This window comes from Lactuca virosa, chromosome 3 (genome assembly GCF_052849685.1).
Source record: "Lactuca virosa cultivar CGN04683 chromosome 3, Lactuca_virosa_CGN04683_v6, whole genome shotgun sequence".
Classification (NCBI taxonomy): Eukaryota; Viridiplantae; Streptophyta; class Magnoliopsida; order Asterales; family Asteraceae; genus Lactuca; species Lactuca virosa.
Genome location: NC_136428.1, coordinates 70341490 through 70485668, shown reverse-complemented (window position 1 = coordinate 70485668; position 144179 = coordinate 70341490). Strand labels below are relative to the sequence as shown.

Below are 144179 nucleotides of genomic sequence, written 5' to 3'. Positions count from 1 at the left end.
GCATGTTTTGACTTCCAGAATAAACTAGGTCATTCTTCCCGAATGACTAAGTTATTCAAACCATCCACAGTCGGGCATATGTTGGAAGTAGATATGAATCAAGATTTTCATGAGTTGGCTTGTAGATGTCTAAGTTGTTGGACATAGCAAAGGGTGCTACAACACTCATGAGTGCTCATAAGGTCTGAGTATTGGATTCAACCCGCGCTCATTTGAATCACTTTATGTATTTTATCACGAGTGATCATGAGACGATAATATTGTTGGATTAATGTCTAAGTCCATAACTATAATTGGTAAGACTTGACCCGACCCGACATGGTCCATTTGGGTTGCATGGCATCATGCATTTGGATAGACTATAATGAGAGAAATAACACTTAAGGTTGGTTAATATATTATAAGTTCTAATATATTAATAATGTTATTTAATTAGTATTGATCAAGAATTAATTTGGAATTAATTAAGTGATCAAAAGGAGACTAATTAAATATATGGGTTGATTGTGTAAATCATTCATTCTTATATATGTGGGCTTGTGATCCAAGATTCCTTATGTTGGACTAAGTCCATGGGGTGACCCATGGATACTCCATGGAGGTTAAAATCCATGGAGCATAAGGAATGGGTAAAGTTATGAGTTACATGGTGTAACCCTAATAGCCACCATATAAAAGAATCCCATGGCTCAAGAAATCGTGCACTAATGTGTGAGTGTGAGGGCTAGACGATTTCAAGGAGTGTTCAAGTTTCTCTCAAGTTATTCCAAGTGTATTTGGTGTTGTGTGAACCATTTGAGGTGTCACACTTGGGGCACTAGGCACTCAAGCTTCATGAAGACATTCTACATCAAAGAGGTATGTATTCTATCTTGTTATATTTATTATTTTGTATGCTAGATTAGGATAATACCTTGGATGTTCATAATTGTATGTATAATAGAGAAAACATAGATCCAAGGTATTTAGGGTTGCATGTACACTTAGGAGTGTTAGAATGCTCATAACCCAGCAGTGGTATCAGAGCCTAGGCTTGTTTTCTTGTTATACTTGCAAAAGTAGCTGAAAAATCGAGTTGGATGCATATATTCGATTGTTTTGGCTGGAATTGGACTAGGAACATTACCCTAAGATGTTTTTGGACTTATAAACTTGTTTTTGATGTGGTAATGTTCATGCTAATCCAATTTCTAAGATAATTGTCATAATTTCAAGATTTGTATTAGTTTGTATATTCATGCTAATTTCTTGAAGATTGATGATTTGAATTATCTTGTTCTTATGAGGTTCTTAGATTAATAAAAAAGTTGTGTGAAATAGTTGTTTTCAATCCATTTTAATCTAAGAGTTGATTCCAAAGTGTGTTTTTGTAACTTATCCTCAAGTTATATGAAAAGTCACATTTAAGAATCATAAAACTCATAAAAGTTGGCAAAGGTTACAAAATGAAGAGTCTAGTTCTAATTAAATGGTTTTATGACTCCATAACTTGTCCTCAAGTTATGGAGGTTCAAGAGTCTCTTCATTAAATTAAAAAAAAAAAGTGTAACCTTAATTAGTTCCATAAGTTACAATAAAAAAAAGTTATTTTTTTTATTAATTAGTTTAAAGTCTTCCATAACTTGTCCTCAAGTTATGGAACTTGAAGAGTTTTTTTTTAATTAAAACTACTTTAAACTCATAAGTTATGGAATTAATTAGTTTTGAATAGTTTCAAAACTTGCCCACAAGTTTTGGAATTTGAAAAGTTTTCACTTATGAATACTTTAATTCCAAGTTAGCCCTTAGAATTTTAAAAGTTAAAATTCAACCCTTATACTTTATAATATTATAAGTTAATAATATTTATATATATGTATAAGAGTAAAGTCAGTCTTACCGTTAGTAGGCCTCATTCACGAAGCCGGTCTATAAGGGGGGTATAAGGTTACTGCCTATAAAATGGCAGTTTAATGGGTGTCCACTCTCACCCACCGCTTCCTTGACTGGTGGAGGGTCGTTAGCCGAACGGGTAGGACAAGGACTACAATTCTCCTTTCATTAAAAGTATTAATGATAAATACTAAGTAACTAAACTCTTATTAATACCCAATCTTAGTTACTTAGGAAAATGTGAATTTGGTGCTAACCCATGAAATTACACTTTGCACTTTGCTTAAGTCGTTAGTGGAGCGTGTGTGGTTAACCGGCACACTAACCTGGACTTAACAAGGTAGGCAAAGGGTAACTTAATATTTATCATGGTATCGGTGGAGCGTGTATGGTTAACCGGCACACTGATTAAGGGGTAAATATTAAGGGTACCAAGTATATTTGCATGGTTATTCACACCTTGTTTTGTGATCCTCGGCATCCCAGTCACAAAACCTGAAGGGCACACTCGAATCTCTTGAAACAAGCTTTCCTAAATGAAGATGATGTCCCATGGATATCATACTTCTTTCACCTCCTCCAATTATTCTCCCTAACCCACAAGTTCCTAAAAAGTTTAAGGTCACTCAAGCCCTATTGGCAAGGCAAGGTCTAGGTGTGATCACATCTTGGAGATGTAGTCACATATTGAAAAGCCGGGAGAGCTGGGTGTCAAAGTCTTGAGAAAGTTGGTGGCTCAACTACTTTCTAAGTCACATAGTGAGTTCTTTTGGGAATCCTATGAAACAGACTAAGACAAGACCCTTAATGATCATCTTATCTATTTGCTAAGATCAACTTCCTAAAACGCTATGGACATTGACAATGATGACATTGTATATCCAGTAAAGCTCTCTCTTCCCAATGGAAAGGGATGGGCCATAGTCAACTCGGTTGACCCAATGGTAAAGAGAGAGGCGAAGTCTGAGATAGTCCCATTATCAAGGGTCCATAGGTAACTATTGCCAAAGGAAGGGGCATTGGTTACGAAGCTGCCAAATTTACCTAAGGATGTTAAAGTCAATAAGTTTGGCTCTACTTCAGGTAAAGTCCATTGTCTAACTCTATTAAGTACATGCTGATTCTGATCGCGAAGATGGATTTCAATCGCATGGTTCGATGATCAGAATTTTGGGCTATTACTTAAGAGTTATGATATTTATATTGCTTAGGAATAGATAACAACAAGGTTTTCATATGGATTGTAAGGATAAGTTTTTCTGCAAAGTTTTAAAATAAAAGAAAAAGGTTTTGATTTTATTTATTTTAAGTATCCTTACAATGGCATTTGTGAAAAGTTGTTGCTTATAAGATTCCATTGATAGCAATATTGGAAAAATGGATTTGATTCTTTCGGTTGTGGTAGTGTCTAATATTACCAAATAAGGAAAGATTCTCATCACCCAAGGTTCAATTGGACCGAAACTTGGAATCATGCAAGTTGTATAGTATGATGAATGAGAACTTTCAGCTTGGAAAATTAAGACTAATTCCTTATGTGAATAAGGAAAGGACTAAGGGATCGAGTACACATTCTTGTGAACTGGTCAAGTCCACCACAAAAGATCAAGAAGACTATTCGTCATGATTTACTTAAGTTTAGTAAATATGGTTATACTTATAAGTTTAAGTATAAGTCTGTAGCATTGGAGAAGTTTCAATGTGAGACAAAACGAATAAGAAGAATCAAAGTATGGCAGAAAGATAAAAGTTTCTCAAATCTGAAAAGATGGGAGAGTACTTTAGTATCATGTTTATAATCATCTTAATGATTAAGATACCATATCACAATTGGTCCTCTAAAGTCAAGAAGAGGAGTCATGAATTGTTGAAATGGTTAAATCAAAAAGATGAGTCATACTTCGTTCCAAAACAATTCTTAGAGTCATACTCCAAGATTGTAACTTGAGTGACATATCTTAAAGAGGGTTTGTTAACACTAGTCAAATGTAAGAGTAAAAGGTTATCTACTCTTGTACATTTGAAATTGGTAAGTTGTGATGTTTTGGATAAAACAGAGACCAACTTAGGCCAATTGTGTAAAGTGTTAGTCTTGATAAAGAATTCGCACTATCTCTTGAATATTTGACAAGGGAGTCTTATATGTCAAGAGGACAGTGGGAGTCTTAAAGCTCTTGAAAGTTTCAAGACTTAATCAAGAATAAAACCTAAAGTCCTTCACTAGCACACGACTTGAGGTTTATAACCTATCGTGTTGAAATTTTTGTGCCTATTCAAGTTGGCTTTGCATAGGAGTTCTGAGAGTTCTCAATTGGTTGCACAACTACTTGGAAGCAATGGCAGGCACCTGAGCTGCCAAATGGCAAGAATTTAAGATTGCACAAGTTTAATCAATATGAGTTTGGATTTGTCACTAACCTTGTCTTGTGATTATGGTTTTGACAAATTCACATGGATAAGAACACATATACTATTAAATCTAAGTGTCATAAGGTTTCTCTCCGATTCATGAAAATGATGGTGAGGAAACACTTTCACTAAGTAGATTTTAGCTAGATAGCAATTGTGATATTTGCATTCTCTAAGTCGTTAGTGGAGCATGTGTGGTTTACCGGCACACTAACATGGACTTGTGAGAAGTGGCAAAGGTCTAAACAATTGAGACTATGATTACGGCATCCCTTTTTATAGTTCTAAAATTGTTTAGACACACATGTGAGCTATCTAAGAAAGGTGTATGATTTTGATAAAGTTTTATCAAAACAATCTAGTATCAGAAATCTGAACTTTGGTAAGAAAGTCAGCTGATTTATGAGTACATGTCAAAGCTAGTGGGAGCATAAGTGTTATGCTAATAATCATCATGTTAGTGGGAGCATGATAATTATGACAAAGGTTGCAAGTTAGCAATGTTAATTATAGAAAACAAAAGTTTCAATTCGTGAGGTTGTAGGGGTTGAAAAAGTTGTTTTGCTATAATCAAGGGAGAGGAAATTATACTTCATTTCAATTCTAAAAGCTTAGATTGAGTTTTTAATCGTATTTAATCAAGGATATATATATGAATTTCATGTTGGAATGGCTCAACATAAGGAAATTCTATATATGGGTCCATTATTTGCGTTCTAAAATTCGATTATGATTACGGCATCCCTTTTCATAATCTGAATTTTGAGAACTTGGCAAATTGAAATGGAAATATTATAGCAAAATACTGGTTTAGTCTTTATGTGAGACATCATGAATCGTGTCCCATATGCTTCGGATATAGGATCGATTACATGTGCTATATTCATCCTTTCTAAAATTTTCCAAATGCCTGGGGCATTATGAAGGGAAAAGGTCTAGAATTGGATATGACTAAAATGATTAAGCAATTGTCGAGGACAATCTAAGGTTTACCAAAGATTGGTTGCTCAAGGACAGTTGGAAGTATAATGTTAATTCTGGAAGGACCATATTGACATAATCTATAAGGAGGAAACTCTTGTTCAGAAGTGATAGTCAAAAATGGAATATGGAAATGTTTCAAAGTTAGAAATTATTCAATCTGTGTAAGATTAGGAAACTTAATGAAAGAAGGATGTTTCCAAGGAGCTGATCTCCTTTGGAATGCTCTGTAATGATTGTTGTCAAGTCTTTCTGACTTCGTGCATAATCATTAAGATGATCAATGCATATAAGTTTAGAATCTAACAGATTTCAGTAAATGGCATGAATTTGGAATTCTTGCATTTGCAGTAAGGATTTGGGACTGTGAAAAGAGGATCATTGGAGTGATGTTCAATTGATCTATTTTACAAAGTAAAGATCATAGACAAACATAGTATGCATACTTGGTGTATGGCATGACTAGTGTTTAGAAAACATAGTGTACATGCTTGGAGCATGGGACAACTATTGTTTTAAATTCAAGTATAAAGTTGATAAAACCGAAACAATGAATAATGAGTAATCAGTATGGTGATAAATAAAAGTGTTTATTTATATTCATAGGGTTTGATACCATATTTGATTCATTTATTCTTGTGTTTCACTTTGCATGTTTTGACTTCCAGAATAACTAAGTCGCTCTTCCTGAATGATTAAGTTATTCAAACCATCCACAGTCGGTCATATGTTGGAAGTAGATATGAATCAAGATTGTCATGGGTTGGTTTGTAGAGGTCCAAGTTGGTGGACAAAGTGGTGCTACAACACTCATGAGTGCTCATAAGTTCTGAGTATTGGATTCAACCCGCGCTCATTTGAATCACTTCATGGATTTTATCACGAGTGATCATGAGACGATAATATCTTATATTCTTCAAACCTAGAGATATGAGTTGTTACTGTGAGTTGGTTATACATTGATTGCACGAAAACGCATTGGTAACTCGATGTTATAAAAAGTGCCTTTGTGTATGATTCAACAAGTAGTAGAACAAGCCATATGAGTCGAAGTTTATCCATTCCTTTTACCTTCGGGATAAAAGCGATATCTGTGGGCCCCTCGATGATTTAAAGATGATACATGTGAGTGCTTGGCCAAGCCAGGACTGATTTGATTTGTTCAATCAGTCAGTCATCATGAATCGGAAATCGGGAAACAACAAATAGACAGAGAGAATGATTGATAATCCATGTCTCAGTCCATATGATATCTAGAATGGAGGAATATATGATCCCTTATCTAATGGACAAGTCATTGACAAAGGTCAGAGTTCATCGACAAGGTCAGAGTTCGACAGAAGCTTTTGAGAGCTACGATTGCTGATCGGTTCCTGAAGTCATACGCAATAATAGTTTTAGAATTATCCAAGTGGGAGACTGTTGGATTAATGTCTAAGTCCATAACTATAATTGGTAAGACTTGACCCGACCCGGCATGGTCCATTTGGGTTGCATGGCATCATGCATTTGGATAGACTATAATGAGAGAAATAACACTTAAGGTTGGTTAATATATTATAAGTTCTAATATATTAATAATGTTATTTAATTAGTATTGAACAAGAATTAATTTGGAATTAATTAAGTGATCAAAAGGAGACTAATTAAATATATGGGTTGATTGTGTAAATCATTCATTCTTATATATGTGGGCTTGTGATCCAAGATTCCTTATGTTGGACTAAGTCCATGGGGTGACCCATGGATACTCCATGGAGGTTAAAATCCATGGAGCATAAGGAATGGGTAAAGTTATGAGTTACATGGTGTAACCCTAATAGCCACCATATAAAAGAATCCCATGGCTCAAGAAATCGTGCACTAATGTGTGAGTGTGAGGGCTAGACGATTTCAAGGAGTGTTCAAGTTTCTCTCAAGTTATTCCAAGTGTATTTGGTGTTGTGTGAACCATTTGAGGTGTCACACTTGGGGCACTAGGCACTCAAGCTTCATGAAGACATTCTACATCAAAGAGGTATGTATTCTATCTTGTTATATTTATTATTTTGTATGCTAGATTAGGATAATACCTTGGATGTTCATAATTGTATGTATAATAGAGAAAACATAGATCCAAGGTATTTAGGGTTGCATGTACACTTAGGAGTGTTAGAATGCTCATAACCCAGCAAATATCTTATATTCTTAAAACCTAGAGATATTAGTTGTTACTATGAGTTGGTTGTACATTGATTGCAAGAAAACGCATTGGTAACTCGATGTTATAAAACGTGCATTTGTGTATGATTCAACAAGTAGTATAACAAGCCATATGAGTCGAAGTTTATCCATTCCTTTTACCTTCGGGATAAAAGAGATATCTGTGGGCCTCTCGATGATTTAATGATGACACATGTGAGTGTTTGGCCAAGCCAGGACTGATTTGATCTGTTCAATCAGTCAATCATCATGAATCGGAAATCGGGAAACAACAAATAGACTGAGAGAATGATTGATAATCCATGTTTCAGTCCATATGATATCTAGAATGGAGGAATATATGATCCCTTATCTGATGGACGCCTCATTGATTTGTTCAGAGTTCGACGGCAGCGGCTTAAAGAGCTACAATTGCTAGTCGGGTTTTGAAGTCATACGCAATAATAGTTTTAGACTCATCCAAGTGGGAGACTGTTGGATTAGTGTCTAAGTCCATAACTATATTTGGTATGTACTTGACCCGATTGACATGGTCCATTTGGGTTGCATGGCATCATGCATTTGGATAGACTAAAATGAGAGAAATAACACTTAAGGTTTATTAATATATTATAAGTTCTAATATATTAATAAGATTATTTAATTAGTATTGATCAAGAATTAATTTGGAATTAATTAAGTGATCAAAAGGAGACTAATTAAATATATGGGTTGATTGTGTAAATCATCCATACTTGTATAGTGGGCTAATGCTCCATGGATTATCAAGTTGGGTTAAAACCCATAGGATGCTCCATGGATGCTCCATGGTGTTTTGTACCCATTGATCATGGAAATGAAAGGCCATGACAATTGGGGTTTACATGGTGTAACCCTAATTGTGACACACTATATAAACATCTTATTCTTCCCAAAATTGGCAACCATGAGAGACTATGTATGTATGGTAAGGGCTAGCCGATTTGATGAAGTGTATCATTTCTCTCAAGTTATTCTAAGTGTATTTTGATGTTGTGTGAACCATTTGAGGTGTCACACTTGGGGCACTCGGCTCTTAAGCATCAAGGAATCAAGCTACATAAAAAAGGTATGTCTTCTAACTTGTTTTATTACCCAAGTATCAAAGATTGTATGCTAGATAGGGTAATACCTTGGAATATTCATATTTGCATGTATAATAGAGAAAACATAGATCCAAGGTATTTAGGGTTGCATGTACACTTAGGAGTCTTAGAATGCTCAAAACCCTTCAGTAATTTATATTAAATACTTCATATCTATGTGTAAGATGAAAGGAACTATGCACTCACCTGAAAAGGTGGTGATTCGGTACTCGGACAGCACTTCGTTATCACAAAACAATTTTTCCTCGACAAAACCTACTATCAATACTGCTAGGGTTTAGTCTAATGTTAACCGCGACTAATTAATAGCCTAGCTATTATTACTATTATATAAGCGTTAAACAATACTCTTCACCCACTATGTACAGACAGGGGCCAGACATGAAACACCGGAGGGCAGGATCATTTTGGCATATAACACTTCTGAATCCAGCAACCCAAGCGACCCTCCAAACCGGATTCCCCGTACCACGAGTGGTTAAAAAGATATTATAACGACACTTATATAATCCATAATAATAGCCCAAATAATTATTCTAAGGTCCTAATAACATTACTATAATTAAATAAAAGTTATATTAAAAATAGCATAGGCGTAGCTCACTTACAGTGGGTTTTCTCAAAAATGGGGCTTCACTTGGAGCAGTGTTTCCGAACCGAAAGACCCTTTTTCTCGGGACTCCAGGAGCCTCGGGGCTTCCTTCGGGTGCTAGGGGGTTTACCTAGACTTTAGGGGGGGGGGGTTAGGGGAGCTAGAGAGAGAAAGTAGTGAGAGAGAGAATGTGGAAAGGGGTGAGTTTGTTGGTTGCCTTCGCATCTATTTATAGGGGCTGAGCTGCTGGGAACGCAGCGCGTTCTCAAACGCAGCGTGTTCTGGTGGGTACGTCTCTGATGTCTACTGGGGCGACGTGGCTGATCTGAGACCAAGTGTTGCGAGAACGCGGGGCTTTCCTTCGCAGATCACCCTCTCGACTTCTAAAATTCATAACTTTCACATACGAGCTCCGTTTTCAACGTTATTTATTTCCACGCGTAGGCGGGACCGTACTCTACAACTTTCGTTTAGACTCCGTCGGCTAATTTTGTGACAACCGTCAATTTGCGGTCAAGTCAAAGTCAAATAAAGTCAACAAGTCAAACCGGTCAACTCGATTAACCCTTGTATATTAGGGTTTACATCGTGTTTACTATTGTACAACACACTATCTTTATGCAAAGTATCACTTTGAGTCTTCACGTGTTCAGAAAATCTAAACCCTAATCAGTGTAACTGATCGAACAACTCAATAAAACATTAATACATACCCTTCGGGGGCGTATAACGCTCATAACAAGGCAAAACGGGGCTTACAAACCTTGCATTGCGAAGTTAAACACTCACAAAGGTCGCAAAATAAAGTCTCTCTAAATCTCTCTTGCTCTATCTCTCTCTGTCTCAAATCTCTCCCAAATCTCTCCAAGTATGTGAAATCTCTCCCAAATCTCTCCAAGTATGTGAAATCTCTCCCAAATCTCTTTCATAACCTCCCTCAACTTTTTATAATCATTTGGGGCATCCCGACCCTTAACTTAGTCAAAAACCGCTCTAAACGGGAAGTTTATGCGAAAAACAGCTATATAGAAGCGAAACTCTCTTAGAGGCGAAACCCTAAGAAGCGAAACCTTAAGAAGCCTCCTGGACCGAAGCCTCTCTTTAGGACTGAGACTACTCCTTAGGGACCGAGACTAGCTTAGAACCGAATCTTCTACAAGGATCGAACCCGAAGGTCTAGTTCGGCCCCGGAACCTGTACAATCGAAGGTCCCTTCGGACCGAACTACCCTTCGCGTTTCGCCTGCTTTCGCTTTCAGTTCCCTCTGACGGCTTCGCCTGCGAGACTTCGACCGAACCCTCCTCTCGGTTCTCATCCATCAACTGAACCCTCCTCTCGGTTCTAAGCCTCTAAGGACCGAACCTTCGGCCTGACTTCGGATTTTACCATTTTTTCCCGGTTTTCGACCCCGATCTCGTTTTAAGCCTGTTTTCGATGATTTTCGCACGGGATTTTCGTATACATCCATATTTTATTATTTTTAACCTTCCAATATCATAAAATATGCATATTCTAAGGATTCTTTGTCACACCCCCGAAAGCAGACGGCGGAAACGTCCGAGGGCTCGCGTGACTTAAATTGAATATCATCACAATGAATATACATGAATCATAACATAAACTTCACCATGCATCAATACATTACAACTGATATTGTTCACATCCAGTACATTGTCTTAAACATTACACATTCATAACATAAATTGTTCGAGAGTTTTCAAAAACATAACATCCTAACATTACTTGATATTACCCTTCCGCTTACCTGTTACCTGAGAATACAAGTTATTTTGGAAAACGTCAACATATGAAATGTTGGTGAGTTCATAAGCAATGTTGTGATAAAAATGATTTGTGTAGTTTGTAAAACCCAGAAAATCCGATATTTTCTGAAAAGGCAATAGTTTGTCAAAGTGTGAAGATCCATAAGTTGATGCATGAATGATTTCAAAACGTGTATATAAAAGGGAGTTTTGTATTATAGTTATAGAAATTACAAGCGAGTGGTGTTGATTTCCTCGAAAAACCCGATGTTTTCCGATAACGCGAGATATACTTGTTTACGAATTGCTATACCGCCACAACGAATGATTTTTGATTACTCTTCCTTGATTACTCGGGTGGTGTTGGATTAATTAATGGTTGTGAGTCGTTATAATCATGCATTGATAATGACTAGTTATAACTACAGACTACGAACGATCCTTAGAGGTGTCGCCCGTTATTACTCACTTAATCCAAACAACCTTGATTACTATTGATTATCAACCTGAATCTGTTTACTTTGATTACTCATAAGCCTAGCAAACTAGGAGAAGAGGAGTACAAGTCCTACTACTTCCGTGAGTTATTTTTAGGCTGTTGGGTATGCGAAGGACACGTTGGCCCATTTCACATTTGATTACTTTGACCTTACTAGCAATGCTAATGGGCCACTAAGGCCCAATAGCACATAAAAGCCATTGAGGGTCCCTTTAATATGGAATTGGGTCATAGTAGGCCCAATAACATATATTATCGTTATCCCTTAGGCCCACAGATCATGTTAATGGATTTCAAAGGTCCAACAAGCATGATTGAAACCTTCAAGCCCAAAGTTTTGGAATTTTTACTTGTCTTAGGTATTGTATAATTGTTGGAAGGATTGATTGAACGATTTGTTATTTTTGTATCGACTCGAGACCGATCGATTTGTTCCTAACGATATTCGGAGTTATACGTGTATTCATCTTTCAATTTTTGTAAGTCGTAGTTTAGTATTTTTGACTCAATATTCTAGAAATAAATTAATAGACTTAAGAATATTGGTTTGACCTTTTCAGCCCTTCTTTAATAAAAACGACAATTTTAGTCCCTTATAAAAAAAAGACATTTTTGCCCTTAAACTCTTTTCTTGACACTTTTGAGTCATAGACTTGTTCAAATGATGTTTTTAGCTCAAAATTTATTCTTTGGCAGTTTCAGCCCTTCCAGAAAAGTGTTTTTCGGTTTAAAACCCAAACTTTTGCAACTTTTACAATTTTGGCCCAAAATCCAAAAACCTTACATTTTTTATCCCTTTTGGAAAAAAAAGACATTTTTAATCCTTGAAATAGTTTTGTTTAACTTTTTATCCCCTGTTTTGAAGAAATTACCATTTCAGCCCTTTTAAATTCATGATTTTCGCAACTTTGGGCTTGTTGGGCCGAAAAGCCCAAAAATTAGCCCATTAAGCTAATAATTACATTTCAAGTCCTTTGAAGAGCATAATATTCATAAAAACATTTGTTGTAACCGTTTTGACTCCTTTGACCCTTAAGAAATCCGTAAATGACAATTTTTGACCCAACTTTTGTTTATTTGACAAATTTAAGCCCAAAAATGGGTTTTATGTTGAAATATGTTTATCACAATCTTATAAGTTAATATTCTAGACTTGTTTAGTGTAATATAACTTAGATCATGTTTGTTTTCCTTCTTATGGCATAGATCTCGAGATTTCTTCCCTTTTGATTACATATTCATCACAAAAACACATAAAATCACACATACATGCATAAAATCATACATAGCATACACATACACATAGATCTACACATTTTCTTGTATTCTCCCCCATAAAACATATAAAAACCGAAAATAGAGGGGTATGAACTCACCTTTGCTTGTTGTTTTTGATTTAGAAGGAAGAAATGAAGAAAACTTGGTCCTAACAACCCTTCTTGGAAGATCTCGAACTTAGAGGTTTCTAAGATGGTGATCATGAGTTTAAATGAGTTCAGAGGAGATTTTTGATAAAACAAAGAATTTAGATCATGGATCCAAGCATGAACTTACCTAAGATGATGATTTTTGTGGAATAGCCTCCTTGGAATGCTTCTAATTCTCGAAAATTTGATGAAGAAGAAGAGAGTTCTTATGTGTTTGAGAGATATTTTTGAGAGTGTGTGTGTGTTTGAGTTGGTTTCGGCCGAGAGAAAAGAGAGAGAGTTGAAAGGATGTGCATGGGAACATGAGATGAGTGCATGGAAGTCCAAAAGATAATAAAGAGGTGGCAAGTGGAAAGTCAACTCTTCCTCCCATGTTTTGTGGTTTGGGCCGAGAGAGGGAGAAGAAAGAAGAGAGATTGGGCCTTTTTATGCTTAAGCCCATATTATGATTCAATTAGATGATTTTTGGCCCAATTGGTCTTGTGAGAGGGTTCACGGCCCAAAATAAATCAAGAATGATTTTTATGGTCCATTAGGGCTAATTAGATTTGTTATGGCCCAATAGGGCCCATTAAAGATAACCTGGTTCATTTTGGGCTTATAAGGTCCAAAATATTAAGTTTCATGTATATGGGTCCAATTAGAGCCCATTTAAGAGTTCTAAGCCCAAAATAATCAAATTGGAAACTTTTTGGTCCATTAGGCCCAATAAGAAAATTCCTAGTCCAAAATGGACTTAACCCGGGATTTCTAGGGTTTCTAAATCTTTGTTGATTAGTTGTAGTGCTTGTATAAAGTGTTTGATGGAAGTTTTGTTGTTATTGAATAGACATCATACATGTTTTCTCATTTTGGTTCACAAAGGTTATCATTGTTGTTGTTACAAGGTGTCAAAATTCCTAGTTGTGACATTCTTGTATTCAAACCCACACTTTCCTTTAGAGCAAAGGCAAAGTACAAAAGGTGGAGTGTTGACTTTTCCATAAAGCAAAGACACAAGCTACCTCCCATACCCACTCCATGACACCCTCAGTCACTATTCACATCAGCATTGTCCACTCATTGTACTCTTATCTTTCCCCCACAAGTTTCCTTGAGCCCATACACACAAAGAAACTTTACTACTCATTCTCCCTAGATCACCAACACTTCACCAAAATCAAACACATTTTTTCTCTCTCACATCCTCTCCAAGATTTCGAGATTCTCCAAGAGTTTTGAACTCTTCATCCTCTTTTGGGTAAGTAACTTCATCTTTCACTTGATTATCTTACACTCTTTCACTCAAATCATTGAATTCTTACACAAATATCGACATATTTGTTCTTAGATCTTCGAATCTTCAAGCTTCTCCCAAGTGTTCTTGACTTGGAAACTTCTTCTCTTCATCATCCATCCTAAGAGATCACTCAAGGTGAGTTCATACCCCCACATTTTCATGTTTTCTTCAAGTTTTAGGGGGGGGGGAATACAAGTTAAAATACCAAAAACTTAACTAAACTCAAACATCAGCTTTCAATAGGAAAGTTTAGTTCCATTCACGGACTATTTTGACCATCTTAAACTTAATATCTTTCAAAAATGTTTAATATGACAATAGTTCAGGTTCATACCTTTAAAATGACTACTTGCACATATCCATACGATTTTTCTACAATTTATGGTGATTTTTACAAAACTGCCTATCATTTCAGAAATGAATTCGGACCAGTCTGTGAATATGAACATTTTCACACAAGTTAGAGACTTTTAAAAATCATAATAAAAATTATGAATAAACTAGACATATTTTCTAAACTCTCAGAGTTTACGGATTCAGTTTTCGACTTCGTATGATATTTCTATGATGTTTTTAAAACAGTGCAGAAAGGTTAAAAACTAGTTACATAGCTTACAATATTAACAACACTTTGTAGTATGTTGAGCAAAGTGTATAACAATAAGTTTCTAAATGTTGAATGTATTTCTTGTTAGTTTATCATCATAAACAGAAATTAGTCATTCATGATAAGGTTTTCCATTCATTTCGAACACATATAATAAACTACAATAAGTATAGTTTATGGATTTTACGATAAAAGCATACTACATGAAAAAGGTTTTACTCTCAAAACAAATGGGTTTTTCATATACTACAGGATAAACTATAATAGTAATAGTTATGGATTTCACATCACGTATTTATTACATAAAAGGTGATTTCACTTCCACCACGGAAGAGGTTTTATATTCAAACTATATGTAAACTAGTTAACGTAAGTTGTGAGACAATTCTTCCATCGTACTCTTAGAGTACGGGTTAAAATTCCTATAAGTTATAACCAGAGTCTCTTGTAGGGAGAGCGTGATAATTGTGTATAGATCTATATTGAGATTGACACCCCCCACCTCGCTGCTAGCTACAGCCGGACCTGCACGTCTACGGGTGACAAGAGTCATAGGATCTTGACGTCTGAAAAACGTTGTTGCAGGTTAATTCTCGTTATATTATGGTTATAACGACTCACATAGGGAGTTAACAATCTTTCAAGTTTACGGGGAAAATTCTACTTTAAAAAGGGGTTTTATCTATTTAAAACTGCGAACACATTACTATTATAAGCATTATAAGTACAAAACACACACATATTCTCGGTCTTGGGATTTAAGACTACATAACTTTTATAAGGAAAATATTGAATTTTCTTTGGAAACACATTACTATTATAAGAATTATAAGTACAAAACACACACACATATTCTCGGTCTTGGGATTTAAGGCTACATAACTTTTTATAAGGAAAATAAGGGATTTTTCTTGAAGTATACATGACAAAGTACTAGGTTTACACTAAATGGCTTTCATGATATTAAAACTACGTTTCATCTAGAATTGTTAGACTTCAGTTATAATTTGCTAAGTGTACATGTTAGATTTATATAAGAATTTAGTCGCAATCGACTTAGAATTGGTGGGCCCGCCTCACTTCTTGTTCCTTGTTTGGTTGTGGACCTAGGGCAGACCCATTATATTTGACGGTTTATTTAACTTAAATTTTATATAACTTATATACATTGGGTGATTATAGATGGAATCTACGGGTATTTCTAGGGTACATTATTGCATAACATAGGAGCTTTCATTTCACACTTAATAAAGAAAATATTGAATTTTCTGGAATCATACTCTATCGCTTTTACAAGGAAAACGACTTCTTTCTCAAATAAAACTCTTATGAACTCACCAACTTAATTGTTGACACTCTTTCAAAACTACTTGTATTCTCAGGAAATCAGTGAAACAGGAAATCAACAGCTTTTGAGGATGGGACGTTAAATCGTCAAACATTTCATTTTTGTCATCACGGTGTAATTGATTTGAAATATGTAAACACATACTATGGTATAACTTTTTCAATTATATTTATGATGGTTGTATTTACTTGAGCACTATTATACTCGTTGTTGTGATACTATACATGAAGTCCTCCACCCCCGGACGTTTCCACCATCCTTGGTTTGGGGGTGTGACAAAATTTGACTTTGTTTTTAAAGTTATAGTTTTAACAGTCCGAGACAGGATTAGTCCGTTAAAAATCCATAACTTCTTCATCCGACATCCGTTTTCATCTGTCTTTTTATCGTTACGCTACTATTAACGAGATCTTCGATTCTCGTTTAGGTTGTGTCGGCTAAAAACTGTTCGATCTAATATTCGAACTTCGAGTTGTACACAGCTAAGCCGAAACTTCGAAAAATCATAACTTCCTCATACGAAGTCAGATTTGGGCGTTCTTTTTATGGACGCTATCGGTTTAACATATTCTACGACTTTCGTTTAGATCTCTACGGCTAAAAATTGCTCTATCGTAAATTCACTATTTACGCTTCCTGGTATCGTGCCGGTTCCGTCGCGAAACTTCGACGGGTCATAACTTCTTCGTTATAACTCGGATTTCGGTGTTCTTTATATCCCCGGAATCATTGTTTCGACCACTATAACTTTATGTAAAGTTATCGGGTTTATCTCACACTTTAATTTTGATGCTTATTTTTATCATTTATTTATTATACATTTATAATTAAGTAATAAGCACATAAATGCACATAATTCACATAATACTCAAATAATTCATTTTTATTACTTCAAAAAGAGTTACAATAGTTGACCTAGACTATTACATCATCTAATAATGCTTAGCCCCGAAACACGAGCGTTACAGATCTACGGTTTTTTAGGGTTTGTAGAGGGATGGGAACCTACTGACCGCCAATATTCCAAACTAAAATTGTGGCTTCTTGATGAGCTTTTCAAAATGTGATGTTATAATTGGTTAGTTAAAAAGAAACTGAAAGTGCAAAGTTAAAATTGATTAATTAAAAAAAACTAAAATTAGAATTTTATAATCGGTTATATTTTTAAAACACAATTTCGTTGTTTTTGGGTGGCGATTTCATTTCAGCTAATGGAGCCTAGTTTCCTTCCGACGATCAATTTTGTTGGGTCAAAACCCTAAGAACGATTTGATGAACATAATGCGGAAAATAAGAACGAACACAATTATGAAGATATGTCGAATGATCAAACGATTTATTCATGAACATGAGGAATAAATTACACTATAAGAATAGATTAATGTAAATCTACTCTACCTAATAAACCTCATCATGTTTGGCGGCTATATTTCTCCTCACTCTTAACCCTAATTGTGAATAATACATGAAAATATATAGGGAATAAGACAAGTCTTGGGCTTTTAACCTACACTTCATCAAGGGGGCCCATTGCCATAGTCCATTGAGTACTTTGAACCCTGCATTCTCCTCCTCAAAGTATGGAATGGATGGCAAGACTTCAACTTCCAAAACAAGCATCTAGCAAATAAGAAAAGATCTTGCGATGAGGAATATCAAAAGCGATCCACGAATCTTGATTCTTCAATAGTCTTCAAAAACGGGTTCTAGGATATATATAAACCAAGCATTGAAGTAATTTTTTAAACTTCATTTTTTAATGTAATCCCAAAGATCTTCAAGAAAGTCAAACCCGCCATAAAAACCCATTTCAGAATTAATAAACAAAATCACTTCTTGTCTTTGAAGAACTCCCCCTCCAAGTCACAATGATCTTCAAATAAGCTAATGATATAAGCCACCAAAAAATATCATGTAACAACCCAAATTTAAGATTTGTAACGTCACTTGATCGAGAAAATACTAAAAGTCGGAGATATATCAATGCCTTAAAAGAGCTCGATGAAGAACTTCTACTATAAAGGCTACTTCTCTGTAAAAGCTTTAAAAGAGTTCGATTAAGAACTTCTACTGTAAAAGCTACCTTCATATCGCTACCACAAACTTCATCAAAAATCTTCAAATTTGAAAAGTCACAATCTAATTTCGAATTGTCATATCAAATTCTCCCCTTATTTATAATTAAAAACGTGATTATAAAACTTTCAAATGGTCATGAGAATGATCTTGAATGGATAAACAAATACTATGCTCCCCCGTGACAGAATGAAATAAACATTGAAGTTTAAAATCCGAAAAGTCGAAAATATTTGACGTTATCGTGAAAAACGACTTTCCGAACCGCCAAGACTTGTTGGAATCCATAATTTTCTTTTCACGAAAAAATATGTACATTAAAAATCCAAATTTCTTCACCAGCCCTTAATTTTGCAAACAATTCCAAATATTGGGCAAAACCCGTCATTTGCTGAAAGAGAGGGGACTGAAATGATAATTCAGCAACATTATCCCTTTGATTTGTAACAAATTCGGAAAGGGGATGAAAACTATCAAGATGATGAAGTTACAGGGACCAATAATGTAAATTTAAGTCATCCTTCCCATAGGCCCCTGATGAACAAACACAGCCACACACTCGTTTACGAAAACTCTGAATCCAAACAACTCTGATCGTAATATGAGGATCTGAACTCCGAATCAACTCCGCTCAATCATTCCTTCCGAGCACACAGTTCGTTTGTGAGTTGCGAATCCGAGTCCAGTCTTATTTCCGATATCGAGCCAATAATAACATTGATTCCGAATAACCACCTTCGTTCCGAATCAATCCACTGCACATCACAATTCCGACTGCGAATAACAGCAACCCCGATGCGATTGGAATTAGAGTTCCAATTCCGAAGTCTGTTCAAGTTCCGAATGCCAAACAATCACACTCTGATTCTGAGTCCATTCGTTTTAATTCCGTGTTCTGATATCATTGGTTCCGATTCCGAGACGGTTCACTCCGAATAAACACAGTTCCGATTGCGAATCCAATTCTATTTGTTCCGATCGATTTAAGCCCCGATTGTGAGACCCAGTTGACGATTGTGAACAGGTCTTCAAAGCAATTACGAATCGTTTTTGTTCCTGAACACAAAATTTTGACTTTAATCGGTCCAAGCAATTGCGAACACGACCATTTCGATTCCAAGTCAGTCGACATTACACTCCAAAAATCCAATTCCGAGACCAGAAATCAATTCAATTCCAAGATTGATTTTAAGAACTAAGATTGATTTCAAATTTGACTTTGAATACTTTTCTGGTTTGACCATCGGTTTGTCATCTGTACATCACAAGACTTCGAAATTTCCACTCAATAAACACCCAATCGAGATGAGGCACAAATTAAGCAAATCAATTCAAACAACACAATCAAAAAACAAAATCAAAATCGATTTTGAGAATGATACATTTCAGACATCTGGACTCAAGAACAGAAAACGATTAGTAAACTAAATTAGAACAAATGATTAACTTAATCAAATAAATCGCTTAGATTGACCAGAGGATTTCAAGATGCAATGTTCACAATTTAGAGATGTGTCGACTGCTTGATTTAGTGATTTCAGAAGGCAATAAAGGAACGATCAGCGTACGAAATTTGTGGGCTCAAGAATGAACAGTAAACAGTGCTTGTTGGGCTCAAGAACAAAATGGAATTGAATTAATGGACTAAATCAAGAAAAATATATCCATCCACATCATTAGATCCAATCAAAAAATATGAACTAAATATGAATCGGATTGAAATAATACTAGATGATAGAAGAATATCATAAATCTTCATGAACAGGGGAACGAATAAGAACCTCGATTCCAAACCGCCAAAACACCAAAAATCTTCAATAACTTGTGCCGGAAATCATCAAATCAAGAACCGATACTTCAAAAATCAATAGATTTTCAAAGACCCGCTCTGATACCACTTGTTGGGTCAAAACCCTAAGAACGATTTGATGAACATAATGCGAAAAATAAGAACGAACACAGTTATGAAAATATGTCGAATGATCAAACGATTTATTCATGAACATGAGGAATAAATTACACTATAATAACAGATTAATGTATGCTTATTGGACGGGGCCCATATAGCAAGTGTGGGCGGGACCAGTATCTCTTTGGGCGGGGCCCATATTGCGAGTGTAGGCAGGGCACGTATCTCATTGGGCGGGGCTCGTTTTGCGAGTGTGGGCGGGACCTGTAGCTTATTGGGAGGGGCCTGTATCTCTTTCGGCGGGGCCCATTATGTGATATGTTTAGTATGCGGTATCTTGGGGAACTTACTAAGCTTTGTACTTACGATTTTCAGTTTATATTCCAGGTACTTCGGTTTTCAAATGGAAGAGCTCGGGATGATTGCAGAACACGCACAATATGTTTCCACATTCTGTGATTTACTCTTATTTGATAATGTTTTGATAATTCTGGATCACTTTGGTTTCATGGAAATGAAATGTGTTAACGATTTATTTATTTAAAAATGAAGATCTTTATGTTATTATTTTCGGGACGTTATAATTCTATTAAATAATTTAATAGAACCATTGTTCTATCAAACAATTTAAGGAATAGTTTTAACCGAATCATCTGTTGCTTGTGTTGATCAATTGGAGAAATTAGGAAGAACCCAAACCGTAGATGGTTAATGTTATATGAAACTTTTCAAGTAGCTAGATTTTATGTTAATTTGGTTCCCTTTGTTTCTTCGATTGCTAGCACATTCTCTTTAGGTTGGTGGTTGTCATGGGCATCATATTAACATGTTTTTTGCTAGTTTGTATGCTTCCCAGTTCATTATATATAGATTCAAAGCTACCGTAAAAAAAAAATAGTAAACCGCAACATCATATTGGCTCACACTAACCCATTATAAGCCTCATATGAGAGAAATCGTGTAACACTAATTATATTTTGGGTATATCAGAATTTAAACACTATACCTCCTTTATGAAATTTCTCTCATCAATCATTAAGCTCCCATCATAAATTTCTCTCCTTAATCATTTGGCTCTCATCGGTGAACACTAATAACATTCTGGTTTAGGTGATTGATTAGTTTACTTTTACCTTTCGGTGTAGCCTAGCCCTTTGTCCTGATGTATCTCATTAAAAACCCCGTGTTCCTTTTTCTGAGCTCCACGGTGGGCTTCTTTTTTCTATATTATCTAAACAAATGTTGACGGTGAAATATATGGGGTTTTACTATGTATATTTATAACCTTTTTTAGTAATTCGGAATTTTAAATTGCTAAAATATAATGTTAAACTAGTGTGTGAACCCGTGGTGAACCACGGGTCACATAAATTGTTGTATTTTTGCCACCGTTTTATTAATGGTAAATGCATTCAATTATCACTGTTATTAAATATATGATATCTGCTTCCACTGATCAGAACGGTTGTTTAAGTAGTGTATCTGATAACGTTCGTTTACATTACATAAGATTGTGTTTTATATTTGTCCTGCAAATTGTGAAGATGAGGGCTAAGGAGATCTGGAACTCTTCTCATTTCTGAAATAATGGAGAAGAACAAGCTTTTGTGCAAGAGAATGCAATGTTTGTGTCAAAAGGGTAATCTGAAGAATAAAAGTTTGTTTCTGTTGGCACGAAGATCAAAGTCAGGATACTGTGTAACTACATTTAAAAAAAAGCTGAAAAGATGGATGACGGGACAGTGATGATGTGTCTGAACTATCATCTGGAGGATTTTTTAATGAGAAAGGCATGGGACCCTTTTTGTAACAGATTCTTGAGAAAGGGACCAATTTTGTAACAGATTGTTGCCACAAGGACCATTACTGTAATAGATTTGATATATGGATCATTTCTATAACAGATTATTTCTATTATAAAATTATTACTTAAGGACCATTATGCAACAAATTATTGATATAAGGACCATTTCTTTCAAAGTTTATGCAACGATGACCATTACTATGACAGATTATTGTTATAAGGACCAAATCTGTAAAAATTTATGCCAGAAGATAAATATTATTATAATTTAATTTGCATTCTGTACACAAACCATATTACAGTGAAATATTATAGTGAAAGGGTATAATGTAATTACAAACTAAAACAGGATAATAAATTTTAGATTTTACAAAACTTTTGGAGAATTACAAAACTAACATGTAATTTGAGAAGTCAATGACATGGAAAAGTTGACATTTTTTATATATAAAAAAAATAAAATGTTTGAAGAGATTGTATGCAGTTAAAGTTTAAAAAATTAAAAGAATGGCCATGTATGTTAAAAAAATGTGGTAGCTAACTAAGCCCATAATAGCATTATAATTTAAAAAGGAAAAAGAATGGCAATATACTTTTATTTTTTTGGTTGTCCAGATTAGATTAATCTAAGCTTTTATTATTGTATAAGATAATAAAAGAAAAAATTCCATATTTCACTCCTTTTGAATCAAATCAATGAAAATAATCATCTTTTTCTATAGAGAACTGATATCAAATCTACTCAAATTCAAACAATATGAATACTGAGTTCAAATAAATATATTAGTAGAAAGATATATATTACCTGTTCTATAGCATCACTAATGACAAATAAATCGATTTTGATAATACATTAATATTTTAAAATGTATTGTGAAGAAGTTTTTAACTTGAAAGTTCCACACTTATTAAAAAAATTGATTAATCTAAGCTTTTATATAACATTCAAGTGTTTTCAGGATTTTTTTAGGGTTCTATTTTGCTGCAAATGAAAAAGGATACACTAAAAATGTTGTGAATTACTTAACCAAGTGTGTGATTATCATTTTGTTGGGTATTTTGGTAATTTGAACGCAACTCAAATTCCCCTGTTTCATGTGGCTACAAAAGTTTTGAGATGGGTATTTTGGTAAATTTAGACACAAATCTAACACCCCTTTGTTTCTTATGGCGATTTTAAAAGTATCAAGAGGGGTATTTTGGTAATTTTAACAATATTTTGTATGCCCTTTGTTTCTTATAGTGTGTACAAAAGTTTGATGAGGGCTTTTTGGGTAAAGTTTAACACAAACCTAACGCCCCTTTGTTTCTTATGGTGTTATATTTATAAAAAAAAAAAATACCAGAACTGGTAGCAACCTAAGCCCATGATAATTTTGCACAATAAACTACTTGTTTTGATGGATGGAAATTGAAATGCATGATGATATACAATTGATGAATGATATGTGCATGGATTTGTTTAGTTTAGTTTTTTTTTTTTTTTTTTTGTTAACTTGCATGTGCAGCCTTAACTCTGCTTGATTATGGTGTGCTGACAATGTTCAAACTATCAGAAATGCAATCCGGCACTTACATAGAGAATGATCGCCCATTTTTATGGATTTGTCTTGGTTTGCAGCTACTATTTGAGTCAAGTGAAGAAAACGGGCCAGGTGAGTAGTTGTAACTTGTAACTATGTTCTGTTAATTGATTGACTGAATATTTGTCTTAATTTTTGTTAACTGAATCAATGATTTATTGTTTGGTGTCTCCGTGAAAGGTCTTGGTTTGATTCCTTGTGATTCTTTCAATGGTTGTATAGTGCCTCATATTGGCTGGAATGCTTTGCAAATTAAAAAAGATTCAGCTATTTTAGATGATATTGCAAACCGCCATGTATATTTTGTCCATTCTTATCGTGTTATGTTTCCTTGTCTTGTTAATCCTGCTTTAAAAAAACAAATACCAATTATACCCCTGACCTTGGTTTTTACACAACAGTGTAAAGAAAATAAAAAGTGGGTTTCATCCACCTTCAATTATGGAATTGACTTCATATCATCTGTTAGGAAGGGAAATGTGCATGCGGTTCAATTTCACCCGGAAAAAAAATGGAGGCAAGTTCCATATTTGTTTATTTTTAGGGTAATTTTTTTTATTTTTTATTTTTTATGACGTTTGTTTTTTTATCATTAAAAATTATCAGAAGTTGGTTTAGATATTACATAAGTTCTTGTTACCAAATTCTTCTGTGACTAACATAACCTTTGAGTTTATGAATATTGAATTTGATACGTGTTAGTCTTGTATATATATTTAACAATCTAATGCCCTAATGTGAAGACAGAAGCCATTGGAAAGGAAGGATGCAAAGCTTGCAAAGAGGGTGAGTTTTATGGTTCCCGAAGCTGTGGAATTGTAATGCTTTTGTATTAATAGATGTATTTAATCATGTTTGAAGTAATTGTAATAACTGGCATTACATACTTTCATTCAGGTAGTTGCTTGTCTGTGAGAACAACTAAAGGAGACCAGTATGATGTGAGAGAGCACACAAAAGACTTTATGGGGTTTATATGCAATTCACTCAATGTAAATTTACACTTTTGTACTTGAACTTTTGCAGGTAAAGTAATTGATTTCAGTAATGTTGTATGAGCCAAGTAAACTTACTTCAATTTAACAATACAAAAAAAAAACTTTATATTTAAAGGGGTTAAAAGTGTTATTTTCGTTTTTAATTCATAATGAAAACACTATCAAATTATTTTAAAGCATCTTTAATTTGTTTGAAATGAAGGATGCCATACAATTGATGAAGGATATGGCCATGGGTGCTTATAGTTATAGGTTCTCAATTTCATGGCCAATTTTTCATTGTAAGAAGTTCTGAAATTATTATATATATTAACGATTACTTGTACTTTATCCTTCTTTAAATCCATGAAATTTGTTGGTATTTTTTGTGTCTGCAGATTTGGCCATCAAGGTAACAGAGAAACACTAATTTTGCACAATTTCAGAAAGAGTGAGAAAAAGTCGCCTCACTGAGAGAGAGAGAGAGAGAGAGAGAGAGAGAGAGAGAGAGTGAAAAAAATTGCCTCATTGTGTGCCTATGAGAGACAGGAAGAGATTGATTTGATACCTTATGAATCAGAAATTAAACCCTAATTGATGAAATTGTAGACAATTCTCATGATTCATCTTCAAGCCTTCAGAATCGAAAGAATGGGATGTTGGGTATTTTCCGTTGTTGAGGAATTAAGCCGATTTTTTGACTGGGAACATGATTGAAGAAGTATTTCAGAAATCACCAATATTTACATAGGGAACTGATTCGTACACAACACTTTTTCTCCGTACACAACAATCTGTGCTTTAAAGTGTTGTATTTTACAACTCTATAATGCATAAATTGTTGTGTACTAATCACTTCCACATTTTACATATGAGGAAACCACTTTTGTCGATGTTTTTGCCCAAATTCAGAAAGATCGGAGAAACTCCATAATTAGATTGCTATCTTTGTGCGTATGAGAGAGAGAGAGAGAGAGAGATTGAAATTGACATACCTTTTGAGTACGAAAAGTTGTAGAGATTAGGAAACGAAGAAAGAGTTGCAGAGACTCGGAAACGAATAAGGAGAAGTTCTAAGAATTTGGAACGATGGCGATGAGAATATTGGATCGGGCGGCGCTCTTTGTAAACGCAAAACAGGGGCCAAATCTTTAATACCTACAAAATGGTGTGGTCAAAATCTAAAGTGCACAAAAGGCACTGTTTGTAAACGCGATGCCTTTTAATATACAAGTATAATATTGTTATTTTTGTAATTGGTATTAGGAAAGCAATAATATATGTTTTTCCTAATATATGTTTAAAGAAGTTTTTTAATATAAAAATATTTCTCTTTGCAAAAGTTTAATGTTATTATGATAGTTGTGGTGATGTGTATATTGCGTAAAAAATATATTTTTTAGATAATTGTACACATGTATAAGTTACATACATATTGTATTACAAATGTATTTATGTCATTGTTGATGAGTTTTTTTATATATTTTTTCCTACCTAGCAAACTACATGAGTTGATGAACCATTCCATTACAACACCGACAAAGGGATGGTAATGAACGATTTCATTACTTTCTTCATTCCATTACCTGATCTATTTTGGCAACAAAACAAACGTTATGTAACATCCCAAAATCGAGACCAAAAATTTCATTTTTAAATCATTAATTGACCTATAATTAAAAAATCATTCATCCATAAACATAATCATTATATCAAATCAGAGTATCTTTTCAAAACACTTATTCAGTTAATCAGAGTGAAACATCTCAGGCTAAAACTTCTTGGTGTATGCGATGCAGTCAACCCGAGCTCTTCCCTCCGTTACTGGAAGTACTTGAAACCAAAACTGAAAACCGTAAGCACGAAGCTTAGTGAGTTCCCCAACCTACCACATACCATACACATAACCAGATATTGGGCCCCCGCCTGCTGCATCAGAACTTGCCCGGCATCGGACTTACTCCGGCATCGGGCCCCGTCCGGCATCAGGCCCTGCCTGGCATCGAGCCCCACTCGGTATACTGATCTGTTTCTCTAAGGCCTCGCCTATCTTGGGCCCCGCCCCTGTCCTGCTATTGATGAGTCATGGAACCCCGTCCAAGCTCCTGCTGTTAGTGAGATATGGGCCCCCGCCCACACTCACCTCACTCCTATCTCATGCCTCGCCCCTGCTCTGCTACTAATAAGATACGGAACCCCATCCATACTCTTCTAGTGGTGAGATACGGGACCTCGCCCACACTCACCTCCCTACCCGGCACATACAAGTATCACACAGACAACAAGTATAATCTAACATACAACCATTCCTCGGGCTCCCGCCCGACATCGGACCTTGGTCTGGGATATCATACACATAAACCTCCCTCGGGCACCCACCCGACATCGGACCTTGGTCCGGAAGATCATACTAGCATATCGTGCCTAGGGATAACCCTCGGGTCTTCCTACTCATAAACTACATGGGACGGCATTATGGCCTTAGACCCATTCACACAGTGAGGAGACTCACCTTGCACTGCTGAAATCCCTCTGAAACACCTATGGCTGTTATCTGACAATTCCTCGAATTGCTGCTCCTCTAGCTCCTCGAGCTACCAATACCAACATAACACTTAGGTTGTGTTTGTTTTTTTTTTAAAAATCCTCTTCTAACCTCTAAGTGTTGCGCGGCGCAGCACACGCGCAACACTTTTAAGTTCGCAGCAGTTTGATTTTTAAAAGGCTTCAGGCTCAAAAACCTCTTCCCGTCCTCTTCCCCACGCAGCATTGGGCTTGGCTCTTCTCACCACTTCTAAACCTAATAACAAAAAAACGGACAAAAGAATTGTAGCCGCATCGTTCTCCTTCTTCGTTCTCCCTTCTCGTCGACCTTGTTGAAGACCGGAAGAAATCCTCTAGCCGCTCACTGCTGCCGCTCGCCGGTTGCTGCTACTCGCCGGTCGCTGGTTCCGCTGCCCAATCCACCGCCTTTGCTGCCATCGGCTTCAACATCAACATCAACAGGTTAGTTTTTTTTTCTGATTTCTTATTTGAGTACCTAAATGCTACTAATTATCACCCGGTTCACTGGTAATTTATTCATTTTTCTGAAACTTTGAAACTGTGAAATAAGATTGAAGAAAAAGATGATAATCTCATGATTGTAAATCTCCAATGGTTTCATAAAGGGTCATAATTGGATGTTTTTCAGGAGATCCACCATGATATATAAGAGAAAAGTTTGTGTTTTGTCATAATTCTAGCAGTTAGAGATATTAGAGCCATAAATTGAGTTAAAATTCAGCTTTAGTGCTTTGTTATAATTCTAGGAGTTTGTGTTTTGTTCTTTAAACAGATTTTTTGCTCAAATTTATGTTTAGGTTCATGAATTTTTGTGCTGAATTGTTATGAATGTTGGATAAAATCATAATCCTTGCTGAAATCATATACTTATATGCTGAAATCATAAACTCATATGCAAGTTTATATGCTGAAATCATTGGTTGAAATGGTTTTTTTAAACTTATTTGTTGAATTGTTATCACTTGTATTTCTTGAATGGAGATCAAGTTTATGCTTATATGCAAGTTTGTGCTTAAATAGTTGAATATGCCAAACTTATTTGTTGATTGTGTTCCTTAGCTAAAGCAACCGCACTTTCACTGTCATAGAAAATTTCCATTGGCTCTTTTATAGCTGGTACAACTCCAAGGTTTCCAATGAAGTTCTTTAGCCATATCGCCTCCTTTGCTGCCTCACTTGTTGCTATATACTCTGATTCGCAAGTTGAATCAACTACCGTCTCCTGCTTGGAACTTTTCCAAGTAATTGCTCCTCCATTTAGGATAAAGACCCAGCCTGACTGAGAGCGGAAATTATCCCTATCAGTCTGAAAGCTAGCATCGCTATACCCTACCACTCTCAATTCATCACTGCCACCAAGGGTAAGGACCCAGTCCTTAGTCCTTCGCAGATACTTGAGAATGTTCTTTACCGCAGTTTAGTGAGCCTTGCCAGGGTTCCCTTGATATCTACTGACCATGCTCAAAGAAAAGGCCACATCAGGGGGAGTACAAGTCATAGCATACATGATTGAGCCCACAACGGAAGCATATGGTACATGACTCATCTCAGCTATCTCAGCCTCTGTACCCGGACTCTGAGTCTTACTCAGTTTGGCGTTACTCTGGATCGGTAATTCCCCTTTCTTGGAATCCTGCATATTGAACCTCTTCAGCACCTTATCCAAGTAAGTACTCTAACTAAGTCCAATTAGTCTCTTACTCCTGTCTCTCAATATCCTTATCCCTAGGATATAGGTAGCTTCCCCAAGGTCCTTCATAGCGAAACACTTCCCAAGCTAGGACTTAACCTCCTGCAAGGTTGGAATGTCATTTCCTATGAGTAGTATGTCATCCACATACAACACCAAAAAGCTAACTATACTCCCACTAGCCCTAACATATACACAGGACTCATCCTCGCTCCTCGAAAAGCCAAACTCTTTGACTTTCTCATCGAAGCAAAGATTCCATTTGCGAGGTGCTTGTTTCAATCCATAGATGGATTTCTCAAGCTTACACACCTTATTAGGGTACTCTGTACAGACAAAACCCTCTGGCTGACTCATGTAAACATCCTCAGCCAACTTTCCATTTTGGAAAGCGGTTTTGACATCCATTTGTCATATTTCATAGTCATGAAATGCAGCAATGGCTAGCATAACCCTAATAGACTTAATATTTGCTACTGGTGAAAAAGTCTCATCATAATCAACTCCCGGAGTTTGAGAAAACCCTTTGCAACCAGTCGCACCTTATACGTGTGTACATTACCATCCATGTCGGTCTTCTTCTTGAAGATCCATTTGCACCCGACTGTCTTACGACTTGGTACATTGTCAACCAAGTTCCAAACTTGATTGTCATATATGGACTGTATCTCGTTGTCCATAGCCTCTTTCCATTTAGTAGCCTCAGGGCCTACCATGGCTTCCCTGTAGTTGTTAGGTTCATCCAGACTTACCAGTGTGCTATCACTGATAAGCGTAGCACCTTCCGTAGTAATATGGAAACCATAGTAATGCTCAGGTGCATTCCTAACTCTTGTGGAACGCCTCAGAGGTACGGGCTCGTCAGTTGGATCAACAAGAGTTTCCTCCTTAGGTTGATTGCTAGTGCTTGAGGTTCCTTCACCACTTGACTCTTGAATTTCTTCAAGGTCAATTTGCCTCCCACTGTTTCCTTGGCTTATGAACTCTCTCTCTCTCACGAAAGACTCCTCTTTTAGCTACAAAGACCACATTCTCACTAGGTCTGTAGAAGAGGTAACCAAAGAATCTTTGTGGGTAGCCGATGAAAATATTGTTGGGTTTTGAGCATTCTAACACTCCTATGGTGTACATGCAACCCTATAAACCTTGGATCTATGTTTTCTCTATTATACATGCAAATATTAACTATTCCAAGGTTTCATCCTAACTAGCATATTATGAAGCACCTATACTACAAAGTTCTAGTTAGATGACATACCTTTTGATGTAGCTTGATGTCTTCAAGCTTTAAGAGCTTAGCCCCAATAGTGTGGAAGCCTCAAATGGAATCACAAATCACCAAAACACCTTGGAAGAACTTGAGAGAATATGTATGCACACTAAAATCGGCCCACTCTTATTTTCACACACTTGTGCCAATTTTGTGAGCCAAGGACCCCTTTATATATTATGGAGGATTAGGGTTACATCCATGTAAACCCTAATACCCATGACCTTTCATTTACATAGGATCCATGGGTTAAAAGCTCCATGGACCATCCATGAAAGCTTAGTCCAACCTAAATGAACTTGGCCCATTCCATATATATAAGAGTCCATATTTAGTTAGTTCTTTTTGATCACTTAATTAATTCTAAATTAATTCTTGATCAATACTAATTAAATAATATGATTCCATATTAATATATTAGAACTTATAATATATTAATATAAATCATAAATATACTATTCTCAAAAGACTATCCATATAAATTGTGCCGGTGAAGTGCAACCCAAATGGACCATGCCGGGTCGGGTCAAGTACATACCAAATATAGTTATGGACTTAGACATTAATCCAACAGTCTCCCACTTGGATAAGTCTAAAACTATTATTGAGTATGACTTCAAAACCTAACTGGCAATCGTAGCTCTTAAGGCCGCTGTCGAACTCTGACCTTGTCAATGACTTGTCCATTAGATAAGGGATCATATATTCCTCCATTCTAGATATCATATGGACTGAGACATGGATTATAATCATTCTCTCTGTCCATTTTTTGTTTCCCGATTTTCGATTTATGACGACTGACTGATTGAACAAATCAAATCAGTCCTGGCTTGGCCAAGCACTCACATGTGTCATCGCTAAATCATCGAGGGGCCCACAGATATCGCTTTTATCCCGAAGGTAAAAGGAATGGATAAACTTCGACTCATATGGCTTGTTCTACTACTTGTTGAATCATACACAAAGGCACGTTTTATAACATCGAGTTACCAAATGCGTTTTCGTGCAATCAATGTATAACCAACTCATAGTAACAACTCATATCTCTAGGTTTGAAGAATATAAGATATTATCGTCTCATGATCACTCGTGATAAAATCCATGAAGTGATTCAAATAAGCGCGGGTTGAATCCAATACTCAGAACTTATGAGCACTAATGAGTGTTGTAGCACCACTTTGTCCACCAACTTGGACATCTACAAACCAACCCATGACAGTCTTGATTCATATCTACTTCCAACATATGACCGACTGTTGATGGTTTGAATAACTTAATCATTCAGGAAGAGCGACTTAGTTATTCTGGAAGTCAAAACATGCAAAGTGAAACACAAGAATAAATGAATCAAATATGGTATCAAACCCTATGAATATAAATAAACACTTTTATTTATCACCATACTGATTACTCATTATTCATTGTTTTGGTTTTATCAACTTTATACTTGAATTAAAAACACTAGTTGTCCCATGCTCCAAGCATGTACACTATGTTTTTCTTAAACAATAGCTTTGCCATACACCAAGTATGCACTCTATGTTTGTCTATGATCCTTACTTTGTGAAATAAACCAATTGAACATAATTTCAATGATTCTAATTTCACACTCCCAAATCCTTATCGAAAAATGTGAGAATTTCAAATTCCTATCATTTATCGAAATCTATTTAGATTTTAAACTTATATGTTCTGACCCTCCTGTAATGAATATGTACAAAGTCACAAAGACTTGTCAACAGTCATTATAAGGTATTCCAATGGAGATCAACTCCATGGAAACTAAGTCTCATATTCAAAGTACATTGCTTTGGACATGCTTCTTGCATTAAGTTTTCTAATCTTACACAGATAACTTCCACCTATGGAGACAACTCCATATTCTCATTTTGACTATCACTTCTGAATAAGAGATGCCTCTTTTCAGAAAATGTCAATATGGTCTTTCCAGAATTAGCACTATACTTCCAACTGTCCCTGAGCAACCAATCTTTGGTAAACCTTAGATTGTCCTCGACAATTGCTTAATCATTTTAGTCATAACCAATTCTAGACCTTTTCCCTTCTTAATGCCTCTGGGCATTTGGAAAATTTAGAAAGGACAAATATTATAGCACATGCAATCGATCCTGTACCCAAAGCAAATGGGACACGATTCATGATGTCTCACATAAAGACATGATTCTAGATCAGTCTTTTGCTACAATATTTTTATTTGCCATGTTTTCAAAATTTGATTATGAAGAGGGATGCCGTAATCATAATCGAATTTTGAGAACGCAATATATAGAATTTCCTTAAGTTGAACCAATCCAACATGAAATTCGTATCTATATTCTTGACTAAAGATGATTAAGGTCTCAATCTAAGCCTTTAGAACTGAAATGAAGTATATCCTCTCCCTTAATTATAGCAAAACAACTTTTTCAACCCCTGCAACTTCACGAATTGAAACTTTTGTTTTCTATTATCAACATTGCTAACTTGCAATACTTATCATAATTATCATGCTCCCACTAACATGATGATTATTAGCATAACACTTATGCTCCCACTAGCTTTGACATGTATCCAGAAAACAGCTGGACTTCTAGAAGTCAATAATTTATTGACTTTCTTACCAAAGTTCAGATTTCTGATACGAGATTGCTTTGATAAGACTTTATCAAAATCATACACCTTTTCTTAGATAGCTCACATGTGTGTCTAAATAATTTCAAAACTATGAAAAGGGATGCCGTAATCATAGTCTTAATTGTTTAGACCTTTGCCATTTCTCATAAGTCCATGTTAGTGTGCCGGTTAACCATGCACGCTCCACTTACGACTTTGAGAACTGCAAATATCACAGTTGCTATCTTCTTAAAATCTACTTAGTGAAAGTGTTTCCTCACCATCATTTTCATGAGTCGGAGAGAAACCTTGTGACACTTAGATTTTATGGTATATGTGTTCTTATCTATGTGAATTTGTCAAAACCATAGACAAAAGACAAGGTTAGTGACAAATTCAAACTCATATGGATTGAACTTGTGCAATCTTAACTACAGGGCCTGCCATTGCTTCCAAGTCGTTATGCAAACAATTGAGAACATGTAGAACTCAAATGTATAGCCAACTTTACTGGAATGGGCATAGAAATGTCAACACGATATGTTATAAACCTCTAGTCGTGTGCTAGTGATGAAATACAGGTTTCATTCTTGATTAGTTCTTGAAACTATTTCAGGATCTTGTAGACTCCCACTGTCTCCTTGACCTATAAGACTTTCTTGCCAAATATTCAAGAGATAGTGTGGATTCTAATCAAGACAAACACTTAACACAATTGGCCTAAGTTCGTCTCTGTTTTATCCAAAACATCACAACTTACCAAATTCAAATGTACAAGAGTACAAAACCTTTTACTCTTACATTTCACTAGTGTTAATAAACCTTCTTTAAGATGTGTCACTCAAGTTACATTTGTGGTGGCTTGATCAGTGCACAAGAATGTGTACTCGATCCCTTAGTCCTTTACTTGACTCACACATCCATGTGAACAAGTAATTAGTCTTAATTTTCCAATGCTTGAAAGTTCTCATTCATCATACTATACAACTTGTATGATTCCAAGTTTCTATCCAACTGAAACTTGGGTGATGAGATTCTTTCCTTATTTGGAAAATTTAGACACTACCACAAATGAAAGAATCAAATTCATATTTCCACTCTTGCTATTACTGGAATCATATAAGCAACAATTTTTTTTCCTTTTCACAAATGCCATTGTAAGGATATTTTAAAATAAATAAAATCAAAATTTTTTTTCCTTTTATTTTAAAAACTTTGCGGAAAAACTATCCTTACAGTGCAAAAGCACATGAAAAACTTTGTTGTTATCTATTCCTAAGCAATACATCATAACTTCTAAGCAACAACTCAAAATTCTGATCACAGAACCATGCGACCGAGATCCATCTTCGCGATCAAAATCAGCATATACTTCCTTTAAGTTTCTTCACTTTTCTTTGATTCTTAAAACATCAACATGTGACCCAGTCACATCATGTAACAAGAATCTCAGAATTGAAACTTAACAGAGTTAGATAGTGGACTTTACCTGAAGTAGAGTTAATCTTCTTGACTTGATCAACCTTATGATCTTTCAGGTAAATCGGCTGCTTCGCAATCAATGCCCCTTCCTTTGGCAAGAGAAACATAGGGACTCTTTGGGAATGGTACATGGGACTATCGCAGACTTAGCCTTTCTCTTTACCATTTGGTCAACTTAGTTGACTATGGTCAATCCCTTTCCTTGGGAAGAGAAGGCTTTTCTAGATATCCAATGTTATCATTGTCAATGTCCATGGTAGTTTGGGAAGTTGATCTACTAATCAAATTTTCTCTCCCAGTGCTCCAAATTATTACTGATTCAACAGCACCAAGCAAATAGATAAGATCATTAAGGGTCATGTCATAGTCTGTTTCATAGTAGTCCCAAAGGAATTCACTATGTGATTTAGAAAGTGATTGAACCACCAACTTTCTCAAGAGTTTGACACCCAACTCTCCCGGCTTGTCAATATGTGACTTCATCTCCAAGATGCGATCACACATAGACCTTGCTTGCCAATAGGGCTTGAGTGACGTTGAACTTGTGGGTTAGGGAGAATAATTGGAGGAGGTGGAGGAAGTGAAGTTCCAAGAGATTTGGGAGGATCATAGATGTCTGAACCAGACATCTTTTTGGGAGATATTCAAGATAGTTGATCTAAAGTCCTTAATATAACACCCAATATGAAATATTAAGGCTAGGACCTAGCAAACTATTTTATAACTTGGAAGAGGGATGTCGTAATCCAAGCTATAAAATATTTGAAGATAGGTGAATGACGATTCACTAATTTCCACCAAGATAAACGAAATGTATTATTAGGTTTTAATTGGTTTTGAAACTCCTAGATTCTTTTGAGATTCATTGATCTTTTCAAAGGCATGTTTCAATCTCGAGTGTGCCCTTCAGGTTTTGTGACTGGGATGCCGAGGATCACAAAACAAGGTGTGAAGTAACCATGCAAATATACTTGGTACCCTTAATATTTACCCCTCAATCGATGTGCCGGTTAACCACACACGCTCCAACGATACTATGATAAACATTAAGTTACCCTTTGTCTACCTTGTTAAGTCCAGGTTAGTGTGTCGGTTAACCACACACGCTCCACTAATAGCTTAAACAAAGTGCAAAGTGTAATTTCATGGATTAGCACCTTATTCACATTTTCCTAAGTAACTAAGATTGGGAATTTATAAGTGTTTAGTTACTTAGTATTTATCATTATACTTATAATGAAGGGAGAATTATAGTCCTTGTCCTACCTGTTCGGCTAACGACCCTCCACCGGTCAAGGAAGCGGTGAGTGAGAGTGGACACCCATTAAACTGCCATTTTATAGGCAGTAACCTTATACCCCCCTTATAGACCGGCTTCGTGAATGAGGCCTACTAATGGTAAGACGACTTGCTCTTATACATATAATATATTAAACTTTTAATACTATAATAGTATAAGGGTGTATTTTAGACATTTAAAATACTTGGTGGTTTAATCTATTAATTAAACTAGACTTTTAATTTAATTAAACTCAAACCATATATTTATGGATTAATACTACTCTTTTAATTAAACGCTTTAATTAACTATTAATAAAGTGCATAAGAGTTAATTTGAACTATTCAACAAAACATCATAATTCCAATTATTAAACTCAAAATTAAAACCATTTAATTAATTGTTTAAGTTATGAACCCAAGAGTTTTAGAATTCAATTCTTTTTTTCATAAAAAACTTTTCTCAAATTCCAAAACTTGAGGGCAAGTTTTGTAATTCTTGAAAACCTTTGGATTCCATAACTTATGGAATTAATGGTGTTTTATGATGAAACTTTCCATGTTCCATAACTTAAGAACAAGTTATGGAATTCTTTAAAACATTAACACCAAATTTTGTAACTCCATAAAAACTTTGAATCAAATTTTTTTTTTTAAAAAACTTTCATATCCATAACTTATGGAAGTTTCAAAAACCCTTAAGATCACAACTTTAAAAAAAACTTTTGAGCTCCAAAATTTTATGACAAAATATGTAACCCCTTAAAACATTTAGATCAAACTTTTAAAACTAATAAAATAATCATATTATTTTATCTTTTACTAAATTTGACCTAATTCAACTCATATAACAAATGATTCAAATTTTACAAATAATTTGTTTTTGACAAAACAAGTAATTATCTTAAAATTTGACAAACGTCATGTTTTTTTTTTCTTTTTTTTTTCAACTTGAAAATAAAACATTTGCATCAATATAACAGAAAACAACTCATGGCTCTGATACCACTATTGTGATTTGAGCATTCTAACACTCCTATGGTGTACATGCAACCCTATAAACCTTGGATCTATGTTTTATCTATTATACATGCAAATATTAACTATTCCAAGGTTTCATCCTAACTAGCATATTATGAAGCACCTATACTACAAAGTTCTAGTTATGGACTTAGAGATTAATCCAACAAATACACCTCTCACTTCGAGGTTCGAGGTTATCATGAGACTCACGCCTCACGAAGGCCTCGCAACCCCAAATCTTGATGTGGTCCAAATTGGGAGCTTTCCCAGTCCACATCTCATGAGGTGTTTTGGCAAACTTTTTAGTAGGGACTAGATTCAGGATATGGGCGGCAGTCTCTAAGGCATACCCCCATAATGAGATTCGGAACGAAGCTCGACTCATCATGGAACGAACCATGTCCAACAAGGTTCGATTGCGCCTCTCAGCCACACCATTCAGTTGTGGTGTCCTAGGAGGTGTCAATTGTGAGACAATCCCGCATTCCTTAAGATAGTCAAGGAACTCGATACTAAGATACTCTCCTCCCCGATCGGATCGGAGCATCTTGATGTTCCTGCCCAGTTGATTCTCCACTTCTTGCTTAAACTCTTTGAACTTTTCAAAGGTTTATGACTTATGCTTGATTAAGTAGATATATCCATATCTACTATAATCATCAGTAAAAGTCACATAATAGCGATTAGCATCCCTTGTGGCAGTTTTAAAGGGTCCACACACATCAGTGTGTATGAGGTCCAACAAACCCTCACCCCTCTCACAAGTACAGTGAAGGGTGATTTTGTCATTTTTCCAAGTAAACAAGACTCGCAACTATCATCCGACTTTAGGTCAAATGATTCCAAAACTCCAGCCTTTTGGAGTTAGCCTATGCACTTCTTGTTAACATCTCCAAGACGACAATGCCATAAGTATGCTTTGTCTAAACTATTTGAAGAATCAATACACAACACATTATTTCCTAGATTATCTACAACATTCACAGCTTCATATACACCATCACAAGGTAATGCTTTAAAGTAAAGTACATCATTGTAATAAACATTAATAGCACTATTATCATTATCAAATGAAAAAGTAAACCTTTGTTTGTACAAGCCATGAAAGGAAATAATATTTCTCGCCATTTCAAACGAGTAACAAAATTTATTCAAATCTAACATTAACCCATTATTAAGCAATAAAGAATAAACTCTTATCTTGGTAACAGGTGATGCTTTCATATTCCCCATGATTAAGTTTATCTTCCTGTGCTCCATTTTCTCACTTCTTCTTAGGCCCTGCAAATCAGTACAAATGTGAATACCACAACCTGTATCAAGCACCCCAAGAGTTAGTATGTAATGAGTTATTAGACAATATAGTGTAAATACCTGCATGGGTGGGTTTAACTTTCCCATCCTTTACATCCTGCAAGTATTTGGGGCAGCTTCACTTCCAGTGCCCCTTTTCCTGGCAGTAGAAGCATTGTGCTTCCTTTAGGTTTGAAGAAGGAGGAATGGAACCTTTCTTGGTTCCACTTGAAGAGGAGACATCAAGAGACTTTCCCTTGGTACCCTTAGAAGGGGTCTTCCTCTTCTTCCCCTTTCCCTGCCCAATTGCCAGAATAGTAGCAGTAGTAGGAGTAGGAATAACAGGTGATTTACTTTTAAGGCCACTTTCAGTGGTCCTTAAAAGTCCTTGAAGCATACTTAGTGTGACTTCCTCCTTGTTAATATGATAAGTCATACGAAACTGATCATAACTTGGAGGTAAGGAATGGAGAATGATGTCAATCGCCATGTCCTCGGGGAAGTCCACATTAAGTTTCAATAACTGGTCCACGAACCTTTTCATTTTCTGCAAGTGACCGGTGAGGGACTCTTCCTCCTTCATCCTAGTTGTTATCATGGAGGAAATGATTTCATACCTTTCCTGACGAGCACTCTGATGGTACCTATCCATCAGATCCTGGTGCATCTCAAAAGGGTAGAAATCTTCATAGGATTTCTGGAGTTCTGCTTTCATTGTGGCCAACATAATGCAAGACACCTTAGTGGCATCTTTATCATGGGTAGTGTACTCAACAATCTCCTCAGGAGTAGCAGTCGACTCATCGATAACCTTTAGCTCCTTATCGAGGACATACTCTTTGCCCTCATAGCGAGTAATCATTCTGATGTTCCTAATCCATTCATTGAAATTGGAACCATCAAAAGTGACTTTCCCACACAAGTTCATTAGGGAAAAGGAGCATGTAGGGTTTGAGCCAGTAGCAGTGTTGGAAGACATCTGAAAGAAAGAAAGACAAGTTTTATTAGATAAAGAGTCCTTAATAAGTCACCCAAATTAAATATTAAGGCTAGGACCCAACAAACTATTTATAGTGGGAAGAGGGATGCCATAATCCAAGCTATAAAATATTTGAAGGTAGGTAAATGACGATTTACCAATTTCCACCACACAAACAAAATAGATTATTAAGTTTTATTGGATTTGAAATTCCTAGATCTTTTGAGATACATTGAACTTTCAATGGCATGTTTGAATCTCGATTGTGCCCTCTCAAGTTTGTGACTGGGATGTCGAGGATCACAAACAAGGTGTGCATAACCATGCAAATTGACTTTTATAACCTACCCTTAACTTTTATAACCTAATCGACGTGCCGGTTAACCACACGCACTCCACCGATCTATGATAAAATTAAGTTACCCTTTGCCACTCTTACTAGTCCTTGTTAGTGTGTCGGTTAACCACACACGCTCCACTAACGAGTTGGTAAGGTACAAAGTGTAATTTCATGGGTTAGCACCTATTTCACATTTTCCCTAAAGTAACTAAGATTGGGAATTATTAAAGTATAGTTACTTTATAATTTCATTATACTTTTAATGAGCATTTAGGTCCTATCCTACCCGTTCGGCTAACGACCCTCCACCAGTCAAGGAAGCGGTGGGTGAGAGTGGACACCCATTAAACTGCCATTTTATAGGCAGTAACCTTATACCCCCCTTATAGACCGGCTTCGTGAATGAGGCCTACTAATGGTAAGACTGACTTATTCTTATACATATCTATATATTTAAACTTTTAATATAATAATAGTACAAGGGTTGAATTTTAAACTTTTAAAATTCTAAGGTTCAATTTGGAAATTAAAGTATTAGGGTATAAGACTTTACAAATTCCAAAACTTGAGGGCAAGTATTGAAACTATTCAAGACTTTTCATTTCATAACTTATGAGTTTAATGGTCCATTGAAGTGAAGAATCTTCACTTTATGTAACCTCTTATTCTTTAATAGCACTTTTAAAGAAGTGAATTTTGGTTATCCATAACTTGAGGACAAGTTATGGACTCCATCATTAGGCATTAAGATCAAGAATCATACTAACAAGCAAGTTACACATAATCCCTATGATCTTCTAAAACTCATAAGTATAAACATTCATATCAAACACTTTCAAGAATCATATTAACACATATAAAACTTGAAATTTGATAATAACCATTGAATATGGATTAGCATAATCATTACCACTTCAAAAAACATAATTTATAAGTCTAAAACAGTTTAGGATAATGATTCTAGTCCATTTCCAGCAGCAAAACTCGAAAATCTGCTCACAGGCTTTCTACTCGTCGAGTGCAAGATCCTACTCGACGAGCAGGATGAATTTACTCATGGACTCGTCGAGCCCCCCCATGGTCTCGGCGAGTTCATACGAATAGTGAACAGTTTTCGACTTTTTCAAGCAGTTTGCATCAAGTATAAAGAAAACAAGCCTAGGCCCTGATACCACTGATGGGTTTTGAGCATTCTAACACTCCTATGGTGTACACGCAACCCTAGAAACTTTGGATTTATGTTTTCTCTAATATACATGCAAATTTGATTTTCCAATGTTTACACCCTAACTAGCATGTTATGGGGAACTTGTAATACAAAAACCAAGTAGAATAACATACCTTTTAGTAGCTTGGATTCCTTGATAACTTTGTGAGCCTAGCACCCCAAATGTGATGCCTCAAATGCTTCACACAACACCATAACACTTAGAATAACTTGAGAGAAGTTCACTATCACACAAAATCGGCTTGCCCTCTTGTTCTATACTTAGTGGTCCGATTTTGCTAGTCAAGGGGTCCTTTTATAGTTGTGTCACGAGTAGGGTTACCACATGTAAACCCTAATTGACATGTCTTTTCATTTCCCATGATCCATGGGTTTATAACCCCCATGGACTATCCATGGAGCACCTTATGGGTTTTAGCCCAACTCCATAAACCATGGATCATTAGCCCACTATATAAGAATGGATGATTTACACAATCAACCCCATATATTTAATTAGTCTCCTTTTTTATCACTAAATTAATTTTTGACCAATACTAATTAAATAATATTATTAATATATTAGAACTTATAATATATTAATAAACCTTAAGTGTCATTTTCCTCATTTTGTCTATCCAAGTTTTGCAATGCCATGCAACCCAAATGGACCATGCCGGGTCGGGTCAAGTACATACCAAATATAGTTATGGACTTAGACACTATATCCAACAATATTTTAATATAAATTACGTGCTATGTGTGCATATTGTCTGAATACTTGTTGTCTATGCTGGGTGAAAGATTTTTATACATGTTTTAAATGATTTAAACTGTATATGTATTTTATATCTACAAAATGTATTGGGTAAAACATGGGTAGATGAAATAGTTGTTGTGTGACAAAAATAAAATGATGAGAGGTGATATAGACCATGAGATAAGGGTGAGAGGTGAACCATGAGAGAAGCCTTTTACCCAAGCGTTGGACCCGTCATCTAGCAGAGTATGGATAACAACCACGCACTATTCTAGACAGTCCAGTGGAACACTAGCAGGCTCACAACATGTAGGTGTTATGGACTTGATGTTCACCGGTGTACTCTAAAAACCCATTGACATGTATTGCGAGTGGACTCTCGGAAACGATACTGTCGATAAACGAGATAAACCTTGGCGACTATGCAGACTTAGTGCCTAAACCCTGGCGATCATGCAGACTTGGTGCCTAAACCTTGGCGACTATGCAGACTTAGTGCGTAAACCCTGACAATCATGCAGACTTGGTGCCTAAACCTTGGCGACTATGCAGACTTAGTGCCTAAACCCTGGCGATCATGCAGACTTGGTGCCTAAACCTTGGCCACTATGCAGACTTAGTGCCCAAACCCTGGCGATCATGCAGACTTGGTGCCTAAACCTTGGCGACTATGCAGACTTAGTGCCCAAACCCTGGCGATCATGCAGACTTGGTGCCTAAACCTTGGCGACTATGCAGACTTAGTGCCCGTTGTATAAACCATGGCAATGATGGACTTCGTGCCAATTCCTTAGGATGATCCTTAAGAATAAATGAACGAGGAATAGTTAATTCTTAGGGTAAATCCTTAAGAAATAAGAAGATAATGGGGATGGGTAATTGGGTTGATTGTTTGATGTTTAAACATAATAATTATATTATTGTGGGTTGAAAACCCTATGTACTCACCAGGTTTCCCAACCTGACCCACTCAAGCTTATTTGTATCACAGGTGTCGATATGAAGTTACTTTACACTGAGAGATTAAAAGAATGTAGATCACTAGTGTAAATGAATGTAAGTTCTGTTTATGCTTATGTTTCTATATTGACGATGACATCCCAAATGTTTTAAACTGAATAAAAATACATTTCTTCGGAAATGCTTTGTTAAAGTATTTATCATGTTTTCTGGGAACAAATTCCGCAACATTTTTATTAGAAGAGGTACTCTGATTTTTATAAATCATAAACAAAATCGGTCTTTTCTGGCCGTGAAAATGGGGATGTCTCAAACGAGACCACCCTGGCCCCAACCAATCTGCCGATACCTGGGTCACCGGACTCCCACCGGTTACTGAACCCCAGCTCAAATTCTCGGCCGCTCCCAGCGGCTTCCCAAGGAACTTCGGCTATCTAAAATTGTTCTATCTACCTTGCCACTCTAACTCTATATGCTCCGGGATCCTCGTTCCCCTAACCTGACCCTAAGGTCTCTACCAGGTCCCACCTGTACTGGTACAATCATACGGGCCTCGCCCACGGGTCTCACCCAAACTATATCTTGGAGCGGCCTCTCCCAAGGTCTCACCTCTCTAGGGTTATGCAGGCCAACTCGATACTGAATCTAAACGATCTATCCCTTCCTGATCCCTACCTTGCTAACTAGGAGATACGGGCCCTCACCCACACTCCTCTATCTCATATCCAAGGAATGTCGCAGCTAACCCGCAGTCTTACAACACTCCCCATGCTGTCTCAACCACTACCTTTCAACCCGAGACATTCCTTGCCGAACATTCACGTAGTCTAGCATCATGACTCATTTGAGTCCTATTGGTGACTCTCCAACCTATTTTTCCCAAACCAGCCATCAACTATCGCAATGCACGAACTCTACGTTGGGAAGTTCCCCAAACTCCCAACTCACGCACTCCTCCACCCCCATAGTCCTTCAGGCTGCTTTCCTTCCTTCTCAAAGGTCGCAAACTCATCCTGGGTTCGCATGCTTCTGCTCTTGTATACATGGAGGGTTCTCCCCTACTTCGTTTCAACTAACTCCTTACAGTTCACTGCTTGGAAAAGATTCCCAATCCCTATTACCATCCCTTGATCAATCTGTTGGCCCTCAATTGTTCACCGCTGCTAGAGATCCAAAACTAAACGATATCGAAACCGTGCTACTTTTGAAGACTGACTGACCATTTCCAGAGTTCCATTCACACTTGCTACAGTTGCCTTATCCTGAAATCCCGCTCTAGGAAGGGTACTACTACTAACTACCACTCTAAAATCCATGGTATGCAGATGACATATAATCCGAACACGATCAGAAATGGAATTCTAACATACATTCACTAACATAGATGCAGCACCATAACAATATAATCATGAATAAAACTGACATGAAATCAAAAGATACACACCTGCAACGTCCGATGCAGCTCACGTCTCCACTGTAGACAACTGGAAAGCCCTCCTCCTCACCGCAGGCGCCTCTGCTCGGCCCTGACGACCATAAGTGATCCTCAAAGTTGCAGGGGCAGGTGCTATCACCTGTCTTGCTAGAACCAAACTCGGACAGTGGGCCTTCTTGTGGCCCCGCTGACTGCAATGGAAACAGATCAGGTCTGATCCCTGGGTGGTGGTAGCTGTACAATCTCTGCTAAAATGACCAATTCGGCCGCACTTAAAGCAGCCAGAATCACTACCACTACCGCTCTTGCACGCACCCTCGTGCATCCTGCCACACTTTTCGCAACGGCTATGGCCCTGATAATCTCTTGATATCGAATCTGACCCCTTGGGCCTCTTGCCCGAAACCCCCATCGTCTACTCCGTCTCATCCTTCCTCTTCCCGATGTGCTCCAGGTCGATCTCCCTCTCCCTGACTCGAGCAATCATATCCTCCAGCGTCTTGCAGTTGGACCTACTCACAAACTCCCTGATGTCACTCCTCAATATCTCGTGATATCGGGCCTTCTTCATCTCCTCGTCCGCGACATACTGCGAAACCAGAAGAACCCTCTCCCTGAACTTGGCGGTGATCTCCACCACTGTCTCGGTCGTCTGTCGCAAATCCTGAAACTCCCGTGCTAGCTGTTGCACCTCAATCACCGGTGCAACTCGGCCCTGAACATGGTCGAGAAATCACTCCATGTCATCGCGTCCAACGCGGCATCATCCCCCATGGTATGTCCAACCTCCTCCCACCAATCCCGTGCTCTGTCCTTCAGAAGACAGGAGGCCAGTCAGACCTTGTCCCCCTCGGGACACCGGCTCGTACGGAAAGCGTTGGCGACATCGGGCAACCACCTGTTGCTAGCGATGGGGTCCCGAGCCCCATGGTAATCTGGAGCTCCACAAGCTATGAACTCTCGGAAAGTCAGAGTACGCACCCCCATCATGGCCACCATCTCAGTACGGAAGGCTCCCAACCTCTCATCCAAAATCTCCAGTATGCCCTCCTTGACAGTACCAAAGATCACAGGAGTCTGGTCTAGAATACTGCGCGTAATTTCAGCTGATATAAACCCCCTCATCCGCTCCTCGAGCTACTCGGCTCCTGAACCCGAGCTTGATCCCTCTCCGGCGCCTGATCCACCCACCGACCTCTCACGCAAGGTCACCATGCTGAAAATATATCATAAGGACCATCAAAATACTCATCACCAACGAGAGGTCACACACGCACTACAAGTTCCCTGGTCTCATCTCGACCCTTCTTGAATCGAGTACAGATCCTCTGCTTTCAGTAGTACGGGCCCATACTACCTTCCACATCTATCCATACTTTCCTCAAAAATTGCTTTGACTCTACCAGGTCCCTTCTGCTAACACTGCTCCCAATACTAAACTCATCCTAGGCTTGCCCTAGGGTATCCTCCAACTCACTCCGTCCTCAGCTGCTGAAGGACTTCCCAGTAATGTCAACTAGCTACCTTATGAACATAGCCACATGCAACAAAGATCAAATAATCCTTCGAGTAAAAGACTCATCCCTAGAACGGTTAGACTCAGACGAGAGTTGCGCAATAGGGTCAAATCTATCACTATGAGATTATCCAGCCTGTGCCGCATGTGACTTAGCATATTCAATTAATAGCTAACTCACATTACTAAGAGTCCCATAAAGCATGAAGCAAACAACATTCAGACAATGGGAAAATAACTAACCACATAATCCAATCAAACTGTTCTATCCCCTACTCAGGAATCTGTACTAGCATGCAATTCATAAAGCTCATACACATATAGCAGACACAAGGCATACTTCCTAGATCCTTAGTCCTAATCTGGCATGCAAATCTCATAAGCATATCATAACATATCATAACTTGTATGGGTATTTTGGGGTACTTACTTGAGCTCGACTGATTGCATGCTCCACACCCTTTTCTCTTTTCAAAGTTCTTTTCCTCTTTTCTTAAGTTTCTTTTTATAAAAATGATTTTCTTTTGAAAATTTTCATACCAAGTCCTCAGTTTGAGTTCAGATACGCCCGAGAGTGTATCTGAATCCCTCAAACCAAGGCTCTGATACCAACTTGTAACATCCCAAAATCGAGACCAAAAATTTCATTTCTAAATCATTAATCGACCCATAATTATAAAATCATTCATCCATAAACATAATCATTATATCAAATCAGAGTATCTTTTCAAAACACTTATTCAGTTAATCAGAGTGAAACATCCCAGGCTAAAACTTCTTGGTGTGTGCGATGTAGTCAACCCGAGCTCTTCCCTCCGTTATCGGAAATACCTGAAACTAAAACTGAAAACCGTAAGCACGAAGCTTAGTGAGTTCCCCAACCTACCACATACCATACACATAACCACATATAGGGCCCCCGCCCACTGCATCGGAACTTGCCCGACATCGGACTTACTCTGGCATCGGGCCCCGCCCGGCATCAGGCCCTGCCTGGCATCGAGCCCCGCTCGGTATACATATCTGTTTCTCTTAGGCCCCGCCTGTCTCTGGGCCTCGCCTGCTAAGCATATACAAACATATAAGATAACACATAACACATCAACTAAACATACTCTACTGTATTCCTGTTCTAAGGCCTCGCCTATCTTGGGCCCCGCCCCTGTCCTGCCACTAATGAGTCATGGAACCCCATCCAAGCTCCTGCTGTTAGTGAGATACGGGCCCCCGCCCACTCCTATCTCGGGCCTCGCCCCTGCTCTGCTACTAGTGAGATACGGAACCCCATCCATACTCTGCTAGTGGTAAGATACGGGACGTCGCCCACACTCACCTCCCTACCCGTCACATACAAGACTCACATCTCACAATTTCACTTAGCATTCTAAGTTTAAGTATAGAAATCCTACAAATTCCTAGTTCGCTTAAACTAAGGCTCTGATACCAACTGTGACATCCCCAAAACCACGGCCAGAAAAGACCGGTTTAATTTATGCTTTTAAAATGATTTCAGAGTAATCCTTTGATTAAAAGAGTTGCGGAATTTGTTCCCAAAACTAAATATGATAAAATAAGATTTACCAAAGCATTTCATAAAGAAATGTATTTTCATTATATAACAAAACTCGGGATGTCATGTTCCGATAAACAGACCAAAAGCATAAACATTACAATACAGACCTTACAACAGTTATATAAAACAACAGGTCTATAATCCAAAAATAACTTAACAAGTCATCCAACTTATGCTCTGGCGCCACTACCTGTAATACAAAGAAAACTGAGTGGGTCAGGCTTGGGAGCCTGATGAGCATATAGGGTTTTCAACCCACAATAAATAATTATATTTAATTCCACCAACCAACAATAACCCAATTACCCATTCCCGTTATTCTCACTTTACGTCCCTAAGACAACTAACATAAGGGACCTAGTCTAAGACTATTTCATCGGGGCGACAACACATGCTTCGAGGGTTCCTCAGCAATATAAGTCAAATAAGGCAACCATGAGGGGGATGGAGTACAGCGAATGAACACCCAAGTTCATTAACACCTATAGGTGGCGAACCTGCTAACGTTCCACAGAACTGTCTAGAAAAGTCTGTGGTCGTCATCTAAACTCCGCTAGATGACTAAATAAAAAACAACATCGAGGCCTCTCATCTTTTTATCACAAGACAACTATCTACCCATGTTCTACCCAACATTTTACTAAATAAAATATACATTTTTATACATAGTTTAAAACCTGTATAGTATGTTCATTCAAAACACATTCCAGAAAAAAGATGAGACACATAAACATAACACGTATTTCATAGAGAATAAACCATATATATGAGATTAGAAGATAACATCGATACACTCACATAACACATATACTTAGTACGTTAAATCGATACTTGTATAAAATCGTGCATTTGAAAGAGATTATGTACCCCCTTCAAATCAACACCAATATATAAACACATAACACATATTTCATAGTAAATACTTCGTATTTATGTATTAGAAGAAAGTAACTACACACTCACTTGATCAGAAGATGATCGGACAGCACTACGGCTTGTAGAAGTAGTATTCTTGGGTGAAATCGGGATCACTTCACACACCGGGCTTCTTGCGGGCAGAGCTTCGGCTCGGAAACTCTTTTCTTCTCGGGATCTTCGGGCTTCGGGACTTGCTTCGGGTCTCGGGATGATACCGGGGCTTCTGGAGTACTTCTTTGCATGTAAATCGAGGTAATATGGGTGAGAGAGAAGAGATTTGGCAACCACAAACGGCTGCCCCTTCAAATCTATTTATAAGGCTGTTTTCTCATTTTCCACGTCGTGGGCACTTCTCCCACGTCGTGGGCTTGAACGTCATTGCATGCGTCATCGTCCGCTTGATCTGTCAGGCTCCGGAAGGCGTCAGAAGCCCTGCCACGTCGTGGCCACTGTTGCCACGTCGTGGTCTCTGACAGTTTTGGGGTTTCGCGCCCCGAACTTCAGAAATTCATAACTTTCGCATACGAACTCCGTTTTCGACGTTCTTTATATTGACGCGTAGGTGAGATTATGCTCTACAACTCTCGTTTAGACTCCGTCGGCTAATTTTGACTTTATTTTTATTATATTATTTTTAGTAGGCCGAGACTGGAAAACTCCGTTAGAAATTCATAATTTCTTCGTCCGACGTCCGTTTTCGTCTGTCTTTTTACCGTTGGACTACTATCGACGAGATCTTCGATTCTCGTTTAGATTGTTTCGGCTATAAACCGCTCGATCTCAAATCGAGTATTCGGGCTGCATACCGCTAAGTCGAAACTTCGGAAAATCATAACTTCCTCATACGAAGTCAGATTTGGGCGTTCTTTTTATGCACGCTCTCGGTTTAACGAACTCTACAACTTCCGTTTAGATCACTAAGGCTAGATATAGCTCTATCTTAAATTCATATTTTACGTCATTCAACGTCGTGCCGGCTCTGTCGCGACAGATCATAACTTCTTCGTTATAACTCGGATTTCGACATTCTTTATATATTCGGAAACCTCGTTTCAACTACTACAACATTATCCATAGATATCGGCTTTATCTAACATTTCATTTTGACGTTTATTTTCATACTTAATTCAATTAAGACACACAATTAAGCACAAAACACATAATACTCAAACATTTCATCATTAATACTTCAAAAGAATTACAAAGGTTAACCTAGACTATTACATCAACAATAATGCCTAGCCTGGAAACGCGGGCGTTACATCTGGACCCAAACATCTCATAACCATGCAAAGCTCCTGCCTTTTTACTTCCCTACATGGCCTTTTGAGCTAAAAAGGCCAAAATATTGTTCTATTGCTTGCATAGGGACTCCTATGGCATAAAGCTTGCACCTTTATGCCATTACACACCTCAATGGTTCCAGATCTGAGAATATAAACCTTTGGGACGTCCATTCATCACAAGCAAAGATACTTGGACCAAAAACCCTCATAAAGTGACAAAGAAGAGATCTATCAAGTCAAAGGTCAAGATGGAAACTTGATTACCAGAAAGTGATGAGATTAGCACGCAATCCTTGGATCCACAACCGACTCCCTGAACCTTCAAGCTTCTTATTCTTCTTCTAGCCTTCAAGAACACATAAAACACTCAAGGATGGCTCACACACTCTAAAAAGGCTCTAGGGTTTCGTGGGTGAGGGTTGGGGGTTTGGGGGCTGAAGATGAGGCTGAGGGGATGAGAATATGATGCTTAAATAGGGCACCAAGTCCCGAATTTAGGGTTTCCCAAACCCAGACCAACTCACCGAGTTGGTCCCCCGACTCGTCGAGTCGGCCACTTAATCCGTGACTCAAAACCCGTTCCGACTCGTCGAGTTCTTCCTGGACTCGACGAGTTGACTTCTTGACTTAGGGTTTTTCCTTTCCATTCTTGATCTCCTGGATTCTGGGTGTTACACGTTAGAATCGGTAATTTGATACATGATACTATTGACATGACACGGGCATGATATGAGTTTTTTCGTGTATGGGTTTTCGTGTTGACATGAATTCTATATTTGTGTTTCGTGTCTTACACAAGAAAAACATGAATTTACATGTTTAAACACGTATAAGACACAAATTAAATTTGTATGATACACGACACTTATAAACACACAACACGTATAAACTCGAATCAAATGAATGTTTTCCTAGCTTAAAAATTGTATTAGACAATGCGTGTACTATTTCATGTAAATATGTGTTTTCGTATAATGATCAAATACTAAAATAATACTTTTATTGCTTCTTGAATATTTTTACAGGAGAAAACTCACAACAAGAAAACCTAAGTTACTATCTCTTACAATATACACGCTGTAAATTGTAAAACCTAAAAATGGACTCTAGAACAGTTTAGTTTAGAGAAGAGTATGGGTGTTAATTGTTGACATGACACAAAATGAAATTGGGACGAAATGTTTGTGTCAAGTGTAAAAACACGATGTCGTGTTCGTGTTCAAAATTTGACACAAAATTAACACGATTTAGCACTTATTTGTCGTGTTTTTCATTTTATGTATGATTAAATATTAATTAAATAAACTAATTGTTATATTATGTTATCTGTGTCGTGTCGTGTCGTATTTTTCATTTTTTAATTGGTTCGTTTTCGTGTTAGTTAAAAATGATGGGTCTTATACAAAAGAACATCATATGTGCTCATGCAAACCCTAAATCTTGGATCTAGGTTTCTCTATTGTACATGCAATTCATCCAAGACTTGAATAACCTAATCTAGCATACTACAAAACTTTAGATCTACATAAATATTAGAATATGAATGTTACCTTTCAAGTAGTTGCAAGAATCTTGAGTCTTCAAAGCTTATGAGAACAAGCACCTCAAATGCGATGCATCTAATGGCTTACAAACACCAAGGCAAGAGGATGAAGTATAAGAGAAGGAAATGAGGGGCTGAAATCGACTCTAGGACTCTAAGGGATCAAGTGGCCGATTTTCCTAGCCCTAGGGGTCTATTTATACTTTGAACTTCTAGGGTTTCAGTCAAAACCCTAATGGACAGCTTAGGGCTTAAGCAATCCAAGGAACCTTCTGGAATAAGGCCTCCTTCAAGATGGGCTCCATCTTGAATTTCGTCCATGCCCTATTCCATAAGGCTTCTCAGCCCAAAACTCAATTATCTTATAATTGCAGTCCAGTCCCCTATATTTAATTAATCTCTTTTAGCCACCCCATTAATTCTTAATTAAATCATGACTAATATTAATTAAATAACACGACTTCTCTTTTAATATATTATTTCCATAATATATTAATAAACCATAATATCCTCTCTCTCCATAAATCACCCTGTCAAGTTGCTTTGGTGAAGGCAACCCACAAGGACCACGCAGAACCGGGTCAAGTACATACCAAATATAGTTATGGACTTAGACACTAGTCCAACAAAAAAAATACGACATCGTGTCATGTCGTTTTCATGTTATATAAAACATTTTCGTGTCGTGTCATGTCAGACAAAAACACGACACGATGGCTCGATTTGCCACCCCTAGAGAAGAGGAAGGAATCATAGACAAACCCTCATTATTTTTCTCATTTGCTGCCCATCTATTACATATATAGTGTATATCACCACTAATTAATATATACAACTTTCTAAGTGTGACATTTGTGTACTTGGCACATTTACAGAATCAGTCCTTGCAGTTCTCATATTCACAAATAAGCTTGGCGTGTTCCACATCTTTACATATCAACCTTGAACTTTCCACTTTGACAATCAACATGCTCCAACAACTATTCATTAGCTGCAATCTATCGATCAGTTCACTTATCCTTGCAAGGAATACAACACATTCCTAAACTATCTTTCCATTAACAAGATTGTGTAGATAGATCGATCATCTTTCAACATATAACATGGTTAAAAACATGAATAATCATGTGGTGTCATGTGTTACACATATTAGTTACGTGTTGTGTTTGTGTTGTTACCCAAAATATGTTTTATAATTCGTGATGTGTTTGTATTTTACAAATTCATGCCATATAAATAATGAATATGGGCTGCCTAATTATCCATTGCAGCGTAGTTTTGAGTCTTAAGAGGATGGGTCTCATCTGTGGCATGACTAATGGTTCGTTTGAGAGGGTCTTTGTGATTGCTTTTAAAACAACTTTTTGCTTTTAACTTTTCCAAAAAGTTAAAAAAGATCCAAAAGATGTTTGGATATTGAAAAAGATCTTTTAAAATGACTTTTTGTATAGAAGGAAAAAAGAGTGTTTCAAAAGTCACAAATCCTGTCTTTTTGTGACTTTTGGGAATTTTTAACCTGAAAATTTAACTTTTATCCTAAAAGCAAATATAAACACTTTTTAAAGATTTTTTCTTGAAAAAAGTCACTAGCCAAAAAGTCCACTTTCAACCTTAAAAAGTTTTCCCAAACACCCCCTGATAATGAGCTGACCGGTCCGGTCAACAATTTTGGCTGACTCGGTCCGCGTCAGCTGGTTTGATAAAGCCTAAAAGTGACTAACTCTGTTGGCAATAGCTGACCTGACTTCTTACTCGGCCTGCCTAAAAAATGTTGCTAACCGAAACAAAGAGGTGATAATCTCTTTGCCCTCTTTGCTTTCACGCTAGTTTCTTCCTCGATCGCTAAACAATAACTCACCCATGCCACTCCATCCTCCGCTCAGCCACACCGTGCTCCTCCACCTTCACCGGCGTCCGATGACCCACCATTTCCACCGCAACAAGCAGGTCCGGTGAATCTCATACATCAAGTCGATTTCTCCAAATTGTTTCCCACATCCCACTTCGTCCACAGGCACAACTCGACAACAACTTCTTTGATTTCGATTACAGATATCCCAGACAGCTTCTTTGATTTCGATTAATGGGTAAGAATCTTGATTTCTTGTATTTTTTATCTTTGAATTCGATTATAGTTGTAAAATTCGATTGGTTCCATTGGTTCGATTTGAAGCTTTAAAATTATGGGTTCGTTATATTGCTTAGAAGTTTTTTTTAATATGTTTGAATTAAAACTTTGAAAAAATATAGGTTCCTTTTATCGGTTTGAAGCTTCAAGTAATATTCATGTTTGATAAATTGACAACGAATCAATTGACAATAGCCTCAAAATCACCTTGGATTTCATCTGTCCACCAAGTGTTCGATCACTTGCCTGAGTGAGTCTTGTGGTCTTGATTATCAGAGAAGAAAAACAAAGCTGCAAATGAAGAAATAGCATCTCTATCAGGCACACACTTGCTTATGGTTAGAGAGAGAGTGAGTCCATACCGAAAAACATAGAGAGAGAGAGATGGAAGACGATGCAAGGCACAACAAGGAAGTCCAATCTGATTGTGTAATCATTTCTATATGTATATTGATTATCTATACATGCTTCTTAAGAATTACAAGTTTCATAGTTGCAGTGGAACTCTTAAGAATTACAAGTTTCATAGTTGCAGTGGAACTTTTGGTCTTGTTAACATATGATAGAGTTTGACTAACACAAATTTTGTTCCATACTTTTAGATAGTTTTTTATTTTAAAACATGATGATAACTCTGGATTGATAATGAAGAAAAGTTAACTGCCTAAATTTGCAACTTGGTTTTGGTTTGTTTGTTGTATCACTAAATTGATTCATTTGTTTGTTGTAAATAGCTAAGGGAAATCACTGAATTGATTCATTGTTTATTTTAAGTAGCTAAGGGAAATCACTAAATTGATTTTCATTTGTTTGTTGTATCACAAACTCCGATCAAAGTTCATTGCTTTTTCTGAATCAAGAATAAATTTCGTTGTTATTTTTTGGCGCTATATAAAGTTTTCCATCAAGGGGTAATATGGTCATTTATTATCATTCATCATAGTCAGTTAGAGATATAATCAAACAACATGGTTATAGACTCAGTCAAAAGTTCCAACTCAATCAACAACTATCAAACGACCTCTAAATAAAGTCTATAAGCAGTCTAGAGTATGTTATGCACCCCTCCGAGCCACCCTGATTATTGAAACCTTTAATGCGCAGAGATTCACTCTCAGAATTTTTCCCTATGGTGACTTTATTCTTTGTCTTGTCAACAGTTGGGCCACTCAAGTGATTGTCATATGATATAGGGAAATAAAGTAGATTTATTCATTTATAAAACCATTGGAAGTCTCTTTTATAATGATTAGAGGGTAAAGGTGGATACGCTTTCAGTTATAAACCCGACTTTTAACTTGGGACAAAATAAGGAAAAAAAACTAGATTTATTTATTTAAAGATGACATATTAGAGTCTTAAATATTTGAAAAGAAAAAGAAAAGAAACCGACCAAAAGGAGACTTATAGCTAGTTTTGTGAAAAAAGACAAATCAAATCCATATTTTGGATGGGTCTTCATTCGAAGAGGTTCATATGTCCGAGAGATGTGTTGAAAATACAGGGATACTTTGTGGACGCCTAAAGAAATTCAACGGATCAACTTTGGCCTTGATTCGAATCAACTTCTTGAAATTGTCCCTCTTCCAGTACCTCTCACCCCAAACACTTGCTTCTTTGTAATTAGCACTTCCAACACCCAAATCCAAATCATTGTAGTTGACATATGCCTCTCTTGGGTTCTTTGACACATAAGGCGTCATCAACTCATCCAAGCTTTGCAACCATGCTATCCTTTTGAGCGATGTAGGGGTCGTATCTGAAGTTTGATCTTGAAAATTGACAGTCTTGAGAATTTGTAACAAGACTCCAGCTCTATGAGGATATGGAATTTCCGTCTCTGAGAAATCAGCCATCCTTCCACCAAAAGGATTAATCATAAGTTGCCCTGATTCGTCATTTTCCATAAGTTTTCTCCAAATCTTTCTCAACCCGTTTATGGGGATCGGTGTCCGGACGTAGTCTGATTTAGTTTTGTCGTTCAGCTTGGCTATGGCTGATCGGTTCAAGAGAGTCTCGATGGGGGCGGAGCTTGGCAAGCCCCAAAACACAAGGGTCGACTGGATGCTTCTTACTTCTTCACAAATCTCTCCTGTAACACCGAGCTCCGGAAACTTTTTGTTCAACAATGGAAGCAATGTGTTGATGCTGCCTTGATAAATTCCTTCGAACATAATTCGAACGGTTTTCTTGGTAGTGTTGCCGATATATTCACCGAACACCTGTGTTCTCATGTGTAAATTTCTATCAATAGCTGGTATGACGGTTTGATATTTATGGAAGAGTTCTGTTGCCCCTTGTTCCAAAGTTTTATTCAGTATAAAGACGGTTACTTTTTCTGGAACAGGAACCAACCTCAGCTTCCATGCAAGAACAATTCCGAAACTGGAAACACCACCTCCTCGAATAGCCCAAAAAAAATCTTCACCCATCGTCTTCCTGTTGAGAATATTTCCATTGACATCCATGAAGCGAACATCAATAACATTATCAGCAGCACTACCGTATTTCCTCAACAGGTTTCCATAGCCACCACCGCCCATGTAACCACCAACACCCACCGTGGGGCAAACACCTGCCGGAAAATACAAGGTGTCGGTTTTCTGAGAAATAGCGTAATAGACTGCACCAAGTGCAGCGCCAGCCTGGACCCATGCAGTACTGTTTGCTACATCCACTTCTATAGACCTCATTTTAGTGAAATCAAGCATCACAAATGGAACATCAGCGGTGTAGGAGAGACCCTCGTAGTCATGGCCCCCGCTCCTCATCCTGAGCTCGTAGCCATGTTTCTTGGCGCAGTGTAAAGATGTTTGGACAAGGGTTTCGTCCACAGGTGTCACGATGACAGATGGTTTAGGAGTGGAAGGTTTAAGGAACTTAGTGTTTTGCACATGCACTTGCCAAGTGGGTAAGAAAGAAGCATTGCCAGAGGTAAAAATGTGTTCGGAGATGGATGTCAAGTTGTTGGAGTAGGATCGTATGCAGCTTAAGAAATCTTCAGGACCTGGTGTAACATCAAGAATGGAAGATATTGCTGCCCATGAAACAGAAAATGATAGAATAAGAACGAAGAAGAAGACAGGAGAGTTTAGTTGAGACTTCTTCATGTTTTGGTGAGTTTGATTTTATCGCCCTTGTGTCTTTATATAGGGTAGAGTACAAAGAGGTGACTGCAAGTGGGGTTGTCAAACAGGTGAATGCACATGGGCTGGAAAACCACTGGAAGTAAGATGGTGATCAACAATGATTTGATTTCATGAAGCCGCCGGTGTGTTGAATTAGCAAATTGGTGCAAGGGTTTTGGATTTTATTTGCCTCTCTTTTTCGTACACAATTATGAATTACCATCGATGATATTCGATTGCATGAAATATAGTTGACAAGTTTGAAGGAAAAAGCCAGAGAGGCATCAAATTAAGGCCAAAGGGTGTAGGGACATTATCGCATGTAGGGACGGTATCTTAAGAAAAATCAAAATGAAGTGAAAATGGCTTAAATAAGGTAAAAAGAAATTAAAAGACGAAATAGCGGATACTTTTGGTCATGCTTTTCTCGTATAGTCGTATAGGATAGCATGTTGTGATGACAGATAACCAACTAATAAGAACATTTAAAACATTAATTAAAATAAAATTAAAATTTACAAAACATGAGCTAATTCGTAATTGTAGAAATTGTGAAACCTAAAACCATAGACTATGAAAGCTAACTTTAAATGTCGCAAAACTTCCTTGACATGTGTTTCAGTTGTACCAAATGTAAAATATTTTTATCAACCTTAGATCCTGATTTGTTGTGAGATCATTTTTAACCCCATACCTATCACTGAAAACCCCTAAAAAGTTGCCTCACATAACTGACATAAGAGTTGCAGAATGTTCATAAGTTGTGAAATGTCCCTACAAGCGGAAATAAGCAAAACCAACTTTCTATGTATGTAAAGAATACTAACGTAAAGGAACTCATGTGGTTTGAAGTCATTTGGTGTCCACTGTCCACAAGGTGTGCAAATGAGATTTCGAAATGTCTTTATTTTGGTAAATTTGTTATAGTATATATGTGTCAAAAAGTTAATCAAATTTGGAATACACCATCTTATTCAGGTATTTTAGTAGCCTAACTTATGATCTTTATAAAAAAAATGTTCACAATAGTTTTAAAATCATTTACTGTTGCATACTATAAGTTCTATTCACCTTTAAACAAATCTGAAATTGTCTATGAGTCGATGACCACTTGACCACTACCATGGCGGCTAAACACAAAGGTCCACGTAGGTTACAATTATAGTATTATTTTATAGTTTTTATTAAAATAAATATTAGTTAAGTATACTATTTATAATATAATAATAAAGAAAACAAAATAATTATAGGGTAAGGAAAATAGTTCGTAGGGGTGGACTTGTAATAGATTCCTCCTACCGGTAAGGGAAGTGATAATGTTACCCTACTTTTGCAAATTGGACAACGATTGAATGTATCTAAAAGTTTTGGATGTTTTCTATTCGCATAACACTCAATTATTTGATGGGATAATTTGAAATTTGAATTGAGCTACATGTTTTAAACATATCTTTTAAACACACATGCAAATAAGACTTTTTTGTTTAATTTTGTAGTTTGATGACAACAATAGAAAACTACCCATTTCTGTTCATGTTTTGATTTGATATCTAGTTTGGAGGCCTGGTGCGGTTTAACAAAAAAAATAGGCCCTAAAGTTTGAAGGATCCTAAAATTTAAGCAAAAAATTATAAACTTTAATTTTCCATTGCATATATATAAAATTAATATTAAATTCAAAATAATATATAAAAAAGAAATTGGCTTCTACTTGAAAAGAGCCCTCCTCCTAATATTTCTTCTTGGAATCTTGGTTCTATATGTGAAACTCAAGCTATAAAGGGTATGAAAACTGTAAAGAAAACAACAAAAACTTATTAAATAGAAAATCAGAAATTTTTCAACAACATATTAGAAATTTATCGGATAGCAAATCAGAAAAAGATCAAAAATAGATCGGAAACGAATAAAGGGTACATTATGATTTTCGTCACTTTAAATCAGCAAGAAAGAGTATCAAAACTGTATAAAAAAACAAACTAGATATCAAATCAAAACATGAACAGAAAGACAGAAACGAAACAAAAACTGATTTACATCATAAAACTTAATCAGAAACAAAACATAAACTGATGTGCTCATTCAAGAGAAAAGAAAAAAAATACTTGATTTGCTTGTACCTTCAAAACTCAAAATTCGACTTCCTGAATGCCTATCCCTCTGATTTTCAAAACTGATGTGCTCAATGTTCTTGTTCCTCTGATTTACAAAACTCAATTCTTGTTCTTTCAGAAATTAGAAATAAAAAAATCAAGCAGAAGAAAAAGAAAGAACACATGAAGAGAGGAGTGAAGAACATGAAACGAAAGTCCACAAGTCCAAAAATTAGAAATACTTTAATCCCTATCTTTTGTCCTTCTCCTTCTGATTTCGAAACCACAAGTCCACAACACGAAATCTGATTTTCGAGAAGAGAGAGATGAAGACCGAGTTTTCTGATTTTTGAGAAAGATTGTAGGATCGTTTGTGTTTTGAAACTTTGTTTCAAAAATCAGAATTTCGTGAAGAATATGAAAGAAGAAGATTGTGCATAGCTTTGCAGATTTAAGCAAACAATACAGTTGCACTTTTAATATCTGCTCCATGTGTAAGCAAAGAAGAAAGAAAAAGATGGTTCATAGCTTTGCAGAAATCGAAGCGTATTTCTTTTCCCGAAATTTTCTCTTTTTTCCCGCTCCTTCTTGCGTAGTTACTGATGTGCAGGAGGTGATAAGTTAACCTAATGTTTATTTGTTTTGGGCCAACTGAACCTTGGTTAACATAAAAGCTATAAAGATTGTGGGCCCTCCGATTTTTTGGGCCCTGTTCTTCAACACCTTTTGAACTTGGCAAGGGCCGGCCCTATATATTATATGGACAAGATACACGTTCAAATTGAATTTACCAAATGACCAAACGGGTTAATTGGGTTGGGTATTGGTTAGCCCGAATAATCTGATGGGCTATTGGGCTTAATTGGGTTGGAACATTGGGTGTTCGTTACATTAATTAGAAAAACATCCGACTCAAGAACAAGAAGCACTACACTAGTTGTCATTTGAATGTTAAAGTGGGTAAATGTGTATTACACACATCAGATGTGATTTTCATACTCATATGTTACGTGATTGTAGAGGATATTTAATTTAAGGATAAAATTACTGAAAAAATAATAAAGTCACATCATATATTTGAAGATATTCGGGAACATAATAGACCCATTTTTTAAAATAAATCAAACTTAGTGTAATCGTATTCGTAAATATGTTTTTATTAAAGAAAATTAATAAAAACAAAAAAGCAATTGACGAAGTTTCTGCCACATAGGCAATCCGCGTGAATTTGAATTTGAGCATTAAGTTAAAATTTCACCCTTGAAATATTGGCGGCACTTGTGGCGCTAAATTCCTGAAAATTTCCCCTCTTCTTAAACCCTTTCCCCCCACATTCTCCATCAGCAACTTCTCCCTCTTTCCCTCACTCATACACACACAAAATTAACCTTCGAGCAATCTTCCATGGCGGGTACCGGTGATGCTTCCTCAAAATCAATCAACGTAGCCCGAGGCAGAAAGAGAGTCGAAGTGGAGACTACTTCCACTACCCTCAAACGAGCAAAAAATGGCAGCGCATTCACCCGATGGTATTGTTATCGTCATTCCTTGTATTGCTTATGCTGTTAAAGTTCAATATCATCTTATTTATTTGCAACACTTGCTATAAAGTCGAACGCTCATATCAATTTCGGTTGAAATGCGTTACATCTATATGATCTATGCCGATTTCGAAATTGGAAGCTAAAAACTTTCTGGTTTTGTGTAGTAGTTAGCGTTTTGTTTGGTAATATTGATTTGTAAGTTATGAAATTAATTTAATGAACTTGTATTATACAGTGAAGCGTGCAACAAGGATGTAGCTGTGGCGTTGATTAGCATGCACGATTGCGGTCTTGATGCCAAAATCAAAATGAATTTGGGTATAGTGTTTCAACACGATAATTTGGATTAAATCATCTCTGATTCTTAGTTAAACATTCATTTACACCTTTTATTGTTGATCACAGAGGCACAGGTGGCTGAAACTGCTAGTGATCCAGTTGCTAAGAAACCTGCAGAGAAGTACGTAATTTGTGGCTTTTCGCCGTCTGTGATTAGTATAGGGATATTTGCTTTACTCTCATTTTTGGTTGTTTATTTATGTTGAACGATTTTTGTGTGTAGAAAAAGGCTAGTGAAAGTTGGAGACAAGAGAGTGAAGAAAGAAAAGAAAGTGAGGGATCCAACCAAGCCTAAAAGGCCACCCACTGCATTCTTTCTCTTCATGTAATGCCATGATTACTCTCGAAATTTCATGATAGTTTTTTATTCTATTTTACATGGTATTGATGCAGACAAATGCTTGTTGTGTAGGGATGAATTCAGGGTAACATACAAGGCAGCAAACCCTGATAACAAAAAAATTGCGAATGTATACTTTTTTACCTTATGAACACATCTAGTTGAATCATTTTTAGCTTCATAAATTGGACTATTTGGTTAACATTTTTGTTTCTCTTTTCAATTACAGGTTGCAAAGGAAGGAGGTGAGAAGTGGAAGTCTATGACAGAAGAAGTGAGTTGCAAATTTCACACAATTCTCTTTCTGTTATGTCTAATTTGCTCGTTTGTTGAATAGTATCTAGTGAGTTATTGTTCTCCAAATCCTGATGATTATTTTCAGGAAAAGAAGCCTTTTACTACTAAGGCTGCTGAACTTAAAGAAGAATACCAAAAGGCTTTGGAAGCTCCAAATGACGCTGAAAATGAAAATGAGAAAGCTGTAAGTACTTCATGGGTTTTTTTGGTTGTGTGTATTCATGATTTGTAGTGATCATAAATGGCTAATGTGATGTGTACCTTTTGATTTACAGGAAGGAGAAACAATTGAAGATGATGAAGAAGAAGAAGCTTCTCCAGAAAAAGAGGAAGTTGTTGCTGATGATGACTAGAATAGTACAGATTTTGATTTTGGCCACTTGTTTATGAATCTTGTATGCTGAATGGTTCATGATGAATAGAATAGAATTTGATTTTGGGTACTTTTTGTTTATCTTTGATTACCTATGGTGCTATATATCTTTTGTTGTTTTGACCAAAAACATCTGTTGATGTCATAAACTATCAATTGCTAACCGGATTTTTAATAGACACTAATTAATTATAAAGTTCCTATTTCATATTTGGCTTTTTTACATTTAACTTGCCACAAGTCATTTTTTTTAGGCTATGAAACTAACAAAGGTGTAAATGACATTGGTACTATTTTTTTTTTACATTGGACAATGACATTAATAAATCTTTCTTATTACAAGAACAAAATATATTAATAGAAATTGACTGTTTTAGGTAAGAAAATATAGGCTATCTCCATCCATAACCAAATTCAATACTATATATTAAAAAACTAATATGTTGTTTTTTTCACATATACACAATGTCACAACCTAACTAAACCTAAATTTTCACTTCCATTAACAACCTATTAAATAAGTATTATTTATGATTTTTTTTAATTCCAAAAATGTCTTAACATAGCAAATGTTTCTTTTGTAACAATGTTTTTAGATGCAAAAGTTGTATCTTTAATAATCTCTATCAGTGATTGTTTGCTCCTGTTGATCCATGTTGATTTTTTTTTTATGATTTCAACTTCATCATCTCTACTAAGCCTGGTTACATGAAGTTCTGTAACAATTTCATTAGAAACCTTACATCTTCATTTTCTTTTAGCTCCATCTCTACATGTTGAGCTTCCCTCAGAATGTCTTTCTGGCTTATTCTAGAATTGAATATGGAAATATATCAATATTATAGTCTATTATATGGAAAAGAATTATAATTTTTGATCATATTTTTATATTACACGATCTTAGGAGATAAGAACTCATCTAATTAGATATGGTTCTCTAAGTTTCTAAATGTAAATTTTATTGAAAAACTAAATCTTTTATTTTATTGCTTAAACACGTGGACAAAACAACTAATAGAAAAACAACTCCATAGTGTTTGAGATAGAATCATGTTCGATGGGTTTTTGAGACCTTTTGTTGTTTATTTACTTTTTACCCAACCGGCACATCATATATTCATGAATAGGGTAGTCTTAGATCATCTTCCAGCGTATTCTATTATTAAAATAAAAAATAAAGTTAATATTGATTGATCTCCAACTTTATTTTATTTTTCATAAAAAAATTAATATAACTTTTTCTATGAGTCTTAAGTTTTATATAAAAATCTTTTACTTTAAAAGGTTTTTAAAAAATTGTCCAAAATATTTTTGGTACAACTTTAATATTTGTTTTAATAAATAAATATAAACAACCAATAGGTTTTATTAAATAAATCATAATTTCTTTTTTGATATATTGATGTCATTTGGAAGCATCAGGTGATTAGCACCAAGCTAGGTAATGAGTTCAAACAAAGCCTCAATGTTAACCAAAATTGACTCATTTAGCTCCAAGGTGACTTTGTGAGATTAGAATCCATCAACCTAAAATGACTGTTTGTTTATATATCTCACTTTTGTCTAACTTTGACCCATTAGGGGGTGCGACCCCTTTGACCTTACCATTCTTCATGTGCAAGATCAAACTAGTATTATACAATGATACACTATGTACCATTTGAATCGGATAAAATCATAGTCTAAAATTACTTCATCACTTGTGTAAATTTCATTACTCAAAATGCTAGGTGACACTAAAATCATGAATCCTCTCCCATTTGAGTGTAATCCATGAATATACACAACTTACAACAAACAAACCAAAAACTTGTATATCAATGAAAATGTCACATCGATTGAATTTTCATTTTAGTATATTAGTCATTCATGATATTCGAGAATCAAGATTCCCTAAAGACAACATGCCAAACCATTGAATAAGTGAAGATAAAAAAATACACAAATTTTCAACATTAGTCTAGCATAAAACCCGACACTAATGTAAGTCACATGTCCCTATCCATTCATGACCATATGAAAGCCAAGTCTTGCTTTTTAAGCGCGATTGACTACACTCATAACCATACATGTAATTTATTTAAATCATGTACATGTCATACATCTTTCCAAAGAAATTATTAAGAAGATAACTCCAACCCAACATCACTTGCTGGCTGGAGCACATACATGTGTTCCAATCACTAAGAGTAAGATTTTCATATGGAATTCAACTTCTAATAATGTTGTATTTAAAGGAAACATGGTGTTAATGGATTTAGATGGAATTTGATGTAGGATTGTATGATTTAACATCTAAATGTTTTAAAAGTCATGTGTAACTACACAACTTTACATCAATATGCAAAGTTGTGCAATCTTGGCGAAATCTTCAAATCGTCCATGATCGTGGTTTTGACTAAGAACAAACATCAAGAAACATCAATTCATTTATCAAATAAAAAGGGATGATTACATAATAGAACTAACACTTGAAACACGAAATTGCCCTACTAATAACTAAAATATAAAAACCTCATGAATCCATTCTATGACCTCAAAATCACCAGGGTTATTCATTTAATTCATGACATAAAATGTACGCTAGCAACACCATGAAGATTTAGAGCACACGTAATCGTCACGAGATGCAAGCAGAGTGGTTGATGTGGCGCATCGGTACCGGTCGGAGCACCGCCCTACCCTCTTGTTACCGAAAAAAGAAGCCGTTAACATGGTGTACACATGGCTTTCCTGACCGTTAGCCTCTAACGACTATATTTTCAAGCCCTTTTTTTAGAAAAAAATCCCTATAAATATCCTTTAAAACTTCTCATTTTCACACCATTTTTTACACAAATTTCTTAAAATATACCCGTTAAACCTATATTTTCAAGTGTTAACACAATATTTCTGCCACCATAAGAATCAAGACAGAATGGCTAAGTTCACAAGATCCACCACCTGTTGATCCATTGTAATTGTAACACCTCGTATTTCCATATCAGGAATTAGCATAAAGTAAAGACATTATTTGCACTAATATCATGTCCAAAAGAGTTAGGTCCATATAACATAATATTTACATGACATAGTCTAATTCATGGGTTACAAAAACATAAAAATCCATAGTAGCATTAGGAATAAGAAAGTCACTATTGTTCAAAATAAATTTCAATAGTGTTCTTCTATGCTAATCCCAGTCATCTATGTCCTTCAAAAAGTATTTGACCTAGGATAAGTCCATATTACTTCACTCCGGAACCTGGAACACGTCATAAAATGTGATATGTGAGACAACATTATCACATGAGTACATGGGGTTAATGCATTTCAAAAGCATTAGTACACTTGCTAACTATTAAACCTTTAATAACCAAAATACTTTATTCTTGAAGTAATATTTATACAATATAAGTGACTAAGTGTTATGCTAACTTTTAATCACAATGAATGTCAATAAAACGATAAACACTGGTTTGGTTCTACCCGTGGACCTGAAGGTACATTGATGGTAGAATATATCATTCGTCAATTTGGTACTTCGCTACCAAGGTTGCCACCTTGTCAAGTTCCATTAAATAGACATGTACTTTGAGGGTAGAACATATGTAACACCTGTTTTACAGGATAGATCGGTTGAGGGCTGATTAAAAGTAAGGTTTTTAGGAAAAACTTTGTGTCACGACGTGGTGAATGGAGCACCACGAAGTGGCATGCTAATTGCATGAACACGCATCTCGTCTGAGTGACACGACGTGACAACATATTGGTCACGACGTGGCAGCTCCTTGAATGTAAAACCCTAATTTTGGGGTTTGTGCCCCCATTTAAGGGAAGTGACGGCTAGGGTTTGCGCACCCTCAGCCATCATCATCTCCCTTTCACACTTAAGGAAACCCTAGCCTCCATTTTGACATTTAAGAGCTTTTGGTGTTTTGATGTAGAAGAAGGATGTCACACCCCCGAACCAGACGGCGGAAACGTCCGGGGGTTGAGTGACTTCAACTTGTAATATCATCACAGTGAATATAAATGAAACATGACAAACACCATCATCATACATACCAAATACAACCATCATTGTTTACATCAAGTATTGTATTAAATATTATATGCCCAAATAGTTAATGTATGATGATACAAAATATGACAATTTCCATATGTTCCTGTCGACCTTTCAGCTTAACGATTTCCTGAGAATACAAGTTAATTTGAAAACGTCAACACATATAATGTTGGTGAGTTCATAAGCATGTTTGAGTAAAATGTTTTCTATTACTTTGTAAACACCAGAAAATCCGATATTTTCTGAAAAACGATTTGAAATGTTTGTGTCCGATCTTGTATTAATGCATGTGTGTTAATGTTTGAAAATGTATAAAGTGAATGGTCCCAGACAATCCGATATTGTCTATTTATAAAACGTTGTGGTCTTATCAGTGTATGTTTCCATGTTACCAAACTGTAAATGTATTCCGTAAATTTTTATAATGGAGTTAAATTTCTTTGTGAGTCGCTATAACCATACTTGATAATGACTAATCCGCCCGTCATTACGTTTTTCAGACGCCGACTTGTTTAAGGTAAAGTTTGTCATCCTAGACTGGCCTAGTCTAACTGTAGCGAACCGCTCAGGTGTGGGGTGTCAATCCCGTATAGATCTATACACAAACTCTCGCTCTCCCTCTAGGAGACTCTGGTTATAACTACAGGCTACGGTTGTACACTAGATAGGTGTCAAGCGAAATGTCTCACACAAGCCTTAACTAAATTTACGCGAATATGGAATTTCATAGTATATATTGTTTCCATGAATGTATTTAGTTTTCAAGGCCCAACGAGTATGTACGTGAATGTACAAAGTCACAAGCATGTAAATGGACTACAAGGGCCCAAATAAACATGTAAGGTAAGTTCTAGGCCCAACATCATGTAAAAAGGACAACTAAGGCCCATTAAACATGTATTGTATATTCCAGGCCCAATAAGCATGCAAAAGGACAACTAAGGCCCATTAAGCATGTAATGTAGATTTCAGGCCCAACAAGCATGCAAAAGGACAACTAAGGCCCACTAAGCATGTAATGTATATTCCAGCCCCAATAAGCATGCAAAAGGACAACTAAGGCCCACTAAGCATGTAATGTATATTCCAGGCCCAAATAAAGTGAGTTTAACGTGTTAGACTTGTTTGTTATTGTAATGACCGTTCTTGTTTAATCCTTTTCCAAAATGACATAAAAAGGCCACTTTTGTAATATTGACATTTTTGGTCCATTAGACTAAAAATTTACAATTTAGGCATATGTTTGGTAAAATTGACTTTTTAGGTCCCTTAAGACCAAAAGTTTACATTTAAGGCTAGATTCAAATAAAATAACATTTTTAACCAACTTTTGTCAGAAATATCATTTTCGGCCCAAATGCATAGAATTTATCCTCTTTGGCCCAAGTTTGATAAATTTATCATTTTCAACCCTTATAACCGAAATATAACATTTTTGGCTCAACTTTGTTTAAAATGACACTCAAGCCCACAAAAGTCCAAAATTTTACAAACTTAGCCCAAAAGCCGTGAAAGCCCAATATGAGGCCCATTTGTGAAAATTTACACTTTTAGCCCTTTTAAAATCATAAATACCATAAAGATCCATATTTATTCAAAATAAATCCTTTTTGGTCCCTTCAAAACCGTGAGTTATATAATAACTTCACTTTTTTTTTGTTATTTTTGGCCCTCTTATGCGACTTTCTTAGTTTTAAACAACCTTGTAATGTTTTAAACCTTTTCTTTGCATAATAAGTTGTATCAAGTGTTATGTTCCACAAATATCATCATATTTTAGCATATTTTCGAGTTCATGAAGTTTATAACACATAATCACAACATATATCATGAAAAACACACAAAATCATGCATATACACATAGATCTACACAAAACAACTTGTATTCTCCCCCAAAACATAGTAAAAACCGAAAATAGGGGGTATGAACTCACATTGGGGTTGATGGATCGGTTTTGGAAGAAGATTGGAGGAGTTTTCGGCCCTAACAAGCTCCCTTGAGTAGATCTCGAACTTATGAGGTTTCTAAGGAACATGGATCATGAAATGAAGTGTTAAGAGAAGTAAGTTTAACAAGAACATGAAGTTAAACCCCTTGAGTGGAAGTAGCTTACCAAGATGAGTGGATTTTTGAATGAAGTGTTCTTCGACACACACTCTAGCACACACGAATTCTTGGAAGGAAATGAGAGATTTCTTGAGAGTTATTAGTGAAGTTTAGAAGTGAAAGTGAAGTTTGAAATGGAGATGAAGGTGGCCTAAAATAAGAAGGAGGAAAGAAGAGAGAAGAGTGAGGTGAGAAGAGATGTGTAACATCCCGTTTAAAATAGATTAATTAATGATAAACCCGGGACCCTGAGAAGTAATTATTGTTATTATTTAATATTATAAAAATCCAAAACCAAAAAAATATTTAGTTGGGAGTTGGTTTCGGGAAGCCAAATGACAAGATTTGAATCTCCAGGGGTTAAAGTGAAATTTTTGGACTTGATATGTAAGAGTTTTCAGAAGGAGGGGTTGAAATGGTAAATTATGGATTAGTTTTGAAAGAAATGATACAAGGAGGGACTGTTTTGTTATTATGGGATAAGTTCAAAAGAATCGGGGTATAAAACCATTGCTACTCTTTCAAACCCTAAACCTAGTTAGCCGTCACCTTAACATCCAGCCGCCCCCCTCTCCCTCCTATCTCCGGCGCCACCATCCTTCAGACCCGACTCCTTCCTGTTCCGATCAACCGAGGTCGCCGGCGGACCTCTGCTGTGGACGAAGACGCTGTGAGCGAGCCCCGCTGGATTGCGCCGCTGCCACCACTCCATTCTCCTCGTGTTTCCGACCACCGAGCCGCCGCTGTGCCAACCTGTTGATGACGAATACCACCTTTGGACATCATGAAAGCGGGAGATCGGAAGGAACTCGCCCCGGAGCGTCGTTGGTGCTATTTCCGGTGGAAGCCACCACCCTCTTTGCGTCTTCTCCTCCGCCGCCTTATCTTCTTCCAACTCCAGCCGCCGGACGTCGTTCGTAACCAGGGAAAAACCTCAGGGGCCGCCGATGTGGTCATGGGAGGACCGACCGAATTGCTGTTGATGGGATTCGTCCTTATGGTCACCACCATGCGACTGCCGTCACCGTGAACCACTAGATGGGTGGTGGTGTCACTGTTTCGGGCTCGAGTGTGTGTGCGTCATTGAATGTGTTCCAGTCAAGGTCGAGTACGGTGTTTTGTTTGGCCAGAAACCATGGAAGACCACCATGGCTGCCAACCATGGTGGTTATCGCCGCGTTATCCATTCTGCCACCACCAGCCGCCGCGTGGTGGTGGCTGCGTTCGTGTTTTGTGTGTGTGTGTGTGTTTATTAGTGTGCGTGTGTGTTATTAGTGTGTGTGTTTTGGATTGTATTGTAATTTGTAACCAATCAGAATAGTAACAAATCTGTCACCACCACCGTTAGGTGGTGGTTGCCGCCTCCTGCCGCCACCGGCCGTCGTGTCGGGTGGCGGTGTGCTTTGCCTTGTTGTGTTGATTCGTTTGGGATGCATGAAACCCTAATGGGCCCAATGGATCCCTAATGGGCCCAAGGAAACCCTAATTAACCTAATAAAACCCTAATGGGCCCAATGAGGCCCAAAGTGACCTAAAAGCCCAACCATTTGATTAATGGGCTAGTATTGGGTTGGAAACCCTAATTAGGGTTTGGAAAACCCTAATGCCATGAAACCCTAATTTTTGGGAATTGATCGGGACACACATGGGAATTATTTAATAACTTGAAATATTAAATAATAATCATTGGCAAATTAACCTAAGTCAATATTAGACTTATTGGATTAAGTCCTTAATGGGTTAAGTAAGAAACACTTAACCCTAATCATCATTTCATGTGAAAACCCCTAATTTTGGGATTATGGGCTTGGACTTACCGGGACCCACATTTGGGCCATTGGAATGGAATTGTGTATTAAGCCCAATCACACCATATGAATTATTTAGTAAAGTGAGAGACTTAATGGATTAAGTTCTTAATGGGTTAAGTGAGAAACACTTAACCCTGGTTGTCATTTTATGTGAAACCCTAATTTCACTTGGGCCTTGAGTTGGGCCTTCCTATAGGGTTCTGGCGATTGGACTATTAGTGGGCCATCCAAGAACAAGTTAATGGATCAAAGTAATTAGATGGGCTTTAGGATAAGGCCCATATGAGGACTTGGGCCCAATTTGGAAAGTTGGGCCATGGATGGGCCATAATTGGACCTTTATGATTATGTGATATTGGGCCATGGGAATTGGACTCGAATGATTGGATGGGCCTTAAGGAAAGACCATGTAGAGGTCTGGGCCCAATTTGGAAAATTAGGCCATATGTTGGGCCTTGGCCCATTACTTGACTTTTGGGCTTTTGGAGTGTGAGTTGGACTTTGAGCTTGGAACCCAATTATTAATTGGGTATTGTTTGATGTTGAAAGTTCGGGAATCTGTCGACCAGCAGCTGGAGTTTATTTCGCGGGACTTCAGCAGTGACAGGTGAGTTCTCCTCACTATATCAACAGGGTCTACTGCACCAAGGTCGGCCCTTTATGACTGCATCTTGGTTTTAGGATGTTACTATGCTATGAGATCTGTTAGATCTGTATGATTATCTGTGTATATGTTAGTGACCTGGTTAGGTCGGTATCCTGGTTTTAGGATGATGTTATGCTATGTGATCTGTTAGATCTGTATGATCATCTGTACATATGTTAGTGACCTGGTTAGGTCAGTATCCTGGGCATAGGATGATGCTATGCTATTTGATCTGTTAGATTGGTTGACTGTTATATATGCTAGCGTACGATATGTATGTGCACATGTTTGTTTGATTGGGGGTTTGGGTTGAGGCGGTCCTGCTTTGTGCTGAAGGCCAACATACCCAGGGCGGTCCGGATAGACTACAGACCCAGGAGGGTATGATAGTCAGACCGAAGGCCCGGCGAGCGGTCCGGATAGGCTGAAGGCCCTACGAGGCGGTCCAGACGTGCCGAAGGCTCGGAGAGCGGTCCAGATAGACTGAAGGCCTGTGAGGCGGTCCAGTCAGGCTGAAGGCTCATTATGCATGTTGTTCTGTATTTGCTGATATGATATGAGTATGGTTATATGAGGTTGGTATTTTGGGGGAAACTCACTAAGCTTCGGGCTTACAGTTGTTGATTTTATTTCATGTATTTCTGATGATCGCGGGAAGGCGAAGGCGTGATCGTGCACCTCCTTACATTTTCATGATTGATTCTGGGGATACTCTGATGTTTAAATTATTTTGAAAGTAAACTGTAATGACTTAATGGTTTTAAATGTTTTAAAAAGTTTTAAATTGGCTTGAATTTTTGGGGTGTTACAAGATGTGCATGGAAGCATGAGATCTCCTAGATACTTGTGTGGTAAATGCATGGATAACCAAAGGATGATAATGAGGTGTCAACTAATTATATCCATGGAGTTTTTCCATATATATATATATATATATATATATATATATATATATATATATATATATATATATATATATATATATATATGAAAGTGACAACCACTTACAAATAATTGATTGGCCATTGAATCATACGGGAAGATTTCACTACAAGATTTCAAGGTTTTGAAGACTTCAAGAGGAATATAAATAGACATCATGTGTTAGTAGGAGAAAGGAAGCAAAAATATTCATTTTCTAAAAAATGTTCATCCTATGTCTAAAAAATCTCCAAGAGTCTCTCTTTCTACTAGCAGATGTTCAAAGTCTCTAGATTTTCAGATAATTCTTTCTCCAGATGTATGTACTGATTGTAATTCAAGCTTAGTTCAAGGTATTATCTAAAATATTTATTCAATTGTTGTATTGCTTTTATTTCTTCATGATAGTTTCATTTCGAGTTATTCTAACTATTAATTCTACAAGATTTGAAATTTTTATTAAAATAGTACTCGTTTTTAATAATCAAATTAATCAAATTCATGCTTGAATTTTATGTCTAACAAAATTTTGATGAATTGTATTCCTAATAGAGATATTCTTTTAAGAATACAACGAATCCAAGAATCTATAAATAATTCTGAGCAAAATCTCAAGGATTCTTACAAACCTACTAATCTAGGTACGATTTTAAACAATAATCATATTCATGATGTTAGACAGTTAATAAGAGCTAGTATTAAAATTCGTTACAAACAAATACGTTATTTAAAAACAAAACTATTTGTTTTCTAAAAGTGATATTTATGTCTTCTAAATGTTTATGATCTGCAAAAATGGTATCAGAGCCAAGAAAAGTTTTTGGGGTGGTTATGTATGATATATTATATTCATATTTATTTAATTTGGGTTTAATATTCTCTAAGAAATTTACAAGTTTTAATAAGTATGATTCAGAGACAAGACCAGTGATTGATTGGATTAGCGTAAAACGCGCAGATAAGGACGTAAGTCGCGGTGCCGGACCACAATCATCGTCGAGACGATTCTCCTCTGTTCATCGTTATTAAAACAAGTAAGTTTTCTTATAGAATTTTAAAGCAAAATTAATTGAATATGAGTAAATTTTCACGCATACTATCCAAAAAATATATTCCTGGTAAAAATATCGACAATGAACAAGATTATGATAATCAAATAAATTCTATTGAAGAAACCGTTAATGGCATAGAACAAAGTTTGAATGATTGGACAATACCTAAAACTAATGTTAATACAATATATAGAATAAGAACTTTTGACTATTTTCAAGGTTATTCTATTAAAATGACAGAACAAACTTTGTCTATTGGTCAAAACCAACAAAATTTACATTTATTATCATCACGATCTATTCTAGAACATAGAATGAAATATAAATTTTTACATGTCGGTTTAGTCCAAATTGCTATCAAGCCTCTATTCAGACTTGGAATAGATGCCCCTGTTCTCCTTATTTTAAGAGACAAGAGACATAAAGATTTTCAAAATTCTATTTTAGCTATGGCTGAAACAAATATTGCTAACGGACCTATTTATTTCAATTGTTATCCAAATTTTTCTGTAGGGTTATTTGATAAAAATATTTTAGATACTTTAGTGCTAACTGTAGAAACAAAAAATTTAGAATTTAAAGATGATACAAAGCCTTTAGCAATAATTTATCGTGTTTGTTACAAAACCATGACAACTACACTTGAACCGAAAACACGTTTATCGAGTCCTAAAAATGAAACAATTATTTTTGAAGCAAATACTAACCATACCAAAGTTCACACACCAAAAAGGTTAAAATGGTCTGATATAACTCAATCATGTAACTGGAATTTACAAAATGTTATCGATCCAAAACCTCTAGACTCTTCAAAACAAATCTCAAATATTATAGAATATAATGATGGTTCAGTAGATATAAATTTTTCTTCCTTAAAAATTTCATCATCCAGATTATTGACTTCTTTTATCCCAGAAACAAGTTCTTCAAAATCTCCGTTATCAAAGTCAAGATCTTTAAAACTAAAAACTGTTGACTATACTAATTCTATTCCCAAACCATTATATCAAGATGACCAAAATAGTGAAAATAGTTTTCCTAGTCCTACTAAATCAGATTTTATTGATGAACTCCAAAATTTTAAACAACAAATATGAGTTCTAAAGTACAAATTAATTGTTCAAAAAATAATAAGCTTTGGGCTAATATGTTAAAAAGACATTGGAAGATAAATTCTAATATATGCAAAACCATTCAACGTTTAGAAGAAACTAGAATTCATGAAGATTATAATTTATACAAAATACTTCCATATACTAATGAATATAATAAACAAATAGAAAAAATTTCTAGGCTAACTATAGGAATAAAAAAAATACGAAAAATCACGAAGTCATAATTTAGAATCAATAAAACATATTTCTTCAAAACCTTGAAATCTTGTAGTGAAATCTTCCCGTATGATTCAATGGCCAATCAATTATTTGTAAGTGGTTGTCACTTTCATCTTTTGAAGAAATTGTCTTTTATAATCAGTAAATATCACCTTTTGATAAAGCATATCATCATAGAGCATCTTCTAAAGTTTTTTGTCTTCATATTATCCATTATGGAGCATCTTGTAAAGTTTTTTGTCTTCATATTATTATTGCTGATAAGACTAAATAATTTTGATAATAAATTTGATAATATTTGTTTTATACACTATAAATACATATAGTGTATAATTACACAGTATATACACACTCGTATTTGAAAATAATGGATTTGATAAATAGAAGAAACGAAATACCCTACATTGAAGGTATTACACCAAATTTAAGAATTTCTTATTCTTCATAAGGATCATCAAAAGGGTCTTGAGCGTCTTGAAATAAACCATTCTTTATTGATTTTGGAGAATCGTCAGAAACTGATGGAAGACTTTTGATAAAAGTGGCTTCAACCTCCGGTTTTTGAATATATATTTCTTGATAATATTTAATTACTGCTTGTTCACTGACTTGAGAAATCTTCATTTTATCCCACCATTTTGAGCGAAATTGTCGATTAAGCCAGGGAGGAGAGGTATCCTTTGCTTCTTGATAATGAAAAGTCCAAGACATTATCCATGGAACTCTGAATATCATAGTGAATTGTAGCATATATTCAAATTCTGGAATTTGTTGAATAAACAATTCCTTAAATTTGAGATATCCATCGTAAATTTCTTTTGGTAAACAATTTGGAAGAATTCCCATATATTTATACCAATTGATAAACCATCTTGGGTATTCACAATTGAAGTTTAAATCAAAGAAGAGAGTGTGAATAATTTCGAATAAAGAACGCCTTAGTCTAGGCATCTTGATAATCATAGTAAGAAAATCTGGGATAAGCAGGATAACTTATAAGAGGTTTTTCAGAATGAAGGTTTGGAACCCAACTTTCTGAAGAAATGATTTTGATGATGTGAGCTTTGCTAAAATCAATGTTTCCTTCTTTTGAATTAGAACGATGAACAAAATTGACCGAACCAGATTCTTGCAAAATAGCTTGATAATATTCTCGAGTTTTATATGAATCAACATAAAAGGTTTTCCCTTGACCAAAAAGATGATTTGTGAGAATATGAAAACCTTGATGTAACTTATGGATTTGAAAATCTTCAAGAATTTGAACTCTTAAGAAATTTGGATTAAGAACATAAGGAGTTTTTGTAGGAGGGCTAGGAGTCACATAATTTTGGGTTTGAGGAGTAAAAGGTCTTACAAAAGGGCTTATCGTGTTTGTTGAAGTAACTTTTAGAGTAACAAGTTTTGATTGAAGGATATTAGAATAAAGTTGTGAATTCTTAGAAGTAGAGGTTAAAGGAGAAAAACGATCTTGATTTTGAAATGGAACAAGCTTTTGATAGACGGGTTTCTTGTCATCATGTTTGGAAGAGGACGATGAACTCATTTTCCCTGCAAAAATTCTCGAGAAAGAAAGTCAGGAAGCGAATTATTTTCGCCTTTTATGAATTCTATTTCGAAATCAAAGTTACCTAAAAGGGCTTGCCATCGAGCAAAAATTTGTTTGAAAATAATATTTTTCACATCCTTTTCTAAAATAGTTTTTGCAGATTGACAATCTATTCTTAATAAAAAACTTTTCATAAATAAATCATCTTCAAATTTTTTAATACATAAAACAATGCTTAAAATTTCTTTTTTGACAGTTGAATAATTTTTTTGTGTATCATTCCATGCACCAGAGTAATATCGAACCAATTGTTCTTCTTTTGAATTAACAAATTTTTGTTTTAGAATTCCTCCGAATCCAATATCACTAGCATCGGTTTCAACTATGATATTGGCATTGGGATGAGGTAAATTTAAACATGGCAAAGTAGGAACCTTTTGTTTTATATATTTAATTATATATGTATGTTTTTGAGTCCATGGTTCAGGATTATCTTTTAATCTGTTATAAAGTGGTTTACATATAATCCCTAAATCTTTGAAAAAATCATGGATATAATTTAAGCATCCTAAAAATCTTTGAAGTTGCTTTTTATCCTTAATTTCATCAGGAAATTTAGTAGAAAACTGCAAACTTCTTGTAATAGGTCTAATAGTGTTTTTGACAATATCATGCCCTAAAAAACGAATTTCATCTTTAAATAAATGCATTTTTGCTGCAGAGACAGCTAAACCATTTTGATAAATTAAATCATAAAATTGATTTAAATGTTTGAAATGTTGATCAATTGATTTTGAAAAAATTAGGACATCGTCAATATAAGCAATAGCAAAACTACTTATACGAATTATGATATCATTCATAATATTTTGGAATTCAGAAGGGGCATTTTTTAATCCAAAAGGCATTACATTCCATTCAAAATGCCCGAAAGGAACATTAAAACCAGTTTTGTATTTATCTTCCTCATGAAGTTGTATTTGCCAAAATCCTGATTTCATATCAAACTTTGAAAATATATTTGAATCATAAAGTTTTTTTTAGCAAATCTCGTTTATTAGGAATAGGATAACGAATCCATTCTAAAACTTTGTTTAAAGGTTTATAATTGATAACTAGTCTTGGTGATCCTCTTTCTAATTCTGCGGCATTCATAACATAAAATGCTGAACAAGACCATGGTGATTTAGAAGGTTTTATAAGTTTTTTATTTATTAAATCTTGAATTTCATTTTTACAATGACTTTCTAGTTCACTATTCATGTGAATGGCTCTAGATTTTGAAGGAATATCCTTTTCATCAAAATTATTTATATACGGTAATTTTACAATATGTTGTTTTCTATTCCAAAAGGCATTAGGAATATTAGAACATACATTTTTTTCAAATTTTAATTTTAAACCTATTATTTTATTTTGAATATTATTGTCATTTATTTGATTAGTTATTCGAACATTATTTATTTCATTAATAAGATATTTAGCTTGTTGTGTTTTATAATTAAGGACATTAATTGTTGAATATAGAGGAGGTTCACAAAATTTAAATATAATTTCTTTTCCAAAAACATTGGTTCTTATACCATCATCATGAACCATAAAAGGATATAGTTTTGTAATAAAAGGTGTTCCTAGAATTAAAGGAGAAGATAGATCTTTTACTAAAATTAGATGAGTTTTATAACAGTAATCTTGGTTATTACAAATATGAACATCGGAAACTTTATAATTTACAATTAATTTTGTACCTCCGGCACCAGTAAGTCTAGATGCAGTTTTTTCATAGAATTGTGTAGGAAAAATTCCTTCTTGAATACAATTCATATCAGCACCACTATCAATTAAAGCAGTTAGGTTGATTTTAAAATTATCCTTGACTAAAGTAATTTGAGTGTTCCATTTTTGAGAAACTTGATTATTTATAATTTTTCCAATAGTTATATTTTCAATTTTATTTTCTTCTTCTTTATTAATTTCTATATTTTTGTTTTTAAAAATAGAAGGTTTTTCTTTTTCTAAAATTAAAATTTTATTTTTTATTTCTTTTATCTCTTGTTTTACTATTTTTAATTCTTCTTGAAGTTCTTGCATAGAGATTGGCTTTGCTTCAGTAAATCTTTCATATATATTTTTTAAATTAAAATTTTCATTATTATCAGGAGTTATGTTATTAGTTTTATTAAGCATCTGCTTTATTAATAATTCTTGGATATTTTTATCTTTTATAGAATCAAGAGAGTTTAAAAGATCTTTATCATCTTGTGAAAGAACGTTAATAGAACTACTAGTAATTACATTGATTAAATTTTTACAATGACATTTACCAATACATTCGCAAACATCAGAATCTTCTGAACTTGAAGTAGTATTTTCGAGAATATTTAAATCATTTGTTTGAAAATCAGAAATACTTTGATCGGAATCTGAATCAGTATTTAAAATAATTTTTCTTATTTGTTCTTTTAAATCATCAGAAACATTTAACTCATTTATTTTTGTCTTAGCATAACAATTATTAGCTGTATGACCATTACGCCCACATTTATGACAAATAATAATGTCTTTTGATTTTCTCTTAGATTTTTTATAATTTGGTTTATAAGGTTTTTTGGATTTTGACGCATAATCTTGGCCTTTTTTATAATTTTCTGGAAGATTATAATTCTTTTTTCTGAAATATTTTGAAGGTCTTTTCTTATATACTTTAGATTTTGAAGTAGACGGACCATTCAAGGGCTCATAACCATATTGTTGGCAAAAATTTCCCAATTCATTTTTACTGTTAATTCTATCTTTTTTGAGCTTTTCTTTAAACCTAAGATCAGCACAAACTGCTAATCCCTCTTTATTAATGTAGTTTATTAGATCTCCATAAGTTAAATTTTGATAAGGGATGGTATTATTAAAACTTTCTCTTAATTTTTGTCTAACTCTTTCAGCAAAGAGTTTTGGAAGGCCAGCTATAAAACGTTCTTTCCAATAAGATTCTTTACAATCAGGTCTTGAAAAAACTTTAACAAGATAATTATCTTTATACCATCTAAAATCAGTAAGTTTTTTGCAATGTAAATTCATTAAAATTTCTGAAGTTTTTTCTTGAAAAGTAGTAGGATCTCCTACAAAGTTTTTGATAATAGCAAAAATTAAAGTGTTAACCATATCATCTTCAAACGTTTGTATTTATTGATTATTTTCCTGTTTTATAATAGGTTTCTTAGCAGATAAAATATAATCTTTTTCTTCTTGTGAAATATAGAAATCCCACCATCCTTTGAGACTACCAGTAAAACCGAAAGTAATAATATTAACAATTTGAAGTTGAGTATTATTATGAGCTTTATAAGCATTAGCAGCCATAGTCATTTCTTGTACAATATTCATAATTTGATGTTCAGAATGGCCATCAACATTCCATTCATAAACAGAATTACCATCATATTGAGAACGATCAAATTGAAAATTTCGTTCTTCTAGTTGAACATCTGGAAGAGAGGGCCTATTCCAATAATTTCTTATGGTTGACTTTGGATTCTTTCCGAAAGAGCTTCGCTTTGGTTGATGAATTTTATTAAGATTTGAAAAGTCATTAGTGAGTTGACTAATATCATCATTTGAATTATCAAATTGTTGAGCAAGGGTTTCAAAATTTGTTTCACTATTTTCAGTTTCATCATTTGTAAGGGTATTAATACTGTTAGTGTTTGAGATATGGAGTTTTGAAAGTCTTTTTTCTAATTCATTAATTAAATCCGTATTTCCTAGATTAAAATTACCATCGATTTGACAAGGAACAAAACTTATATTGCTAGTGCTTTCCATATCTTGCTTATTATCATTCTTGTCTTTGAAAATTTTTTCTTCAATTTTAACTAAATGCTCGGTAATACTAGATAAGGTTTCGTTTGCATAATTATTTTGGTAAATAATTTTTTGATGACCCTTTTAAGTAGTTAATTGATTTGGGGCTTGAACTAAAGGAGTCGCAATAAACATATCGTTAATAATAATTTCTCCTTTTGGTGGAAAATTAGCAATAATTTCTTTATTAGAAATAATATCTTTATATTTTTTCTCTAAAATGGGGGTGATAGAATCATTTTTAAATGGGTAATTTATTTTATGTTTAGGGGCATAAATTAACTCAAACCATTGAAAAAAAGGAGAATGAATTTTATTTGATAAAACATAATCTTTCCAAAGGCCTAAATGGAGAAATCTTAAGTAGTATGAGAAATTTTCTTCGTGCCAAGCTCTTTTTTTATTATTGTAATCTTTGAAATACTCAATATTTTTTAAGTAATCAAAGTCAACTTGATATTCTATATTTGAGAAATTCATTTTAACAGGTTGTTTTTGTTATATATATATATATATATATATATATATATATATATATATATATATAGGGCCGAGAATGAGAGGGAAAGAAAGAGAGGGTGTTTTGGGCTTGTTCTTGCTTTGGCCCATTAGGGAGTTTTGATCCATGTGGGCCTACATAAGTGTTTACAGCCCAACATGACAAAAAGAATGGGTTTTCGGCCCATTGAGATTCAGGGAAGTTGTTTACGGCCCAATAAGTCCCATGAAATTAAGTGATATATTTTAGGTCCACTAAGGCCCATAAAAAGTCTTATGGCCCAAAATGTTATAGTTTTATGAATGTGGGTCCAATTATGGCCCATATAAGGATTCTTAGCCCAAAATAACCAAGTTGTGACTTTATTGGCCCATTAGGCCCAATAAATGATTTCTAGCCCAATAGGGGTTTGAACTGGGAAATTAGGGTTTCCAATCCACAGTTGAGTATATGAGATGTTTTGAATTAGGTTTTTGAACTTCACGAGTGAGTTTTGATTCAAATTATTGTGTTTGGAATGAGCATTTGTACATAACATCAAACTTAGATTACAAGTTACACAAGAGTTGATTACACGAAGACATAATTTCCTAGCCAAAAATGCTAGTTGTGACAAAGGAGCTCTTGGATCATAGATATAGTAAGAAAACCTCCTCACCTCATCCTTACTCACATTTTGGACTTTCGTAAGTCCTCAAGTTCCAAGATTTATATTTAGTGCTTCTAGATCTAGGCTTCTTGTCCATGTTCTCCATGATTGTGAGAGTTTAAATGGTTAGGTTCCATAAAGTTGGCAACTTTATGGATCCTTGAGGTCACTTTGGAGTTATATGTTCCAGATCTAGAGTTCTATGGTGTTTTTGGTCTCATGAACAAGTGTGAGTTCATTTCTTCCATATTTTTAACCTAGAGTGGAAAAGACATGCATTGGACATGCATGTCCATAAATCACTGATTTTTATGATGTATTAGGAGTAAGAAATCCTTATGGAAAGTATGAATGAGTAGCTTTAGTGATTAAGAGCTTAATGCATTTAGAAGGCTAGAACAGTTCCCACGACGTGAAGGATTGGCATCCACAACGTGACGAAAGACAGTCCTCACGACTGTTTTGTCCTAAGGTCACCACGACGTGGTGGAAGCTTGGCCACGACATGGCGACCGAATGTAGGACTTTTGATTTTGATCATTGATATTTAACCAAGTTTGACTTTAGGTGTTAGGGTTTTTGGGCTGTAGTTTAAGGATTTGTATATGATCGTTATCTAGGTGACCAATTGTACCAGTTTAGAGTTGCGAGAGATGCGTTGTTATCTGCTAGACTGTGAGATGAGTTTCCTCACTATACTGTGTATTACAATGTATATCCTTGTATGACAGGATATAAGAGTAGTTGTATGCTGGTTAGAGTACCAGTAGGTTGGTGATCGTCTAGTGGAATGACCTAGGGGTTGTATATAGTCACATAGGATAGCCTGAGAACTCTTGATCTAGGATTTCTTGATTGTTCCTCGTTTGGTTGTGGCTCTAGAGTGGGATTATATGTTTGAATGTCTATCTCACCTCTGGTTACATATAGTTATGCATTCCTTGGAGATCTGCCAGTAGTGGGGTAGTGTATTGTATGAGGCATGATATGCGATAGTAAGCTGTTAGATAGGTAGACTAGGGTGGATTGGGGTGTTTGGTATATTTTGGTGTGTGGTCCAGGCATGATGTAGGCCTTTCGAGGCGGGCCAGATAGAGTGAAGGCTCATGTGTGCATGCATTGTATGTATATTGTGGTGTGTTGTATTTTGGGGGAACTCACTAAGATTTGACTTACAATTGTGGATTAAATGTTTTTAGGTACCATTGGTGATCTTAGGAAGGCGAAATAGTGACTGTACACACACATAAGCAACAATGGAGATTTGACATTATTTATATTACATTGTTTTTTAAACAACTGTATTTTGGAACAATTGGGTTTCCATAAGTTGGGTTTTATGTAAATAATGATTTTACCTTACTTAAAAAAATTGCTTGTGAAAATAGGATGTTACAACATATCACCCCCTCAATCTAGTACATTGCTGTCAATGTTACCAAAATGCGTGGAGCTTGCTCCCAAGGTATGTCTCCTTGTCTCAAACATTTTCCCTATAGGAATGAGATAATTACTTTGCGAAGGGAGGCGCCATTCCAATAGTCTCTCCACAGGTATCTTGTAACACTCAAGTTTTTGGTAAGTTTCATTTTTAACCCTTTGATGCAAATTATTTTCAATTTGGTCCCTTGGTTAGTACGCGGGGTGTACTCAATGAGTACGCTTAGCGTACTGGCCATTCTGATGATCGCGGGTTCCAACCACATACGCAGGGTGTACGTGGAGTACGCATAGCGTACGCAAGGCTGGAACAAACCATAATTTTTAGGGTTTGTGCCTTATTTAAACGACTTAAACTCCTTCTTGGACCTTTATTGACCAGCCTCCATCTCCCTTTTACCCTGAAATCGAAACCCTAGAGCATTTGGTGAGTTTTGAGCTTGAAAGAGTGTTTGTTGGTGGTTTGTGAAGGAGAAGAAGAAGAGGAACACTTGTAGGAATGGCTTGAGCTTATAGATCCATGACTACCTTCTCATTTGCAAGTTTTTTGAGGTAAAAAGCTCACACCTTGATGATCATTTATGTTAGATCTACTTTGTGGTGTTTCTTGGGCATTTTTGAGTTTTTTGATGTAAGAAGAGCTTTTGATCTACTTCAGAAGTAATGTTTAACGCTTGATTTCCCGGTATGATTTTAATTCCAAGTTGTTTATATTTTCTCTTTGGGACACGGCGTGTTGGAGCCTCAACACGGCGTGTCGAGATGTCTTTGGCCGCGGAGTTTAATGAACCAACACTGCGTGTTGGAAGCTGAGAAGGAAACCCTAATTTTTAGGGTGTTGCACCCTATTTAAAGGCCTTAAGTCCCCTTGATCGGCCTCCTTACCAGCCTCCTTTGTTACTTAAAACCCTAAATCGAGTATTGAGATTTCTTGGTGGTGTTCTTGAGGTTTTGAGTGGATTCTTGTGGATTTTTGTGCTCATTTGAAGGAGCTTTGGAGTATGAAGGTGCCTAGCTTGGAAGGAAGGTCATAGATCCAGAATCTCACCACTTTTTGCAGTCTCCTTGAGGTATCAAGTTCATACCTTGCTTTTTTGTTGATTAGATCTTCTCTTACGGGGTTTTGTTAAGATTCTTGGCTCATTGTTGGGTTGTCTAAGGAGTTAAGTTGTTTCATGAGTTGTCTTGTTAGATATGAGCATTTTATAGCCACATTTTTCTTAAAAGTGCAAGCTTTATAAGATTCTAGGTCTCATGCATGCATTAAGTCCCTTATTAAGTCCTTCTTGAGCTTTAGAGCTTCTCTTTGGCATGCATGAACGTAAATTTGGCAACTTTATGTGGTCTTCCAGCTCTAAGGTGTCAGATCTGCATTTTGGGGCTATGTCTTTGAAGATTAAGTGCTTAATGGTTAAGCCTTCACTCTATTAAGCCTAGGGTTTGGGTTTTGGACCCATTTTGGTGGTTCCTAGGGGTAAAGTTGGAAACATTACCCTTTTAGATATCATTTTGGTCGAGATCTGAGCTTTGGAGCTCTTAGATTCGATGAAGGCAGCTTAACGTATTAAGTTGTTGGATTTCAGACGGACATGGCGTGTTTATTAGTAAACACGGCGTGTTGGCTTGGTTTTTCCCGACTTTGTAGATGATGGAGAAACACGGCGTGTTGAAGGAAAACATGGCGTGTTGGGTCAACACAGACTGTTGACCTTGACTTTTGACCTTGTCTTTGACCAAGTATGACCTAAGGGGTACTTGAGGTAATCTGAGGTGTATCTAAGGATTGGTCACTGAGCTGATATTCAGATTCGGGACCTATTCAACTATCGTTCGGATTTCTAGGTGAGTTTCCTCACTGGGTTTAGCGGGTCTAAGGCACCAATTATGGCCCTTATTGATTATGTTAGGATGTTAGGAGTCTGCGTGACCCTTGCATGTGTTATGTGCTGCTATGTATACTGGGCGGGGCTCGATGCCAGGCAAGGCTTGAGGACTGGAAGATATGCTAGTGTTTATGATCATTATATGTGTTAGCATGATTATGTGATATTGATTTTATGTGTATAGCGGGCGAGGCCCAGTGGCAAGCAAGGCATGAGAATAACATATATGTATACCAAGTGGGACTCGATGTCGGGTAGGGGGCCCAGTATGTGATTTATTATGTATGGTATGGGGTAGTTTGGGGAACTCACTAAGCTTTTTGCTTATGGTTTTTAGTTTATGTTTCAGGTACTTCCGGTTGCAAAGGGAAGATCTCGGGTTGACTGCATCACACACACCCTTGGGATTCCGCATATGATACTTTACTCTGATTTTATGACAGTTGATACATTGGTTTTGTTTGAGATGTATGGATGATATTTGGAAATACTATTTTACCTATTTTAAAAATGAAAATTTTGAGACCATATTTTGGGATGTTACATAATGGATGCTAGATCTAAGCTCCATTTAGTCCCTATGTTCATAAAAATGCAAACTTTATGGATGTTTTTGGTCCATGCAAGTATTAAGACCTTTATTCAACTCTTTTTGAGCTTTTGAGTCCCATTAATCCATGCATGAGTACAAAGGTGCCAAGTTTACGTGATAAGTCCCCCTTTAGGATCAGATTTGAGAGTTTGGCTTGAGGTCTCAACCAATTAAGTGCTTAATGGAGTAGGTTGGCAAACTGGGGAGTACGTTGGGCATACCCAGCTGGTACGCTGCGCGTACTAGTCCCAGATGAAGTACGCTAAGCGTACGAGCTGAGTACGCCTCACGTACTCAGTAGATGGGCTTTTGGGCTTGGCGTCCTCGGTATCAGGCCATAGTTGGGGTTTGTAAGTTTGGGCCTGGTTGGGTCAATAAACTTTTGTTTTGGACTTGGGGCTAGCATGTTGGGCTTCCATGGATTTAGGCCCATGATGGGTTTTGGGCCTAATTTGGAAGATTGGGCCATAAATTAGGCTTTGGGTTGCCATTTAGGATTTGGGCCTTTTGAGTAGTTGATTTGGGTCATGGCTTTGGGCCAAGTTAGATAAAGGGGTAAAATGGTCTTTTACCCTAGTTATGGGCCAAGTAGATTAGACTCTTAGTATGGGCCAAAATCCAATTGTTAATTGGATGTTATTGTTATTGACAACGCGGGGATTTTACGGACCAGCAATTAGAGGTTCATTCGAGTGATTCAGCAGCTAGATGTGAGTTTCCTCACTGTGTTTAGTGGGTCCAAGGCACCAATGCCAGCCCATGATTTGTTATGTTAGGATGTTAGATGTCTGCGTGACTCTTTCATGTGTTATGTGCTTGTATGCTTGTCGGGCGGGACCCGATGATTGTTTTGTATGCTATTTATCTTTGTGACTATTGCATGTGTATGTGTTTATCTGTTATATGATTATATGTATACCGGATGGGGCCCGATGGCTGACAGATCTGTATACCGAGCAGGGCCCAATGACGGGTGGGGCCTATTATGTGTTTATTATGTATGGTATGTGGTATTTTAGGGAACTCATTAAGCTTTGTGCTTAAGGTTTTCAGTTTATGTTTCAAGTACTTCTGGTTTGAAAGGGAAGAGCTCGGGATGATTGTAGTGCACACACCACCTCGTTCCGGATTTTATTATTACTCTGATGCTTTTGATATACTATGCTTCACCATGCTTTTATGATGATGTTTTTGGGATAATAGTTTTATTAATTTAAAAACGAAACTTTTTGGTCTTAATTTTTGGACGTTACAAGTTGGTATCAGAACGTTGGTTTGAGGGATTTAGGCACACTCTAAGGGTGTGTTTGGACTCAAACTGAGGGTTTGGTAGAATTTTTATCAAAAAGAAATGTTTTATAAAAAGGATTTCTAATAAAAGAAAAGGGTGTGGTGCATGCAATCGACCGATCTCAAGTAAGTTTTCCCAAAATACCCATACATGATTAATGATATGCTTTGATTTATGAATCTGTGAATCGCATGCTAGTTAGTGCTAAGGATCTGCTCAGGATTTGCATGAGAGAATGCTAGAATATATGCTAGTACTGGTCAGTCAGTGATAGGATGGTTTGATTAGGTTATGCTTGATTCCGATTACTCAATGCTCGAATGCTGCTTTCTTTGTTCTTTTTAGGAGTTCTCACTAACTTCAGCTAACTAGTAAGCGAATATGCTAAGTTACATATTACGGAAACTAAATAATTTTAGAAGGTTAGGTTTTAACTCTATTGCGCAACTCTTGTTTGATTCCAACCGTTGTAGTGTGAGACCTTTCATTCGAAGAATTATCTGGTGTCAGTGATATGTAACTATATTCGTGAGCTAGTTAGAGGGTGCTGGTAGGAGTTCCTTCTGCAGATGATGACGGAGAGTGGTGTGGTGATTACCCTAGGAAAACCTAGGAAGATATTTAGTGATGGGAGCCTTGTCTTGTGGAGAATTATTTGTATGGATAAGGAGTGACTTGGAGGATTCAAAGAGACCCTTGAGGAAAGTACGGATAGATGTGGAAGTTAGTATTGACCCGTACTACTGGAAGCAGAGGATCCGTACTCGAGTCAAGGAGAACTACGATGAAACCATGAAGCTTGTAGAGTATGAGACTCCTCGATATTTGTATTGATGCGTATCCTGATGGTTTATATGGTCTATTTTCAGTATGGTGACTCTTCAAGGCAGACCGGTTGGTGGTTCTAGTGCTGGTGAGGGTTCAAGCTCGGGTTCTGGAGCCGGGCAGTTGGATGATCAGATGTAGGAGCTCATTTCGTCTGAGATTACCCGCAACATACTTGAACAGACTCTTGTGATCTTTGGTACGATCAAGGAGGGTATCATGGAGGTGTTGGAGGAGCGCTTGGGCTCCTTCCGTTCTGATATGGTGGCTGAGATCACTGCGATATTTCGTGAGAGGGCGTTGTTGGTTTCACAGTATGTGGCGGATGAGGAGATGAAGAAGGCGAGATACCACGAGATGCTGAGGAGTGATATTCGGCAGTTTGTGAGTCGATCCAGTTGCAGGACACTGGAGGATATGATTGCGAGAGCCAGATAGAGGGAGCTTGATCTTGAGATGGAGAGGAAGAGAAATCCATATCAGGCTCAGGTTTCAGGGGGTTCGGGCAAGAGGCCCAAGGTATTTGATTCCAGGTCGAGAGACCAGCAAGGTCGGAGCCGCTGTGGCAAGTGCGGCAAGACGCATGTGGGAGCGTGCATGGTGGGTGGTTATGGTTGCTTCAAGTGCGGACGGACGGGTTACTTTAGTAGGGATTGCACTTCTACCACCAACACCACCCCAATATCTGATCTAATTTGCTTTCATTGCAATCAGAGAGGCCACAAGAAGGCCCATTATCCGAGTTTGGCAGCAGCGGGACCAGTGGTATCACCCGCTCTAGCGACGCGGTCAAGGCGAATGCGCCTTTGGTGAAGAGCAGGGCTTTTCATCTGATGGCCGAGGAGGCTCACGCAACACTTGATGTCATGACGGGTATGTATCTTCTCCTTATCTCTTTATTTATATTGAATTGTTTGCTTATATTTATGTGTTTTATTTTAGGATCGTTCCTGGTTAACGGTATTTCTGCCTTCGTATTATTTGATTCGGGGGCTACCCGATCTCTTGTATTGTTTACACTTAGCAAGAGGTTTGCTGGAGCTCCGGGGGAGCTGGATTTTCCTTTAGACGTCTATATTGCAGATGATCGATCTGTCCGGGCATCGAGGGTTCATCAGGGTTGTGTTCTTCAGGTGTTCAACGAGCAGTATCCGATTGATTTGGTTCCCATTCCTTTGCGCGGGAACAAGGTTATTGTAGGGATGGACTGGTTGAGTCCCAATGGGCGGTGATCGATTTTGAGCAATAGTTGGCGCATATCCAGACCCTAAGTGGGGGAGATTTGGTGGTTTAGGGGGAGAGAGCTCAGCGTGGGCCGATTCTATGTTCAGTGGCTAGGGTCAGACGTTATCTTCATCAGGGTTGTTCCAGATTAGTCGCCTATGTTATGGATACATGGGATAAGGGTAAGGTGACCGTGGATGATGTGCCAACTGTTTGGGAATACCCAGATGTGTTCACGGAGGATTTGTCTGGGGTGCCTCCAGAGAGGCATGTAGAGTTTAGGATTTACCTTCTTCCGGGTGCGGCTCCGATAGCCAAAGCACCATATCAGTTGGCTCCTCCCGAGATGCAGGAGTTGTCTACACAGTTGAAGGAGCTGTTAGACAAGGGGTTCATTCGACCAAGAAATTCACCATGGGGAGCACCGATCTTGTTTGTGAAGCAGAAGGATGGGTCTCACCGGATGTGTATTGATTACCGGGAGTTGAATAAGCTAACACTGAAGAACTGTTATCCATTTTGTAGGATTGATGATCTGTTTGATCAGCTTCAGGGTGCATCTTGGTTTTCCAAGATTGATCTGCGTTCGGCTTACCATCAGATGGGGTTCAGAGAGGAGTGTGTGCAGAATACAACCTTCTGGACTCGTTATGGTCATTACGAGTTCCTGGTGATGCCCTTCGGGCTCACCAATGCTCTGGTCGCGTTCATGGACCTCATGAACCGCGTATGCAGGCCGATTTTGGATCGGTCTGTGATTGTATTCATTGATGATATCCTGGTCTACTCCAAGACTCAGGAGCTGCATGAAGAGCACTTGAGAGAGGTTTTGGAGACTTTGAGCAGGGAGATACTTTTTGCAAAGTTCTCCAAGTGTGAGTTCTGGTTGCGCGAGGTGAAGTTTCTTGGGCACCTTGTCAACCAGAACAGTATTCTGGTCGATTCAGTCAAGCTCGAGGCTGTAATGAGATGGGAGGTTCCGAGGTCTCCATCCGAGATTCGGATTTTCCTTGGGCTAGCCGGTTACTATCGGAGATTCATACAGGATTTCTCCAAGATAGCGTTTCCTTTAACTCGGTTGATAAAGAAGATCGTCACTTTTCGCTGGGGGCCTGAGTAGCAGGCAACTTTTGAGACCCTAAGGCTGAGATTGTGTGAGGCGCCGATTTTGACCCTGTCGGAGGGTGTTGAGGACTTTGTGGTTTATTTTGATGCTTCGATCACGGGTTTGGGGGAAGTTCTGATGCAGAGGGATCGCGTGATCGCATATGCTTCGAGGTAGCTGAAGCTTCATGAAGCAAATTATCTGACGCATGATTTAGAGCTGGGGGTTGTGGTTTTCACCCTCAAGATTTGGCGACATTACCTCTATGGGTTCCACTGTACTATTTACACAAATCACAAGAGCCTGAGGAATCTGATGGATCAGCCGAATCTGAATATGAGGCAGCGCCAGTGGTTGGATGTGGTGAAGGATTATGATTGTGAGGTCATTAACCATCCGGGGAAGGCCAATGTGGTGGCCGATGCTCTTAGCCGCAAGGCGTTCGCGAATCCGATCGGGGATATTTGTATGAGGATGACCATGATTACTCCGCTTTTAGAGTGGATTCGTGAGGCTCAGATCGAGGCTATGAAGGAAGAGTATCGGAAGAGTGAGCGCATAGTGGCTCGGGTGGCTTCCTTTGATTATGATATACGTGGGTTATTGACTCTTCATCAGAGAGTATGGGTTCCGTATTGGGGCAGTGTGCGTCAGGTTCTGATGGAGGGTGCGCACAAATCGAGGTTCTCCATTCATCCCGGGGCGACGAAGATGTATAGAGATCTTCGTCCTGATTATTGGTGGCCCTACATGAAGCGGGATGTAGCTTGGTATGTGGAGAGGTGCTTGACTTGCAGTAAAGTCAAGGTCGAGCATCAGCGACCTCATGACAAGATGTAACCATTGGATATTCCCATTTGTAAATGGGAGGAGATTACCATGGATTTTATAACGAAGTTGTCTCGGACTGCGCGCGGAGTGGATTCGATTTGGGTCATCGTCGATCGATTGACCAAGAGCGCGCATTTTATCCCGATTCAGGAGAGTATCTCTGTGGAGAAGTTGGCTGAGGTATAAGGGTGACAAATCGTGCTATCGGTTCGTGTTTCTGTCTGACACGACATGACACGACAAGGTTTTATGTAACACGAACATGACACGACACGATGTCGTGTTTTTTCTAACTAACATGAAAACGAACGAATTAAGAAACGACAAACATGACACGACACGATGTCGTGTTTTTTCTAACTAACACGAAAATGAATGAATTAAAAAACGACAAACACGACACGACACGACAAATATAACATTTACTAAAAACTAGTTTATTCAATGAATAATTTTTCAAATATAACACGAAAAACACGATAAAGAACTACTAAATCGTGTCAATTTCGTGTCGAATTTTGAACACGGACACGACACGACATCGTGTTTTTTACTGTTAACTGGAACACGACACGAACACGAATTCAAATTTCAGTGAGGTATACATCATGGAGGTTGTAGCACGACATGGGGTGCCGGTTTTGGTGGTTTCAGACATGGACGTCCGATTCACTTCCAGATTTTGGAAGAGGTTCTACGACGAGTTGGGTACTCGTCTCCATTTCAGCACGACATTCCATCCGCAGACTAACAGTCAGAGTGAGTGGACTATTCGGACCTTGGAGGATATGCTTTGGGCGGGTGTTTTGGATTTTGGTGGGAGTTGGGATACGTACCTTCCGTTAGCGAAATTTTCGTATAACAACAACTATCATGCCAACATCGATTGACCTCCTTTTGAGATGTTGTATGGGAGGAAATACAGGACCCCAATTTGTTGGGGCGAGGTCATTCAGCGAGTCATGGGGAGTACCGAGGTGGTACTTAAGACTATTGAGTTGATATAGCAGGTTCGGAGTAGGCTTCAGACAGCTCAGATTCGGCAAAAGAGTTATGTCGACAAGCGCTGATCAGCTCTAAAGTTTCAGGTTGGGGACATGGTTCTCCTGAAGGTGTCACCTTGGAAAGATGTCATCCAATTCAGGAAGAGGGGGAAATTGGGCCCCAAGTATATCGATCCTTTCAGGGTTCTAGCCCGGGTTGGCCAGGTTGCCTATCGCTTGGATCTTCCCGAGGAGCTCAGTCAGATCCATAACACTTTCCACTTCTCTCAGTTGCAGAAATGTTTAGTGGATGATTCTACGGTGGTTCCATTAGAGGATATTCAGGTGGACAATCGCCTGAATTACATCGAGAGACCGGTAGTGATTCTTGACCGGAAGACAAAAACCTTGAGGAACAAGGTTGTTGAGTTGGTGAAAGTCCATTGGTAGCATCACAAGGGTTCAGAATGGACGTGGGAGCCGTAGGACGATATGAGGGATCACTACCCACAATTATTTGAGGCGACGGACTTCGAGGACGAAGTCTGATTCAAGTGGAGGAGATTTGTAACACTCAAGTTTTTGGTAAGTTTCCTTTTTAACCCTTTGATGCAAATTCTTTTCAATTTGGTCCCTTGGTTAGTACGCGGGGCAAAGTAGATCAAAAGTAAATTGAGAAAGTAAGATGAGCTTTTGATCTACTCCATAAGTAACTGATGCTAGATCTAAGCTCCATTTAGGCCCTATATTCATAAAAATGCAAACTTTATGGATTTTTTTGGTCCTTGCAAGTATTAAGACCTTTATTAAGCTCTTTTTGAACTTTTAAATCCCATTAAACCATGCATGAGTGTAAAGTTGAAAACTTTATGTGATAAGTCCCCCTTTAGGATCAGATCTGAGAGTTTGGCTTGAGGTCTTAACCGATTAAGTGCTTAATGGAGTAGGTTGGCAAACTGGGGAGTACGTTGGGCGTACCTAGATGGTACACTACGCGTACTAGCCCCGGATGGAGTACACTAAGCGTACGAGCTGAGTACGCCCCGCATACTCAGCAGATGGGCTTTTGGGCTTGGCGTCCTCGATATTGAGCCATAGTTGGGGTTTGTAAGTTTGGGCCTGGTTGGGCTAGTGGACTTCTGTTTTGGACTTGGGGCTAGCATGTTGGGCTTCCGTGGATTTAGTCCCATGATAGGTTTTGGGCCCAATTTAGAAGATTGGTCCATAAATTGGGCTTTGGGTTGCCATTTAGGATTTGGGCCTTTTGAGTAGTTGAGTTGGGTCGTGGCTTTGGGCCAAGTTAGATAACGGGGTAAAATTGTCTTTTACCCTGGTTATGGGCCAAGTAGCTTAGACTCTTAGTTATGGGTCGGAATCCAATTGTTACTTGGATGTTATTGTTATTGATAGCACGGGGATTTTTCGGACCAACAGTCAGAGGTTCATTCGAGTGATTCAGCAGCTAGAGGTGAGTTTCCTCACTGTGTTTAGCGGGTCGAATGCACCAATTCCGACCCATGATTTTTTATGCTAGGATGCTAGATGTCTGTGTGACTCTTGCATGTGTTATGCGCTTGTATGCTTGTTGGGCGGGACCCGATGACTGTTATGTATGCTATTTATCTTTGTGATTATTGCATGTGTATGTGTTTATCTATTATATGATTATATGTATACCAGGCGGGGCCCGATGACTGACAGATCTGTATATCGAGCGGGGCTAGATGACGGGCGAGGCCCATTATGTGTTTATTATGTATGGTATGTGGTATTTTTAGGAACTCATTAAGTTTTGTGCTTACGGTTTTCAGTTTATGTTTCATGTACTTCTGGTTCAAAGGGGAAGATCCCGAGATGATTGCAGTGCACACACCACATCGTTCTGCATTTTATTATTACTTTGATGTTTTATGATATACTATGCTCCACCATGATTTTATGATGATGTTTTGGGATAATAGTTTTATTAATTTAAAAACAAATTTTTTTGGTCTTAATTTTTAGACGTTACATATCTAGATAATAATATTGTATGGTCATGTAATTCACACATAGTGATGCACAACCCCAAGAAGATTATTTCCAACAACATTCATTCGCACACACAAATGCCATATGCAACTTACATAAACATTTATAGTAAGAGCAAAAACTTTTACCACATTTAGTAGCATGAATAATTTTAAAAATATTTTTGACATGTGTCCTATATTGGAAAAAATATATATATCACCAAGTAATCACCTTAGTAGTCAGGTCAACTAACTAAAATGTTCCCTTTGCTCTTTGTCTTCAACCTCCTTTATTCTTTCTTCGGTTCCTATAGAATTTTCCAATTGGAATGGTTAACTAATCATCAATATATGTTCCACACATATAATTAGTTTCCATTGGTTCACACAACCAATTCAATTCTCTAAATTGCATTCCACAACATGTTCTATGTTGTCTAATAAGCTTCTATAGCATTACAACCCACCCATTCATTAAATAATAACTAACAATGTTTTTTTGCTAGATATATGATTCTTTCTTTAATAAATTGGTGTACTTAGATACTCATCAAAAGAACAAGCAATTGGCATCGATACATGTTTCCATAATATATTTCATTATTATCCAACCTTAAGTTATACATGCAAATAGTTCTCCAAAGTAGGGTTTATAAACATATCCAATAATTTGCAAATTAAGTTATTAAAATGAAGGTAATTAGTTGTTACCTGTAATTCTTGACCTGAATCAGAAAACCCCTTTAATTTGCCACTGAACCCTCCTTGATTTTCATTCACACTCTTTTTACGTCAAGAACTGACTCGCAAGATTTTCCAAGGTTATGGTGTTAGAAATGACAAAAAAAAAAGGCTTAAAATGGTTAAAACGTGATGGTCAACGCTTAGATTCACATGTGCACCCTCCTAAACCCAAAAACTCACCTAAAAGCCAACTCAGGTGCTAGTTACACATTGAGTAGGGATGTAACCGGTTCCATACCGAACCGGACTGGAACTAGAATAATCGAAGACCGATTAAATAGTGAACGGAAAACCGAGAACCGCACCGAATACCACTAACTAGTTCTGATTTGGTTCTACTAGAAAGTGTGTTATCTAAGAAGGTGTCCGGTACGGAACCTGCCCGAACTGTATGGTTCTGGTTTGGTTTTTCAAGTAAAAAGCTCATCCCTAACAACGAGAGTGGGCTCCGCCTGCCTTAATGTGCCTCCATGTGCTTCATATAGTTAACTTCTTTTTTCATGTATTCCGTGTATGAATTTATTTCAATTTTGGACAAACATAACTCTTTTATACGAGCTCTGTTTGAGCTTATTCTTTTTCCTATAAGTTCCTTGTTGTCTTGGCTACAACATAGAATCAAGATACCATCAATTTCATATAGTGAAATTTGATTTTTAAAGTCATTTCCAAGGGTCGTTACTCATTTCCTTCACTTGTTGGGCTCATTGTAGACATATGAAACCTTCATTGCATACATATGCCTACCCTCATTACATACCTACGCCTTTTTACATACTATGTCTACCTTCATTGTAGACATCCCATATTGCAGGCATATGCCTACCCTTTTTGCAAACATACCCGTTATTGGAAACACATGTCTACCCAAATTACAGACACCCATTAATGCAGACATATGCCTACCATCTATGCAAACATACCCCTTATCGTATACATATGCCTACCCTCAATGCATACATACTTCTTATTGCAAACATATGCATATTCTCATTTGGTGGCGGACACAAAAACTTACCGTAGTAGTTGCACAATTTTTTTCCGACCAAATATAATAACATAAAAATGACAATGTACTAATCTGTAACCAATAACCAAGTTTCACAATTGTTGCATTGTTGTGGAATTTTATTTTATAATGAAAAGTTTATTGTACTATGTCTGATATTCATGTTTGTTATAGTGATTATAGTATCGATTTCTTTTTAAAATCAATCATTTTAAAAATAGTTTACACATTCGTATCTTGGAAAAAAAGTTGACAAAGGGATTCGAACATGGTTATCCAGCCGAAATACATAATATTTATGTCCAATAAGTTGCACAATAATGATAATAATAATAATAATAATAATAATAATAATAATAATAATAATAATAATAATAACGTTTCAGAGGCGAAATGGCCTGGGACACCTAACAGGTCCGCCACTGCTCTCATTGCAGATATACACCTTATTGCAGGTATACTTTCACCCCCATTGCAAACATACCCTTTACTGAAGACATACTCCGATAAGATTCTAATTCATTTTTCTACACCTTATCAGCTTTGAAATAGTAACTTTTTTGCTCTCCTGATAGACCTGATTCTTTTTGCATTGTATTCTTTAGTATCCTAACCACATACCGTAATAATTAAATCACACAGCCCTAAATATGGATACCTGTTTGTCATTTTACAAAATTCCATACTTGTACAAATTTTTACATATATGATGAGTTGGCTTTATAAACTAAAAAACTGATTTTTCAACTACCACGTGAAACAAAACACCTCACAGACAATTCTACTAAAATATCATTGAGGTAACACTAAAGAATTACCATGGAGGTTACGTATAAAAGAAGAATGTGTTTTGCTACTATTCACCATTAAATAAGGGCACCTCTGGATTACTTTTATTACTAATTACATAGGGGAAACACTGAATTGTCAATAAAACTATAGTTTTCCTTTCACAAATAACATAAACAGCAACCATAAATGATTACAGGCAGCGACTTCGGGGAATGAAAATGAAAATACTTAGAGCTCAAAAGATCCACAAATACAAACTCTAATTAAAAAAATATCATTTAAGGAGTGCAGTATTTTACTAAAATCCCAGCAGCTTCTTGCACTTCAATTTCAGAGATCAGTCATTTTCACCAGCTTATTGTAAAGAATACGGTCATCCCTCCCAGTGTTGCTCTCCAGCAGTGCACTTTGTACGAGTTCCTGAATTTTGGAAACATAATAATATTATCAGATATTTATTTTTCACAACTACTATTAAATCATGGATTATTATTTACTACCTTGATGTCCCTGTGAGACATGAATTTTCCCATTGCATGTAGCATCAACCTTAAATCTTCAACCTGCAGAATGTGACCATTATTAATAACTCAACTTTAATAATGCTGTTTCTTTTTTTACTTAATCTGGACAGAAATAAGACAATGGGTTAAAAAAAAATAAGCATGATTTTACCCTAATGTAGCCCACACGATTGCGGTCAAAAAACCTGAAAGCCTGACATGAACAGGAGATATTTTAAAAAATTTAACAAAAGACTTTATAAAAATTCACAGGAATAACACATTTTAAAGATGAAATACCTGCAAAAGTTCCTTGTTAATGGTAACTGGAGCTTCTTTCTTCTTCTTTGTGTCCACCTTTTTCTCCTCAGCCTGCAACTTTGTGTCTGGATTCACAGTTACTTTAACAGCAGCAGCAGCAGAATTCTCTTCTTCAACTTTCACTTTTTCTTCTCCATTTTCAGACTTCACATCCATGTCAACTTTTTTTTCATCCTCTCCTTTCTCCTATAAAAAGTACCATAAAATATGAGACTTCACCAATTAAATAAAACACATCAAATTCAGAAAATAAAATTCACTTGCCTCATTTTTGGGACTTGCATCTGCCATTTCTTCATCATCTTCTTCAGGATCTTCTTCAGGGTCTTCTTCTGGATCATCTTCTGGATCTTCTTCTTTTTCTGATTCATCTTCTGGTTTTGTGTTCTCCACATCATCAACCACCATTTTTTCATCTTTAACCACAGTTTTTTCATCACCTACTTCTTGCAATGTTTCAGTTTTATCTGATTTGCTTTCAGCCTTAACATCTTCGGTTTTCAAGCGCTTAGGAGATGATTTCTTAGTTTTATCTTTTTCCTTTTTGTCTGAAGCTTCTTCCCTCTGTCTCTTCTTTTGGTTCCTTTTAGCCACAAACTTGATTCGCAATTTCTAAGATTAAAAAAAAAAAAAGGATTAGAGAAACAGTAAAAGAATAAACTAAGTGTAATTAAAATGAAATCTTATGAACAAATACTAACCTGGAGAAATGTTAATATCCGAGTACCCATTTGATATTGAAGCATTTCATAAAATGTTTCAGCAAATAAAGATAGCTGACAACATGAATCAAGGTCAGGAATATAACAAATTACACATAATATGATAATAATAATAATAATAATAACAGAGTAATTAAGAAATAACAATATAACATTAACATGTTACATACCTCGACTGTAGATTCTTCAATATCTTTATCAGTGTAATCCAAGAGTGAATCCAGTGAAAGTGACATTGAACGCAACTGTTGAAAAGAATTTAACAATTAAATAAACAGTTTGTGATATGAAAGATAATTTATATAAGAATTAATATGAGTAGGAATTAAAAACACATACTTTTGAATTCTTGTTCCCTTTTGTTTGAAGAATGAACCCTGGATGACGTGGAGGCTCTTCAGTTTTTTTCTTATCTTTTACCTCTTTACTCTTTGATTCAGTTTTACCATCTTTATCTTTTTTCTTATCTTTCACCTCCTTCTTGTCAGACTTATCATCATTTTCAGTCTTCACTTTAATTACAGAACTGCCCTCCGTTTTACCTTTCTTCTCTTCCTTTACTTGTTTGTTTCCAGTTTCATTTGAAACACCTGAATCCTTTTGCTGCTCAGTGACAGGTGGCACCACCTCAGCAACCGGTTCACTGTTCTCTGACTTTATTTCATTTCCCTGATTGCCCTCAGCAATAATTGCCCCTGCTTCGTTTTCTTTAACTACTTTATCCTTAACAGCTATCTTTCTCTTAGTAACCCTTTTAATAATCTTCTTTTTAACAATAGTTTTAACACTTGCACCAGCCACGTCAGCAGTTTTTGGCTTTTCCTCAAAACCTTCTGGTTCCCTAACTGGGGTCACCTCAGATTGTGTACTTTCATCTTCTTTTTTAACGGATTTCACCACTGGGGTCTTTTTGGTAATTTTCTTTTTAGTCTTAACAGTAGAAGGATTAGGAGTAACAGATGGCTCAGCCTCTTCAACAATAACATCTGTGTTTGTGGTAGTAGTTTCTTCACTATTCTTTGTATCCATTGTATCAGTTTGTTTGAGGGCGTTTCCGTCCTTTTCAGCTACAACCTTCTTTTTAATTACTTTTCTTATCTTCTTCTTCCCACTACCAGGTGTCTGAACACCAGTAGCCTTTTCTGTCTGAATCTTTGTTGCAGAAGTATTGTCTTCATCAACTGTCTCAACAACATCTTTCTTTTCTGTTTTTTCTGTCTTTTCTGTTACTGCATCTGTTTTCTCCCCTTCTTTTTCGACTTCTTTTGCTTTAACTTTTGTGACAGTTTTTCCTGTTCCATTAGTTTTTGAAGCTGATCCAGATGTTCCAGCCTCTTTCTTTTTTCCAACCTTTTCATCTTTTTTCAAATCTTTTGATGTCCCAGAATCCTTATCTTTCTGGCCTTCCTTCTTTTCACGTGATTTCTACAAAAATAAACAGAAGATGATTTTAATCTTATGCTTGTAGTAGGGGTAAAGTAGGAAACAATATACCTCTCTTTTAAGAGCATGAAGGCGCTCTCTCTCAGCAACTGCCTTTTTGTGGGCAAGCCACTGATCTTTCCATGCATCTATTGAAGGTAAGCAATTTGATAAATCTGGAACATAGAGTACAGTGACTTCCTTATGGCTAAAAAGTCCATCACTTCCAATTCTGTCATAGTGAATCTGCAAATGGCAATGAATTACTTTTAAAAAAATTCATTATAAAAGTAAGTTTATACACACAACTAATAAGCAAAAGAATTACCTCAAGAAATGGGTTCCAATTTTGGCACTTCTTCAAGTCAAGTCCTGTGAGCTCCTTGGCATACCTAGAAATTGTAATTTAAATAATATAAGAAAGAGAAGATATTTATAAGGATAAAATTAATCATACAAAAAATGAACCTTGAAACAGTTTGAACTAGGGTAGATTTGTCTACAGAAGGATCGTTGCCATCAATAGTGTCCCATGAACCTCCAATTGCCATGAATGAACTCCCATCTTTGAGAAAAGCAAACCTCAGCATATTGCAGAGATGGGGAACGCGATCCTCATAGTTTCTTTCGGATGATAGCTCCTCCAAAGCATTATTGCTAAGCCCACTCATTAATATCATCTGATATTAGGATATACAAAGGACAAGTATGTAAATAATCAGTTATACACTTGTTAGTTAGACTGTTGTTGGTGAGTTAGTTAAGTGGTTGGAAAGTTAGTTAATATCTTTACCTTGGCATTCCACCGAGTAGTTCCACTTTCCAATTTTCCAATACCATCAGCCACTGTTTTGGTGGCTGTTTGATTCTCAGTTGTCGTGTCCTCTTGAACAATATCATGCTCAAAACTGTTCAACAGCACCAAAGTTGTTGATATTATTGAGGTGACAAACAAAAAAAATAGAAACAAAACAAAATAAGAGGAAACATACCTGATAGGGGTATTGAAAGGAATACGAAGCTCCTCCCTTGACCAATTAACAACCACCTGAAACAGTTTTCACTCAAATGAATGATGACAATAATGAAGAATGAAGGAGATATTGATTTGTATAAAGACAATGTACCTTGGTACATTCTGGGGAAATAAAAAGCCTAGGATACCGTTTATCCATAGACAAATAATCCCTCTCAGTGTCTACCAAATTGGATGAATAAACCTGCAAATATACCAATTCAAATCATTGAAAATGACTGACAAGAAACAAGCATTCAAGTGTAATGAGCAATTAGAAGCATCGAGAAACTAGCCACGAACAAAATGTCTTGGAATCTTTAAAGCTTAAGTCTTTATTGTACGAAGAGAATGAACTCAAAGATGAAATACAAAATAATTCTACAGCCATCTTCATCAACTGGAACAACAACCACCTTATATCGCCCAAAAACACCATCAATGGAAATCAATAGATGTTGCACAGAAAGGGTAAATGAAGGGCCAATCAGATAATCCCAGAATTTACACCATAGCTTAGAGCAAAAAGACAATGGAAGCAAGGACAAATAGCAAACAAACAGAGGGATGACAATGAAGGGAAAGTCAACAGAGAGAATTGGAGGTCAGGATGAGGATACTCAATATATAGAAGCTTTCAGAAGGCAGGTCCTCTGAAAGGAGAAATGAAGAGGTGTATATTGAACGACAAAGGTCATATGTGTCTTTTTACCTTGCAGACATATTCTCTTCGTTTTTCTTTGACAGGTGAATGACGCCTTCAGTTCAGCATGACATATGACAGAACATCAAGTTAGTTATGAAGGCTCCAAGATACACACATACACTAACACAGAGCTATACACAAAAGTAAGCAACAAATTCCACCTATGCGAAGAAGCTGGTGATTCCCGCCTTAAAGTCCTCCCAGCCTTGACCGATGTTGACCCACCTCGGTCCCTAGAGATTCTTGGTGGGGTCCGCTCCCTTCTTACTTCAAGACCACGTTTCCTTTCCTTCTCCCGTCTTTCCAACATTATTTCCCTTTCCCTCCTTCTCTCTCTTTCCCTTTCCCTTTCCCTTTCCCGTTCCCGTTCTCTTTCCCGCTCTCTTTCCCTTTCCCGTTCCCGTTCCCGTTGGCGTTCCCGTTCCCGCTCCCGTTCGCGTAAAATCTCCCTGCGGCGGTCTTCCTCTCGTCGTTCGATTTCCCGGTCCAGCCTGGCATAACCATCGCGTGCCAGCATGTCACTTGGATAGTCTGAGTCATGAAGTGACTTTCCAGAAGCGTACGCCCTGCCAGGTGGCAGGCTAACACCATATCCAGGATTTGCATAGACGAGATCTTCCACATCTCTCCGTGGGGCAGCTCCTAGAATCGAGGGTGTGCCACTGATCATTGACATGGCATGAAGATCAGCATCCATTCTTCCTCCATATGGCAGAAGTTCTTGGCCTCCATGACGAACAGTAGCTGCTCTTGCTAGATAATCAGCTTGTCTGCCATAAATGTTTTGCTACTTATGAAGATTATGGATAGTTAATTAATATATATGTAGATTATCTATTGTATTTGTATCCTTGTGGATGGGAAGATGTAAAGAATGGTCAAAACATATTGAAGGATAACATAAGGAATGGAATAAAAAGTCAAAGTCAAAGACATGTAAAGTAGTATACCTAGAACTCCCATCTACAGAAGCTGACTGGAGTGACTGAGCATGGAGCAGTTCTTGGCGTAGTGCTGATGCTGCATCTAAACGATCATAAATGTCCGGCTGTACACAAATGTTACACATCAGCAAAACTGATTGGAGAAATTTGATGTAAAAAGATTAAATTCATGCACCCAAAACCTGATGTTGATGACCAAAAGCAATGGAATCAGCAAACCGAACAGATGACTCGTTTTGCAAATCTCTCCCAGAATATGCACTTGCTCTTTCAGTATATGGGAGTCTATCTCTATCCCCTGATGGATAATCAGTTAGCATCTTTTCCCCTTTCTGCCCATACTTTTGGGTAGCTGCAGGGTAGTCCCCAGATGTGAATTTTGGTGAGTCTTGCATGGTTGAACCATAGCCACTTCGACCTTCCAAAATAGAAGGTCCAGCTCCTTTGCTACTTGTAGGTGGAACCTGGAAAGATGACATGATAATTAACAAATTCTTTAACTTTCATATTTAATCACAAGATGCTCATAACAGATTATACAGTTTACTAACCTGCAGAGCACTGTTGAGTGCAGTTGAACCATACACAGAAGTATATTGACCACCATAATGAGTTCCAGCAGATGGATGACCACCTAACAAGGTTGAATGACGTGAAGCAATGGGCATTTGAGAGGCAGCATCAGCTCCCAGCTTCATAAGATAAACAATGAGCCAGAAAGCACAAAAAGGTTGAAAAATAATTGTAGTAGGTGTTTCACTAAAGATGTTACAACTACAATAGTAATGACTTCTTCCACTGAAAAGATAAACATTACAAAAGACTAATTATAAAACCGTACAAGTTTAGTTGTCAAAAAACAATTTTTTTCTGGCAGACATTGTTTTTAGAGTTTTGTACTTCCTAAAGAAACTTTGTATGCTGAAATGAAATGAAATTTGAACTTAAAAGCCGTCACATTCTACCTCATAAGCCTTTAGGTGAATATTTTCAGCAAAAAGGAGCACAATGTGGTATCCTAATACGCAATGAAATCAACCACATAACAGAAATACTAGATATATAAATGTAAGAAGTTTGCCATGACAGCCATTTTCCTAAACAGAAAAAAACCTAGTTTTTCTCCAATCACTCTCTCTATATAGGTTTCCAAATCCAAACTAATCACATGTATTTTAATTCAAATGTTACTTTCAACTTGACCACTTAAGGTATCAAGCCGGATTGGAAAGTCATGTTCTATTACTTCTTCTTGATTCATATGGCATATCGTTCAATTGTAACAACTACACTCACACGTAAAGGAGTTAAAACAGCAAGCTTACATTTTGACCGTAGGCAGATTGACCAGAGTAGGACTGTGGCTTTGGCTGTTGCTGTTGCTGCCCATACGAATTATTCCCCCTGGAAGAATACATTCTTTTTCACGAGAGCTAGAAATCCAGACAACCTACAAAACTTTCAAAGATGTCAATAAAAAGGAACACATAACCCAATTCAATTTGTACAACAGACATTCAATTCACTGCTAAATGATTACTTTGATTGCTACGGTATCGTTCGTAGGGGAAAATAAAGGTATGTCCGGCAAACGTTTAAAATTGGATTGAAACAAAATCAGCATAGAGTTTGACCTCAGTTCGACTGATGAAGCCTAAATTCCATGCTCCCAAGAAGTGCCTACGCTATCATAAAGATGTATGGTGGAATCTGACGTACCTGTAAAACCGATTACGGCGAAGGTTTTCGTCGTTGCCGATCGCCAGCCTAATTCACCAATCGAACAATGAAAGCCAATTTGGGGAAAGGCCTTCAGCCCTAGTTTCGTTTATACCATTACCAGCTCAATTTGAGCGACTTTACACGGCCCTTTCAAACTTGGGCCCTGGTCAAAGGTCATGATTAAATTACGAGATTGCACTGAGATATTCTCGTTTTTGAAGTTTAAGGGGTGTTTGGGAGTGTTTTTTTAATTCTAAAAGTGCATTGGTTTATAGTTTTAAGGTGATTGGATTAGTTTTAAATAAGTCAGTAAGTTAAAAAAAGTGTTTGACTTAAAAATTCATTTCTAAGATATTTTGATTAAAAAGTTAAAAACAGTTGCAAAAAGTCAAGTTTTACATGTTTTTTAAGTCTGTAGGGAGTGGCCGCGGTTTCTAATTTGCTTTTTTAAATTTTTAAGGTTTTTTTCAAGTTAAGCAATGTATGGTATTTTTATTTTTAATTAATAAAATATTATATTTAAAAAAAATAATAAACCCAAGTAATGCAATGTAATGTTTTTGTATTTTGAAGTATTGAAAAATTATATTTTTTTATTAAAAATGAAGTTTTATTTAATTAAATTATTAAAAAAAATGTGGCACCACTCCTTGGGTGTGGCAAAAAACCACACTTGTGTGGTAAAAAGTGATGTGGCGCACATGTGGCAGTGAAGGGAGTGCGGTTTCGGTGGCACCACTCCCTCCAGCCTAAAAAGTGTTTTTTGAAGCTAATGAAAAAGTTATTCCGAAAAGTGTTTTTGAGTTTGTCAAACACTTTTTTTTACTTATTAGTTTTTCAAAGAGTCAATAAGTCAATAAGTTGTTTTGAAAAGCAATCTCAAACACCCCCTAATTAGAGTAAATTCCACCATTGGTCCCTACGCTAGCTACACTCTTTCGCCTTGTTCTCGAGTTTTTTTTACGAATGAAAGGAAGGTATCGGAAAGGGAATAAGAGGAAGGGGAAGATAAAGAATGGTTAGTTTTTCTTTCTCATTCATTTCCCTCCCAATCATCCCAAAAGTAAGAGGAAATTTTTTTTTATAAAATAAGCATACTCTCCCCCTCTTAATCCTTTTATTTATTTCATTTTCCCTTTTTAAATGAAACTCGAGAACATCCATTCTTTTTCTTCTTTGTCTCTCCCCAAAAAAAAAACATACACACACACCTATTTTTTTCATTTCTCCTCCTTAAAAAAAACCCAAGAACACATATTTCTTTATCTTTCCTCCTTTTTCCTTCTTTAAAAAAACTCGAGAACAGAGTGTTTAAGTTTTAGTAAATCAATGTCAAGCATTGTTATGGTTTCAAAATCAAGTATATTTGGTTTCTACTTTAGCCACATGAACTCCGTTAGAATTCTTCATGTGCTCTACATATGAGGGCAAATCCGTCTTTCCCACATATTTTTCTGCGAGCCAATTTCTTATTGCCAATTCAAGTGGCAGGGTCATGTTGCTTTCAAAATGTCATCTTTTTCAATGAAATTGATGCCTTCTACATGCATAAATTCTAATGTAGTTAGATGCAAGTATGGATATAAATGTCTAATTTCGGTTTCATGCACGGACGTAGGTTTTGGTGTTATCCTAATTTTTAAGTAATTAAATTCTAGGGTTATTGTCACTGTAGCCCAACCAACTTATCGTTTTTATTTTAAAATGTCCTTTATGTTAGTTTTTGTAATCTAAAGGCATAAAATTTATATTTGCCTACTAAACAAGGACTAAAACATATAATAGTCGTTTCCTTAAGGATGTGGTTTTTATGAAAAAGAAAAAAAAATAATTAAAGGTGTGGCTTTTTTGTATTAAAAAAAATCATTTTGAGATCCCACTGGAGATAAGTTATACCTAATTCCAAAATCCAATTCATTTAAACTATCTTCGTCTCCAACCATCATCTACTCAATTTTCTCTAAAGATCCTCCAATCTTTCTCTGTCATCTCCTCCGGTTTCATTGAATGCAACAGCCTCTTTTGGCCTGTCCCCAATCCCATCCTTCTTCCTAATCTCGTCTCTCAACTCTTTCTCGTTCTTTGCGGCTAACTTTCTCTTATCCCGATCCATATCAGCATGAAAACCTCTTCCAAATATAAGATGAGCCTCGTGAGAGTTTCGATAAAGAATATTCATATCACGAGAAGTGTCCCCGGTGTTCCACTTTGATTTACAGGGGCATTTTTCCAGTTTATTGGATTTAGATCTCCCCTTTGTTCTTGAAAGTTGTTTTTTTATTTGGGTTTTTAGTTGGAAGATTGATAGGGGGCAGTGGTCGATGATGGTGTTCGGTGGATTAGGGCATTTATGATCTGTTTTGTTGGTCATAATAAGTTGTGTATCCATTAGATCTCAAAGAATAAAATACAAATTGAAGAAATTGAGATACAGAAAACACAGTTAGATGGAAGAAGGAAGTGAGTCAACGAGATATTGGTGCCATGCATGCAACAAAGTAGTCAAAATGTTTACAGAGGCTAAGACGATCAAGTGTTTGTCATGTAACGACGGATTCGTGGAGGAACATGATAACATAAGGGTTGATAATCACAACCACTAACACCAACTCGCCAAAGATTCAGAATCTGACATTGTTATGTCATCGTTGGCTCCAGTTTTATGGTGGTTGTGGTGGAAATTCATTTGACTCCTCCAGCCGCGGTCCACAAAACAATCTAATCATATCCCTAGGTGATTACTTTGTGGGTCCCAAACTGGAGTTACTCTTACAAATTCAGGCGGCGAATGATCCAAACTGGTACTAAACACTACCAGCAAAAAAAGAGGCGGTGAAGACTATGCGGACGATGAACATCAATGGTTGGATCTTCATAGTTCAGGTATAGTTTGCAAGGTATCAATTACCTTCCTTAAGATGAATCAAAAATCAAAAAAGCTTCACATTCTGTCATTGTCAACACCAACTGGATCTTCGGAGAATATGGTTCATCCCGAAAACTCTCTGGAACTATCCTTTGGCCTTTTAACAGTCTTTTCTCATCAACATCAACACGCGTGGCATATGACATGTCATATTTATTAAGTGACATAGAGGTTTAAGGAAGGGGTTCACCGGGTGACTGTAACGCCCGTAGATTCAGGCTAGTCAATTTAGAGACGATAAGCGTCAAAAATGACTTTTTAATAGAAGATTATTTAGAATAAATAATCTTAACCAAGTCATAGTATATGTTACAAGGGTTCCGTACATATAAAGAACGTCGAAGTTCGAGTTATTACGAAGAAGTTATGGTCCGTCGAAGTTTTACGGCAAAACCGGCACGGCACCGGGAGACGTAAATAGTGAATTTACGGTAGAAGACTTTTTAGCCTTAGTGATCTAAACAAAATTTATAGTATACGTTAAACCGAGAACGTACAAAAAAAGAACACCCAAATCTGACTTCGTATGAGAAAGTTATGAATTTTCTAAGATTTGGCATAATAACAGTGCACGACCCGAAACTCGAATTTTAGATCGAGCGGTTTTTAGCCTACGTGACCTAAATGAGAGTTGAAGATCTCATTAATAGGAACTCAACAGTAAAAAGACAAACGAAAACGAAGTCCGTATGTAGAAGTTATGAATTTTACACGTACATTTAACAGTATAATCTCCTCGTACTGTTAAATTTAAGATTGGTCGAGAATTAGCCGACGGAGTCAATATGAAAGTTGTAGATCTTATTTTTACCTACGCGTGGATATAAAGAACGTCGAAAACGGAGCTCGTATGCGAAAGTTACGGGGTTTAGAAGTCGGCAGGGTGCTGCTGCAAAAGGGGTGACGTGGCACAATCTTGGCTATTGCTTTCTCCCCAAGGCTTGCCACTAGATGGTGACATGTGGCACTAAATTCAGCCATATTTCACCCTATAAATACAACCCCTTCCACCCTCATTTCTTCACACCTCCACCCTTCTCTCTCTACTCTCTCTCTAAACCTCCCAAAACTCCCCTAGCGCTAAAAGAAAGCCCCGGAGCGCTCGACGGCTCCGAGAAGAACAGCTTTCGGCTCGGAAGTTCTGCCCCTGCAGAGCACGGCTTCTAGCCAAACCCCCTCGTAGGTAAGATACGCCTACCTAATTTTTAATATAGCTTTTATTTAAATATAGTAACGTTATTAGGACCTTATAATAATTATTTGAGCTATTATTATGGGTTATATAAGTGTCGTTATAATATCTTTTTAACCACTCGCGGTACGGGGAATCCGGTTTGAAAGGCCGCCTGGGTTGTTGAATTTCAAAAGTGTTATATGCCAAAATGATCCTGCCCTCCAATGTTTTATGTCTGGCCCCTGTCTGTACATAGTGGTTGAAAAATATTGTTTAAACGCTTATATAATAATAATAATAATAAGACTAATAATTAGTCACGGTAAATATTAGACTAAAATCTAGTGGTAATAATACTAGGTTTCGTCGAAGGAAATTATTTTAAAGTAAACGAAGCGTTGTCCGAGTACCGAGTCACCACCTTATCAAGTGAGTGCATGGTCTCTTTCATCTTACACATAGATATGAAGTATTTAATATAAATTACGTGCTATGTGTGCATATTGTCTGTATACTTGCCGTCTGTGCTGGGTGAAAGATTTTTATACATGTTTTAAATGATTTAAACTGTATATGTATTTTATATCTACAAAATGTGTTGGGTAAAACATAGGTAGATGAAATAGTTGATGTGTGACAAAAACAAAATGATGAGAGGTGATATAGACCATGAGATAAGGGTGAGAGGTAAACCATGAGGGAAGCCTTTTACCCATGTGTTGGCCCCGTCATTCAGCAGAGTATGGATGACAACCACAGACTATTCTAGACAGTCCAGTGGACACTAGCAGGCTCGCAACCTGTAGGTGTTTTGAAATGTGTGCTCACCAGCTGTACTCTAAAAACCCCTTGACATGTGTTGTGAGAGGAGTCTCGGAATCGATACTGTCGATAAAAGAGAATAACCATGTCGACTATGAGACTTAGTGCCTATTGAGTAAACCATGGCATCGATGGACTTCGTGCCGATTCCTTAGGATAATCCTTAGGAATGAATGAACGATGAATAGCTGATTCTTAGGGTAGATCCTTAAGAGTAAATAAGATAATGGGGATGGGTAATTGGGTTGATTGATTGTTTGATGATTAAACATAATGATTATATTATTGTGGGTTGAAAACCCTATGTACTCAGCAGGTTTCCCAACCTGACCCACTCAAGCTTATTTGTATCACAGGTGTCGATATGAAGCTACTTTACACTGAGAGATTTAAAAAAGATGTAGATCACTAGTGTAAATGAATGTAAGTTCTGTTTATGCTTATGTTTCTGTATTGACGATGACATCCCAAGGTTTTGAAAATGAATAAAAATACATTTCTTCGGAAATGCTTTGATAATGTATTTATCATGTTTTTCTGGGAACAAATTCCGCAACATTTTTATTAAAATAGGTACTCTGATTTTTATAAAGCATAAACAAAATCGGTCTTTTTGGCCGTGAAAATGGGGATGTCACAGTGACCCCTTCGCTTTCAAAAATAGGACCTTTTAAAACCATAAAAGTATAGTTTATACCCTTAGAAAGCCAAAAAAATAACAACAAGGCCCTTTTACAATAAAAGCCGAAAGTTTGTTGGGCTACATTGACAATAACCCTAAATTCTAAGGGTGCGTTTAGTTATGGAAAAATGGAAGGTTTTCCGGAAAAAATTTCCAAGAAAAATGAGAATTTTGAAAACACGTTTAGTTCAACAATTTTTCTACATTTTTCACGGAAAATGAAAATTTTCTTTTTTCTAAAATTACAAAAAACTTAAAAAAAAAATTAGAAAACCGATAATCATTGTTTTCCGCATTTTTCCAATTCCAAAATTTTTCTAAAATATAAACACACACCCAACCCCACCACCTCTACCTACCCTTACCCTAACACCCCCAACCCACCATACCCCTACCACCCACTCCCAAGCGCCGCTCCTACAAACACACACACACCTCTATCACCATTACTACTGCAATCACCTACCTACCATCATCACCACCACCACTACCCCATCAGCGCCACCACCACCACTACAATGTAACACTCCAAATCAGGTATTACTCATTAGACCCTTGAAAAGGGAAAAGATGGCATAAAAGGACCCTTAGTACGCGGGGCGTACTCCAGGAGTACGCTTAGCGTACTAAGGATGCATGATCGTGGAGGGTGGTCGCGTACGCAGGGCGTACGTGGAGGTACGCGGGGCGTACGCAACAGAGGAACAAAACCCTAATTCTCAGACTTTACACCTATTTAAACACTCTTAAGCCTCTTGGACTAAACCCTAGTCAGCATCCCCATTCTTATTTCACCCTTCTACACCATAGATACTTTGTAAGAGTGTTTTTGAGCTTAAGGAGTGTATTTGTGGCCATTTTAGTGTACATTCAAGAAGAAGAGGTTACTAAGTAAGCTTGGAGTGGCATTAGGCTTCAAGGATCTGCATCTAGTTCACCTTGAAGAGCTTCTGGAGGTATAAAGCTTTGATCTTTCCATCTTATTCATTAGATCTAGCTAGGGTTTTCTATTTTGTCCCTTTAGTTGGTTTTGGACCTTCTCTTGAGAGTTGAGCAACTCCAGAGGCTGAAATGGTTAGATCTGAACTTTGTGAGCATGTTGGATGCATAAAGGTGCTAGCTTGAAGAGTATACAGACTCCATGCATGAGTTTGAATCTTTATATGAAGTCCTAATGTGAAGAATGAAGTTTTTAAGTCCCATATAGCATGCAAGGGCATAAAGTTGCCAACTTTATGCCCTAGGATGTCTTAATGAGCTCATATATGATATTGGACGTTAGAACTGTTAGATAAGGTGTCTAAGTCCATAACTATATTTGGTATGTACTTGACCCAGTTTGGCATGGTCCATTTGGGTTGCATGGCATCGCAACAATTGGATAGACAAAATGAGAAAATGACACTTATGATTTGTTAATATATTATAAGTTCTAATATATTGATATGAAATCATATTATTTAATTAGTATTGATCAAGAATTAATTTTGTGATTAATATAGACTAATTAAATATATGGGGATTGATTATGTAAATAATTCATTCTTATATAGTGGGCTTATGATCCATGATTCACAAGATTGGGCTAAGTCTCATTGGGTGCTCCATGGAGGTTAAAACCCATGGGTCATGGAGGAAATGAAAAGCCATGCACATTAGGGTTTACATGGTGTAACCCTATATGTGGCACACTATATAAAGAGCCCCATGGCTAGCAAAAAGCGGCCACTAAGACTAAGTAAGGAAGGCTAGTTGATTTTTTGCTCAAGTGTACTTCTCTCAAGTTATTCCAAGAGTTGTGGTGTTGTGTGAAGCATTTGAGGCATCACATTTGGGGTGCTAGGCTCACAAGGTCTTCAGGAACTCAAACAACAAGAAAGGTATGTCATTCTACTAGTTTTTATATTACATGTACCCCAATCACATGCTAGTTAGGATGTAAACATTGGAAAATGAATATTTGCATGTATATTAGAGAAAACATAGATCCAAGGTTTCTAGGGTTGCATGTACACCATAGGAGTGTTAGAATGCTCAAATCCCATCAAGAACATCGAGTATTAAGCACTTAATGGAAGAAAGTGCTTAATCTGTTTGTACGATGGGCGTAAGTTAGAGTACGCCGCACGTACAACTCAAGGACTAAGTACGATGCGCGTACCAGGGTGGTACGCAAGGCGTACGCACCTTAGATGGGCTCGGACTTGTTTTGGGCTTGTAAGCTTTTGGGCCTTAATTAGTCATTGGGTCTGGTCACGTTTTGAGTTAGTGGGCCAGTTTATCTGTTTTGGGCCATAAATACTATGATTGGGCTTTATTGGGCCATGAGGCCCATTAGTGATTTTGGACATGGATTTTGGACCCATTAGCAAAGGAAGAATTTTTGGGCCATTGTGAAAGGACTTGGGGTTTGGGTACTTCAATTGGATTGTGTTCAGTCCTAATCTTGGGTAATGGTATTATTGTTTAGCACGGGTGGTTACGGACTGTTAGGAGAGCAGCTTTCGGATTCAGCAGACAGAGTTGAGTCTCCTCACCATACCAAAGGGTCAAAGGCACCAAGGCGGGCCCATTAATTGTTATGTGATATGCTAGTTATTTGTGATACTTGCATGAAAGACCTCGGGGGGTTCCCGAGGCATTTGGGCTAAGACCTCGGGGGGTCCCGAGGCACCCGGAGTAAGACCCTGGAGGGTTTACAGGGCATCCTTGGGCTAAGACCTCGGGGGTTCCCCCGACACTCGGAGTAAGACCTTGGAGGGTTTCCAGGGCATCCCTATATATTGTATGCATGACTTATGTGATTTATGTAGCTTTTACAGCTAATATGATTATGTGATTATGTGGATTGTGTGGGGTATGCTCTGGGGAACTCATTAAGCATTAGCTTACAGTTTGTGGATTTGTTTCAGGTACATCTGAGCCCAAGGGCAATGGCAAGGCTTGATGGCGCGGCATGCACTCTTCGGCATTTGTGTTGATGGGACACTCTGAAATTTAAAATAAAATGTTGATATTATGGATTTTTGAAAACAATTGTCATTGATATTTAATATGTATGGAAATGATTTGGTTAATTAAAAATGAAAATTTTCTTTTGAAAATCGAGTCGTTACATACAACCCCACGACAACCATCACCATCATCGTCACCACCAATGCCACCGTCACCGCCACAATCACCACTGTCACCACCATCGCCGTGTTATCGCCACCACCACCATTGTTGTCATCATCCAAATCACCACTGCCACTGTCGCCGCCCCACCACCATCGTCACCACCATATTCATCACCACCCCTACCATTTTCTAAAAATGAAAATCGGTAGCAAAATACACATCTAAACACACTTACTATTTTTATAGAATAGAAATAGAAAAAGGAATAAGTTTTAACTAAACGCATTTTCTAAATTTTCTGATGAACACTAAAAACGGAAAACAGAAAATATAAATTGTTTTTTGGTAACTGAACGCGGCCTAAGTTTTTCGCTACAAAATTACAAGTTTCGGGGTGCCCATTTTTCATATATGTTTATTGGCTTGATAAAGGTGAAAGATAGCAACAATAAGAAATCAAAGAAAATTGACTCATAACACATGTAGTTGGTTTGTTACAAACTGTTTTAGTTTATTGTTTGTTATCTTAATGATCCTAATAGCCCTTGTTGTGACATTGTCATAGCCTCGTATGCAATGCAATGTAATTAGTAGATACAAATGTGAAGGCGATGTACTGCATAAAATGGCAATGTAATTTTATTGTTGTAATGTTAATGTGTATGTTTTAATGGCAATGATTTTGAGTTTAAAGAACAAATTTTTATGGTAGGTTAGTGTTTTTTTTTTGTTAGTGTTCGATTAGATAATCCATGAAAGACATTTAGATATTACCAGAATCGCTACAATGTTTATTCTTTTATTCTAGCTTGCAACAACGTGATAACAGGACTCCACTAGAACATAATCGCTACATTTATATTTAGCAAGATATTTGATACCTAAATCCCTTGTTTCGCTAGATGGTGCACCCTTAAATGCTTACAACCTTTTTGTGCTTGTCCTTTTGAACTGGTTTAAGGGGATAATTGTTAACATTAAAAACTTTGGTGGAATTGTTGTAGTTCGTTTTTCCGTTCTTGAGAAACAATGTCAATTGGCCTTTAAATTGTTCAGGGGTCAATTTTGAAGATGACATGGTAAAACAGGTGTATAAAAAGAGAAAATATTGTACGAAACTTCAATAATTATATAATATGGCAGAAATGGTGTGACTTATAACATATTCTGGTAAAGGTTGGAGGAAAGTAGCATTTAAAGTGGTAAGTGGTATGAGGGAAGTAGGCAAAAAGAATTCTTCACTAATATTTGGAGATATATTGATGGGGTGTTTGCATTGAGATCTAGATTTGGGTTGGTCCGATTTAAACTTCGCAAACTTGGTTTAGTTTGATATTTGGAAACAATGAAAGGGGGATAAGAGGATCTAATTTGATTATCTTCCTCTTTTTTAACTCTCACTACTACCCTTTCTAATGCGTTTGAATTTAATCAGTTCATTCATGAGGTTGGTTTGCATGATTTTATTGTAACATCCCGAAATTCAGGTACAACTATTTAGCCCTTCTTTTATTCAAAGTGTCAAGTTAAGCCCTTAAGAGGAATTGGTAGCAACTGAGTACGCTGGGCGTACTCAAGAGTACGCTGCGCGTACTCATGCGCTTATTTTGGACGCGGACTCGCCTGAGTACGCTGGGCGTAATGTGTCCAGGTGCAAACCCTAATTTCTGACTTGTGCCCTATATATTGGATGCTAAGGCTTATTTCTCAGCCTCCATAGCAGTGAGTAAAACCCTAAGAGAGAACTTTTCATCGTTCTTAGTGAGTGTGTGATTTTGGAGCTAAAAGTGCCTTGGTGTGCTAGTGAAGAAGAAGGAGAGGAGTTTGTGGAGACTAGAGCTTGAAGTGCAAGTTTGGATCTGAGATCTACAGAGGAAGGAGCTGCATTTGGAGGTATAAAGTTCAAAACTTTCCTCTTAATTTGGTTTGTTGCTTCATGGACCATTTTAGGGTTAAAAGTGTTGGATTAGGTGTCTAAGCCCATAACTATAATTGGTATGTACTTGAATTGATAGCAGCACAGTCCTTTTGGGTTGCCCTCAACCTAGCAACTGGACAAGGAAATTATGAAAGGAGAGATATTAATTTATAAGATTAATAAATTAATATATATATATATAAATGATTTATTAATATGTTAATGGATTAATATATTAATTAGAAATCATTATGTTTAATTAATTGTTAGCCAGAAATTAATCAGAATTGATTTTGGGGTTAAAAGAATTAATTATAAGGTGCAGGGACTAGTTTGCAATTATCTAATAGTTGAGTGGAAGGCTCTAGAACCCCCTTGGAAGAGGGTGGACGAAATCTTTAGGGGAAACCCTAATAATTTCGTCCATAGGGGCTTGGATAAGGCCCTTGGGTTTGCTTAGGCCCTAAGCAAAGGATAACTAGGGTTTCCCTTAAACCCTAGATCCCTCAGCTATATAAGGAGCCTCCTGGTTCATGTTTTTGGTGACTCTTTCTTTTGAAGAAACCCTAAGGCCGAGATTTTGCATACTCCCTCTCTCTCTCTTCTACTTTCCTTCTTGCTAGTTTGGGTGTGACTCCATTAGAGGCATTACACTTGTGGTGCTAAAGCTTCCAAGAAGATCAAGATCGAGATCAAGGGAATATCAATTGTTTGCTATAACAATTGAAAGGTATGTAAACCCTAAACCCTAGTTTACTATTTTCGAAATTAGCCTCTCTCCTCTAGGGTTCTTGTTTTGCAATTCAAAGTTGTATGTTCAATAGTTAAAACATAGATCCAAAGTAGGTTGCATGTGAACTTAGGAATTGTTTCTAGTTTATTTGTTGTACCTAAAACCCATCAGTGGTATCAGAGCCATTGTTGTTTTAAATTGAATTGCTACAATTGTTGAATTGCAAATTAGGGTTTATAGCTATTAAACCCTAAAGGCCAAATTTTCGATTTCTAGGGTTTTGGATCAAAGGGTTTTTTCGAAAACCCTAGCCTCCAAAGAACCCTAATCGAAATTAGGGTTAGGGTTTTGAAAACCCTAGCCTCCTCCCTTGTAAATTTCGAAATATGCTAGAGGATAACTAGGGTTTCTTGTTTTTTTGGATAATTGTTACTTAATTAGATTAATTGGATAATTATCCTTACCCTATTTTTCGAAATTAGAGGGATAAGGATTAGGATTAAATTAATTGATTAATTTAATTAGATAATCCTTACAAGATTTAATAATTTGATTAATAGTTAATTAATAGATAAATATTAAATCTAGTGAATTGGTTTATTTAAATTTGAATTTAACAGCTTAAATTTCGAAATTTATATAAACCCTTGAAGTTTTAAAAAGTTTTAAAACACACCTTATATATATATTATAATTAAAGGTTTAATATTATATGTATAAGAATATGGTCAGTCAAATCGCTAGTATGCCTCATTCACGAAGCTAATCTATAAGGGGGGTATAAGGAAACTGCCTATAAAATGGTAGTTGAATGGGTGTCCACTCTCACCCACCGCTTCCTTGATTAGTGGAGGGTCGTTAGCAGAACGGATTTGATAGGACAACTACTTGTCATTAAAAGTATAATGATATTAAAGAAAGTACTAGAACATTATTTTCAAAATCCCAACTCTAGTTACTTTAGGAAAAATGTGAAAAGTATGCTAATCCATGAAATTGCACATTATGCTTTATTGGTCGTTAGTGGAGCGTGTGTGGTTAACCAGCACACTAAAAGGCACTAATAAAGAGTAGCAATGGGTATCTCATAATTGTCATTTTGATGGAGCGTGTGTGGTTTACCAGCACATCAATAGTTAATGATAAAGACAATGAGGTTACCAAGCACATTTGCATGGTTATTCACATCTTGTTTGTGATCCTCGGCATCCCAGTCACAAATAGAAGAGCATAATCTGAGAATAAAACATGTCATTGAATAGTTTCAATGTATCTCAAAAGAATTAGGAATTTCACTTCGTTTGTTTCGTCTAATGGTGGAATTGGTGAATCGTCATTCACCTACCTTTATGAAATTTGCACTTGGATCTCGGCATCCCATTTCTAAGTTGTGAATCTTCATAGTTGGATCCTAACCTTGATACTATATCTTTGGGTTATTCTATTAAGGTATCTTGAAATCTAACTAAAACTTTCTTTCTTTTCAGATGTCTACTCCTGGAAACACTTCTGCTTCGTCCTCCTCCAACCAAAACTTCTCTTTGCTCAATATATGCTCCAAAGTCGTTATGGATGGCTCAAACTATAACGATTGGATGCGCAACATCAAGATGGCTCTTCGCTTCGAGAACAAAGAATATGTTCTTGAAAAGGAGCTCAAAGAGCTTGATGAGAATGAAGCTACTCCTGAAGATCTTGCTGCCTACAAGAAACATTACGATGATGCTACCAAAGTGGCATGCATCATGGTGGCAACTATGTCCCCAGAACTGCAGAGGTACTATGAGGACTACTAGCCTTTCGAGATGAACAAGGACCTTATGGAAAAGTACCATAAGCGAGCTCGTCAAGAAAAGTTCGAAGTAGTCAAGTCACTCATGGCTTGCAAGATGAAAGATGGGGAGTCAGTTGTGTCACATGTGCAAAGAATGCAACGCTACATAGAGCGTTTGGTCAAGCTCAATATTCACTTTGATGAGGAATTGGCCATTGACATGGTCTTGAACTCACTTCCTGAATGTTATGGTCAGTTTATTCTAACTTACCATTTGAACAATACTGAGCAGACCTTGGCCCAATTGCACAACTTGTTGCAGACAGCTGAGGCAGGGATGAAAGGTAAAAGTATACCCTCCACACCTGCTAGTGCCCCTGTTTTGGCTATTGGACAGGGAAAGGGGAAAAAGAGGAAAGGTCCTCCCAAGCAAAACTGGAAGAGCAAGGCTCAAGCTGGGTCATCTAGTAATGGCCCAAAGGCTAAGCCCAATGGTTCCACTCCCCATGTTTCTGATCCAAAAGAGGCAGTTTGCTTTTACTGCAACCAAAAGGGGCATTGGAAGAGATCTTGCCCACAGTATCTGCAAGATATCAAGGATGGCAAAGTGAAGCCATCTTCGGCAGGTATTTACACTATTTCTGCTAATAACTCATTATCTTCTCGTTCATGGGTCCTTGATACAGGATGTGGTTTTCATATCTGTTCTGATTTGCAGGGTCTAAAGGAAAGTGAGGAGATAGAGCGAGGAAGGATAAACCTGATCATGGGAAACAGAAAGTCTTCACCAGTAACCAAGATCGGAGTTTATCAGCTTCTGCTTAGTAATGATGTTAGATTAGATTTAATAAATTGTTGCTATTCGTCTGAGATGACGAGAAACATTATTTCATTTCATGCATTGTTCAGACAAGGTTTTACATATTCTTTTAATGATTTGAATGGTTCAATTTCTGTTTATAAGAATGGTGTTTTTATGTTTGAAGCTTTGCCTTGTAATGGTGTGTATGAAACAGTGACTTGTGTTGATAGCCTAGGAAATAGTGTACTTAATATTGACTTGTCTAATAGTGTAGACAAGGCATGCTTGTGGCATTGTCGTCTTGGACACATTAACAAGAAACGCATAGCCCAACTCCAAAAGGATGGAGTGTTGGAATCATTTGACCTAAAGTCAGATGATATGTGTGAGTCTTGTCTTTTGGGAAAGATGACAAAATCACCATTCACAGGGTCTTGTGAAAGAGGTGAAGGTCTGTTGGATCTCATACACACGGATGTGTGTGGACCCTTCAGATCAACTACAAGAGATGCTAATCGATTCTATGTGACCTTCACTGACGATTATAGCAGATATGGATATATCTACTTGATCAAGCATAAGTCAGAAACTTTTGAAAAGTTCAAAGAGTTTAAGCATGAAGTCGAAAATCAATTGGGCAGAAAGATAAAGATACTTAGATCTGATAGAGGCGGGGAGTATCTTAGTATCGAGTTTAACGACTATCTGAAAGAATGTGGGATAGTCTCACAATTGACTCCTCCTAGGACACCACAGTTAAATGGTGTAGCTGAGAGGCGCAATCAAACCTTGTTAGACATGGTTCGTTCTATGATGAGTCGGGCTTCGCTTCCTATTCACTTCTGGGGGTATGCCTTAGAGACAGCCGCCCACATCCTCAATCTTGTCCCTACAAAGAAGGTTGCCAAAACACCTCACGAAATGTGGACAGGGAAAGTTCCCTCGTTAGCACATATTAAAGTCTGGGGTTGTGAAGCTTTCGTAAGACGAGAGACTCACGACAAGCTAGCAGCTAGAAGTGAGAAATGTGTTTTCATTGGTTACCCAAAGCAGTCTTTTGGATATTTGTTCTACAGGCCTAGTGAGAACGTGGTCTTTGTAGCACGAAGAGGAGTCTTTCTTGAAAGAGAGCTCATATTCAAAGAGGACAGTGGGAGCACTATTGACCTTGAAGAAATTCAAGAGTTAGCCAATGAAGGAACCTTAGATGACACTAGCACTCAACCAGAGGAAACAGTTCCTGTTGAACCAATTGATAACTCATTACCTCTTAGAAGATCCACTAGGGTGAGTGTGCCACCTGAGTTGTATGGTTTTCATATTACTTCAGATGGTGACACATTCATAAGTGACAGAACACTGGTAAACTTAGATGAACCAGTCACTTATAAGGAAGCAATGGCAGGCCCAGAGGCTTCCAAGTGGAAAGAGGCAATGGACAGCGAGATTAAGTCCATGTATGACAACCAAGTTTGGAATTTGGTTGATAGTGCACCAGGTCGCAAGACAGTTGGGTGCAAATGGATCTTCAAGAAGAAGACATACATGGATGGGAATGTGCATACATTCAAGGCTCGACTGGTTGCAAAAGGTTTTACTCAAACCCCAGGAGTTGACTATGATGAGACTTTTTCGCCAGTGGCTAAGATTAAATCTATTAGGATATTGCTCGCCATAGCTGCCTTTCATGATTATGAAATCTGGCAGATGGATGTCAAAACTGCTTTCCTTAATGGGAAGTTGGCTGAAGATGTTTACATGAGTCAGCCAGAGGGTTTTGTTGATGCAAAGTTTCCCAATAGAGTGTGCAAGCTTGAGAAATCCATTTATGGATTGAAACAAGCATCTCGCAGTTGGAATCTTTGCTTCCATGAGAAAGTCAAAGAGTTTGGTTTCTCTAGAAGTGAAGATGAGTTTTGTGTGTATATCAAGGCTAGTGGGAGTATAGTAACTTTTCTGGTGTTATATGTCGATGACATATTACTCATTGGTAACGACGTTCCAACCTTGAAAGAGGTTAAGTCTTGGCTTGGAAAGTGTTTTGCAATGAAAGACCTTGGAGAAGCTGCCTATATTCTTGGGATTAGAATATTGAGAGATAGAAAGAAGAGACTAATTGGACTTAGTCAGAGCACATACTTGGATAAGGTACTAAAGAGGTTTAGTATGGAAAATTCCAAGAAGGGAGAGCTACCTATCCAGAGCAATACCAAATTGAGTAAGACTCAATGCCCGAGTACAGATGTTGAAATAGATGACATGAGTCGTGTACCTTATGCTTCCGTTGTCGGATCGATCATGTACGCTATGACATGTACTCGCCCTGATGTGGCATTTGCTTTGAGCATGGTCAGTCGCTATCAGGGAAACCCAGGTAGAGCTCATTGGATAGCAGTTAAGAATATACTCAAGTATTTGCGAAGGACAAAGGACTGGGTTCTTGTGCTTGGTGGCAGTGATACTTTGAGAGTAGATGGTTACAGTGATGCCAGCTTTCAGACGGATAGAGATAACTTCCGTTCTCAGTCAGGCTGGGTATTTTTACTGAATGGAGGAGCAGTTACTTGGAAGAGTTCCAAGCAAAATACGGTGGCTGATTCTACTTGTGAATCAGAGTACATAGCAGCAAGTGAAGCGTCGAAAGAAGCAGCTTGGTTGAGGAACTTCATCGGGGATCTCGGAGTTGTTCCAACCATCCAGGAGCCTATGGAACTGTTCTGCGATAATGAAGGAGCGGTTGCCTTGACAAAGGAACCGAGAGATCATGGTAAAACCAGACATATCGACAGAAAGTACCATTTCATCAGACATAGAGTAGAAGAAGGCCATCTTATAGTAAAGAGGGTGTCATCTGAAGATAACCCAGCAGATCCTCTCACAAAGGGTCTAAGTAGGGCTAAGCATATTCAGCATGCTCGAAGCATAGGACTGAAAGATGATATTAGTTTTAGTAGTTAGATTAGTTATTGAAACTTGTAACAAAGTAAATGTAATTGACTTTTGGTGATTAAATAATAAAGTATTATTTATAAGTTTGGCTACTACCTTTTGTCAATTGTTTATTATTGTGTTTCATTTTTGCATGTTTTACTTCCTGAATAATGAGATTATTCAAATTCCACAGTCGCTCGTACTCTTGGAAGTAAGTAGTGAATTAAGACTGTCATGAATTGGATTGCAGATTGTCTAAGGATAGACATGGCAATAGAATTGCTGCAATGTTCATGAGTACTCAGAAATTGAGATTTGAGTATTGGATAAACCCTCGCTCAGAGTATCACTTCATGGAATTCATCACGAGTAATACTGAGACGATAATATCTTATAATCTTGAAACGAAGATATATGAGTTGTAATTTACAAAGTCGGTAATACATTGGTGATACGAAACCGCATCAGTAACTTGGTGTTATAAAACGTATTGTCATGTATAATTTGATGAGTAAAAGATACAAGCATATGAGTCAACGTTTATTCGTTCCTTTTGCCCTAACAGGAAAAGCGATATATGTGGGCCCCTCGATGATTTGGTGTTGACTTATGTGCTGGGCCCAGCCAGGACTAAATTGATGTGTTCAATTAGAAGTCCTACATCATCACAAATCAGGAATCGGGAAACATAGATTCTGGACAAAGAGATTGATTATATTCCATGTCTTTTGTCTGGGGATATCAAGCAGAACGAAGGGTTATATGATCACTTATCTTAGGACACGTAACTGACTGGGTCAGAGTTCGGCAGCAGCTTTTTGGAAGCTACAATTTGCTGGTCAAATTTAGAAGGCATACTAGCAATTATAGTTACAGACTTATCCAAGTGGGAGACTGTTGGATTAGGTGTCTAAGCCCATAACTATAATTGGTATGTACTTGAATTGATAGCAGCACAGTCCTTTTGGGTTGCCCTCAACCTAGCAACTGGACAAGGAAATTATGAAAGGAGAGATATTAATTTATAAGATTAATAAATTAATATATATATATATATAAATGATTTATTAATATGTTAATGGATTAATATATTAATTAGAAATCATTATGTTTAATTAATTGTTAGCCAGAAATTAATCAGAATTGATTTTGGGGTTAAAAGAATTAATTATAAGGTGTAGGGACTAGTTTGCAATTATCTAATAGTTGAGTGGAAGGCTCTAGAACCCCCTTGGAAGAGGGTGGACGAAATCTTTAGGGGAAACCCTAATAATTTCGTCCATAGGGGCTTGGATAAGGCCCTTGGGTTTGCTTAGGCCCTAAGCAAAGGATAACTAGGGTTTCCCTTAAACCCTAGATCCCTCAGCTATATAAGGAGCCTCCTGGTTCATGTTTTTGGTGACTCTTTCTTTTGAAGAAACCCTAAGGCCGAGATTTTGCATACTCCCTCTCTCTCTCTTCTACTTTCCTTCTTGCTAGTTTGGGTGTGACTCCATTAGAGGCATTACACTTGTGGTGCTAAAGCTTCCAAGAAGATCAAGATCAAGATCAAGGGAATATCAATTGTTTGCTATAACAATTGAAAGGTATGTAAACCCTAAACCCTAGTTTACTATTTTCGAAATTAGCCTCTCTCCTCTAGGGTTCTTGTTTTGCAATTCAAAGTTGTATGTTCAATAGTTAAAACATAGATCCAAAGTAGGTTGCATGTGAACTTAGGAATTGTTTCTAGTTTATTTGTTGTACCTAAAACCCTTCAAAAAGTCCCAAAGGTGGAGACCTTATGAGTGTAATGAGCTCCATGGACCTAGATCTGTCCCATTTCAGTGGTATTTGTGTTATAGATCCATAAAGTTCCCATCTTGGTCGTGGATATGAGATCATGCTTGAGTATTGGGCTTTCTAGTGTTAGGAAATGGTATATTTTGGGTGTTAGTGACTTGTTCAGCCATGCAAAGGCTTAAAGTCATCGACTTTATGGATTAAGAGGCTTAGAAATGGTCAGATCTAAAAGTTGGACGTGAGTCTTAACTGTTTAAGACCTCAAGAGCTAAGGGACTGAAACTGGGATTTACGCCGGGCGTAATCCCAGTACGCGCGGCGTACGGGGAGGCGTTCCCCGATTCTGAGACTGCCGGGTACGCCCAGCGTACACATCTGGTACGCGCAGCGTAACCCGGAGGGTTGACTTTTGGTTGACTTTTAGGGTTTGGTCTATAGTGGGGCCTTTGAGTTATGAGAGGGGTAAAATGGTCTTTTACCCTTCTGAGAGTACTAAGAGGAGGAATAGTCTAGCCTTGAGAGATGTATTGATTGAGAGTATTTATTTTACATGATTAGGCGGAGGCTAGACCTGATTTTACAGAGTTCGAGCTTTACCGAGTTACCCGAGGTGAGTCTTCTCACTATACTTTACCTAGAGTGGTAATTAGAGCTATGAGACAGAGTATGATGTATGCTTTTGCATGATGTGATTTCTATGTGCTATATGCTATGTATGTTACAGAGTTTTCAGAGCTAGGACCGGAAGGTCCACAGAGTTAGGGCCAGAGGGCCCACAGAGTTAGGGCTAGAGGGCCCACAGAGTTATGGGACTGGAGGGTCCCACAGAGACACCTTGACCAGAGGGTCATCAGAGTTATAGCCTCGAGTGGCTAATATGTGTTGCGTGTGGTGTTTTGTGGAACTCACTAGACATTTATGCTTACAGTGTTGTGTTATGTGTCTCAGGTACCAGCGAGGATCGCGGGAAGGCGCCGGTTTGATCAGTACACACACGGGGAGATTTTTATTATGATCTTGGGATATGATGTTATGATTGACTATGTGATACAATGGTGTTTTTATAACGATTATGAATGAAAATGTGTTTTATAAAATGTGAAAAATTGTTTTGAAAATTTGGGTGTTACAAGTTGGTATCAGAGCCTTGGTTTGAGGGATTCGGATTCATCTTCGGGCGTATCTGAACTCAAACTGAGGATTTGAGAGAAATTTTGATGACTAAAAACTTTTTTTAAAGAGTAAAAAGAGTTTTGAGACAAACAGAGCAGAGCCGTGTGTACGATCAGCCAGCGCCCGAACGGTGATTTCCCAAAATACCCTTGTAATTAGTGTTATGAGATATATTATGTTATGATATATGATGAGTTATGCTATGCATGCTAGAGTAGACTAGGTATTCTTATTAGGACTAGAGTGGCCTGATATGTGATGCCTTAGTCTAGGAGTTTTGCTGCTAGGGATACTTGAGAGTGTTTAGATAGCAGCGAGGAGTTTATGAGAGAGCTGCTAGTGAGTAGCATATGGTTAAAGAGAGTAGAGTACTTGGGACTTGGGATCCAAGGAGGAGGACTTAGAGTGGATGCTGATGCGGTGTGGACGGTAGTATAGGGCCCGTACTACTGAAGACACCGGAGCAGTGCGCACCCTAAGTAAGAATCCATTGGGTACTAAAGAGCAAGTAGGGTGGAGTTATCGAGTGCGAGTATACTCGAGCGAGTCCCGTATATTTGTTATGTTGTATTTCAGAGACATCATGGTTGGGACACGCCACACACCAGAGAGCAGCGGTACTAGTGATGAGGAGATCCGTAGGATCATTCATGAGGAGGTGGCTGCGGCCATCAGGGCAGAGATACCAGAGATGTTCGGGTCTATCAAGACCACACTGATAAAGACATTTGACGAGAGATACGCTGCTCTTTCTGAGGCTGCGGTTGCTGCGGCCACTGCAGCTATAGCTGCGACTAGGCCGCAGGGTGGTGATGCGTTGCTGTTTCGTGAGTTCAGCAACACAAAACCACCGGAGTTTGATGGGACCCAGGACCCGATTGCAGCGATGAGGTGGATATCATACATTGAGGGGTGTTTCTTTACTTTCTCATCTCCAGAGCATTTGAGAGTCCGGTTCGCGTTGAACCAGCTTCGCTTGGGAGCGAAGGACTGGTGGAAGTTTGTGACGGCGCACTATTCGCCTACTGAGCTTGTTGCAGTGACCTGGGAGAGGTTCACTGCTATGTTCCGAGAAGAGTACGTTCCCCAGGTGGAGAGGGAGCGTTTGGCCCAGGAGTTTTTGACCCTCAAGCAGGGTACAGAGTCTGTTATAGTGATCACCAGGATGTTCCATGAGCGGGCGATGTTCTGCCCAGAACACGTGTCCTCCGAGCAGGCACGTATGAGCCGATATCTGAGCATTTTGAGGAGGGATATACGAGAGTTCGTGGCGAACTCGACGTACCGGACATTTGCCGAGCTTCAGGCAAATGCCCGGAAGAGGGAGATAGAGCTGGAGACTCAGGCTAGGGAGGCGGCGGAGTCTCAGGGGAGGGATCGGCGACCGGCACAGTCTCAGCCGGCAGCCAAGCGGGCCAAGCCTGCCGATTCGAGATCAGGGAGCCAGAGGGGCCGCACTTGTGGCAAGTGCGGCAAGAGTCATGATAGAGTGTGCAGAGCAGGGTCTTGCTACAAATGTGGCAAGGAGGGGCATATGGCCAAGGATTGCCCCAAGGGGTTTGCAGTCTGTTTTCACTGCAACCAGACCGGACACCGGAAGGCCGAGTGTCCACAGTTACGAGGGTCAGCTCAGGGAGCTTCTCAGGGATCTGCTCCTGCTGCTGTTCGAGCTACAGAGAGTCGGCCGGCGAAGGCTGAGGCACCGAAGGCTCGCGGGAGAGCCTTTCAGTTGACAACGGAGGAGGTCCGCGCAGCACCCGATGTGGTAGCTGGTATGTATTCTTTCCTCTGTTCATTTTGAGTTTGTAGTGTTATGCTTATATTGTGATATGCGTAGGTACATTTCTTGTGTGTTCTGTACCTGTTTTGGTGTTATTTGACTCGGGTGCGAGTCGGTCTTTTGTGTCACTAGCGTTTAGTCAGCACATCAGTATCCAGCGTGAGGCGTTGAGTCGACCTCTACGAGTTTCCATAGCTGACGAGCGAACGGTGTATGCTACTGATGTGATTCGAGGATGTGTACTCGAGATCTTCGGTGTCGAGTTTCCGATAGATCTGGTCCCGATTGCTATGGGGGACGTATGTGTCATAGTGGGCATGGATTGGTTGAGCCGTTTCGGAGCTGTGATTGACTGTGAGCGACAGTTGATGACGATACGAGACCCCAGTGGGGGAGTACTTACGGTATACGGCGAGGGTTCCCGTTCTGGGTCAGCATTTTGTTCGGCCGCCAGAGCGAGGCAGAGTTTACAGCAGGGCTGTAGTGGGTTTGTGGCTTATGTGGTGGATACGAGAGTAGATGCAGAGAGACCGAGGTCGATCGATGAGGTCCCGATAGTGCGCGAGTTCCCAGATGTTTTCCCCGAGGAGTTGCCGGGTGTGCCTCCCGAGAGGCAGGTAGAGTTCCGTATTGATTTGGTTCCGGGGGCAGCGCCTATCGCCAAGGCGCCCTATCGCCTTGCGCCACCAGAGATGCAGGAGTTATCCTCGCAGCTGCAGGAGCTGCTGGGGAAGGGGTTTATACGACCGAGTAGCTTGCCGTGGGGAGCGCCGATCCTTTTTGTCAAGAAAAAGGATGGTTCACACCGGATGTGCATTGATCACCGGGAGCTGAACAAACTGACGGTCAAGAACCGTTACCCCTTACCGAGGATCGACGATTTATTCGATCAGTTGCATGGAGCGTCTTGGTTTTCCAAGATCGACTTGAGGTCTGGATATCATCAGATGAGAGTACGAGATGAGGATATCCAGAAGACAGCGTTCAGGACTCGTTACGGGCATTACGAGTTCGTGGTGATGCCTTTCGGGCTCACCAATGCACCGGCGGCGTTCATGGATCTCATGAACAGAGTATGCAGACCGATGTTGGACCGTTCGGTGATCGTGTTCATCGATGATATACTGGTGTATTCGAGATCCAGAGAGCAGCATGAGGAGCATTTGAGAGAGTTACTTGGAGTTTTGAGGTCGGAGAGGCTTTATGCCAAATTCTCCAAGTGTGATTTCTGGTTACGAGAGGTCCAGTTCCTAGGGCACCTCGTTAACCAGAATGGGATTTTGGTCGACCCGGCCAAGATTGAGGCGGTTATGAGTTGGGAGGTGCCGAGATCCCCCACCGAGATCAGGAGTTTCTTAGGGTTGGCTGGCTATTATCGGAGATTTATCAGGGATTTCTCCAAGATCGTCGTGCCACTCACCAGGTTGACCCGGAAGGGTGTTGCTTTTTCATGGGGACCAGAGCAGCAGGCCTCCTTCGAGACACTTCGCCAGAGACTGTGCGAAGCCCCAGTGTTAGCCCTTCCGGAGGGGATGGAGGACTTTGTGGTGTATTGTGACGCCTCGATATCGGGGCTGGGAGCGGTGCTGATGCAGAGAGGGCATGTGATAGCATACGCATCGAGGCAGCTGAAGCCTCACGAGACGAGGTATCCCACCCACGATCTGGAGTTGGGGGCTGTAGTGTTCGCCCTCAAGATCTGGCGTCACTATCTGTATGGGGTTCGGTGTACCATATACACGGACCACAAGAGCTTGAAGTACTTGATGGATCAACCCAACCTGAATATGCGCCAGAGGAGATGGTTGGACGTGGTAAAGGATTACGATTGTGAGATCCTGTACCACCCGGGCAAGGCTAACGTTGTAGCCGATGCCCTGAGTCGTAGGGCGGAGAGCGCCCCGATACGGGACGTTTGTATGAGATTGACAGTGATGACTCCGGTGTTGGACACCATCCGAGGGGCCCAGGCTGAGGCCGTGAGACCGGAGAACCGCAAGAGAGAGCGGGTTATCGGATATGTATCGGAGTTTGTTACCGATAGCAGAGGGCTTATGACCTTCCAGGGTCGGATCTGGGTGCCATTTGTGGGCGGGGCACGTACCATATTGATGGAGGAGGCACACCGATCGAGGTTTTCAATCCATCCCGGGGCCACTAAGATGTATTTGGACCTGAGAAGAGATTATTGGTGGCCCTGTATGAAGAGGGATATAGCATGGGTTGTTGAGAGGTGCTTGACCTGTCGCAGGGTTAAGGCCGAGCACCAGAGGCCGCATGGTAAGTTGCAGCCGTTGGAGGTTCCCGAGTGGAAGTGGGAACAGATTACCATGGATTTTATCACCAAATTGCCAAGGACTGCGAGGGGCGTCGATGCAATTTGGGTGATTGTGGACAGATTGACGAAGAGCGCTCACTTCCTTGCTATCAGTGAGAGCTCCTCCGCTGAGAGGTTGGCAGAGTTGTATGTGAGGGAGGTGGTATCACGGCATGGAGTGCCGATCTCGATCGTCTCAGATCGAGATGTGCGTTTCACTTCCAGATTCTGGAAGAAGTTTCATGAGGATTTGGGTACGAGGCTACATTTTAGTACCGCATACCACCCCCAGACAGATGGGCAGAGTGAGCGGACGATTCAGACGCTCGAGGACATGCTTCGGGCATGTGTGTTGGATTTCGGAGGGAGTTGGGACACATACTTGCCCTTGGCTGAGTTTTCCTATAACAACAGCCATCATTCGAGCATCGGTATGCCACCCTTTGAGCTGTTGTATGGGAGGAGGTGTCGGACTCCTATTTGCTGGGGAGAGGTCGGGCAGCGTGTGATGGGTAGTACAGAGATAGTACTTCAGACGACTGAGTAGATTCAGCAGGTCAGACAGAGGTTGTTGACCGCTCAGAGCCGCCAGAAGAGTTATGCGGACAGACGTCGCTCGGGGCTTGAGTTCCAGGTTGGTGATTTAGTACTCCTGAAGGTATCTCCTTGGAAGGGGGTGATCCGATTCAGGAAGAGGGGTAAGTTGGGACCTCGGTATATTGGTCCTTTCAGGGTGACTGCCAGGGTGGGCAGGGTAGCGTATCGTTTGGAGCTACCTACGGAGTTGAGCCAGATTCACGATACCTTCCACGTGTCTCAATTGAGGAAGTGTATCGCTGATGAGTCGGCAGTGGTTCCGTTAGAGGACATTCAGGTGGATGCGAGCCTAAATTATGTTGAGAGACCGGTTGCGATTGTGGATCGAAGGATCAAGACTTTGAGAAACAAGGAGGTGCCATTGGTTCAAGTCCAGTGGCAACATCGAAAGGGTTCTGAAATGACCTGGGAGCCGGAGTTAGAGATGCGCGAGCAGTATTCAGAGTTATTTGTTGAGTGAGACTTCGAAGGCGAAGTCTAGTTCTAGTGGGGGAGAATTGTAACATCCCGAAATTCAGGTACAACTATTTAGCCCTTCTTTTATTCAAAGTGTCAAGTTAAGCCCTTAAGAGGAATTGGTAGCAAATGAGTACGCTGGGCGTACTCAAGAGTACGCTGCGCGTACTCATGCGCTTATTTTGGACGCGGACTCGCCTGAGTACGCTGGGCGTACTCAGGGTTACGCTGGGCGTAATGTGTCCAGGTGCAAACCCTAATTTCTGACTTGTGCCCTATATATTGGATGCTAAGGCTTATTTCTCAGCCTCCATAGCAGTGAGTAAAACCCTAAGAGAGAACTTTTCATCGTTCTTAGTGAGTGTGTGTGATTTTGGAGCTAAAAGTGCCTTGGTGTGCTAGTGAAGAAGAAGGAGAGGAGTTTGTGGAGACTAGAGCTTGAAGTGCAAGTTTGGATCTGAGATCTACAGAGGAAGGAGCTGCATTTGGAGGTATAAAGTTCAAAACTTTCCTCTTAATTTGGTTTGTTGCTTCATGGACCATTTTAGGGTTAAAAGTCCCAAAGGTGGAGACCTTATGAGTGTAATGAGCTCCATGGACCTAGATCTGTCCCATTTCAGTGGTATTTGTGTTATAGATCCATAAAGTTCCCATCTTGGTCGTGGATATGAGATCATGCTTGAGTATTGGGCTTTCTAGTGTTAGGAAATGGTATATTTTGGGTGTTAGTGACTTGTTCAGCCATGCAAAGGCTTAAAGTCATCGACTTTATGGATTAAGAGGCTTAGAAATGGTCAGATCTAAAAGTTGGACGTGAGTCTTAACTGTTTAAGACCTCAAGAGCTAAGGGACTGAAACTGGGATTTACGCCGGGCGTAATCCCAGTACGCGCGGCGTACGGCGAGGCGTTCCCCGATTCTGAGACTGCCTGGTACGCCCAGCGTACACATCTGGTACGCGCAGCGTAACCCGGAGGGTTGACTTTTGGTTGACTTTTAGGGTTTGGTCTATAGCGGGGCCTTTGAGTTATGAGAGGGGTAAAATGGTCTTTTACCCTTCTGAGAGTACTAAGAGGAGGAATAGTCTAGCCTTGAGAGATGTATTGATTGAGAGTATTTATTTTACATGATTAGGCGGAGGCTAGACCTGATTTTACAGAGTTCGAGCTTTACCGAGTTACCCGAGGTGAGTCTTCTCACTATACTTTACCTAGAGTGGTAATTAGAGCTATGAGACAGAGTATGATGTATGCTTTTGCATGATGTGATTTCTATGTGTTATATGCTATGTATGTTACAGAGTTTTCAGAGCTAGGACCGGAAGGTCCACAGAGTTAGGGCCAGAGGGCCCACAGAGTTAGGGCTAGAGGGCCCACAGAGTTATGGGACTGGAGGGTCCCACAGAGACATCTTGACCAGAGGGTCATCAGAGTTATAGCCTCGAGTGGCTAATATGTGTTGCGTGTGGTATTTTGGGGAACTCACTAGGCATTTATGCTTACAGTGTTGTGTTATGTGTCTCAGGTACCAGCGAGGATCGCGGGAAGGCGCCGATTTGATCAGTACACACACGGGGAGATTTTTATTATGATCTTGGGATATGATGTTATGATTGACTATGTGATACAATGGTGTTTTTATAACGATTATGAATGAAAATGTGTTTTATAAAATGTGAAAAATTGTTTTGAAAATTTGGGTGTTACATTTATCATGGGAGAGAAAGATTCACATACATGAGCAGGGTCGATGCCAAGTTGAGTAAGTTGGATAGGTTTCTTGCATGCTTTAACTTCCTTTCATTTTTCCCTTCGCTCTCTATCGCAACTCATCCCCAGGAACTATCCAACCATTGGCCTATTACAATCACCTCAACAGAATCTGATTATGGCCCTCCCCCTTCAAACTGTTCAACCCGTGGATTCTTAAGGATGGGTTCGAGCAGGTGGTTAAAGATGATTGGTATAATTTTGATGGGTATGGTACCGTTGATAAACACCTTGTTTCCAAATTCCGATTTCTTAAAAATGAAATCATAAAATAGAAAAAGTCACAATGAAAAAAGATAAACATGATTATATCAATCTAAAAGCAAATATCGTACATCTTGAACAAGAGGCAGAACCTCGTCTTCTAACCATTGGTAAGTTGGAGTCTCGGGCACACGGTCTTTAAAGGTTACTTGAACTGGAAAAACTGGAAGCACTTGACCTAAAGCAGAAGTCTTTAATTTTTCCATGGTCAAATCAACAACAAAAATAAGAGAAACAAAATAAACGAGATGTTGGTGAATGGCAGATGGACTTCGGAATTTGTTGAAGTCAAAGGGGAAGTATTTAGATTATTTCGGAATAAATTTAAAGAGATTGGGTCTCCCCGCCCAAAGCAGAAGTCTTGAAGCTCCCTCTACTATTAAGAAGTTAAATATGCATTGTGGGTGTGCGAGAGTGATAAACACCAGGACCAGATGGATTGACTTTTAAATTTGTAAAAACATTATGGGACGCCATTAAAAATGACGTAGTGAACATGGTGAGATATTTTGATGACCATGTGATAGCTTCATTTTATTACTTTTTTCCAAGTTTATTTTAGTTCATTCAATCTCATTTTAGTTAATCTTCATGCATATTTTCTCTTTTTGTTATTTTTCACCATTATCAGTTTTTGAAAAATTAAAATTGTGATCTTTACAAAAGACGGGACACTCGTTCAGTTGGCAGATCACTCGACAGTACACCCAAAAGGTGTATTGGATGATGTTCTCGTCTAAGTGGGTGAGATTATTTTTCCCGCTGTTTTTTATATTCTAGACACGGACATTTTAGACGTATCAGATAAAAACTCAATCATTCTGGGAAGACCTTTTATGAAAACTGCTAAAACGAAAACTTATGTTTTTGTTGGTACGCTCTATATGAAATTTGATGGGGATGTGGTGAACTTTAATATTAATGATGTTGATATTTCTGATGATCTATCTGTTAATTATCTGGGTACCAACAGTCCTTTATACGAGGACTGTTGTGAGATTTCTAATTTTTTCGTGCAAGATTTATTTTCAGACATAAATTTATCTGATAGTACATCAAAGGAGCTGAAGCAAAATAAGCTTGGGGAGGTGAAAGAAAAGGTGATTTCTGATACGAAGTTGAAACATAAGAGGTTTGAAAAAGCAGAGAGGATTTCTGAAAAGAAAATCAGAAAAAGAAAGAGATTTAAAAATTCGAACAATGACTTATCTGATAAAAATATGAAGTCTTTCCAGTTTGTTGTACAAGTTACAGATCCACCAATTCTGCTATATCTGAATGGATCTGGAATGACAAAGAAAAATAATTGAGCTTATGACGAGTCCCCAACCACACCAGTTAACAAATCTGGTTGGGCAAGTCGAGCCAACGACTTTAAAAATGGGCGACTTTCCGGGAGGCAACCCACGCAGTTTTTAGTTATTTTTTATGCTTTCAATAAAGAGATGGCCACAGTCTCAACCAAGCTTGGGGAAATCACAAGATCTTCAAAGTTGCTGAAATTTAGATTTTTCGCCAATATCTTCGTCAAAATCATAAATTTCTGAAAACTTACCAGGTACATTATTTCCTACATGCATCCTTTTTGCTTTTATATACTTTATTAAACTGTTCATTCATCTCCGAGCATTGAGGACAATGCATCAATTTAAGCTTGGAGAGGGGGTTAGTATAATTTTTTTTTTGCATTTTTAGTTAAAATTTTTAATTTTTTCAGTTTTTCAATTAAAATTTTCAAATTTTATTTTCCTTTCTGTATTTTATTTTTTGCATTGCATTTGTATATAAAAAAAATTGAAAAAGTCAAAAAAATATTTTATGTTTATGTTTTTATTTTTCTGCATTAAAAAAAACCCAAAAAGATTTTTATTTTATTTTATAAATGAAAAAATCATAAAAAGTTATATGATATGATGACATTTTTGCATTCGATAGCTCTGTATAAATGGAAAATGAAAGTCTGAAGCGATCAGATCGATAGTGGTAAGTTAAATAATAGTTCTCATAACTAGGAGTCGCAAAACACCGTGATCGGAGACACCGAATGTAAAAAATAAAAAAATGACGTACCGAAACACTATGTGGGCGGTAATAATAGTTTCATAATTATTTACTTTGGAAGGTTTAAAAAGAACCTTGCTTGACAAGTGTGGAGCCACATAACACAAGCCTATTTGTTGACACGCGTTACCTTCACGATAACATATAACCCTTATATCAAATCCACACAGTCAACAAGAAAAAGAAGGGTACTAACTGTTATATCTGATACCCAAGTCAAAGGTCAAACACTTAATCGAAGAAATCTCAAGAAATTCAAAAAAAAAGATGATTGAAGAACTCAAGTTCAATCAGTTCAGAAGCCATCTCAAAGTCAAATATGGTGCAAATGAAGAACCGTGTGATATGATATTTGTTGCTCTCAGAAAAGTGAAAGCATAGGAGCTGTGCCCCTACGGGTATGACCCACTGCTTCAGCGAAAGATGATTTGAGATGACGTGTTCTTAAGGATACATCGAGTCTGGTTCTTAATTATCTAGTCTTGAGGACATGAAATTCTAAAATGTGTTATTTTCGCTTGCAAGACTAATTAAGGTATAAAGTTTAAATAAAAGTTACAAATGGTTTATTGGTTTACAACGTCAAGCTTCTTCCTGACTTTGCGAATCTGTGAAAGATGGAAGGTATTGTGATGATTGTCTAGGTAGTGATTCCATTGGAGCTTCCATCGGTGTTAAGTCTGATCATGTGAAAGAAAAGAGTGAATTACTTTTAGTTCAAGTTTTTAGTTTCCTTTATTTTGTTCTAAGTTCTTTTTAGGTCATCTACGTCTTTCCATTTCGGTTATAATGTTTAATCTTTTTTTACTTGAGGGAAGTAAGGTTTAAGCTTGGGGAAATTTGATAGATGTCATTTTATGCATCATTTATGGTAGTTTTTATTAGCATCTAACATCATATTTTATGTTATTTCATGTGCATTAGTTAATATAATGTTAAACTCATGTCATTCGTTAGAATTCTCGTCCTGCTAACGTTTTTATGTCGTTTTCAGATAATTTGAGTGGAGTAGTACTTTGAGAGTAGCTTTGGATACGTTTAATGGATCATTAGAGTTAATTGGAGTTGTAACTTATTAAGGATTCCAAGGAATGCTTGGAAGCTATTTTGGTCAAGAGAAATTCGATCGAATTGATCCTACGAAGATATATTGCTACATTCTAAAGCTTAAAGGATTGTGTCGGTGGCTTTGACCCCCTGTCAGTATTTTGACCATTAGGTTGTGTCCCTGAGGATTTGACATTGCTTCCCTTTTGTATCCATTAGTGCAATCAAGCAGTGAAAATATTTTTTTTTTAAATTGTGCACGACAACGGTTTAACACCCCATGACAACTCGGTCAAGACTTTGAATTGTCAAACAAATTTAGTGCTTAAATCTTCACACTTCCACACTCTCACCCGTCCCAAAATCTCACATACAAGCCCTTTAAGGTTCAAATTGGAAAACTGTTATGCATGATGAATTTCAGGCTCTTAATAAAAATAACACGTGGACTCTAATACCCCACCTCGAAGGAGTCAACATCATTCGTTCTATGTGGTTATTTAAACACAAATTTCATGTTGATGATTCTCTTAACAGGTACAAAGCTCGTTTAGTGGCAAATGGAAAAGTGAACAACTCGGGATTGACTGTGATGAAACTTTTAGTCTGGTGGTCAAACCGACAACCATTCGTACCGTTCTCAGCCTTGCCGTCTCACGCACCGACACATGCATCAACTTGATGTCAAGAATGCATTCCTACACGGCCATTGATCAGAGACTGTCTACATGCACCGACACGTGCATCAGCTTGATGTCAAGAGTGCATTCCCCCGACTTCACTGATCCCGATAAGCCTCGACATGTTTGTCGTCTCCAGAAGTCTCTCTATGGACTTAAGCAGGCTCCTCGAGCATGGTTCCAGCGCTTTGCCAGCCATGCAGTTCAACTCGGTTTTCAACATAGCAAAACTGACTCATCATTATTTGTTTTGAGACAGGGACATGAGATAACATATTTGCTTATCTATGTTGATGACATTATCCTTACATCGTCATACTCTCATCTTCTTCGTCAACTCATAAACTCCCTCACCCGTGAGTTCACCATGGCCGATTTGGGCTCGTTGAACTACTTCCTTGGGATATCTGTTTCTCGATCACCTACAAGCATGTTTCTCTCTCAAAAGACGTACGCCACAGAGCTTCTCCAACGTGCTCATATGTCAAACTGCAACCCATGTCGCACCCATGTCGATCCGGCCTTCAAGCTTAGTGCTCACGGTGACCCTATTTTTTGATCCATCCATATACCGCAGTCTTGCAGGGGCATTACAATACTTGACATTCACTCGACCAAATACCTTCTTTGCGGTTCGACATATATGCCTCTATATGCACGATCCTCGAGAGCCCCACCTCCAGGCTCTCAAATGCATTTTGAGCTACCTTCGTGGCACCCTAGATCACGAGCTGCACTTATATGCCTCATCTACATCTACTCTTACAACTTACTCTGATGATGATTGAGACAGATGCTCTACGACACGTCAATCCACATCAGGCTACTATGTTTTTATAGGTGATAACTGTTGGAAAATTAATTTTATTAATTTCCAAAAATAGATTTTCTCCATTTTTGAGCACAAATTTAATACTCTAAATATAATCAAAACGAGTTATTGATTATATATTTGTGTTCTCCTCCGCGATATCTACGTTTCGATATATCACATGTCCAAAACGGGTAAAAAATGAATGAGAAATTACTTGTCAAAGTAAGCAATTGAAGAGAAGATAAAGGAGTCAAGTGGGTTTTTAAAACTCATCCCACATTGGTGGAAGAAGGAAAAGAAAATTGGTTTATAACTACAAAGACTAGCTACCTTTGTAAGACTAATTAGAACCAAGGCTCTCTCTTGCGCGCGCACGCAGGGGGGGTGCAAATGCGAGCCAAATTGGCTTCGGGCCACTGCACTTGTGTGCGAGCGCGCGTCCTGCGGACACGAATGCATAAAAGTTCAAGGACCTTTTTTGCATTTTTTTTCTTTTTGGTTAACTGTTACAAAAACGAATTAAGAGCTATTAATCATAGATTTCAGTTTTGATTCTTTGATTAGTTTTCTTATTTAATTACGACAGTTACGATTTCATTTTAATGACATCGGTTACATTGGGTAGTATATATACAATCCTTATGTGACTGGTTAAACACACCGAATGAAACGAAATCATTCTCTTCCTCTCTTACGCTTCTGCTTCGTCTTTTTTCTCCTGCTGCAACCAAGGTATCATCCGGGCCAAGTGAGGGTTCGGGCAATCCAGAAGAATTGCTTTCTACTGTTGTATCCTGGGAAACAAACACCCATATAGGGCGAATTTGTTTTAAGGAAACTGTGTTAAACACAGGCCTCAGTCAAGAATTTTGGGTTTTTGTTCTTTCGCACATTTTTGGGTTATATTTTCCTAACATTCTTAAAACAAATCGTTTGTGCGAAACGAACTTGGAAAAAAAATTGTTTATGATTCGTCTTTAAGTCTTTATAAAAACGAATAACAATTGCAGAATCTGTTTTCAGAAATCGTTTTCTAGGATATTTTCTGCTTCTTCTGTTTTCTGTTTAAGTTTATTGCATCCATAATCTGTTTTCAGATTGTTTTTTTTTTGTTTCACAGTTTTCAGTACCTGCTTTCTGGAAACAGACAATATTAAACAGTTTAGTGGTTACTGAATTTTAATCTTTAATAGTTTTATATTTGCTTCTTTTGTAGCATGACTACTGGTGAAGGCTCCCAACCACCAAAGCCTAATGGAACTCCTAATGTTCAAGGAGCTCCAATGATGACCATGCCAGTCAATCATGCTGAGAAACCTGAGAAGTTCTATGGACTGAACTTTAAGAGGTGGCAGCAGAAGATGCTCTTCTATCTTACCACATTGAATCTTGCTAGATTCTTAACTGAAGAGGCTCCTCGGATGCCCGAAGGAGAAGGAGATGTGCAAGCTTTAACTGCTATTGATGCTTGGAAACATTCTGATTTCTTGTGTAGGAATTATGTTCTTAATGGTCTTGTTGATTCACTTTATAATGTGTATTGTGTAACAAAGACAACCAAAGAACTATGGGACTCATTGGACAAAAAGTATAAAACTGAAGATGCCGGGACAAAGAAATTTGTGGTTGCCCGATTTCTTGACTATAAAATAGTGGATGGCAAAACTGTTATGTCCCAAGTCCAAGAACTACAAGTCCTCCTGCATGACATACATGCCGAGGGTATGGGGTTGAATGAGCCTTTTTCTGTTGCTTCCATGATTGAGAAGCTACCCCCTAGTTGGGTTGATTTCAAGAATTACTTGAAACATAAGAGAAAGGAAATGTCTATTGAGGACCTTATTGTTCGCCATCGAATTGAAGAGGTCAATAAGATAGCTCAAAAGAGTAGTTATACCCCTACTTCTGAGAAAGCTAATGTGGTGGAGCATGGTCAAACTTCTGGGAAGAATAAATCTGGAAAGGGCAAATTCCAAAAGAAAGGCAAGGGTTCAAACATGGGAGCCAAAGGTGGAACTTTTAAGAAAAAGTTTCAAGGAAACTGCCATAACTGTGACCAACGGGGTCATCGGGCTGTAAATTGCAAGCTTCCAAAGAAGGCTAAGGAGGCAAATGTTGTGGAGAAGATAACCAAAGATGTGTCTGACATCGATCTTGCAGCGGTTATTTCTGAAGTTAATCTTGTGGAGTCCAATCCAATGGAGTGGTGGATTGATACGGGAGCTACCCGTCATGTTTGCTCAAATAGAGAATGGTTCAGAAACTTCAAAGTTGTGGATAATGGTGACAAGCTGTTCATGGGAAACTCGGCCACTTCTGATATCCAAGGTGTTGGAAAGATTGTGTTGAAGATGACGTCGGGAAGAGAGCTGACGCTGAATGATGTGTTGTATGTACCCGAAATTCGTAAGAATCTTGTGTCAGGTTGGTTGTTGAACAAGCATGATTTTTGCTTGGTGTTTGAGTCAGATAAATTTGTGTTAACCAAAAATGGTGTGTATGTGGGTAAGGGGTATGCTGATAGGGGTATGTTTAAACTTTCTGTAATGGCTCTTAAGCCAAGTGACAATGATAATGAAATGAATAACTCTTCTACTTACTTGCTTGAGTCTTCAAATATATGGCATGCTAGATTAGGACATGTTAATTTTGATACTCTTCGTCGTTTAATTAAACTCAATCACATACTACACTTTCACATTGACTCAAAATACAAATGCAACACTTGTGTCGAATCGAAATTAACACGACAATCTTTCAAGTCCATTCAAAGGACAACCGAACCACTTGGATTAATTCACACCGATGTGTGTGACATGAAATCAACTCCATCTAAAGGTGGAAATAAGTACTTTATTACTTTTATTGATGATTGCACTAAATTATGCTATGTCTATTTACTTAAAAGTAAAGATGATGTTATAGAGAAGTTTAAAGTGTATAAAAGTGAAGTTGAGAATCAACTTAATAAGAAAATTAAAGTACTAAGAAGTGACCGTGGAAGTGAATATGTATCACCGTTTCAGGAATTCTGTGCAACTCATGGTATCATACATGAGCTTACTGCACCTTATTCACCACAACAAAATGGTATGGCAGAAAGGAAAAATCGAACCTTAAAGGAAATGATGAATGCCATGTTGTTAAGTTCTGGGCTGCCACCATCAATGTGGGGGGAAACTATACTTTCAGCTAACTACCTTTTAAATAAGGTCCCACGAAAGAAATCGGTTAAAACACCATACGAGTTATGGTCAGGTATAAAACCATCCTACAAATACCTTCGAGTGTGGGGGTGCCTTGCAAAGGTCGTGGTACCTGCACCCAAGGTGGTTAAGATAGGACCCAAGACTGTTGATTGCATATTTGTTGGATATGCACAAAACAGTAGTGCGTATCGATTTCTTGTACATGACTCAAAAATTGCAGAAATTCACAAAGGCACAATAATGGAGTCAAGAAATGCATCGTTCTTTGAAAATGTGTTTCCATGTCTTCATAAGGTTGAGACAAATGCATCAAAGTTAATTGAGCACAATGAATCCTCTTATGAAGAAGAAATAGAGGAAGAAACAGAGCCCCGTAGAAGTAAAAGGGCACGAGTGGAGAAGTCATTTGGAGATGATTTCTACACTTACATGGTTGAAAGAGAGCCTCAAACTTTCAAATAGGCAGTCACCTCCTCAGAAGGACCTCAATGGAAAGAGGCAATTAAAAGCGAAATGGATTCAATCTTGCAAAACTATACATGGGAGCTAGTGGATTTACCGCAAGGTTGCAAACCACTAGGCTATAAATGGATTTTCAAGAAGAAAATGAAAGCGGATGGAACCATTGACAAGTACAAGGCAAGACTAGTAATTAAAGGCGATAGACAGAAAAGTGGCCTTGATTATTTCGATACGTACTCTCCTGTCACACGTATTACATCCATTAGATTGGTACTTGCAATCGCTTCTATAAGAAATCTTGAAGTACATCAAATGGATGTTAAAACAACTTTTTTAAATGGGGATTTAGAAGAAGAAATCTACATGGAACAACCAGAAGGGTATGTTGCCCCAGGAAAAAGAATCAAAGGTTTGCAAACTAGTGAAGTCATTATATGGGTTGAAACAAGCCCCAAAACAATGGCATCAAAAGTTTGACCATGTGATGTTGGAAAATGGATACAAGATTAATGAATGTGACAAGTGTGTTTATGTTAAAAACACAACTGAGGGTTATGTTATCTTGTGCCTTTATGTTGATGTGCTTATTGTTGGTAGCAACGATAAAATGGTTCAATCAACAAAGAACATGCTAAAGGCAAGATTCGACATGAAAGATATGGGTCTGGCAGACGTCATCCTTGGTGTGAAAATCACAAGGACTGAAAATGGGCTTACTTTGAATCAAACCCATTATGTGGATAAAATTCTTGAGAAGTTCAACTCTGGTGATACTACTGTAGCTAGGACACCAATTGATACAAGTCATCATCTAAGTAAAAATAGAGGTGAAGGGCTTGCACAAGTCGAATATGCAAGAATCATTGGTAGTTTGATGTACCTTATGAGTTGTACCAGACCCGACTTAGCTTTTGCAATAAGTAGACTAAGTAGATATACCAGTAATCCAAGTGTTGAACACTGGAAGAGTATTAAAAGAGTATTACAATACTTAAGGTACACTCGCAATTATGGGTTGCACTATACAAGATATCCCGAGGTCATAGAAGGGTATAGTGATGCAAATTGGATATCTGACATTAAAGACTCCAAGTCAACCAGCGGGTTTTTGTTCACACTTGGAGGTGGAGCTATATCATGGAAATCTTCAAAACAAACAGTTATAGCTAGATCCACCATGGAATCTGAATTTATAGCACTTGATAAAAGTGGAGAAGAAGCTGAATGGCTACGACAATTTTTAGAAGATATACCAGGTTGGCCTAAACCAGTTTCTGCAATCTCAATCCATTGCGATAGTCATTCGGCAATTGGACGAGCGCAAAGTGCTATGTATAATAGTAAGTCTCGACACATCCGTCGAAGACACAACACCATTCGATAACTACTCTCAACAGGAGTTATCTCAATTGACTACATAAGGTCCAAGGATAACATTGCAGATCCGCTAACCAAAGGGTTAAATAGGGAGTTAGTTGCAAAATCGTTAAAAGGAATGGGATTAAAACCCATGAACGAATAAGTTATTGCGAAGGAAAACCCAACCTAGTTGACTGGAGATCCCAAGATCTAGGTTCAATGGGACAACCTACTTGCATATAACATATGTGGATCACTGTGGGGGTCAACTCCAACCCATTCCTATAAATAACAGTGATGCAGGTTAAGCTTATAGTAGTTGGTGATAAGTTGGAAATCATCAAGCTTTAACTTTTAATGATTAGGATATAATCACCTATGTGAGAGAGAAGTGGGGTCGCTTCAAAGGGAATTGACTGGGCAAGTTCCTAAGAGCTCTTACAGAACCAGGCAAGTATCCACGACCAAAACAGACACATCCATGAGAACCTAACTAGGCCAGGGAGAATCATGTGAGACATGTATTGATTATTTACACAAATGGCAGAACAGTTCAAGGACATCGAGTCTACTGGTCCGCTAGTAAAATAAATATGTATCTTAAGGGAAGGTTCAAAGGGTAATACCTACCTATCCTGTGCATGATTCAACTGCTGGATTTTACCTAATGCAGCTTGGAATTGCGGATGCTGAAGCAATTTTCATTCATGTGGGGGATTGTTGGAAAATTAATTTTATTAATTTCCAAAAATGGATTTTCTCCATTTTGAGCACAAATTTAATACTCTAAATATAATCAAAACCAGTTATTGATTATATATTTGTGTTCTCCTCCGCGATATCTACGTTTCGATATATCACACGTCCAAAATGGATTAAAAATGAATGAGAAATTACTTGTCAAAGTAAGGCAATTGAAGAGAAGATAAAGGAGTCAAGTGGGTTTTTAAAACTCATCCCACATTGGTGGAAGAAGGAAAAGAAAATTGGTTTATAACTACAAAGACTAGCTACCTTTGTAAGACTAATTAGAACCAAGGCTCTCTCTTGCGCGCGCACGCAGGGGGGTGCAAATGCGAGCCGAATTGGCTTCGGGCCACTGAACTTGTGTGCGAGCGCGCGCCCTGCGGACACGAATGCACCACCGGTCGAACAGAAAAGTTCAAGGACCTTTTTTGCATTTTTTTTCTTTTTGGTTAACTGTTACAAAAACGAATTAAGAGCTATTAATCATAGATTTCCGTTTTGATTCTTTGATTAATTTTCTTATTTAATTACGACAGTTACGATTCCGTTTTAGTGACATCGGTTATATTGGGTAGTATATATACAATCCTTATGTGACTGGTTAAACACACCGAATGCAACGCAATCATTCTCTTTTTCTCTTACGCTTCTGCTTCGTCTTTTCTCTCCTGCTGCAACCAAGGTATCATCCGGGCCAAGTGAGGGTTCGGGCAATCCAGAAGAATTGCTTTCTACTGTTGTATCCTGGGAAACAAACACCCATATAGGACGAATCTGTTTTAAGGAAACTATGTTAAACACAGGCCTCAGTTAAGAATTTTGGGTTTTTGTTCTTTCGCACATTTTTGGGTTATATTTTCCTAACAATAACCTTGTCTCCTAGTCTAGCCCTCTATGTATTGGTGTTGTATTCTCGGCCCTCTTTGTGATTGGCTCATCTTATTGTATATTTATACTCTCCTCTGTTAATGAAATCTCAAAGGAAATATATCCCACTATTATAAATATATGTGATCATTAATTTAGACTCTCAATCAAACACAAATCAACACTATGTTGTTGGTTTAACATTTTTGTGGAAAGTAAAGAACTTTTCATTTTATGGTCATATTATGAAAATTTAAGAGTTGAATAATTGATATAATAAAATTTTGGTTTTGAATCAAAGATACTCTCTTCGCTGTTGGTGGTCCACAATATTCACCAAATTCTATTAGCATGTGATAACAATAATACAATTTATCATTTTTACTATATTCTTTCTAACTTTGGATGCCATTGTTTACTTAAAATTATCCACAAAATAAAGAGACTTATGAACCATCATCAAAGTTATAAACTTTAAGTAATTACTCTTTACTTTTCATAAATCATAAACATAATATGTTAAAAAATTTATAAAACTAAGTATTAGATTTTTGTAAAGTAACCGAAATTTAGTAGACAAAGTATTAAATTTGATGGAAACCATAGTACTCCTATCATCATCTTGGGCATTGGGTGGAATTGTGACAAGTGTGGCATAAGTGCTTAATGGGATTCGCACTTTTGCTCAACTCCAAGATCTGCGCGACCAAAAAATCTTAAAAAAGCTTCAAACAGAAAAACTTCATTCAACTTCCACCCCCACCTCTGTTTTCCCATTGGCCAGAACCCTTCTTCCCATGTTATTTTACCCTCCACCACTAAGTAGACACCAAAAGTGCATCGTCTCTGTGCTCTAAGCACCCAAAAGCAAATGAAGGTAGCAGCAGTTTGCGTCGTGACTGAGTGATGCGTGTAAAAGGCAACACAAACAGCCAATTAGAGCATCCCTTCTTCAAAAGTTGAGACATTTAGAAAGCCCTTCTCTCTTTATCAATCTCTGCGTACATGGTTACGTTACTCGTCGTTATCAGTATCGCCTTATGGGATTTTGATGATGAATGAATGATGTAACTTGAAGATTTCGGATATGAAGGTTTCTTTCCGTGGATGTTGTTTTTTATTCTTTTGGGGTTCGTAAAAAAGCTATTTCCAGCACTAATTTAGCGGTTCTACGTTCGATGTTTTACGAGTTTCGGATTAATTGAAGGTTGGTGTTTGTGATTTTCAATGGGAGGCCTAATTTCGATTTGTGTGTGAGGAATCTAGGGTTTAACTTTTGGGGTAACAAACAATAGTTACCAGATTCTCTCACTTTGCAAACTCAACGCTACATAAATTCAACACCCTCTTTCCGAATCAATACTCTTATCCATAGATTCATCTATAAATACATTCTTTTTGCAGCAGAGCGTAGTAATCGCGTACTGACACACAAGTCATGGATACGGGTTTTCACCATGAACAAGCTTTGAGCTCTGCTCTGAATCGACACGCCATATCATTCCAAACAAGTGCGATTAACAGCACAACTGAGATGCTTATGATGGGTGATTACTATCGGATGAATAATAATACTACTACTACACCAGACATGATGTTTTCTGGGAATTCTGGTATGTTAAACAACAGTTCAGGATTCGCAAAAGTTGGGAATTCTAGTGCTTCTTCTCTTTCAGATACTGCAATCCCAGGGTTGAAGCATGATGCAGGTTTGGCTGTGGAGTGGTCTGTTGAAGAACAGTATAAGTTGGAGGAAGGAATTTCCAAGTAAGTATCTTGTTCCAAGTTTATAAAGATTCATGTTTAATTTCTAATCTAACTAATTTTCTTGATTTATATGCTTATGATTTGTTGGATATATATGTAGATATGGTGATGAACCGAGCATCATGAGGTATATAAAGATTGCTGCTACATTGCGTGATAAAACTGTTCGTGATGTTGCCCTGAGGTGTAGGTGGATGACGGTGAGCTTCTAATTTATATTTTTCTTCATATATTGGTTAACATTTAAAAAAAAAATTAAGATAAGAACATAGTATCATAATTATCAAGAAGGTCAGAAGGATAATAAAAATACATTTGTAGGGCTATTATGAAGGATCATAATTGAGGTATATGCTGAGATTCAAGGGGAAATTTATTTATGTGATTTCCCAAAATAAACTCAAGATTTACTTCTCTGGAGCATTAGTAAGTAGTAATCATCACAAAGTATTCATAAACATTAATTTTGGTCCATAAGATTCATCAATTTTGTCAATATTGAAGGGATATTTTAGATATTTGCCTAACAATCAGACCTTTTTAAAAAAAAAAAATAAACATGTTAAATGATATATCCATTACATGAACTTAGAAGTTAAATTGCAACATGTTCCCAAGAGAAGTGCTTCTTTTTGAAAAGTGTTACTTTACACATATATGTGAACGAGGAATAGCAATAACTAGAGATCGTTAAAGTGCAATAAAGTGTTTAGAAGTTAGATGGAAATCTTTATTAAAAGTAAGACCATTTGGAAAAAAAAGACGTGTTTTTTAGTAAAATTTACCAAACCAAGAGTGGAAACTTGAAGAGATGCATTTGATGAAATATTGAACTTGTTTGTTTAGAAGCTTACTAAGATGAGATATTTGGCAGAGAAAACGAAGGAAACTTGATGAACTTAAGATGGGAAAGAAGTTAAAAGATAAGAAGGTATGTGTATGCAAATAAAAGTCTGTTGATTGTAATTAAAATATTATGTAGAATACATCTAGAATTAATTAACATACAATATAAAAAAATTCATTCCATTCGTATAGGCCAAACAAACATGATCATGGAATGTAATGCTCATTCCATTACCTATGCTTATTCCATTCCTTCATCATTCAATTCCATCCAACTGATAAAATAAACCAGCATTCTAAATTGTCGTGTTTTTCCAGGATAATTTGATGGAATCATCATCAAAACCAAGTGTATCATCAATTACAACTTTGAATGTGGCTCCATTTTCAGTTACCATGAATAACCGATTCCAGAGTGGTGGCATTCCTTTTGAAGGTTGGTATCATTTGTAGATTCAAAATTGTATTGATAAGTCTGATAGGTTGTTAAATTAATTGAAGGTCTTGAGGATATTATTGATTTGATTCTACTTTGATTGAATTATTCAGCGATGAGCTTGTCGACAAGGCATCTTTTGGAACAAAACAAACAAGTTTTTGGTCAGATTTCAGCTAATATTTCTGCACTCAAGGTAAGTACTAAGTACTGTTTTTGAGTTTTGAATTTGTTATGTTTAACAAACTTGTTATTGCAAGCTAATGTTTTTATATTATATAACATCTAATAATGACAGCTACAGGACAATGTCGACCTCTTTAGCCATGCCAAGAACAACATAACTACTATCTTAAACGAGTAAGTCACAAAATCATAAGACTCCAATTTTGATTTTAAAGAGTCAAACATATTACTTTTTCAAGTCAAAATTTTGATGGATTTTGTTTATTTTCTAATTTTTTTTTTTGTAGCATGAGATACATGCCAGGGCCACCACTGCCTGTATCACTAAATGAAGATCTTGCTAATACTATTCTGCCTACTACAAGCCAGGTAGCTCTCTTTTCATGCCTTTAGGGGTATTCTCGTCTTTTGCAATTTGCACAAACTAGAGATCCAAAGTGAGTCCTCATCTTGGGACAACTTTTGCAAATTTTGTCTTATTTACATCAGTCCCTATCCAATCCATTTCAAACACAGTATATGAAGCAAATGTTTGTTAATGTCGTATGATAGACTAAATGTATATTACTCCTTGATGATGACAGACAATGACGTTTGGGTCATCAAGCAGAATGCATATGAAGCAAGAACCAGATTATTGAGCTGAAGAAGCATTTGGTTGCAAGTATAGATTTAAACCTGTTGTAAATTATATACAGATTGACCGTTCTGGGTGTATTTCATATATATATATATATATATATATATATATATATATATATATATATATATATATATCTGATGTATCGATTGAATCTTTGTGTCCAAGTCGACGATACCAAAACTTGTAGAAATATGCCATTTTTGGAAAAAGCTAAAATGATTGATTAGCTTATTGCTTGCTTCTTCTCCTCATTGAAAGATTTGTTTTCCAAGTCAAACCTAAAAGTTACATTTTTTGCTTAACTCTTGAGAAGTCATCGGTATCATTAAAATTATCACACAATTACATTACCAATCAATAATAATAATAAAAATGAAAAACTTTACCCCCTACACAAATTCACGAATCAAATTCAATTAAAACTCTCCTTAAACACAACCAATGAATCATATGCTCAAATGTTCATCTCTGGGTAAGCTCTGAACAGTATCCGACCATCTTCCTGGTGAATGATCACTGCTATTAGACGACACATGAGCCGCTTCAGCTCTCGTTTCCCTAATCATCCTCAACACCTCCTTCATCACCGGTCGATTCTCAGGCGCAATCGAGACACAAGCCATGGCGATATTTAGAAGTGCCGCCAGTTTCTCCTCTGCCGCCTCGTTGCCGGAGGAAGTGGGTTCATCGCCGGATTCCGTTTCTTCTTCTCTTACGGATTTCACCCATTTAGGGATGTCTGACCCGTGTTCCAAAACAAGGTCCTGAAATGGAGTTTTTCCGGTGAGAAGTTCTAACAGGAGGACGCCGAAGCTGTAGACGTCTGCTTGTTGGGTGATGGGTTTTCGTGGGTCCCGGGATTCTGGGGCCCGGTAGAAGAGAGAGGAGGCGCTTGATTCTTCAGGGAAATCAGGGTTTCTGAATGACATTAAACCGTAATCTGTGAGGCAAGATTCGAAATCAGAGCCCAAAAGGACGTTGGAGGATTTGAGGTTTCCATGGGTGAGGCCGGGGTTTTGGTGGATGTAAAGAAGTCCGGTGGCTAAGTCCT

At 37.6% G+C, this 144179-nt stretch overlaps 4 protein-coding genes and 1 pseudogene across 7 annotated transcripts in view; 2 read left to right on the top strand and 3 right to left on the bottom strand.

Annotated features, from left to right (window-relative positions):
• Positions 1–53783: 53783 nt before the first annotated feature.
• On the bottom strand, positions 53784–55421 carry LOC145163630 (tetrahydroberberine oxidase pseudogene; annotated as a pseudogene).
• A 3435-nt stretch (positions 55422–58856) lies between these two features.
• HMGB6 (high-mobility group box 6) lies at positions 58857–60495 on the top strand. The gene is made up of 8 exons (XM_079081545.1): positions 58857–59061; positions 59312–59394; positions 59482–59536; positions 59639–59740; positions 59828–59885; positions 59985–60029; positions 60138–60236; positions 60328–60495. Exons 1-8 carry the CDS (start codon positions 58937–58939, stop codon positions 60403–60405), a joined length of 645 nt encoding a protein of 214 aa, XP_078937671.1. The 5' UTR covers positions 58857–58936; the 3' UTR covers positions 60406–60495.
• A 33209-nt stretch (positions 60496–93704) lies between these two features.
• Positions 93705–101135, bottom strand: LOC145165926 (protein SHORT ROOT IN SALT MEDIUM 1-like). Of its 2 annotated transcripts, none has more exons than XM_079084850.1 (21): positions 100983–101135; positions 100589–100713; positions 99815–99955; positions 99446–99727; positions 99270–99367; positions 98481–99089; positions 98326–98371; positions 97726–97818; positions 97591–97646; positions 97392–97506; positions 97067–97278; positions 96927–96990; positions 96671–96844; positions 95516–96601; positions 95347–95421; positions 95156–95230; positions 94719–95066; positions 94434–94640; positions 94306–94347; positions 94131–94193; positions 93705–94050 (listed from the first exon to the last, which is right to left on the bottom strand). In XM_079084850.1, the coding sequence occupies exons 2-21, from the start codon at positions 100679–100681 to the stop codon at positions 93961–93963; spliced, it is 3969 nt and encodes a 1322-aa protein (XP_078940976.1). In that variant the 5' UTR covers positions 100682–100713; positions 100983–101135; the 3' UTR covers positions 93705–93960. The 2 variants fall into 2 exon arrangements, with proteins under 2 accessions (XP_078940976.1, XP_078940978.1); XM_079084852.1 differs by having other exon boundaries at positions 100589–100721; positions 100983–101101.
• Positions 101136–139880: 38745 nt separating this feature from the next.
• Positions 139881–143359, top strand: LOC145165925 (uncharacterized). 3 transcript variants are annotated; one of them, XM_079084848.1, is made up of 9 exons: positions 139883–140457; positions 140658–141017; positions 141118–141217; positions 141892–141948; positions 142182–142299; positions 142413–142495; positions 142598–142659; positions 142773–142854; positions 143070–143359. In XM_079084848.1, the coding sequence occupies exons 2-9, from the start codon at positions 140689–140691 to the stop codon at positions 143124–143126; spliced, it is 888 nt and encodes a 295-aa protein (XP_078940974.1). In that variant the 5' UTR covers positions 139883–140457; positions 140658–140688; the 3' UTR covers positions 143127–143359. The 3 variants fall into 3 exon arrangements, with proteins under 3 accessions (XP_078940975.1, XP_078940974.1, XP_078940973.1); XM_079084847.1 differs by having other exon boundaries at positions 140655–141017; XM_079084849.1 differs by lacking the exon at positions 141892–141948 and having other exon boundaries at positions 139881–140457; positions 140655–141017.
• Positions 143310–144179, bottom strand: part of LOC145165924 (inactive leucine-rich repeat receptor-like serine/threonine-protein kinase At1g60630) — a 4561-nt gene continuing 3691 nt past the window's right edge. The window contains exon 2 of the mRNA XM_079084846.1: positions 143310–144179. This exon is cut by the window's right edge and continues 60 nt beyond it. Within this exon, the coding sequence (XP_078940972.1) occupies positions 143575–144179 (605 nt within the window). The 3' untranslated portion in view covers positions 143310–143574.

Excerpts from the sequence above, each read along its gene's own strand:
- LOC145165925 (XM_079084848.1), top strand. The coding sequence starts at position 140,689 with ATGGATACGGGTTTTCACCATGAACAAGCTTTGAGCTCTGCTCTGAAT. Across the intron at positions 141,218-141,891 it reads TGAGGTGTAGGTGGATGACG|AGAAAACGAAGGAAACTTGA; the intron begins GTGAGCTTCTAA and ends GATATTTGGCAG. Across the intron at positions 142,660-142,772 it reads ATAACTACTATCTTAAACGA|CATGAGATACATGCCAGGGC; the intron begins GTAAGTCACAAA and ends TTTTTTTTGTAG.
- HMGB6 (XM_079081545.1), top strand. The coding sequence starts at position 58,937 with ATGGCGGGTACCGGTGATGCTTCCTCAAAATCAATCAACGTAGCCCGA. Across the intron at positions 59,741-59,827 it reads ACTGCATTCTTTCTCTTCAT|GGATGAATTCAGGGTAACAT; the intron begins GTAATGCCATGA and ends CTTGTTGTGTAG. Across the intron at positions 60,237-60,327 it reads AAAATGAAAATGAGAAAGCT|GAAGGAGAAACAATTGAAGA; the intron begins GTAAGTACTTCA and ends TTTGATTTACAG.
- LOC145165926 (XM_079084850.1), bottom strand. The coding sequence starts at position 100,681 with ATGTATTCTTCCAGGGGGAATAATTCGTATGGGCAGCAACAGCAACAG. Across the intron at positions 97,507-97,590 it reads CCTTTCAATACCCCTATCAG|TTTTGAGCATGATATTGTTC; the intron begins GTATGTTTCCTC and ends GCTGTTGAACAG. Across the intron at positions 95,067-95,155 it reads GGATATTAACATTTCTCCAG|AAATTGCGAATCAAGTTTGT; the intron begins GTTAGTATTTGT and ends TTTTAATCTTAG.